A 128,877-nucleotide genomic window follows, 5' to 3' on the forward strand; every position below is an offset into this window, starting at 1 on the left:
AAATGATTGGCTATTAAGTCTGTGTAGTGTTTTATGTTGGGTGAGGATGGTTCCTCAGACCAAAATCTTAGGGAGAGACAGGATCCTTTCAGGGAACAATTGGTTGCAGTTTGGCAGGTACAGGTTGGTGTATGGAATGGAGTCTGAGATGGTGTGGATTTGTTTCAGTTGTAGCAAGTAGTACTCCAGGATTACATTCTACAATAGAAGACCCCACATGAATAGCTAACCATAACATTATGGGCATTGATGAGTTTGTGATACTTATAGGTATTTGGGAAAAGCTGTTTAATTAGGGGTCAGGGAGCTTCTGAATAGATGATCAAAATGCTAGAACACATTCACACACACACACACAAACACATAAAAGTGTATATGTGTGTATATATATATATATATATATATATATATATACACATAAGCCCCTACACATATGTTCTTTAATTCTTGCATCAATACATGAACCCTTACCCTCTCCCCCACTACATTCAACCATACATGCCTGAATCTATCTATATAGCTGTATGTAGTTCAAGTTTATACACACGACTATTTCATGTATATGTCTTATATCTTGTGCTTTTATATCTTCTTATTGATTCACTAACTGATACCCATTATGTTGAAAACTATTTGTAGCAGCTATTAATGATTATTTGAAGTAGCCTACTTATAATTATCTGTTGATAATAAATGGTAGGATAAATAGCAAATCATTTGGTGTAATAAATCTGGCTATGTAAGACAAGTCCAAGAAACCACACAAATCTTCTTCCTTTCAGACACAGAAAACTGACACAAGTTTACCAAGGCACCCTACCCCAACTCTTCCTATCAGGTAGTACAAAACTTTAAAGCCTTGACTTTGGCACTATGAAAAATAAGTTTGGTGAGATTGTAGAAATGCTAAAGTGTAAACAGAAGGATGTGTGCTGTGTGCAAGAGTCAAAATGGAGTGGAACCTCAGTTAGGCTCTTTATGAGGAAGAAACAATATATTAATCCTTCGGAGTAGGTAAGAGCAACAGGTGGAATTGGTATTCCACTTGCAGAAAAATAGATTGATAGGTAACTGGGGTAGCCAGAGTGTGTGATAGAGTTATTAAACTTTGACTGGTCATTGGTAAAACAGTAACAATCTTCATATGCACCACACTCAGAGTTGCAGTATGTGCAGAAGAACTATTTTTATGAAGTTCTTCTGCAGTCTACCTCAATAACTGATGACAGTGACTTCACTCTGAAAGCTGATAATTTTAATAGGTATGTCAGAAAACATCATAATGTCTTCTTTGATGTGCATGGTGACTTTAGTGCTAAAAGATTGGAGGAGTAAGACTCCTGGAGTTCTATAAAACAAATGATCTGCAACATGAACTTCAGGAAATCACCCAGTCGTCACTTGGTAACTTACTAGTCAGATGAGCACTTGTGTTAAACAGATGTTATTCTCATCAGGAAATGGGATAGATGGATAATTGTAACTACCAAATCTTTTGCAGATGAAGACTGTACTATCCAACATAAATTAGTGGTTAGTAACTTCAAAGTAAGAGATACTTCGACTCAGAGACAAAAGATGATAAGAAAACCTCGAAGTTGAAAGAACTCTCTATTAGTTGTAGATTCAGACAGATATTAACTGATCCTTATGATAATAGGAAAGAAGAAATAGGGAGTTATAAAGCAAAACTGGCAGTTCTTATTAGACAATTGACTGAGAACTACTGTAGCTAGTCTGTAACCAGTGTAAGGTCCCAGCCAAATGCAAGGGGATGTGGTGGTAGAACAATACTGCAGACAACACCAGCGTAGCAAGGAGATAAGCTTGAAAGGACTGGAAGAAAGGGACCAGCAGAGAAAAATACCAAATAGCTCAAAAAGAAGCAAATTGGTGTAATAGAAATCTACCTTCTATCATTGACTGTAGTGATGCAACTACACGTCTTGTGTGTTCATTGTTTACATTGGGAACACCAGATATAATTCTACCAATTCCTTTTCTGTAAACTGCACAGCCATTTTCATGATGCTATAAGAGTCCTGTCTTTCAATAAACTAATCCTTTTATTTTTGCTGTATTTACTTGAAAGCTCTTCAATTCCAGGTTTTGCTTCCATGTCCAAAAATTTCTGCTTCTATTATTTTCCGGACTCTTCCCAAAGCAGTTAGACTTAAATTCATCTGCTATGTTTGGAGGAGTGTAATAGTTGTTTCAGTTATTTGACTGAGGCCATGCTGGGGCATCGCCATGAAGGGTTTTAGCTACACAAATCAATCCCAGGACTTTTTTAAGCCTGACATTTATTCTGTAGTAACGCTGTGCGCATGCGTAGTCTCACGCATGCGTAGAATTAAACAACCAAGCGTTCCCACTCAATTCATTCTCTTTCTTGCTGGCCAGCAATAGAGCATGGACGTGTCAAGCAGTGTCTCTGAGATTCCAACCCGGAGACAGTCTCTTTATGTGTATAGCTGTCACTCTCCATCTTTTGGACTTACACTCGACAGCTCGCTCACATCTACATAACAACGTCCCAACAACTATGCTCACACACATAGAAGCTGTAACAACAAGAGCCAAAGATGTATATATTTACCACCTAAATAAAGTGTTGTTTAAGTTGATAGTCTGGAGTTCAGCGTTCCGTTATATTCTTAATATTATATAGGAAAGTCAGGTATACATCTAATGATGTATAACCAACTTTCCTATACTGGTGACCCCCGACGTGATTCGATCACGCAGCCCGCTGAGCTGCAATAACCCACTTTCTTATAAAGTGGTGATTCGACGAAGAAACAAACGCAGCATGGACTCTGGACTACCAACTTATGGCTGGTGAACCCCGACTAAAGAACAAATACGGCCATGGAGACTGAACTACGTATTACCAACACCAACAAGCACGTTTTTTTTTTTTTTTCTCGCCTCTGTTAGAGTGGATGTTTCCACTCACGATAAATAGACAAGAATTACAGCCTGCGACTTTCCAATTGTGTACTCAAAAAAAAAACTTGGTATAAAATTCTCGTGTACTGACTTTCTTTCTGCTGTGATATCTCACATGCATATAGACGGCCTGTTTTTTATTATGTTCTTATATGTTGCATTTCACACTCTCACATACACATACATCTTTTATGCCACACAATAACTCTTGTTATTCATTTCATACGGTTGTCTTTTCTATCGTCTCATTACTGGTATTTACGAAATCTATGTTACCGTAGTTTAACATAATTACTTGTATATCATCTTTGATATATATTTTGGTGTTCGACCGTGTGACACGTTTAAATAAAAGGAGTCCTCTGTTTTTCCATTCATCACCATTTCTCCTTTTTGAGTTCGCACAGTCGTTTTTTTCATCTTGGGTTAAGAAAATTTTCTTCGAGGTTTTTGCTAATGGTCGTACAGAGATTTGTCTGTCGACTCTGTAAAAGCGCACCTCTTCAAACACCCATCACCAAGCAGCCTTTTCGCCACCAGCTTCGTTCAACCAAGATTACCACCGTGACGACAACAATTACTACTACCAACTACAAGCATTCCCCCCGACGTCGCCAAGTTTCAACAGACCCATTACCACCACACATACAGAACACAGCTATAGCAGTTCCTGCGCCGACGTCTTCATCAATGTACTGTCTACTACAATGTCGTGCGCCAACAACTCCACCACCAGGGATGTTTCCACTCACGCACAACAATAAGAGCTAGCCGAATTGAATATTCCGTACCGGGTAACCAGTCACAACTAGCATTCTGAAGCTCAACTATAGCTCTGCTCCTTGACCACAACTTCCTGAGTACGGACATTCAAAATCAACTTGTGTAACTCTTGTACGAACTGGATTTTTTGTCTCTACAGACACTTTTACTATGTTCTGTGTTTTTTTTCTCACACACACACTTGTGCACTCATACATTTACTTTCCTTTCAGGGAAAACAATCAGACTTTTACATCGCGTGATTCCAGTTTCCTGGACAGTTGTCATCACGGTTGTTTTGTCATTGTCATTTCATTCGTAAATTGCATGCATGTATCTCACAAGTGTACATTCATTTCTTTGATTTTTCTTTGTGTGTGTTTTGTGCTACATCTTGTGGGTGGTTTTCAGTGGCCATCCTGCCTCAGGCGTTCTAACAGATTTAATATTATCGTGCGTTTCTCGCACTGGCAAGGGAGCCCTGTAGTAACGCCGTGCGCATGCGTAGTCTCACGCATGCGTAGAATTAAACAACCAAGCGTTCCCGCTCAATTCATTCTCTTTCTTGCTGGCCAGCAATAGAGCATGGACGTGTCAAGCAGTGTCTCTGAGATTCCAACCCGGAGACAGTCTCTTTACGTGTATAGCTGTCACTCTCCATCTTTTGGACTTACACTCGACAGCTTGCTCACATCTACATAACGTCCCAACAACTATGCTCACACACATAGAAGCTGTAACAAGAGCCAAAGATGTATATATTTACCACCTAAATAAAGTGTTGTTTAAGTTGATAGTCTGGAGTTCAGCGTTCCGTTATATTCTTAATATTATATAGGAAAGTCAGGTATACATCTAATGATGTATAACCAACTTTCCTATAATTCTATCAGTATCTTTTACTGAACTGTTATGGGGAACATAAACACACTATTGCTGGTTGTCAAGTGATGGTGGGGGAACAAACACAAACACACACACATAGATATACGTATATATATACATATATACGACAGGCTTCTTTCAGTTTCCATCAACCAAATCCACTCACAGGGTTTTGGTCGGCCTGAGACTATGGAAGACACTTGCTCACGGTTCCACACAGTGGGACTGAATGGGGAACCATGTGGTTGGGAAGCAAGCTCCTCACCACACAGCCATGCCTGCACCCATGTATATATATTAATCTAATTTAATACATGTACGTATGTATTATTGATTATACATTCCCTCAAAACCTGTTGCTTTTAGCATATGTTAGAATCAGCATCACTATCGTTATTAAATAGGCTTTAGTCAGTTGACACCTTTCATTTACAAAAGATATCTTTCATTCTACAGATATTAACTACAGTTAAAAAATAAGAAATGGGGGGAAAATAGCATCCAGCAAGATGTTAACAAGAAAGAGTCGTAAGTAAAAGCTTAGCAGCAAAAGTTTCATTTTCAAAGATACTATTTGGAGGAATTCTGCTTTAAGCACCATTTTCTGGTATTAAAAAAAAATTTTTTGCGAATTTGTAATCTATACACGGGAATTCATACGATTATTCAAAAAAAAAAGTCGTGCGTGATTTAAAAGCTATTTAGCTGTTACTTTAAGCACATCGCACGACCACCTCATACCCTACTAGTTTGTCTGTCAGTCTGACGTATCGGTGATTTTAAAAATCTATCTCCCCATAAACACATTTAATAGTCTATTGCTGGAATTTAAGCCAAAAATTCGGACTGTGATTTTTAAAATTTCATAGTCGTGTGAATTCCCATTTGTACAATACAAATTCGCAAAAAAAATTTAGGAAAATTCAAAAAAATAATGAAGTTATGAGGGGTTATATGGCATGTTTAAACCACAATACCGTCTGCTATTTTCTATGCTTTCATGAGTCACAAAATTTGTTGAGGCAGATTTTATACTGTCATCTACCGTCCGCTTGATATCATGTGATGATTGTAAAAGAACATCACCAACATACAAACGATGTTGTTCATTTCCAATCTTCCATAAAAAAAATATGTCTATCCATGGGAAGATATTACCTTGCTTGAAAATAGATGTGGGTTGGCGACAGAAAGCGCATCCAACTCTAGAAAATCTGTCTCAACAAATTCCTTTTGACCTATGCAAAGATGGAAAAGTGGACGTTGTGTGTGTGTGTGTGTGTACATAAATTGCCAGCTACCGTAGTTTCCTCAGACATAACCGTTTTATATAACAGGTCTTTGTTTATGTTAGAAACCAATGAGTGGTGGCTGTAATTGTTGTTTAACTTATTTCAACCATGACCAATCAAACTTATGATCAAAGGCATTCCAGCCGTGACCATCCTCTCTTTTTTTCCAGTATACAGAGAATGAATTCAGGATCACTTTATAGACTATGTTCTTTTCTAAGAAACATAGGGTGTTGTTTGATGGAGATTTTGTTGCTATTTCAAGCAGACTGAGTGAGAGACGATCTAGTAGAGACATGCTCACCCTTTTCTGAGAAGCAGGCCGCACTACTAAAAAAAAATTTTAAGTAATTTTTCGTTAGGCAAGGCGTGTCACTCAGAAAGTCCCGTGGACCGCTGGTTACCCTTGTCTTATCTAGTCGCTCCCTCAATTGCTTTTATTCCGAGTGATGATTTTAAATGCAAGTAGAAAGAATGCGAAGTGAATTATATTTTTATGCCTTTTATACTTTCGACGATGGAGGTGCAATGGCCCAGTGGTTAGGGCAGCGGACTCGCGGTTTCGATTCCCAGACCGGGCGTTGTGAGTGTTTATTGAGTGAAAACACCTAAAGCTCCACGAAGCTCCGGCAGGGGATAGTGGCGAACCCTGCTGTACTCTTTCGCCACAACTTTCTCTCACTCTTTCTTCCTGTTTCTGTTGTGCCTGTATTTCAAAGGGCAAGCCTTGTCACACTGTGTCACGCTGAATATCCCCGAGAACTACGTACACGTGTCTGTGGAGTGCTCAGCCACTTGCACGTTAATTTCACGAGCAGGCTGTTCCGTTGATCGGATCAACTGGAACCCTCGACGTCGTAAGCGACGGAATGCCAACAACAACAACTTTCGGCGATAAAATGTACGAAGGGAAGTAACTAAGAAAGTAGTTCTCCGGCAACCACTTCAGTACTTTTCGAGGACATCAGTACGCGCATTTTTAAGGTGAGCGTAAAACTGTGTATTCTGCTATTTACATTAATGATTTTAATTATAACAAATTTCCTTCCATTCTTGTAACTTCTCATATGTTTAATTTTGAATGGTTTTCTGACATTCACCTTTTAAAGTGTCACTGATCGATCGATCAAGGCCATCAAATACCACATGTTTACATTAGATTTCCCATCGTCATGTTCTGCTTTTTGAACTTTCAATGTCACTCTAATATTGGTATTATATTTTGGTTTTGACTTATTGTTTCAAATGTTTTTTGCATATAAATATAATGTCGGTGAATAAATATAAAGTTTAAGAAATATACAGTGGGATGTGTGTGATATTCCATATATCCTACCTAAGTTAGATAATTTTGGTTAGATGCTTACTATGATAATATACAAGTAGAATATGTGAAGAGAGAACAAGTAAATCAATTCATATAAAACAAATTTAAATTTTATACGTATTTTGATTCTAAGATTCTTAACAAAATGTCGGTTTAGTTTACATTAAAATTATAATTTTCCAAACAAGTATTTAAAGTACTTTTTAAGAAGTTAATTTATTTTGTTCTCTAAAAAATGCTTCAATAATTAAATTCCTCGTTGTTGATTATTCCTTCATCGTCAATGGTAACCATTTAAATGATAAAAAGATAACCTTTTTGTGGTGTATCTTTCATATAACGGAACATATAAACTGACATATGCAGAATTCCTCGCACCAAGAAAGCGATATTTATTTTTGCTTATTTTGTTCTATCAGGGAATGACAGCATGAAAAGGTGTCATTTTTCTTTTTCCTGAGTGTCAACTCTGTCTCAAAACTTGTAATTTTTGAAATGACAGTTCTTGAAAGGGTGTGATATTAAACCATTTTCACCAACCTATCATTTGTCATCATTGCCAAATCACTGTTTGTGACCAATATCACTACAGCTTACTTTCGACACTTTCTTTGATTCTTATGGCATATATGGGATATGATTACGTTACGTAAGTAGTTTTGTTTACACAAGCTTTTAATAGTTTTTGTAAATTGTTTCCTCGCAATATATTCTTTCCATAATCAATATAAGCTAAATTTGGCGTCAATCTTAGTCACTTAAATTTATAAAAATTAGGATTTCTTTTGATTAAACATTTAATTAGTTAGCAAACATTTAATTAGTATCCTGTTCATTCCAATCTCCATTGTTTGCACGGTAACACCCGTGAAGACTGGATCAGCATACCTATACAATAGCGTCTTCGAAACTATTTGTTACTAAGTTTTAAGGATTTGCCTGTTAATTTCTCTCTAGACGTTATCTTTTTTTTATGAAAGCTTGATTCTTTTATTCGTCTGCAATTAAACGGTGTCAACCGACGAAAACCTGTTTAATAATGATGATAATGTTGATTTGTAACATATGTGGCAGGCAACAGGTTTTGGAGGAGGTTATAATCGATTATATACGCACATATGCACACTATCTTATCACTCCTATAAGGATGAAAGACTAAGGTTGACCTGGCTGAATTTGAACTTAGAACGTAAATGATTGTTAGTGAATTGGTCGTATGATACCACAAAACTGATTCCACTAGTAATAAACTCCCAAATTTACTCGGATTATGTGTTTTAAACAGAAAACTTTCTACTTCGTTTGTTATTAAAAAATCTAATGAAAAGTTCTCTTTGATTCAATAGAAGGCCAATCTGTAACAATGTTAGGAACGTTAATTTCTTTGACAAAATATTTTACTGGTACTTATTTTATCAATTCCAGAAGAGAAAATCAGGTTTGATGGAGTTTAAGCTAAGTAAAATCGCAGCCAACCATACATACAGGCATGTCTTTTATGGCCATCCCCCCACTCCCTTTCCCAGCTGAGAAGTCTTTGTCTTGCAGGTACTGGTGCCACATAAAATGCATCTATGTTGATTCTATATAAAATGCACTCGTGCCAGTGCCACGTAGATGCACCAATGTCGGTGGCATGTAAAAAGCACCCAGCACACTGTAAAGTGGTTGGCATTAGGAAGGGCATCCATCCATAGAAATCATGCCAAAACAGACAATTGGAACCTGGGCAGCCCATGCCAGCATGGAAAACCGATGTAAAACGATGATGAGGATTATGATGATGATGTTAAGCAGGACTGTCTTAGTAGCATTATACTTATATTACCCAGGGAAATCAGTGCACTGGTCCTGTAGTATATATTTATTGACAGCAAGCTACAACATGCATATATCATAATTGGGCCCCTGGGCAATTGCTCAATGTCTCTATGTCTTAAGATGACACTGAGGTTTAGAACATGAGGTCTTCATTTATCTTACAGCATTCCCATAGTCAATCTTCATCACTTAAATTGATATTTATAACAGGATTAGTTTATTGGAACAAACCTTGCATGTTTTAGAGGAATGAAATACATTCATCATCATCATCGTCGTTTAACGTCTGCTTTCTATGCTGGCATGGGTTGGACAGTTTGACTGAGGACTGGCAAGCCAGAAGGCTGTACTAGGCTCCAATCTGATCTGGCAAGGTTTCTACAGTTGGATACCCTTCCTAACACCAACCACTCCAAGAGTGTAGTGAGTACTTTTTACGTGCCACCAGCACAAGGGCCAGCTCTTTCTGGGTCTACCTCTTCCACAGGTTCCCTCTACTGCTAGGGTGTGACACTTTTACACACAGCTATCCTCATCCATATGCAACACATGACCATACCAGTGCAGCCATCTCTTTTGCACACCACATCGATGTTAAATATAAGAAACAAAAAAGTTCCATCAACAGAGGGGGAAAAAAAGGTTGTATTTTTTAAAGGTAAACAACATTGCAGTCAGGACAAAATACTATGCAGAATTTTTCCAGCTTTATGTTCTGAGTTCAAATTCTACCAAGATCAACTTTGTCTTTCATCCTTTGCAGGTTGATAAGATATGTACCAGATGAACACTGAGATTGTTGTAGTTGATTAGCCACCCCCACTAAAATTTCAGGCTTTGTATCAATAGAAGAAAAGATATTTGCTTTGGTTCTCTGTGCTTTGGGTTCATATCCTGGTGAGGTCAATTTTGTCTTTCATCCTTTTGGGGACAATAAAAAGTATCAATCCAAGACAGTGCTAAACTGAACTGTTAGAGTGTTGGATGAGATGCTTTGCAGTATCTGTTTCAGCCTTTTGTATTCTGCAGACAACACTAGTGCCAAATTGTATTGACCTGAATCTGGAGGCCTTTCACTTGTACTTTGATATTGTGAAGAGAGGAGATTTTGTATAAATAGATTATAGACCACTGTGTTATTTTTTTTAAATTCTTTCTGGTTTGTTTCCACTGAAATAAAATAAAAAACCCAAGCCAACACATTCAGATGCAGATAGAGGTCTCTAGCTATCAAACTGAATTACCATCCCAAATTATATTTCTACAGCTAATTCTACACCATAATCATATTTAGTATTTCTCAGAACAACAGCTAGTCAAGTTGTTAGAGTAGAGACCTACTGGCCAAGATGTGTATGTTTTGTGTCCTATGATTTTTACTGTGCTATGTACCAAAGTTAGGTATAATTGATACTTCAAGCAATAGGAGCATTGTATTCTCAACAAATGTTTTTAGCATTTAATACTAATTCAAATCTACTTATTAAAAATACACTGTAACCTTTTAGCATTTAAACCAGCCCTATCCAGCTATGATGGGCAGGTCATGTTGCAAGATTTGCAAACAATTGGTGGACCCATGCAGTTGTTGAGTGGTACCTGTGTGAGTGGAAGACCACTCAGAAGACCTTCAGTCAGGTGGGAAGATGATTTAAGAAAAATGTTTGGGCAACATGGAGGAGAATGGCAAGAGCACAAGGGGAATGGAGCAAATGCTGTGGCCAGTGGAGCTGACTGAGTACCAGACAGCCTGGCCGATCCAGGTGATATCCTTCCCAAATATTCTATCTGTTTTATGTTTAAGCCAGCCAAATCTGACCTCTCACATCTACCCAACAATATCATTCTAAAAATAAACAATTACACCATTGAAATATCGAAACTATGAGATAATGCATAATTAATTCAAAACAATGTGAATAACATAACATTATATTTGACAGAGTAATATGAATGCTAAAGGGTTAAAATATATACTGACCCCTATCCAGGAAGAGAGATGTCTTTCAACTGCTTAAGGAATGGGAAATCAATTAAGCTGCAATGTATATTAACACATCATCATCATCATCGTTTAACGTCCGCTTTCCATGCTAGCATGGGTTGGACGATTTGACTGAGGACTGGTGAAACCGGATGGCAACACCAGGCTCCAGTCTGATTTGGCAGAGTTTCTACAGCTGGATGCCCTTCCTAACGCCAACCACTCAGAGAGTGTAGTGGGTGCTTTTACGTGTCACCCGCACGAAAAAGTAACAAATAAACTGCTTCTATTTCAAATGTAGTGTTCAATGCACATCTAATTGAAATGTTATATCTAATTGAAATGCTGTAAATCTTGTTTTCTATAACTGAACTGAACCATGCTCTTAACACACATTTTATGTGACATACAGAGAGAGAGAGAGAATTTTTCATCAGTAAAAGTAGGAGTTCCTTAAAGTTCCAACCACTTAAAACACTTAACATATTTCCAGTTGCCTACATTACTAACAAACCAAGAGGAATTTTAATAAAGGACACAGTGACTCCAATACAATCCTACCAAACAGGAAGAAGAACCTTTTTTGCATGGCGGTCCTTTTGGGGTTGTGGTTTAGCTTGTTCTCCACAACTAAGCCATTACCTGCACCACTTAACATTTTCATAAAAAAATCCAATCCATTTTTCATCACCAGTCCCTAATCTGTCCAAAAATAGTGAGATATGTTCACAAGAGTGAAGAGATGAGCAGATGTTCACTAGTGATTTTCGGTTAGATTCTCTTAAATCATGGGAACCCATTTTCCAAGTTTGGGCACCTTTCCAAGCTGCTGAAGATGGCAGTGAACAGTTGAATGACTTGAACTGAGCTTACTCTCCAATTCTTCAACTAACGCAGCATAATATTTCTCAAACTCTGACAAAAGAAACTCCTCATCAAATTCGACAGGGTTTTCTATTCATGGCCTCTCTCGTAGGCCAAAATTATCATTTTTTAACTTTTCAAACCATCTTCTGCAACTTCTTTAATTCAAGCACTCTTCCTAACAAGCAGAATGAATATTTCAGGTTGGTTCTACTGCACTGTTTCCCTTTTTAAACTCATAAAAGCATTATGTGCCTTAAATGTTCCTTTGATATGTCCATCTTTGAGGAGTTAATATTAGTAATTAATTCAGTCAGATTATTCTACAAAAAGAAATTATATTAAGTTAGAGGTTTCCAAATTCATATGAGTATCAGTCAATACCATCTGACACTTTAGAATACTGTAAAATTTGATACAAATTACATATAGGATATTTCAGACATTATTTATGGGATGACCTTATATCAACAGTAATGTGTTTCAAGATTTTTTTAACTATTGTTTGTTTCTTTTTTTTTAGCCATGTCATAATATATTAGTACCTGTTGTAGTGATTGACCAATATGACACAAATATGGAGTTAATGGTCCGGACTCATCATTTGTCTAGATATATGAGACACTCTTGTCTAAAAGTTATTCGCAATGGACAAATTTTACACAGGTAAAAGAAGTATAATTAACACATTTTTTCTTTTAAACTGGAGTGTGAGCTCAGACCAATTTAAGAATTAATAGCATTGCCTGACTGACACCCGTGCCAGTGGAACGTTAAAAGCACCATCCGAGCGTGATCGTTGCCATGGCCACTGACTGGCTCCCATGCCAGTGGCACATAAAAAGCACCATTCGAGCATGATCATTACTAGCATTGCCTTACTAGCACTTCTGCTGGTGGCACGTGAAAAACAACATTCGAGCGAGGTCGTTGCCAGTGCCACAGGACTGGCTCCTGTGCAGGTGGCACATAAAAAACACCATTTTAGCGTGGCCGTCACCAGTACTGCCTGACTGGCCCTCGTGCCAGTGGCACGTAAAAGCACCCACTGCACTCTCAGAGTGGTTGGCGTTAGGAAGAGCATCCAGCTGTAGAAACTCTGCCAGATTAGATTGGAGCCTGGTGCAGCCATCTGGCTCACCAGTCCAACTCATGCCAGCATGGAAAGCGGACGTTAAACAATGATGATGATGATGATGATAATAATAATAACATGAAGCATGACACTTTGTACTGTTAATTTTTTTTTCCTGTATTTGCATTTCATTTCTTAAGAATATATAATATATTTCAACAGCAACCACTTATGATTTGAATAACGTTATTGAGGTGTCAATCTCCATTCAGTTTGTAGTTATTTTCTAAGTTTTTCTAAAATTCAGCATATTTTCTAAATAGATTATAGTCTCTCTTGTAATTTTCAATCAAATATCATTTCCTCTTTAACTATTAAACATCCTAGTGAAAACTATATAGAATTTACCAATTACAACAGACATAATCTCATCATTTGTTTTATGTGTGTTTCTACTTCTCAGTTTCAGTATAAAGACATAACAATGTAATTTATAATGTATTGATATTTTATTTAAACCTAGGCCATGGAGACAAGAAAAAAGAGAACTGTTTACATTGCCAAATTTCAACAATAGACGAAAGGAATATTCTGAACGAAGACTTCTTGGGCAAGTAATATGTTTATTTTAAATTAGAATCTAGAAAATTTTTTGTTGGATAATTTTTACAATTTTGATGTGAATATCACAAATGCTAAATATTTTAATTCAGTTTCATGAAAACATTTGATGTCCTCAGAGCATATACTGTAGATGAATGACCAATAAAAGCTTTCCCAACTTATTTTGAAATTAATGCTGTTAGCACATACACATCTACAGAGCTATACATGTTCTAACAAATTCTTTTCTTGTAACTAATAAAATCATTTTCCTTCAGATTTCCCTCTTGTAGTTCATTATTTAAAATGCTATGAAAAGATGAAATAAATTTTATCTTCTTTGAAAGGTAAAATTTAGTCCATCTTTTCCTCACGGGAGGAAAATCTGAAAGAAAAGGTTACTTCTATCATAGATAAAAGCTTTAAGTCTAATAGATATTTAAGATTCTGAGTAGAAGTTATAGTTTTCATTCCCTACCAGTGAAACTGTCATGTTCAGGGTTAATAAAGTGATTAAAGAAATGAAGGCAGTGTAGCAACAACTCCAACAGGAATAGTTGCTGAGATGCTGAAGGCTTAAGGCTAGTTAGTTATTTAGTTAAATCAAGTAGTACAGAAATGTTCTATCCCCTAAAGACTGGCATAGCTGTATCATTAATAGCTACAAGGACAAAGGAGAGGCATTGCTGAGGTGCATTTTCAAAAGCTTAAAATTGAAGTCGTGAGAAGATTTTAGTAAAATTAGTTTGGGATAGGATTAATGTGGATAAGATATTGTTTGTGTTTTTCTCTAAGGAATGGAACAACAGCTTAACACTGCATTTGTCCCTCTAGGATAGCTTTTGATAGCCTCTTACTTTGTAATCTGTTGGATGATAGGGAAACTAGGTGTAAATGAAGTGAATGGACTGTGAGAGTTATGCATTCCATGTACAGGTATGCTGTAAGCAACAGATTTAGTATGGAATCTAACATACAAGCAGGGGGTCTAGTAGGTCTCTATCCTCAACTTTCTTTTCTTTATTGTCCTTATGTTCAAGGACTATAGTAAATAAGGATTGTTTGATGCTGGGAGCCTTTATATGTTCAGGACTTGACTCTGTTGATGAATTTCAGGTTTCCTTATGACATTATCTAGAATTTAAAACCTAAAGGTTAAAATTGCAAAGATCAGAATGCTCAGTAGTAAGAGAGTGCATGAACTCCTAGTGCTACTTGAGAAGTGAACCAAGAGAAAAGCTGGACATTGAAAGCATCAGCTGAAATGCACAGAAGTGACTGTGCTAGACATTTGATGATGAGCAATATTTTCCAAACAATAGTAACATGGAAAAATAGATGTGAATAATGACTTATTTTAAATGGTGAGATTAAGACTGTTGCCAGGCAATTTAAATTTAAATTACACATCTACAATAGACTTTTCCTTTTGATTTATCTTAAAAATAACATATATTTCTTCAAAATAACTTTAAGTTATATCACTAGTTTATGTAAGATAATTTTAATTCTTTTAAAAACACTTATTTAAAATTATTTTGTAATCATCATCAGTTAACATCCGTCCTCTCTGTTGGCATGGTTTGGAGGTCTGCTTTGGGCTCTAGTGTTTATTTTGGCATGGTTTCTATAGCTGGATGGCCTTTCCTAATACCAACTACTATGGAGTGTACTGGGTGCTGTTTTTTTTTTTCATGACATAAACACTAGTAAGATTGCCAAGTAATTCACAAGACAAAGAAAAGAACTTGATCAAGTGAAGGTGTAATAGAGAAGGAAATGGTTTTATTCCAGGTATTAAGAGGCGAAAGTATGGTAGATGGACAAGCACATGAGTTTTGCTATAGAAGAGGTACATAGCTATCCTGCATTATATTGGGTCATCCCATAAATAATGCGGTTTTTTCAATTGCATGAACTAAAAGTCAGAGGGAGATGGGATAAACCACCCACATCAACTTGTTATAAAAGCAGGTAGTAATCTTACCTTGTGCTTATTCTTAGTGCAACTTTTGAAGATTCGATTTTAACAGTTATGTTTTCAAAGCTATAATAGAAGTAACAAAGGAGCATATTCGGCATATTTTGTTTTATGAAGGCAATGGAAAGTGCAAGGAATATTAATTCAGTATATGGGGATTGGACAATAAGTATAAGCCAGTGTCAACTGTGGTTCCAGAAATTCCGAGCCAGAAACTACAGCCTAGAAGATGATCCTTGTCCTGGAAGATCTGTAGAGCTCAACTAGGACGCCCTGCAAACCCTGATGGTACAAAATTCCATTGTAACTGTTGAGGAACTAGCAGAGAAGTTTGGATTTGGTCATTCAACTATGCATTGACACCTGTGTGCCATCAGAAAAGTCAACAAATTGGGTCAGTGTGTTCCTTACAAACTTTCCACATCTAATTGCATTCGGAGGGTGAATGTGTGCTCTTCTTTGCTGTCACGTCTCACGAATGAACCTTTTTTTGACCAAATAGTGACTGGTGATGAGAACTTGGTTCTCTATAAAAATGTCAAGTACTGAAGACAGTGGGTAGGGAAAGAGAAACACTGGTACCCCAGGCTAGAGAAGGTCTTCACCCACGTAAGGTGTTGTTATCTGTTTGGTGGGATATAGAAGGTTTAGTCCACTTTGAACTTTTAAACCCCAACCAAATGATAACAAAGATCTACTGCAAGTAGCTTGAGAGGCTTAAGTCAGCACTAGAAGAGAAACGACCATCTTTGGTTTCAACACAAAAGGTGTTCTTCCATCAGGATAATGTTCGGCCACATACAGCGAGGATGACATTCCAAAGGCTGGAGCAGTTTGAATGGGAAACAATGCCCCACCCACTGTATTCGCCAGACATTGCCCCATCTGATTATCATTTATTCTGCAGTCTTCAAAATCATTTGGACAGAAAAATAAATTCTGTGGACAAGGTCAGAACAGTACTGGAGGAGTATTTTTCATCACAGACAGGTGAATTTTGGAAGAGGGGCCTTGCAAGTCTACCAGATAGATAGAAGAGAATTGTAAAGTATATTTTAGATTTAAAAAGAACTTTATCTTAATTTTGAAAAATAAAAGAAGTATAAAAAAACTGCACTGTTTATGGGATGACCCAGTATAAGGGTGGGTGGGAGTAGCTTGAAAGAAGACAGTGTGTGACTATGTGTCTGAGAGTACTCTCAAAGTACAAGATAAGTATAAGAGAATATGGACAAAGAATTGAGAAAGGTGGGTGGATAAGTATGTAGAGTGTGACACATGGTTAGAGAAGGTCATATAAGTAAATACAGTTAATGGATGGCTAGACACAAACCAAATTTTGTTAGGGAGAGATGTATTTGACTTGGCTACCTAAAATTGTTGGTTATTTAATGAAATGCTTGTGTATTCAAAAACAAAGTTTACTTTGTGATGATTTCATTTCCACACAAAGTAAGTTGAATATATTTTTGAAATTGCATTCATAGCATCCTTCCAGTAACCTGGTTAGCTCTATTGCTTTACTTCTTTCAGCACTAATAGACCAATAGAATAATTACTAAAATAGTATTAGTATTATTTATATTGATTTTTAACATTGGCACATTGGAACTCACCTTGTTAAACCCCAAAGAATGAAAGGCAAAGTTAACCCTGATAGTTATTAGGCTCAGAATGCAGAAGATCAGAACTAAATACTATAAAGCATTTAGTGTAACATTTCAATACTTCTGCTGCCCAACAGGAAAACTGATGCAGAAAGTCATAGCTTCTTGGTTTCTTTTGCAGCTATTCAATGGAGCAAATATTCACAGTTGTAGCAGATGTTGAAAGGTATCCTGAGTTTGTTCCTTGGTGTACAAAGGCCGTTATATTTCATAGGCTGCCAAACCACTTTAAAGCAAAATTACAGATTGGTTTTCCTCCACTTATAGAGCAGTATACATCTGTAGTGACTTTAGCTAAGCCACATTTAGTGAAGGTATGTTTATATTCAATAATTTTAATGTAATACTTGTTTTACAGAAAAATAGTTTTGCTTATAAAAAGGTTTTGCACATTGTATAAAACGTATTTACTTAAATTAAAATTTCAATAAAAATTTTAAACTCATTAATAATTTTCTAACCTGAAAATGGGTTTACATATTTTATTCTTAAAGAGATGTGTATCTTTTACTTTTTCACTAAATTTCATTTGCTTTGATATACTTCTACCTTTGTGATATATTCTCAAAACCTTATCTAATTCACATTCTCCATTCTCAGAGTGAGAATGCAAAACCAATTGAAATTAGTTTAAGACATGAAAGCACAAAATACAGAGAAAATGGAAATATTTTTGCAAAATCATATTTGCTGTACAACTCATTCAAATATGACATAAAAGCTTATAACATAAACATTGTGAATTTTAAGCTTCTGAAATTCCTTGACTGTGTATATTGAGTTCTTGATATAATCCTTAATTCAAGTGTTAACTCTTTAAAAACTCAAGTAGAAAGTCAATTACTAAGATTGGGACATTGAAAACAACCATCTAAAATTTAAATATCTGATTGTGTTACTATTCCTGATTCAACAATTCTAATGAACCAATTATTCTTAATTATCTCCCTTACTTCAGCATGTCTACTTCTATCAAATATCTTCTTGAAGTGAAAACACAAGATATGCTGCTTACTCTTTCTGTTGATAGTTTTAAACTCCATCTATGATTATTTAAATTTGAATGTATATTTACTGTACCTCTAAACTAAATTAGAGCTTAAGTTCATTTTAAGATAAGTATGCAGCATTATAATATCTTTAATAAAATGCTTCAATTTGCAAGAATTAATAAATTTCACATTTATTATTTCAGTCTGAATGCACAAATGGCAAGCTATTTAATTTATTGGAAACAACATGGCGATTTAGACCCGGTTTACCAAATAACGAAAACACTTGTGTACTTGACTTTGCAGTTAGTATTCAAAAAGATTGATGCTTTTATGAACATTTTTGTAAAATTTCAGTCACACAGATAGTATACATCTTTAATTTCTTAATAACTAGCATTACTCTTCAATATTTTTACCAGCTTCTTTTCATATTAGTATACTTTTCATACTTATCGTTGTTCATATACAGATTTAAAATAGTATCTAGTTAGCAATTTAAATTTGTTCCAAATATTTTTTTCAATTTTTAAATGAAACTAACTTATATGTTAATTTCCTTCTGCTTTTCTGTAGGTGGCTTTTGAATTCCGATCAGCATTACACTCTCAGCTGTCAACATTGTTTTTTGATGAAGTGGTCAAGCAAATGGTGAAATCTTTTCTTAAAAGAACAAAAAGTATCTATGGACCAGAATGTATCAAAAGTCAAAACCCTAAAATAATCAAATATGTATCTTGACACAAGTAATTTTCTATGCTGAATGAATTAATATTAAATATTTATTCTATTATCACCAAAATATGAAAATGTATTCAAAAAAACTTCTTTCTGCTGCACTGCTAATAAGGCTTTTAGTATATTTATAGAATTGATCTAAAAACGAGTTTAGTATATTGGAAATTATATTGAAACAATTTTTAGGAGAGCTTTTCATATTCATGCAATATCTTGAGATTAATAAATTGCATTTCTCTCTCTCACACACACACACTAAATGTGAAATTCACTTTTGCATAAAAGAAAGTACACAATACTGTTAGGCACCATAGAATAATATTTATTCAAAGCCAAGTATATGTGGGTTGTTACTTGAAGATTTTATTCCTGATCCTCAAGCAAGTGTAATATTTAACCCTTTAGCATTTTCAACCAGTCATATCTAGCCAAAATATTCTACCTGTTTTATGTTTAAACCGGCCAGATATGGCCTCTCATACTAACCCTACAATATCATTTTAAAAATTACCAGCTACCTCGTCAAAATCTCAAAGCTACAAAATAATTCAAAATGATATGAATTAATAAGCATTACTTTTGACAGAATAATGTGAATGCTAAAGGGTTAAAGACTGCTTCTCTATACACTCAGTTGGGATTACCATGTAATTCTAAATAACAACTTGGCAGGAATTAATAGATTCTGTATATTGGAATATATCAATGTGCAGAAAAGTATAAAACATTCTATAGGAAGCTTTTACAGATGAAATGAATACAATAAAATTTCTCATGTAAAATTCTTAAAATGACCCCGGTGGCAAACCTATCAATACACAAGATTATAAAATCTAGTGAATGGTAAAAAAGATAAATGGTAGTAGTCTTTGGTTGTAAGGAGGATTTTTGAATTTTGGTTTTATTTTTTTTACACTAAGGAAGATATGTAAAGAATTTGTGCCAATGTGATAAAGTTTAAGCTTTGAGTTGTAAATAATTTTGCGTTGTTTGTTTGATTCTATTATCTATGTATTTCAGCTGAAATGGTTGTTATTTCTTCGTTCTTTCTATGTATTTTTTACTTGTTTTGGTTGTTAGACTGCGGCCATGCTTGGGCACTACCTTGGAGAATTTTTTAGTCAAATGAATCAACTCCAGTGCCTTTTATTAAGCCTGGTACTTATTCTGTTGGTGTAAACATACCATCACCAGTTGTCAGGTGGTGGTTGGGGACAAACAAAGACACACACACGTAGATATATTTATATATGAAAGGCTTCTTTCAGTTTCTGTCTACGAAATCCACTCACAGGATTTTGGTCCGCCTGAGGATATAGTAGAAGACACTTGCCCAAGGTGTCATGCAGTGGAACTGAACCCGGAACTATGTGGTTGAGAAGCAAGCTTCTTTCCTACACAGCCACATCTGTGCCCATGTATGGGTAAGGTTTCTTCATAATCATGTCTTCATAATCTTTAGAAATTTTGAAAGCAATTGTTTTTATTTTCATTTGTAAGTCGGTGGGACTCAGTGATGGCAATAAGGGTATGTAGGAGGACAATGTTCTGTACTTTACAGCTGGGTGTGATGGTACCCATTCAGTTTACAGTGCCCATTCTCCCACCTTACCAACCTCACCCTAACAGACCTTAACATATCCCCAGTTCTTAAAACCCATTTCCATCACTGGACTCAACTCAGATCAGACAGATTAACTGTTATCATATGTCATGTGTGTATATAATGTATGAGTAATGTTGCATATGCATGCACTTACACACATATATCCAGTGCAATGCACAACATCCAGATCCATACATGCTTGTATGGGTTGAATGGAGTTTATTGAGGCAGATTTTCTATGGCCAAATGCTTGTCCTGTTGCCAGTCCATACCTGTTTCCAAGCAAGGTAATATTTCCTCATGGTCAGACATGTTTCCACAGAATATTGGAAATGAGTGACACTGCTTGCATGACAGTGACACTCATTTACAACTACCACACTGTGCCAAGACAATGAGACACAAGTGTACTCATACTCACAGACACACACATATATATATGTACATATATCCAATGGGCTGCTTTTAGTTTCCATCTACCAAATCCAGTCACAGGGCCTTTGGCTGGCTATAGTAGAAGACACTTGCCTAAGGTACCATGCAGTGGGACTGAACCTTGAACCATGTGGTTGGGAAGTAAACTTCTGAACCACACAGCTGTAGGCTCTCTACAATATTGCTCTTAGATTCTGTAGACGATGCAAGCCCTCACCTCCAGGAAGGAATGATCATCATCATGATACAGACACACCACACACATGGTTATACATGTGCCAGAGCAGCTGTCTGGCTTCCGTGCCAGTGGCACGTAAATAGCACCATTTGAGTGTGATTGTTACCAGCTTCACCTTCCTGGCACGTGAAAAGACATTTGAGCGAGGTCGTTGCCAGTGCCACTGGACTGGCTCCTGTGCAGGTGGCACGTAAAATACACCCATTTTGAGCGTGGCCATTGCCAGTACCACGTGACTGGCCCTCGTGCCAGTTGCACGTAAAAGCACCCGCTACACTCTCGGAGTGGTTGGTGTTAGGAAGGGCATCCAGCTGTAGAAACTCTGCCAGATCAGATTGGAGCCTGGTGCAGCCATCCAGTTCACCAGTCCTCAGTCAAATCATCCAACCCATGCTAGCATGGAAAGCGGACGTTAAACAATGATGATGATGATGTCTCTTCTATCATTGCTGGCTAACCTTGTGTGAAATTGTACTGAAAATGTATGGATGCCCATCATATATGTTTGTGTACAAGTGTTTATATCCTCCTAGTTGTGTTTTAACATTGTTTACACACTTACTATTTCTAAGATGATGTTAATATTTACTGATGCTTTAAAAACACATCCAGCAATCATATTTTGTTGCCCAAACAACCACTAGAATAAGTACCTTATTTGGAAATAAGTAAAGGTTGGTGACAGGAAAGGAATCCAACCATACAGTATTATTTCAACAAAGTTTCATGTAACCTATGCCAGCATAGAATAAAGCATTTGTAAAAACAACAAAAAACTGTATGTGTGTGTAATTTTGAAATTGACACAAATAGAGATTGTCTGTCGTGCTTTATTGTTTTGCAAAAAGGAGAAAATATATGGCAACATTTAGCTTCAAATACTTTTAACATTCATTTCACCATGCTTGCACAGGCAGGCATATCTCCCACCAAACTGCTTGTAATCAGTCATCTCCTTTATGAGATCGGTCTTCACAATTCTTTGTGGATCTCCTCTTCAGGTTATATCCACTTTGATGCCCCATGCTTTCCTCTACAGAGCTGATATCATATGCCCATACCAGCACAGATATCTCTCTTGCACACTACACGGTTCATTTTATACATAATGGTTCTCTTGGCTCATCTGCATTCCTTTGTTCATGCACTTTCTAGCCTTTGCAAACCCTCTACACTCAAGGCTGATATCTCACTACTCTTTGCATGCCCTCTACATTCAGGACCAGTGTTTCACTCCCATGCAACATTTGCAATTCATACTCAAGTATGATACAATCTATTTTTCACTCTGAAAGAGAAACTCTTTGTAGCCTGTATAATTAAGAGTTTCTAACTTTTTTTCAACCTGTTCTTACTCTAGCTCCTATACTCTCAAAATACCCCTGCTGCTAATTAGATTGAGAGTATCTTATTTCCCATGTGCTCTTATACTTATTGTCCCTGTACATCTGTCACATATGAAGTCTATCTTTTCATTGATTCCACTATGCCTCATGTATCCAGTCTTTACACTGGGTACACTGTATAGAATTTCTACCTAATCCTTTTCTGCTTATTGAGCATGACTATTTCCCTATCAAGGCAATGTTTTCTTTTCTACTTACTAATACTTTATAGTTATTATATTAATAAAATGATTTTTTAACTTAATATTTTCAGTTTTGTTTTGGTCTATGAAAGGAAATTTTATTTGGTTTACCTTAATATGAATAACATTCAGTAAAACATGATTAAATATACTCAAATGAACTGATTATTTTGCTATTGAGAAAAACTTGACAGTCTAAACAATATGTAAGCTTTGTCTCCAACAGCAAATCATAAACTACAGCTCAAATAAAACAATGATCTTGACATCCTAGTAAACAGAAATATTAACTCAATAATATAATCATATAGATAATGAGGTTATCATATTTATTCATTTGTAATACAAATTTTTCCCCTATATTTTTAAACCTAAAAATTAATGCTGTGCATTATACAGAACTACATGTTATTTTGGGGCTACACATACATGATCATATTCAAGATGGCACAAGTTACCCTGTTGTCCAAATGAAAAGTTTAAATCATTAGAGTAATGTTACAGTTTTCAATGATAGTGATAATACATTAAATGTTCATATTTTGCAAGTTTATCCATAAGGGTGTTTACCATCCTACTAACACATTGGAATGATGATGATCATCATCATCATTTAACATTGAAAATGTAAAACCAAAGTGGAGACCTCAAAATGAGCTCTAGTTATAAAGGAATAGAGAAAAATAAGTATTTAAGAGCTGATCTGTGAAATGGAGCAGAAGCAAATGCATTGGTAAGCCTTAGGCAGAGGTAGTTTTTAGCTTGCAGTTTAGGATTGATTATTGTAGTTTGATTAGAAATAAATTAACTCTTTCGTATTCAGGTAACTCTGTCAAATGCAATGCTTATTTATTCACATTATTTTCAATAAATCATGCGTTATCTTGTAGCCTTGAGATTTCATTAGTATGACTGCTTGTGTTTAGAATGACATTGTAGGACAAGTATATGAGACTGGATTTCGCCTGTTTGAATATAAAACAGGCAGAATATTTGGGCCTGATATGGCCAATTTAAATACTAAAAGGTTCAAAAAGAATGTCTTGTCTAGTATTTTAGTGAGTGAATCTTTACCAGTTAATCAGCTGGCTTTTTCTCTTTTGTATGTAGTCTAAGAGGTTTGTGTTGTCACAATGCCATCCCAAATATGTGAAGAATAATGTAAATCACATTTATACTTTAGACCAGACTCTGTTGGAATTTTGTGGTCCTAATAAAAGAAACCTAGCAATGTTATAATATGTGATCACTATGAAAGATCATCAGAGACTTATTTGCAATGTTGGAAGGTTTTAGGTCTGTATTGCTCCCAAGTTGGGAAAATTTCATGTTGCAAGATTAATTCTTTGACATGTGTAAAGATTGTGTTGAAGTAGACTAGGTTGTCATGAATGCTTTGGAGGATATTTTCTATGTGTTGTGCAGAAGATGAAAAGTTAAACACCATCTACAAATGTTAGAAGTATCAGTAAGAAGATCGATAAATTGCTAAAGAAAGCATATAAGAGATACCTAACAAAACCAGGAGTCACACTAAACTTAGTAAAATGTGGGAGAGAGAAAGAGAGAGATAGACTTACTGTAAAATATTTGTTTCCAATTTTGGCACAATGCCAGCAATTTCAGGGGAGTGGGTAAGTAACTTACACTGACCCCAGAATTCAACTCATACTTATTTTATCAACCCCAAAAGGAAGAAAGGCAAAGTCAGTGGAATTTGAACTTTGAACTAAGAACATAAGGATGGATGACATGCCACTAAGCATTTAGCCCAGTATGCTAACAATCCTACCAGCTTGCTGCCTTCTTGTCATTAAATATTACAATGGAGTGATCTATGAGACAGACACTTCCAATCCAAGAGAAGAGGCATGGATATGACAAGGCTGACCCTTTGAATTACAGGTACAACAGAAACAGGAAGAAAGAGTGAGAGAAAGTTGTAGTGGAAGAGTACAGCAGGGTTCGCCACCATCCCCTGCCGGAGCCTCGTGGAGATTTACGTGTTTTCGCTCAATAAACACTCACAACGCCTGGTCTGGGAATCGAAACCGCGATCCTATGACCGCAAGTCCGCTGCCCTAACCACTGGGCCATTGCGCCTCCACACTGCCAAGAGTAATCACCAAAGAATTGACATAGCTTTGAGAAATATCAGACTGGAAGGTTGGTAGGATGATGGGTAGTGAGTTACTTTAATCAATTGGTTCACTGAGAGCAGAAAACATGATGGTATAAAAATGGAACAAAGAAAACTGCATATTTTTGAAGAAAACTTGAAATTGTAAAAAGGAATTGATGGAACTAACCTTAAATTATAATTACTGGGAGGAAAGCCTCACAGTTTTATGTAGTCAACTGCAGCATGTGAAAGCTGATGGTGATATAAATAAAAAATAAAAAAATTTGTTTCCTGTATGATAATTTTATTAAAAAGATATTAAAAACAATCATAATAAAAATTAAATACTGAACTGAAGTTTAGGGATTTCTTTTCAAAACAGAATTGATACAATTCAAAGATTTTGTGAATATTGACAGCTGTTCTCTGGAGAAATGTAAATAACAGAAAAATGATCATTCTTAAAAGTATTTATAATTTCTATAATTAGGAACCATTAACTGGATACAGTTATTAATATACAATTAAAACAGCATACCAATTTCCAGACTTTTTATATTTAATATCATAATGGGTTAATTTTTAGAAATACTTCATTATCTCAAAGCATCACTAAATTAAAGCTAAATATATATATGAATATGTGTACACGTTTTCAAAATGCTTTTACATTATGAATTGAAATTCAACACAACTTAGTGCAAACATATGTCTATAAGTAATTCTAGATATCAGTAGAAAATAAGCAATTATTCGCTTTAAAATCTTACATAAATATTAAGAATATTTATGTATAAGGAATGAGAAGAAAAAAAAAGGACTAATATTTCAAGTTCACCATGTTGCACACTTACATGGCTTCTGAAGGAAACTGCTATCTAATATAGAGTGATAGGATAAAAGGGTGTGGTTCCTAATAAACCTCTCCAGGCTATTTCATTTAGACACAAAGCTAGAAACTTTAAGGATAAGAAATATAAGAAATGTTCACCTCTTTTTCAAACACAAGCAATACAAGTGAAATAAAAACAATATTATTTTTAGGAAATATTTCTGTTGAACACTTTCAAAAGATGTATCAATTCTTGTTAAGTACTTAATTAAGGAATCTTAAGCAAGTACTGGTGAGTACCTTGCACAAAAACAACACAACTTCTGCAGTAGATACAAGCTAACACTCTGCGAAGCAGGAGTACAGTACCATAGCAATTAAGGTGGTGAACTCTTCAAGAAATATTGCTTTAACTAACTAGGAAGTTAACACAAATATTCTTAAAATTTATTCCCCAAAAATATTAATTTAAACATGTATATTAAAAAAAAAAACACTGGCAAGATTGCTGAGAGCAAATACACTTTATAGTTCAAAAGCTGGGAATTTTGCTTTCGAAGGGTCCATCATATCGACTAAAAAGTAAATAGTTCCTGCCATCCCTGAAAGAAATTAAAAATATTATGTGAATCACTTGAAACTTATACATTAGAAATGAATGAAATATAATAAAACATAATTGTATATGTATAATATATAAATATATAATATATATATATATATATATATAATGTAACATATGGTATAATTATAAACGGCAAATTTTAGCCATTTCTTCACAGACTGAAAAAAATGAACAACTTTAATCAATTTTTGAAGCCTATTGGGTTCTCATCAGAGGTGTCCACATCATTTTGACAATCTCCAAAGATATATATATATATAATATAGTATGGAAGGCAGACGTTAAACAATAATGATGAGGAGGGTGATATATATATATATAATATAGCATGGAAGGCAGACGTTAAGCGATGACGATATACACAAATATATATATATAGCATGGAAGGTGGAAGTTAAACAATAATGATGATGGATATATATATATATATATATACTAGCAGAGATACCCGGCGTTGCCCGTGTTGCATGCAATTGAAGGATGAGACTTTTCTCTTATATTTCCTGTAAGGAACTGGAATAGATATGATTCGAATTTCATCAAAATTGCACATGAGGGTTCTTTCCCTCTTTACACACCCTAAAAAAATTCTAATCATGAGATATGTATGCCATACTATTAATCTTTATGCACATATTCCAAAATTTCAGTCTTCTGGAACCTGTAAAAAGGATTTTGCTCCTGAAAAATGGAGCTCATGGAGCTCTAAAATGTGAGAATGAAGGCCCCTATTGGGGGTGGGTGTGTTAATGTCAACCAGAGAAGTTGAATTGTGGGGAATGTTTTTAACTTTGGTCTTATAGTATACCTGTATATATGTGAGAGTATAGTTTCACATTAATAGTTTCAGTATGAAATTGAAAGTATTAAAGTGAAGGTATATGAAATTACAGTAACGACATGTTATTGTTTCACTTTTGAAATGTAATACTGAAATAGTGGAATAGTTTCAGTGTGAAAGTGAAAGTATCTGACATTACAGTAGATAGATGTTATTGTTTCACTTTTGATACATAATACTGAAATAGTGGAGGAGATATGATATTGGTGTGGGCTCGAACTATGCAAGAAGTTAAAAATTGTTTTGGCCTAAGACACTACATGGACCCTAAGTAAGGCATGTGTTAATTTCAAATGACATTGGTTGTGTAGTTCTTGAGTTTTATGGATTCACACAGACACATATTCTCATCTTTATATATCTGATATTTATGTGCATATTCAAAAATTCTAGTGTTATGGACCCTGTAAAAAGGATTTTGCTCATGAAGAATGGAGCTCTTGGAGCTGAAAAATGTAGAAGTTAAGGCCCCTATTGGGGGTGGGGGTGTTAATGTCAAGCAGAGAAGTTGAATTGTTGGGAATGTTTTTAACTTGGGTGTAATATGTATTGTTTGAATTTCTTTGAAATAGGAAATATATATATGTTCACTGGGTTTGTAAAAGAGAGTAAAGCTACAGGAAACCAAAAGACGAATGATCACGATAATCAGTCGGCTACCCGAGCGTAGTCGTTATTACTCCCCAATGTAGGATTCCTCACCATACAGGTGACAGGCACAGCTGTAAGATGCATTACGGATCTATAGCAACTGGAAGGGCATGACCCAATTGAAATAAGAACGTGTGACGTTTGGAGTAAAGGGAAATGAAAGTGTTGCCTCTGGAGTTTCCAAAGGACCACTATACCGATAGGTAACTGCAGAAAAAATTTACAATCAATAAATGTCTTAGAACAACCAGTCACTCATCTGGGAAGGCCTTGAAATCAATGTTACCAACTGGGGACTATGTGTGACCCAGTGATAATAAAAAGTGGAGGCAAAGATGCGTCTCATTTTCTTGACAATCTATGCACCACATTGCAGAAATCACAATGTAAGTATATCTGAAAAGATAGTCTTACACTGTTGTACCGTTGAATTACAAATAATGCTCATCTGTTATGTTCAGGTGACCCTATAGGTTCCAATAGTACAACTGTATTCGTCTTTGCTTAGGAAAAATGACTAAATTGTGGGTGTGAAGTCCCCATGAAGGGGTCTTTGTGACTTCTAAGAAGAAATTTTAGAAATATTACTTTATTTGTGTAATCTGTATGGTTAAAATTTCATTAACATCAAAAATATATGAATTTTCATGGTGGTTATGGCCGTTATGCCTTGAATATAATTTCTAAATTTCATAAAGATCCATTCAGTACTTTTTACGTAGTTTTGGATAAAAAAAACAAATGACTAAAGTGTGCGTTTGTGTGTATGTGTGTGTGTGTGTGAGTGTATATATGTATAGATATCTGTATGCATGTATATATGTGTATATATGTGTACATATTACATGTACATCTATATATACATCTACACATATGTATACATATACATGTATGCATATAGATCTATATCTCTCTATATATCTATACATATACGTGTACATATACATCTATATGTATACATATACATCTCTCTCTCTGAAACCATTAAAGTGAAAGTATCTGTCATTATAGTATCGAAATGTGATTGTTTCAGTTAGTGGAATAGTTTCATTTTTAAAGTGAAAGTATTTGACATGAGTGTTTTTGTTTCACTTTTGACATGTAATACTTAAATAGTGGAGGAGATATTATGTTGCTGTGGGCTTGAACTATGCAAGAAGTTAAACATTTTTTTTTTACTAAAACACAACCGGGACCCTAAGTAAGGCACGTGTAAAATTTGAATGAAATTGGTTGTGTAGTTCTCGAGTTTTAGGGAAACACACACACACACACACACACACACACACACAGACAGACAGACAGACAGACACACATTCTCATTTTTATATATATAGATAATAGCATGGAAAGCGGTACAGGTAATGTCGATCTGATGGAGGGAGTGAGCTTATGTCTACACAAACATCTGATTATTATAAACAAATCATCTGTGTTGTTGTTCGGTAAGAAACTGTTGAACCCCCATACGTCATCTAATGATGGGAGGGTCCATCATATATATATATATATTTTTTTTTTTTTTTGCCTTTAACTCTCCAACATTATAAGTATAGGCCACTTATAATTGAATTCCATCTCACATAATTTTTCACTTCTGTACTTATACTCTGCTATGAATGTCCCCCTTTCTCTAGTTCCTTTTGTGTTGATCTACACCACGAGTTCTTAGGCCTACCTTTCTTTCTATGTCCATCCAGATTCCAATGTAAAGCACTTTTCGCTACATTTGGTGTGTCCTTTCTAATTGTGCTATCAATCCACTTCCACTTTTTCTTAAATATTTGCTCCCTAATCGAAACTTGATTTGTTCTTTGCCATAGCTCCATATTGCCTATGAGTTCGGGCCATCTAATTTTAAGTATACTACGCAAGCATCTGTTGATGAATGACTGTATTTGCTTATTTGACTTAACTGTTGTTCCCCATGTCTCAGTCCTATATAATAACACTGCTTTTACGTTAGTGTTAAAAATTCTTATTTTGTTCTTTATTGAAATTACACTTTGTGCTCCATACTTTTTTTAACAGATGAAAAACGGTCCTTGCTTTACTTATTCTCGTCTTAATATCTTTGTAGGTGCCGCCTGAGAACGTTATCTTACTACCTAAATAACAACAACAACACAACCTCACAATTGTAAGATCAACGCTCTAACCACTGAGCCATGTGCCTTCACCTTATATATATATATATATATATTTATATAAGGGGCATTACTACAGAATAATAATGCCACACACTGGACTTCTCAAAATAAACATTTTTAGTACCGAATGCGAGGAAACACAACCAACAGAAGAAAACCAGAAAGGTGGTTTTCTTCTGTTGGTTGTGTTTCTTCGCATTTGGTACTAAAAATGTGTTTATTTTGAGAAGTCCAGTGTGTGGCATTATTATTCTGTAATAATGCCCCTTATATAAATATAAACGTATAATTATATTCTTGGGAATAGAAATTTCCCTTATGAATTTTTTTACACACTGGCTTCTTGATAAAATTCTTGTAAAAGAGTTTTATCCATTTTTGAATTTATATATATATATATATATATATATATATATATATATATATATATAAACATTTACCTTTTATTTTCCGAACCAATGGTTTCAAGCTATATTTAGCAAAAAAAAGTATTTTGCAAGGCCAGCTATCATCAGCGGAAAAGCCTAAATGAATAATATATAGTCTATTGACTAATTTTTTCTTCTTGCTAGACCACTGGTGGCAAATAGAATTTCTATAATTTTTTTTGCTACCCTCAGATTTATTATTTATATATATATATATATATATATATATATATATATATATATATATATATATATACACATACAAGGTCTGATCAATAAGTACCAGACTGTTGCCATAGTAACAAAGCTAAAGCATGCAGAGTGAAGCCACTTGACAAAGGTTGACCTTGAACTCTGCTGTGCACATGCACTAAGTTATAATGTTCTAGCTTACTTCTGCTGTGTAGCATGTGATCGTCGCATTAACAACGACAGAGAAAGTTGTCATGGCGATACCTGCTCAGAGGCCAATGCAAAATTGCAGAAAGTATACGGAGAGGAGTGTATGAGTTGCACACAAGTGTACAAGTGGTTCAGACGTTACCAGGGTTAGGGTAGAGTTTCACTCATGAATATTTAAAAATGGTTATTCCATTTATTATTTTAAAATGTATACTGTATTACAAAATTACCTTCAAATAAGGAGAACGGACGGTCAGCAATACGACAGCCATGTCTGCCATAATCAAAACACCATTCTGCAAACTAACAAAAACAAACAAGAAACAAATATAATAAATGATAATATTAATGTCTCAAAGAAACAAGAAACCATTATACTCTTTATGGAGGTACTCTCCACAGACAGCCTACATTGTATTTTTCATCTAGAACTCACCAACCATTCATATCACATGTCCACAGTAGCACAATAATCTTTTGCATGCTTCAAGTGATACCCTTAATGCTCAGCTAACTTAAGCTTAGCTTTTCATATCAATTAATATCACACATCAACAAACCATGCTTGCCTCACATCTCTCAAATCTATACATTTTCTACATACTGTACTTGTTTTTCTACATTTATCTTCTCCATTTAGATAGCAGAAACTATCAAATATGTTTAGTGAGTCACTGTCAACTATTCTAATGCATTATTTATACATCTGAAATCCAGATTCTCCATCATTTATACATCTGAAATCCAGGTTCTCCATCATTTTGCAAGACATCCCACTGCACCTTTTGTGTACTAACTGCTTATTCAGGATATATAGTATTGAGTTCCAACCAACTCTCTTCCTACATACTGAACAAGACTAGTTCCCAGATAGCACAAGGATTTAGTGCTATCTTTAATTTTTCTTCCATCAGGTTATGAAAGTTACAGAGAGGGTCATAGCCCAACTAATTAGGGAGCGAATCAATTTAGATGAGATGCAGTTTGGGTTCGTGCCAGGTAAAAGCACTACTGATGCCTTATTTCTAGTGAGACAGTTGCAGGAGAAATACCTAGCTAAGGATAAACCTCTGTACCTGGCTTTCGTTGACATCTAGAAAGCCTTTGACAGGGTCCCCCGATCCCTTATCTGGTGGTCAATGAGGAAACTTGGGATAGAAGAATGGTTAGTGAGAGCTGTGCGAGCCATGTACAGAGATGCTGCCAGTAAGGTGAGGGTTGGAAATGAGTACAGCAATGAATTCCGGGTAGAGGTAGGGGTCCACCAAGGTTCCGTCCTCAGCCCCCTCTTATTTATCATAGTCCTCCAGGCAATCACAGAGGAGTTCAAGACAGGTTGCCCCTGGGAACTCCTCTATGCTGATGACCTTGCCCTAATTGCGGAGTCACTATCAGAACTAGAGGAGAAGTTTCAGATGTGGAAGCAAGGTCTAGAACTGAAGGGCCTTAGAGTCAACCTAGCTAAAACCAAAATCCTAATAAGTAGGAAGGTAGATAAAACACAAACCCCTTCAGGTAGATGGCCCTGCTCAGTATGTAGAAAAGGAGTAGGTAGTAACTCTATAAGATGTACCCGGTGCAAGCTATGGACACATAAGAGGTGCAGCAACATCAAAGGCAGGTTAACTAGCAAGTTAGTTTTTGTTTGTGGCAGATGTTCAGGTGCAATAAAGACTGTAAACAAACAGGAAACAACTTCTATCTCATTCCAGGGTGAAAAACTAGAGGTAGTCGATAGCTTCCGCTATCTGGGCGACCAAGTTAGTAGTGGGGGTGGGTGCGCTGAAAGTGTAGCTGCTAGAATAAGAATAGCCTGGGCAAAGTTTAGAGAGCTCTTACCCTTGCTGGCGACAAAGGGACTCTCACTCAGAGTAAAAGGCAGACTGTATGACGCATGCGTACGAACAGCCATGCTACATGGCAGTGAAACATGGGCTGTAACTGCTGAGGACATACGTAAGCTCGCAAGGAATGAAGCCAGTATGCTCCGTTGGATGTGTAATGTCAATGTAAATACCCGTCAGAGTGTAAGTATCTTGAGAGAAAAGCTGAACATTAGAAGCATCAGTTGTGGCGTGCAAGAGAGACGATTGCGCTGGTATGGACATGTGGTGAGAATGGATGAGGATAGCTGCGTGAAAAAGTGCCACACCCTAACAGTTGAGGGAACCCGTGGAAGAGGTAGGCCCAGGAAGACCTGGGCTGAGGTGGTGAGGCAAGACCTTCGTACATTGGGCCTCACCGAGGCGATGACTACTGACCGAGACCTTTGGAAATGTGCTGTGCGTGAGAAGACCCGGCAAGCCAAGTAAGATCGTTGCCAGTGCCCCTGGACTGGTTCTTGTGCGGGTGGCACATGAGATGCACCATTTTGAGCGTGGCCGTTGCCAGTACCGCCTGACTGGCTCCCGTCGGATTTTCGAGCGAGATCGTTGCCAGTGCCCCTGGACTGGCTTGTGCGGGTGGCACATAAAAGACACCATTTCGAGCGTGGCCGTTTTCGTGCGGGTGACACGTAAAAGCACCCACTACACTCTCTGAGTGGTTGGCGTTAGGAAGGGCATCCAGCTGTAGAAACTCTGCCAAATTAGACTGGAGCCTGGTGTTGCCATCCGGTTTCACCAGTCCTCAGTCAAATCGTCCAACCCATGCTAGCATGGAAAGCGGACGTTAAACGATGATGATGATGATGATGATATTTCAAACTAATTTCTCATCAAAGGAGTTATATAAAATATATAGAAAGAGTACAATAGCAGTGAGCATAGAAATATAGAAATTAAATTTTTCAATAATTCATAATTATAATTTTGATGGAAAAAAAAATTATAACACTTACCTTGCAGGCTTGATAAAGATAAGTCTGGTTTCCTGTGAGTTTGTACATAGTTAAAAAGGCATAAGCATTGCCTGCAGTACCATGACAAATGCCATAGCCTTTCCAGAGTAAACCTCTTTGCCAAATCACTTCAGCACATTTTGTAGCTGCATGCAGATATTTCTCTTTGCCAAATTTCTAGAACAGAACAGATGATTATTACACATATTTTTAAAAGAAAAAATATTTCGCTTAGACATGCTTACATAAACAATCAAATATATTAGTACTACTGACAAAACCCTGCCCTTTACAAAATGAATGTATTTATAGTAATTAGATATCTATATTTGATATGGTAGGATATTGCAACAGCATTCGTTATATGACAAAGGATTTAGGTACTTTCAAGCTCAATGTTTTAGTAATAAGACTGATGTAGTATGCAGTGGAACAAAATTATCTTACACACTCAATCTAGAGAAATGGACAGTAATTGAATAACCAAATTTCAGTAACATAGGTTGTCGTTGATGTTGAACCATACAGATCGGTCACAACGGAGCAGAGGCCTATGATCAAATGCATTACAGTTGTAACTAATCCCATTATTTTCTTAACAGACAAAGTGTATCTAGAAGTATAGTATCCAATGGTTCCTTTGTTTTTTAAGACAATAGGTTTGAGATTTGGTTGCTATTTTTAGTAGGTCAAGCAACTGCATAAAAACTCCTAACATTGACATCCAATGATGTTAAGATGAACTTAATGATTTAAAGGCATGAATTACCAGATAAAATATTAATGAACGAGGTTGCTGATCTTATTCGTCGTAGAATTGTTTCCAGAAGAAACCATTGAATAATTTTGAATCCAGAGCTGATGGTTTTATCAGTTGTAGAGTTATTCTCTGGAGGTTTGCGACATACCACAAACAGCTTCCATTAACAGCATTTGGTTTTAAAAGCAGAATTGCGAAACTCTCAAAGAGGCAGGGAACTAATGGATTCTGCAGTATTGCAATTTTAAACTAAGTATAAGGGACTACAAAGGAAGTAGTCTGAAAGATCCTTAATAAGAGGGGAATAAATTTAACATATGTCGTTAATACATATATGTATAAATAACCTCACTAGTTCTGGTGGCATGAAAAAAAAGCACCCTAAACACTCTGTAAAGTGATTGGCATTAGGAAGGGTATCCAGCCATAGAAACTATGTCAAAGCAGATACTGGATCATGATGCACTTATCCTATCAAACTGTCCAACCCCTGTCAGTATGGAACATCAATGTTAAATTTTGATGTTGATAGCGTATGTATGTGCCTATGTGCCTGTGTGTGTTGGGGGGGGGGGGCATATTCCCACTGTTTTGAAATTCTATGTAAGCAATGTAAACAATATCACCATATGTACAGTATTGTGGGTTACATCTGTCACAAAAATATGTCAAGCCATGGAGCTGTTTTCTTTTCTCTCCTATCTGTTAGCAGGCACAAGCACTTTCACACACATGAATACATATGATGGGAACTTCTGCCTACTAAATTCAATCACAAAGCTTCAGTTGGCCCAAGACTATAGGAGAAGACACTTGCCCAAGGTGCCATGCAGTGAGACTGAACCCAAAACCATGTGGTTGAGAAGCAAGCACACTATCTAAAAAACAAAGGGAAAAATTGCCTGAAATCTCATCTAACATATGTTAGTATAAGAAAAGTGGATGTTAAAACAATGGTAAGAAACTTGATGATAAGGAACTATTAGTGATATTATAATTTCTTTTAAAAGTTTTAGTGAATGGAAAATATAAGTTGTGGTTCTTATGCTATTTTTTAAAAAGCAATAGCAACTGAGTATGAAAGCTGAGTGGCAATGTTATTACCCTGAGAACTTTGTAAGGTACTCACCTAAAATTATCAATAGTAATTAGAAAATATTTTACCTTATAAGCCATAGCAAACATATGTATCCAACCAGGAGCACCATGACACCAATGGACAAGTTTGTCAGTATTACTGCCCATAGAAGATGGACAGTTGCCAGAAGGAAACTGTATCTGAAGCATGTAATCAATGCTAGGCAGAACAAATTGTTCCAGTTGAGAATTTAATGAAGGGTCACGAATCTTCAATTAAAAAAAATATATAGTTAGTATGTGTGCATAAATTAGAAAAACTAACTTAATACGTAAATTACAGAAACATAGGATAGTGGAAATACTCAAAACTGTGGTTCTGACAGCTTTATTGAACACTATGATACAATATTAAACATAACAATATAAACTTGAGTATTGATTCAACACTGAATTTCAAAACAATATGTTTTATTTTATATTTTACATTACCATAAAATACAAAGATTTTACAACAGAAACATACCTGCATTAACATGAAAAATATTCCAGAGAGACCATGAGCAGCTCCAAAATATTTCTTTTCATGCCATTCATACATTAATGGGCATTTACTGCGTTCTCGGTGAGCTGTTTGTTGACCAGATTTTAAAATTTTCTGGCAAACCTATAAAAAAAAATTATAAAAATCTTGTTTAGATTTTCTCTGTATAAGCTTTGTTTTCATGTATTCTATCCCCACCAAGTCAGCTGCTACTGAAGTTCTACTCCCTAATCCCCATTATTGTTATTCTCTCCCTACCCAAGATAAAGATCAAAAGGCCCATGAGAATACTTGTAATTTATTGACATTAATGTTTTGGATGGTGTCTATGTATGTTGTAGTACTAGAATGTTTTTTGAATCTTTTGCTCCAAGTAGCCATGTTGTCTACTGTAAAGTATAAATTGCAAGAAAGTAGTTAGGACAAAGATACATAGAAGACATTAATAGTCTGAATAATTTTATTTATTTCAACAATAATACTCTTTGTTTTATTTCCTTAGAATTATATTTGATATTTGTCATTAAAAAAACACTGAGAACATAGGCTTAAGGGGAAAATTTTTCTTAAATATGCTTTCTCCTTCACATTAAAAGAACAACTAATATAGTAATTACGTTTTTCCCCATTCAAAGATCATGAGGAAAATGTAAATCAATTGTCATAATAATATGTAGTTGAAGGAAGTGTAATTAATTTAATGACGACATGAGGCAGTTAAATCATCAGAAATGGTGAATCTCACAAACAATTTAAACAATCTAACACAGGAATGAGAATGAGAGAAGCAGTGATATGTTGCATCACAGACTGGTCAAATCCATACCAGCATGGAAAAAAAATGATATTAAAATAATGGCAGTGATAATGTAGAAAGTGGTGGTGACAATTAGGAGGAAATGATGAAGAAAGACCATGTCTAAATTAACTGAAAAGTATCTAATTGTCTAAGAAATTTTATGTAAAAAGTTGCATACTGTATGTTGACTATAACCACATATATCAATGTTAAGTAGACATGCTATTCAATGACTTCATTTGGAATGAATGATAGACATACAACATTATTATTCAGTTTAATGAATATTTAAACTGAGAACATTAGCTGTGATGATCTGGATAACAAACTTATGATGATATTAGTGGATTATTATGATAACATTCTGGTATCATCTTATAAAGGTAAGAAATTAAATGAAATATGATACTATTAACTAAATACTATTAAATAACTAATACTATTTATACTATGAATAATACTATTATTTAAATGTATTATATTTTAATTTTTGCCATTAATGGACCCTGGTAATAAAATTTCCTTGTTTGTGAAATGAAAAACAATACCTTGAAGTATGTCTTTCATCATCATTTTACTTCTGCTCTCTATACTGGCATGGGTTGGATGGTTTGACATGATGCTAGCTAACAGGGGGCTGTCCAGACTCTAACTGTCTGTTGTGACATGGTTTTTACGGCTGGATGCTCTTCCTAATGCCACCTACTTAGCAGAGTGTACTAGGTGCCTTTTACATGCCACCAGCACGGATGCGTTTATGCAGCACCAGCACTGGCACCTGAAAAGACAACCATGTATGTGTGGAAGAGAGCGATTTTACTTAGCTTGACGTGTCTTATCAAGTACAGCAAATCACATCTCCCAGTACATTGTCATTTCCTCAGTAAGGCCCAACATCCAAAGATTCTTTCTCACCAGTTCGTCCCACATCTTCCTGGGTCTACCCCTTCCACAGGTTCCCTCCACTATTAGAGCTTGACACTTCTGTATGCAGCTGTTGTCATCCATACGCATCACATGACTAGTGCAGTCTTCTCTCTTGTACACAACATCTGATGCCTCTTATACCCAGTTTTCCTCTTAAATCATTTACAGTCTGTCATATGTGTACACTGACATTACCTATCCAGCAGAGCATGCTAGCTTCATTTTTTTCAAGCCTTCGCAAGTCCTCTATAATCAAAGTTCATGTTTCACTGCCATGTAACATAGCTGTATGCACACAGGCATCATACAATCTACCTTTCGCCCTGAGTGAGTATTCAGTAGACTTATATCTTCCTGCCATAGAATAGTTCTGACAATTATATTTTCAAGCAATATTTAAAGTAAGTTAATTATTTGGTGACCTCACTAGTGTTAGTGTCACATAAAAAGCATCCAGTACACTCTGTTAAGTGGTTGGCAATAGAAAGGGCATCCAGCTGTAGAAGCAATGCCAAAGAATACACAGAATATGGGATAGCCCTCTGGCTCATCTATTCTTCTTGAACTGTCCAACCCATGCCAGTATGAAAAAGGGGATGTTAAATGATGGTGATGATGGTCATCATCAACATCATCATCATCCCTTCCTGTGAAATTTCTTGCATGTAAACATCACGAACTAATTTTATCTATACATCTGCACTCTAATAATTTTTTTATACTGCACCATACCAACCTTCATTCTAACATTTAAAACAACTGTCTTTACCTAAAGGAAAATAAGCATCAAAGAGATCAACATAAAGCAATTAATTCAAAGAAAATTAAATGAATTCTAATTTAAGAGGATAAGAATCTCTTACCTCCAGAATGAGCTTTCCATCAAGAGCATCTCCAAGATAATGTCGCACAAATATTAATGCATAAAGATAGCCTGCACGACCATAAAGCATTTCATCTGGGAGAGATTCATCTTGTATGACTTGTGGCATCATGTCACACAATCTATAAGAAAAAGTATTTTGCTTGCAATAAACTGTATGATTAATATATATATCACTACGTTATAATTGGATATAGAGAATGCTTAACTAGGGAATGTGAGTTGCAGTGAGTCAAATTACAAATATTCTAGTCTATGATGATTTATACACTGATATGTTCATGAAAATGGAAGAAATTAAATGAAATATACAATTAAATAATGTCTATTTTTTCATTGCAATGCCGATGGAAAGAGAATGTTAAAGGATAGAATAACACCAAAAAATACTTTTTAATAAGTCATTTAATGGTATATCTTGAAGTGAATACAGTCATATATAACAGTTCACAATATATTGGGCTAAAAACCCCTTGGATGAAAAAAAAGGCAAAAGTTATCTGCAGGACTCAAACCACATGTGTCCTTGGTAGTTCTCTTTGTATAAAAAAAATATAAAAGATAAAGATGGTAAAAAAAGTGAAATAAAATTATATGACTAACTTGCGGATACATTCTTCACTGCGACCTTCTTTACCAAGTTTACTGTAGACAACAGCTCCAATTGCTAGTGGTCCAGCATCTCCACAAAGAAATGTAAAACGATGTTCTTTCAAATGACGAAGTGGCCGTTCAAGTATCTCAGCAGCATCTCTTAGATGTTTGGAATCTCCTCTAGATGGTCCCGCATTATAAAGGTGAAAGTGTAACAAAGCTATTCCTGTAATGAAAATAACAGAAGAAATTTATAATTCCTCAGTAATAAATTACTTACCTTCCTTTAGCATTTCAGAATTCATAAGCAGAAAAACTTAAGGATATGAAACTCCAAAACACTGAAATCAGTTGCTCTTGAAAACTCCTCTAAAATATACAATAAAAATTGTCATAGAGTTTGACAGATTCTTCTGCAGGAAATTTTCAATAACTAAGTGTTTTTTGATGATGTTGAAAATGATATTTATCAAATAACCAAATATTTATGGATGAACAGATTTAACTATCAAAGAAAACTTGCATTTTCCTCCCTTTATGCATTTTACTAAGCCAGCATAGACTTGGTTTTTTTAAACATGGATATTTGCTTATTTTTTTAAGGAAGTGCATTTATAAATTGAATGCTATATCTACTCCCAATTTTGTAACTGTAAAAATGGAAATTCTTTATTTTCAGTGATGCAAACTGAAACAAGTGGTATTAATCATGTGTTTTGCCAGCATTCATAAGGCAATAATACACCTGTCTTCATGTTTGAGAAAATAAAATTGGAACCCACAGGTTTGTCCTTTCAGGTGCTGGTGTCACATAAAACATACCTGTGTCAGTGGCATGTAGAAGGCACCGAGCATAATTTGTTAAGTGGTTGGCATAAAGAAGGGTATTCAGCCATAGAAACCATGCCACAACAGACAACTGGAGTCTGGACAGCTCCCTGCTGACCAGCTCCATGTCAAACCATCCAACCCATGCCAGCATGGAAAGCGGACATATAATAATGATGATGATGATGATGAATGTAAAGATGCTGATAAATGAAGGTTTTTGCTGGAAAAAATAACCTATTGTATATCAACATCAGGACATCCCTAGAAGTTTATCACTCATAAGTTTCTACTTAGCTCTCCTGCAATGTGGCGCTTCTCTAATGCATACTGCATTACTGAAGGAGAAAATCATTGAAAGCCTCTATCTTTCAGAATTCTTGTGGTTTATGATCAAATCCAGTTACCTTTCTTTCAGGTCCTTTTCAGTGTGCTAGTGAAAGAATTAGTTCAGATCATTGTATACCATCTACCTGAATTTTACTGAATTATTGAGCCTGTCAACAATATGTCATATCAAACACAGGTTTGAAGTATTGCAAATAGAGACTGAAAGCAACTCCTTAAATACAATATATGATAATTTTGTCCATTTTCATCAACATATCTGGCAGTATATCTGGCAATATCTGGCAGTGTTGGCTATAGCCTAGTCACCCGTATTACGAACCAGGTGATACACGAAGGAGTCATACCCTATGACTGGTGTAGCAGCATCATAGTCAACTGCTACAAAGGTAAAGGGGACGCTTTAGATACAAATAATTACAGAGGCATCAAGCTGTTAGATCAGGTTATGAAAGTTACAGAGAGGGTCATAGCCCAACTAATTAGGGAGCGAATCAATTTAGATGAGATGCAGTTTGGGTTCGTGCCAGGTAAAAGCACTACTGATGCCTTATTTCTAGTGAGACAGTTGCAAGAGAAATACCTAGCTAAGGATAAACCTCTGTACCTGGCTTTCGTTGACATGGAGAAAGCCTTTGACAGGGTCCCCCGATCCCTTATCTGGTGGTCAATGAGGAAACTTGGGATAGAAGAATGGTTAGTGAGAGCTGTGCGAGCCATGTACAGAGATGCTGCCAGTAAGGTGAGGGTTGGAAATGAGTACAGCAATGAATTCCGGGTAGAGGTAGGGGTCCACCAAGGTTCCGTCCTCAGCCCCCTATTATTTACCATAGTCCTCCAGGCAATCACAGAGGAGTTCAAGACAGGTTGCCCCTGGGAGCTCCTCTATGCTGATGACCTTGCCCTAATTGCGGAGTCACTATCAGAACTAGAGGAGAAGTTTCAGGTGTGGAAGCAAGGTCTAGAATTGAAGGGCCTTAGAGTCAACCTAGCTAAAACCAAAATCCTAATAAGTAGGAAGGTAGATAAAACACAAACCCCTTCAGGTAGATGGCCCTGCTCAGTATGTAGAAAAGGAGTAGGTAGTAACTCTATAAGATGTACCCGGTGCAAGCTATGGACACATAAGAGGTGCAGCAACATCAAAGGCAGGTTAACTAGCAAGTTAGTTTTTGTTTGTGGCAGATGTTCAGGTGCAATAAAGACTGTAAACAAACAGGAAACAACTTCTATCTCATTCCAGGGTGAAAAACTAGAGGTAGTCGATAGCTTCCGCTATCTGGGCGACCAAGTTAGTAGTGGGGGTGGGTGCGCTGAAAGTGTAGCTGCTAGAATAAGAATAGCCTGGGCAAAGTTTAGAGAGCTCTTACCCCTGCTGGCGACAAAGGGACTCTCACTCAGAGTAAAAGGCAGACTGTATGACGCATGCGTACGAACAACCATGCTACATGGCAGTGAAACATGGGCTGTAACTGCTGAGGACATACGTAAGCTCGCAAGGAATGAAGCCAGTATGCTCCGTTGGATGTGTAATGTCAATGTGAATACCCGTCAGAGTGTAAGTATCTTGAGAGAAAAGCTGAACATTAGAAGCATCAGTTGTGGCGTGCAAGAGAGACGATTGCGCTGGTATGGACATGTGGTGAGAATGGAGGAGGATAGCTGCGTGAAAAAGTGCCACACCCTAACAGTTGGGGGAACCCGTGGAAGAGGTAGGCCCAGGAAGACCTGGGCTGAGGTGGTGAGGCAAGACCTTCGTACATTGGGCCTCACCGAGGCGATGACTACGGACCGAGACCTTTGGAAATGGGCTGTGCGTGAGAAGACCCGGCAAGCCAAGTAAGATCGTTGCCAGTGCCCCTGGACTGGTTCTTGTGCGGGTGGCACATGAGATGCACCATTTTGAGCGTGGCCGTTGCCAGTACCGCCTGACTGGCTCCTGTAGGATTTTCGAGCGAGATCGTTGCCAGTGCCCCTGGACTGGCTTGTGCGGGTGGCACATAAAAGACACCATTTCGAGCGTGGCCGTTTTCGTGCAGGTGACACGTAAAAGCACCCACTACACTCTCTGAGTGGTTGGCGTTAGGAAGGGCATCCAGCTGTAGAAACTCTGCCAAATCAGACTGGAGCCTGGTGTTGCCATCCGGTTTCACCAGTCCTCAGTCAAATCGTCCAACCCATGCTAGCATGGAAAGCGGACGTTAAACGATGATGATGATGATGATGATATCACAGAAGAATGCTTTCTCATCAAGACTAAAATCAGAAATGCCCCATGGGAATCTAAAGCAAATCAGAGAGAAGTACAATTAACTGAAGAGTAACATCTAATTAAAGTCAAACAAATAGCACTAAATTCAAATAAACTCAACAAGATCTTATTTATACATACAAAACTAAACAAAGATATTTTTAAAATAAAATAGATTTGATTACATGCAGCAAAAAAAAACATTATTTTTGGCACAGCAAACTGCAGCAGGAAAAGAATGAATAAATACAAACTAAAAGCCATGAGAATAAATAGAAAGTAAAAGTCACATCCAGAATATTCTCAGCAAACCCCAGCAGTTTCAGATAGAGCCACAGAAGCAGTTATTAAATAAAAAGTACCCATGTTGGTGCTGCATAAAATGCCCCAGTGCTGGTGTCACATAAAAAGCATCTAGTATACTCTGTAAAGTGTTGACATTGGGAAGAGCATCCAGCCACAGAAACTATGCCAAAATAGACATTTGGAAACTGGTGCAGCTATCCTCCGGTTGGCATTCTCCTGTCAAACCATCCAACCCATGCCAACATGAAAATCAGATGTTAAATGAGGATGATGATGATATCAAACTTGGTGACTTCATATTAAGTGAGCTCAGACTGAAATGGATCCCCAAAATAACAAAAAATATATATATAATTAGAAATTTCTTTTGAAAAGACAAAATTTTAAAAACATTTTATACTGACCAGTAACTCCAGTATAGACAGTGAAGTCATTTTTATCCTGACTTTTCAGTCCATAATTTAATTTGCTCAAAAGACTTTGAATACAATCTTCCAGCTTTACAGAAAATTCTTCAGAAATCTGAAAATAAATTGAATAAATAATATCAATTCAATTTATTGTCATTTTATTGTAAAATGAAAATATTTGCCACTTAAGCAGCAAAAATCATTTAAACATTTTAAAACAAGAATATATGAAAATATGCAGAGTAATATCCCTCCCTACAATAGATACAAGAGCTGAAATTTTTAGTTGGGGGTAGTCGATTACATTGACCCCTAGCACTTCACTGGTACTTATTTTATCAGCCCCCAAAAAAATGAAAGACAAAGTCAACCTCAGCAGAATTTGAAGACAGAACATAAAGATGAATAAAATGCTTAGCAGCATTTTGTCTGACATGCTAGCAATTCTGTCAACTCGCTACCTTTACACAGAGTATTAATGCAAGCATAACACTAATACATGATGATAAACATTCAATAATGGGTGAATGATTTAACAATCTTAATAATTGTTTCTAACTTAGCTAGAAGACCAGAAATTTGGAGAAAAAGTTTAGTTGATTAAATCAGTCCCATTGATTAACACATTATTTTATTGACTAATCTCACTCTCCTAAAAATTGCTGGCCTTGTGCCTAAATGAAAAACAATTATTAAAATTATATTATTGTTATTAAGGCAGTGAGGTGGTAAACTGGCAGAACCATCGGCATGCTGGACAAAATGCTTAGCAGCATTCATCCGTCTTTACATTCTACATTCATATTTTCCACTAAGATCGACTTTGCCTTTCATCCTTTTGAGGTTGAAGAAATAAGTACCAGTTGAGCACTGGAGTAAATATAATCAATTACTCCCCTCCCCTAAAATTTCAGACTTTGTGCCTATAGTAGAAGGATTATTATGAAGACAGTAAGCTCACAGAATCATTAGCACACCAGACAAAATCCTTAGCAGCATTTCTTTCAGTTTACATAGTGACCTCAAATGGCAATGCGATCAACGTTGTCCTTCATCTTTTTGGGTGAGGTCAAAAAAACAGAGCATAGGGGTTGATGCAATCAACTAGTCACCTCCCACAAAAATTTCAGGCCTTGTGACAGTAGTAGAAAGAATCATTGTTATTACTGATTTGATTCAGGTTCATTCTCATTCCTGGTAGAATTTATGTGAGTAGCAGATTACAACCAGTAACCTTAGGTATTCACAAGCTTTCAATAGTCTTTCAAGTGCTTAAAACCCTCCTGATAAGCTTTCCTGTCCCTAAAAGGCAAACTTTCTGTAGAAGCTCTACAGGACATACTATTCTAACCTCCTTTGACCATTTGTCGACATCTTTACTTAAAATTGCCAAGGCACCAATTATTACAGGTACAACCTTCACAGTTTTCATACTCCAAATTCTTGCAATTTCGAATTATAAGGGATTGTAATTTTTTTGTTTTTTGTCTTCTTTCTTTACAATCCTGGAATCAAATGGATATGATAGATCAATTAATAAGCAACTTCACTTTTCCCTATCTATCATTGTTATGTCTAGTTTATTATTTTCTAGCTCCATTATTATCATCATCATCATCATTAGAAGACACTTGCCGGAGGTGCCACGCAGTGGGACTGAACCCAGAACCATGTGGTTGGGAAGCAAGCTGCTTATAACACACAGCTATGCCTATGCCTATGTTTAAGTTATTATTACTTTGCTGTTACAAGGTACTGGTGTTGTAACAGGTTTATTTGTCCTTTTTCCTTGTAGATTCCATTGAGGTAAGGAGCACCCTTTGTTGTTGATGACATTATTATTGTTGTTGTTATTAAGGCAATGAGTTAGCAGAATGGCTTACTGGCTTTTTTTTTTTTTTACTTTATCCTGAGTTCAAATTTCAAATTTGAGGTTAATCAAATAAGTACCAGTTGAGCACTGAGGTCACTGTAATCAATAAGCCACCTTCCCCAACATTTCAGGCATGTACCTATAGTAGAAAGGATTGTTATTTTTATTCTGTATAGAGGACTGATGATATGCAGACATGCTCTGAAGCTGCAACATCAGAAATTCCTTGATGTTGAACATGTGTAGGCTCCATTTATTAGGCATGTTTTTCTCCAGCCCATCTCTTTGACATGGCTGCAGTCCCAAGTAAAGTGCAAACCAAGACAGGGTACTTGGCACCTGGAATGTTGCCAGGTGGTACTCACAGCCCTCTCCCAATTGGGTAATGTGGTAGGTGGAAGTCATGATAGTGTTGTAAAAAGGATTACTGGTGGGCAAAAGCAATAACATTCTCAGGGAAACTCTAAGCATCGATAAAAATCAACTGGCTGGTCGTGCCATCAGCCAAGGCAAAGATACCATTCTGTGCACACTCACCCAGTTCTGAGCATTGCTGACTTGTGGAGTCATGCAGAACAGCTACTATTCTTTAATCAGGAAGGGCAGGTAGTTTTCATCTCTGTTTTATAAGCCTTGGCAAAAGGGGTTTTGTAGAGAACAAGAAAAAAAAAGGGGGGGTGAAGACAAGTACTCTCTTCTTTGGCTAAGCCATCATCAACTTTTTCAACTTTCAATGAAAAGGAAAAATGATGGTAGAAAAGGAAGTGTTGCCCCTCAGCAATTTTATTGGAAGGTGGAGAAAGTAATGAACCAGCCTGCTCTGTGCAGATGACTGTAGATTAGAAGAGAACAACTGGGAGAGGGAAAACTCTTAGTGACCAGGGTGAATGTGGTCTATGTAAGTTTCCACAGGTAGTCCTTGGATGTCGCCTTTGCATTTTTTAGGAAATTTTTCAATTTTCAATTTCTTTTTATTTTTAATCTTACTAGTTTATGTGGTTTTTATGTAAGCACAAACTGCACCATCTTTGATTTTTTTGTCAACACTTATGGTTAGTAAAGAAAAGAATTATTATCATCATCATTATTATAGATTACATGACATATCAAACAGAAAAACTACTGAATAATCTTCTTTACAATAGCTTTTTTCATGATTTTACAGCAGTTGGGCATGATGAAGTAGAGTAAAATCTTTATTGAGAATATTTTTTATATGAAGAGAATTGCAATAGACAGATGTTGGACATAGATTACTAGTAATGATTACCAGACATTGAATAATAAATTGACTTTGTTGTCTTGTGTTGATTTGCACAATACATTGGGATTACTTTCAATCAATAATGACTGATACCAGATTCCAGCACTAGCCCCTTGTTATGTTCCACTTTTCTGACAAAATTTCAGTAACTGAGTTAGGGTTACATTTTTAAAAGTTATTATAAAAAATTATCTTTCACACTTGTTGTTTGATTTCTTCTTTATTAGGAAGAAAGGCACAACCAATAATACAGATTTCAAATTTTAGTACAAAGTCAGCAATTTTAAGGAAGGAGGTTGGGGTGGTAAGTTGATTACATCAACCCCACTCTTCAAATGGTACTTATTTTATCAAACCTGAAAGGATGAAAGGCAAAGTCAACCTTGGTGGACCTTAAACTCAGAACATAAAGACCCAAATGAAATGCTGCTAAGCATTTCGTCCAACTTAATAATGATTCAGTCAGCTCACTGCTTTAAGTTAGGCAATAATAAGTCTTATCAAATTCTTCATTCTATTTAATCTTAAAGAAAAACTAACCAATAAAGTGTCATCTGGGAGCAGTTAATCAAGACAAAGTCAGTAACTAGACATGAAAATTCAACATTTTCTAGACATGTCAAAACGAGTGATAATTCTTCAAGCTCATTTTAGCAATCTTCATTTCTATGCCTTCCTTTATCTTTGTAGATTTAGAAATATTAATAATAGGTGTATAAAAACAGTTGTAATATTTCTTATCTAGCATTTTTTTAAAAACCTTTATATGATAAGGTGTCTATAATCAAAGCATATACACACGAATGCACAAGCAAGAAAAGATGCAGCCACTTTTTTAAAGAAAAAAGAACTAAATAAATAATTGAATCGAAAAGTTATCGAATATAAAATATAATCATTAGAATTTAAGATTGATGGCAAAGATTCTCATTTTCTTAAAAATCAATACAGTAAAAACTAAATGTTAGTGTATGTATCTATGTATGTTAGTGATGCGGAACGAAAAAAATGACGTTTCAAGGAAGAGCCCTTCATCGGAAAAGAAAGGCTCTTTCTGAAACGATAATTTACCTCTCCCCGTCAGTAAAACTGATTCAGAGACGTTAACAGTCTTAATTCTCCTTTTATATTAAAATACAGGCTAAACATTAAACAATATACACTCATTTACATGTAAATCTCAAATATACACACAAAAATGTTTTTGTTGTTTGTGTGTGGGGGTGGGTGTGTGTTGTTTTGTTTTTCTAATTTAAGTTTGTTTTTTTTTGTCTGAATAACTTTTTCTTACACTCGTTTCTGTTTCTTGTTATGATAATAAATTTCATAAAAAGTGGGGGGGGACACGAAGTTGTTGAAAACAAGGCGCAAAATATATGAAAACTATTCGACGATTGCTATTATACATGCAACCGTTGTGTTGATATATTTTAGTATCAGACAAAATAAGAAAACATTCTTTAATCAAACTATTATCATTTTAGCATTGCAATTGTCTAACAATAACCATCTCATTTAAAGTTTCAAAAAATTATCCTTGGTTTATATTTTCAAAATATGTCATCTAAGATTCAAACGTAAAACTGAATTTTATTGCAATATTAACTGAATATTGACAAAATATTAATTAATATATATCATTTGTTGGGTTATTTTCATTTTACTAAATACATGCTTTATATTCGATAACTAAAAATAAATATAAAAATGAATTGACTAAAAATAGTTTCAATTTCCCAGATTTATAAAATTATTTTACCTTTCCCTGGGGACTAAGAAGGTTCTCTCCGTGGTAGGGAGGAAAGGGATTTGGGAATTCTCTTCGCTCGACCATTTTTAAAGTTCAGTGGTTTTAAGCACACTCAAAAATATTGATTAGTGGATTGTACTGTACGCAAGAGGTGTCTGAGAGAACCACACTTTTAAGGGTCCTGCATTGAATGTATTCCGTAAAACATTCTTTTTTAAAACAGATATTGTTGTGCTTTCGGTAACAATCAAATAAAACGTCATATACATCTGCGTATACATATATGTATATACGAATAACTATATACAGATATATAAATATATATATGCTTTCGGTGCAAATGGTTTTGTTATGCGGTGTCGTGTTTTATAATCCTATAAATAATAATAATTGTATTTTTATATAAGCTTGAAGATTATGGCTATCACCGTACAATGACTAAAGAGAATAGTCTAATAACGGGGCATATAAGCCCTCAATAGAAAAAAGAAGGCTTTCCTATCTCTGAAAGAGAAGCACACTCTAGGTTATAGAGCAGTAAAGTAGTTAGATAAAGATAGCTATGGCCGGTCTCTGAAGTTACCTAGGCTTTCACATCTACAAAGCGCTTAGCTTTACAGTGTCTCTTCAAACCCTAATGGCCAGTACCTTATAAGCTCTCTTCAAAGTGGAAGAAGAAAAGACCTCATGGCTAGTTGTTGAACACACAGACAAAGGAGAATGGTTAAGCACCAGTGATTGTCTCCTTTAGACTGCTATCTGTAGTCGGCTTGTGTAAGCAAGGTCCAAAGACTTCCATCCTGGAATTTAAGATCTTCCAGCGCTGGCCAAACCATCCAATCCCAATCCATGCTAGCATGGACAACAGACATTAAATGATGATGTTGAGATATATCATCATCATCATCATCGTTTAACGTCCGCTTTCCATGCTAGCATGGGTTGGACGACTTGACTGAGGACTGGTGAAACCGGATGGCAACACCAGGCTCCAATCTAAATTTGTCAGAGTTTCTACAGCTGGATGCCCTTCCTATATATATATATATATATATATATATATATATATATATATATATAGCTATGATTGACCGTTGACTGAACACTATTCAATTTTTTTTTCTCCGTGTTTTTCTCCTTGTCTCCGTATTCTTTCTGTTGAAGAGCGTAGCTCGAAACGTTAAAGACTTTCCGTATTCCCGAGCGTCATACTAATACATCCTTTTGTTGTTTACACCACCTGTCCTCGTCTGTTGTTGTTTTTTCGTACATTCTCCCATATATACATACATACATACATACATATATATATATATATATATATATATATATATATATATATATATATATATATATATATATATATATATATATATATATATATATATATATATATATATATATATATATATATATATATATATAAACAATATATGAATATATGCATATATATGTACATGTATGTACATACCTTCATCTACATGTACATATAGATACATAACTGGGTACATGACGTGGCAAAAGAACATGGACAAAATGGTAAACAAGGTACAACAATCAAGCAAGCCACATAGAAACATCTCCTTCATCAGCTGCCACCATTAAAACACCAGCGTTTCGAAGAATTAAGGCAGTACTCATCGTTGAAATGGTTCTTCCCATAACCAAAAGGGCTGTACAGCCAGACATGAAGTGTGTATGTAGCCCTTTTGCTTGTTCGCTTATTCACCGTTTCGTTTTCCTGTCTTGTTTTCCGTCTGCCACTACCCTCCACGAAAATAATTTAATTTGTGTTTGTGGGAAGAACCATTTCAACGATGCGTACTGCCTTAATTCTTCGAAACGCCGGTGTTTTAATGGTGGCAGCTAATGAAGGAGATGTTTCTATGTGGCTTGCTTGTTTGTTGTACCTTGTTTATCATTTTGTCCATGTTCTTTTGCCACGTCATGTACCCAGTTATGTATCTATATGTACATGTAGATGAAGGTATGTACATACATGTACATATATATGCATATACTCATATATTGTTTGTATCACGACAGAACGCACGCGTTAACCTTTATACAGTAAGTTTTATATATATATATATAATTGCATATATATATACACACACACACACACACACACACACACACACACACACACACACACACACACATATATATATATATATATATATATATCATCATCATCATCGTTTAACGTCCGCTTTCCATGCTAGCATGGGTTGGACGATTTGACTGAGGACTGGTGAAACCGGATGGCAACACCAGGCTCCAATCTAATTTGGCAGAGTTTCTACAGCTGGATGCCCTTCCTAATGCCAACCACTCAGAGAGTGTAGTGGGTGCTTTTACGTGTCACACGCTCGAAATGGTGTCTTTTACGTGCCACCCGTAAGTGGGGTAGGCTAGTTTATGGGGTTACCCTGGGTTTCTTACTCAGAAGGGGCTTAGCCTTACAGCGTATCTGAAGACCCCAAACACTGTTGACCTGAGACCTCTTTGAAATATGGAAGGGGAAAAGCCTTGTAATTAAGGGGAAAGCTTCATTTTTAAGGGTAAAACTCTAGGTGACTATCTCCCTTTGCCATTGTCCATAGATCTTCAGCCATGCCGCTATCTTATGGTCACCAGAGCACCACGAAGATAAATGATTGTTTCCCCTCATTCTTGGCTATTGGTTTCCGGTTGTGGTGCCGCCATGCAGATTCCAAAATGCCAGCAGGAATTTTCTAAAATGAAGGCATGGTCCGAAAATCTCCGTCCTGGAGTTCAGGATGGGCCCTGGCATTAGCGAGTCTTTAAGGATTCTCATGTGCTCAGCAATGCATAACTTGCACCATTTTGTTCCATTTATATAGGGGCCTAGGTTCTGAAGTATTTTCCATGCGATTGAATATGGAATATGGCTGGCCAGCGATGTCATGTATGTCTTTTCCAGGGACTGTGAAGGAGGACAGATGATTGGAAAATAGCTGTTTGAGAGAGTTCCCAATGCACCCCATGTACTTCTGTGAGCGTGTGATGCCATTGCGCCTGTTGCTGCTGTCATTGCGCCCATTGCTGTAGGTGCTGCTGCTGTTGGTGCTGTTGTTGCTGCTGTTGTTGCTGCTACTGTTGCCACTGCACCTGTTGCTGCTGCTGTTGCACCTGTTGCTGTTGTAGGTGCTGCTATTGCTGCCACTGTTACCATTGCCGCTGGTAGTAGTAACAGAAACACCATCGTCACCACCGCCACCATGGATGGCAGCATCGCTAACAACAATGACAGCAGCATCGCCAACAGCAGTGACATCACCACCTCTACCACCAGCCTTACTAATAGCTTCCCCAATGTCCAACGATGTCAGGCCTGTTGGCCACTATAGTAGTAGCAGAGGCAATAGCACAACCGCCGCCACATCTTCCACCATCACCATCACCAGCAGCCCCGACTCCATCAATGACAATACCAACACTGACGACAGCACCAGCAACAGTGATGACAACAACAACAACAACAACGACTGTGTCACAGGCAGCATGTGCAGGGACAAGAATATAACCGGTACCAACACCACCCTCAGCAACGCCAACACCAGCACCAACAGCAGCAGCCCCTACTCAAGCAGCGACAACATCACCAACAGTACCAGTGGCAATGGTAGAAGTGGCAGCAACAGCAGTAACAACAGTACCAACAACAGCAGCACCTACAACAGCAACAAGTGCAACGACATCATGCACCCACAAAAGTACATTCGGTGCACTGGGAACTCTCTCAAATAGCATATTTCCAATCATCTGTCCACCTTCAGAGTCCCAGAAAGGAGATATGTAACATTGCTGGCCAGCCATATCTGACAATTATAAAACGAGGAGATTCCATACTCGATCGTATGGAAAGTACTTGAGATCCCAGGTCCCTACATAAATGGGACAAAATGGTGCAAGTTATGCATTGCCAAGCGCATGAGGATCCCTAAAGACTCGCTCATACTAGGGGCCATCCTGAACTCCAGGACAGAGATTTTCAAACCATGCCTGCATTTTAGAAAATTCCTGCTGGCATTTTGGAATCAGAAACCAATAGCCAAAGCCAAAAGGAGACAACCATTTACTTTTGTGCTGCTCTTCAGCACGGCCAAAGATCAATGGACAATGGCAAAGAGAGATAATCACCTAGGGTTTTACTCTTAAAAACAAGGCTTTTCCCCCTTTGTATTTTAAAGAGGTCTCAGGCCAGCAGTGTTTGGGGTCTGAAGATATGCAGTAAGGCTAAACCCCTTATGAGCAAGAAACCCAGGGTAACCCCATAAACCGGCCTACCCCACTATAATATTAACTGCTCTACATCTTAGAGTGGGCTTCTCCTCCGGATCTATGTATATATCTATATATATATATATATACATACATACATATATATATATATATATATATATATACATACATATATGCATATATATACACACACACACCCATATATATATACATATATACTTATATATACATATTTATATATAATAATAAATATAATAATATATCATAATAATAATAATATATTTTCTCTGATTTAAAGCAACATTTATATATAAACAAATTGACTGAAAAATGATGAGCTAACCCCAGCCAGAATCGAACCTACATATCAATGCTTACATGGCTACATGTGCATCCAATTGGGCCAAATGCTCATCCATCAATTTCAGCCAAATTTTTCATATATATACTTAAACTGTCTAATACTGTATATAATATTTATAAACAAACCAGAAGGCTGCTTCTCAGGCCCACTGAGTAGCTAGGAGATTATCTCCTGATTGGGTAATTACTACTTCCGTTGTTCTGCTAGCTATGAAACATATGTAGCCTGGATATTATCTTCTCCATTCCCTAATTTGGGATTTTTAATCACATACATAGCAACACCAGCTGCTAATTGTAAGCTATAAAATAACTTTTTCCAGCTTATGAAACTTCAAAATCAATATAACTAACACCACCACCACTACCAATCAGCATTATAGCAATGTCTGTAGCTATATATGTTGCATGGCAACATAACAGTGTGTATATGAGTAGAGTATGGAGGTTTTATGCCTTGAATCAGAGGCATCAGGGTAAAGTACCCATGAATTTGGTAACCATTCAGTTAACTAATATACTGCTTTCTTCTACCTCTTTCACTTTTTTTATCTTCTCATTTTCATTCATACATTTATAGGAACACAACAACTGTTCTGTCTTCATAAAACAGTTCTTTCCTGGTACTACTTTTCTTAAAATGGGATGGCTCTTGGACATAAGGATCAAGGATCAGACTAGATGTAATGTGCCAATAAGCACAATGGTAATTAAAAAAACAGTTTTAAATTTGTATGAAAATTTGTTGAAAAATGAAGGTGAAACTTCAAATGAAAATCGTTTCCTGGCTTGCAAAAGCTGGTTTTAAAAATTTAAGAAGCACTTGACTTTGCACAAAGTAATACCTGGTGAATCTACTTGTGCTGATAGAGAGATTGCTACTAAATATCCCAAGCAGCTGAAAAATGATTGTTGGAGGGAACTACACATCAGGGCAAGTATGTAATATGAACGAAACTGCATTTTTTAGGTCATGCCTGCTAGAAATGTTAATTCTTGAGAAGAAAAATTCACACCAGAGTTTAAAACTTCCAAAATTCAGCTGATGCTTCTTCTGGGATATGAGATTAAAGCCACTATTTGTGTATCTCTCTGAAAATTTGCCTTAGATTTAGCATTCAAACAAGAAGACACAGCTGACTAAGAGCCTCTTTAAAACATTGTTTACAAAATTTGTTTTGTTCAGTTGTTGAAAGGTATAATGCCAGGCATATTTCCAACAAAGCATTCCTCCTTTTGGATAATATAACAAGCCATCTAGTGAACTTAAATGAGCTTTCCAATAATGTGAAAGTAGAATATATTCCCAAGAATACAATTTCTTTGTTCCAGTCAATGAATAAAGGTATGGTAGCTAACTTCAAGATATATCATTTGCAAAGAACTTTCAAAAAACATATGAAAGTAATTGACAATGAAAACAAACCTCCAGAAAGAGACTTCTAGAAGAAGTTCAACATAATGGAAGATATGGATAACAATAGCTGAGTCATGGGATGAAGTGAAACCATTAGCTTTGAAGGGTGCCTAGAAAAATATATAGACAGACTGTATCCATGATTTTGAGTTTTTCCACAAGCAGGAAGTCTATATCAAATTTAGAAAGATACCATGACACTTGCAGATGATGTGGGATTTGAAGACATCATGTAGGATGATGGAGTTCTTTGTTGCTGATTAATGTTTGATACTTGAATATCCCTTTCCTATTTTTTTGTGCCCTCAGTCTTGATTACTAAAAAATAAATTAAAATTTTCCTATTCTAATCTTAATTCGTTTTACTTAAATTATTTCATGCTGATGTCAACGCTCCATTTCACACTTATTTTTAAGACAATCTTGAACATCGTCCAGATAAGGTGGATCCAATAATGGGTAACCCAGCTGGTGACAGTTTGTATTGTGCCGTATCAGAAAGGGACTCTCCTTTGGTGTCTCTGGTTGGGCTAGTCTTCCCTTCCACAATTGTTTGTAGGTAGATTGTTTGAAAAAAATCAACAGGAACGGCGAATAATGACTACTGAAACTATCCACACCTTTAATCTTCCTCGTGTTTATATTAGAGGGAATTGGTCGAATCGTTAGACAGCTGCCCCAAAACGCCTATTTTCCTTACAGCCTTTTATATTGAGTTCTCATCTTTTCGAAGCAAACTTTTATCCTTCACATATAGATAAAATAAAGTTCCTATCAAGTACTGAAATTGATATAATAGGCACACGTTCGTTCTCACCCGCTATCCGGCAAGTTCGAGAGTGCTTTATATATTCTGCTATGACGGCATCTAGCAAGCAATTCATGCACAGCAGCTCTTGGCCATCACTACCCTCCTATGGGTGCTTGCCTAGATCCTTAAAGACCAATATCTTGAATGGATGTTAGCCTAGCTCCCTATACACCGTTCTCGAAAGGTAGCTTTAATTCCCTAAACCTAATTTAAAACTTAGAACTTTGTTTCCCCACTCCTAATGCTGTTAGGAGAGGCAAAGATGAATAAGTGCTAATTTGGCGTCATAGAATGCATTCTAGATGTCAATGAAATTATAGTGGAAGTATTTATCGATCTCACATAACGAACCACCCAATATTTTTGTTTAAATGAAAAGGAATATCGATGCCGACAGATAGGTTATGTTTCTTAACCATATGAACTCTCCTAAAGAGAAGGTAGTTAACTATTTGTTAGAGATTCAGGACTTGCAAAAAGCAGTTTTAAATTATCCTTATTTTAGTTTTTAATTATTTTATTTTTTTATTTATTTTTCACGTTGTCAATATTGTCCCTGTTGCAAATAATTTTCTTTGTATACCATGACTCTACAAAGATTATTATTTCTTAGAATTCACTTAAAGAATCACAACATAAACATAATCGAAGTTGCCTGAAATGCAATTACTGACTTTAAAAAATACGTGATTGTTTACGATTCCGAGAAAGATCTGTTGATTGACTCTAGGTAATACCATATGTCTTCTTTCATTAGCTTTATTGTGCTGGAAACAGTTTAATTACGCTTATTATATAAATAATAATGACAATTGTCACATGCTTGTAAATTAATTCGAGAGAGTGAGAGAGACCGAAAGTTAAACTTAGTTACATTAGCGAATATAATTGACAGGAGTAACATTCCTGATTATTATTTTGATAGTTTTCTACAAAGTTTCTTTTTTTTTTGTAATTAATTATCCAATTAAATTACGAATAACAATAATTACTATTTCGAGTAATTCTGGAAGTTCTTCAGAATAAGGATTAAAATAAAGACAAAAAAAAAAATCGATCAAGCTGAAAGTTTCCTCCAAAATGTTTTAAAATATAAATTGAAGACTATATATAAAAACAAAAGAGCAAAAAAAAAAGAAAAAAGAAACATTCGAACGTTGGTACCATCTATTAAAAGAGACGTTTACTGCCATATATTTAAGTAATATAGAAAATTTGCATTTTATTGGAGAAAAGAAATGAGATTAGATGGTGTTCATGCCTTTCACAAGGTCATTAGCAACTAAGCGAAGAAAAACTTTAAAAATAACTTTTTCATATCGCAGATTTCTCGGCCAGAACTTAGGTAACTATGACAATAGGTATTTCTTTTAAAAAATCTAATAAGCTAAAAACAAAAGTATTCCTTAAAAAAATATAAAAAGGAGTGTGCTGATATCATTGATTTCTATGCTGTAGAAGAAAACGAAAACTTTATTGATACTATGGAAAATTTATAAGCCGAAATAACCAATAAATATTTAGAAAAGTTCCATATTGTCTTGGAAAAAATAAAATGAAAATAGAAATAAATTCTTGAGTTTCGTCTTCTAGGTTTTGGGATCAAATCCTGTGAAAATTAACTTTCTCACTTCTTCAGAGTCAATAAAATAAGTACCAGTAATATGTTGCAGTTGAATTGGTCGATTGTAATCCAATTTATAAAAATTAACATACCTAAAAAAAAATGAACAAATTTGTGATATGAATAAAGATTATATCAAGGATACAATAAACCTTTAGTGAAGAATAAAATCTATTATCTTTAGTCAAGAATAAGAAATTTAAGAGAACTCTGAAAAAATAAAAGGTGTATAGATTAGATATGAATTAATGATCTCAGATTTAAAATGAGTAAACAGATACATTTCCGTATATGTGATTTTATTTTATTATTTCCTGTTATAAAGGATGGGCAATTCCTATGAAAATTTACAGGGTCTCCTAGACTGATAGGAGGAAGGTCTTTAAACCAGAGACTTGATCTGAATGCTTGCAACAGGTGGCAGTGTTAATCCATGTAACAGATTGGGTCTACAACACAAACAAGCCATCATGAGATTTGAATTCAGAATGCAAAGAACTGGAAAAAATACCTCAAGGCATTCATTACAAACAGCATTCTTACACTTCTACCAATCCAGAGTTGGTGGATTGGTAGTTTTTAATTGACCTTGAAATGAATGGAAAAACAAAGTTGACTTCGATAAGATTTGAAATGAGACCACAGTGGGTCAGAATAAATATTGTGTGGTATTTTGTCTGTCACTTTAACAACTTAGTCAGTTCAATGTCTGTTTATATGTATGGATGATTACTGATTGTAGTTTTAATTCATAAGGGAATACATGATCTCTCTTATTAAAGATTTTATAGAATTTACAGAGAACTCATAGTATAAAATATTTAGAATAGATAGTCATCAATCAGCAAGTAAATTTCGGCCCATTTCAGTAAAATGCTTTTTGAAAAGGTAGTGAAAGTGATACTGTATTTTCTGGCAAACAAGTAAAATTTTTCAGAGCAAAATTTACAACTGAAAAAATTAAATTGACTTATACATCAAGATAACTTTGGAGGATGAAAAATTCCAAGTGAAATGCAGCAGGATTTGTAAAGACAGTGACAATGTTTGGATACTTACACTACATGTTAACACTGTATACTATGTTTAACTTGTATGCTGGAAAATACGGTAATACTAGATAAATTTCAATTCATTTTCTTATTGTCTAGTATTCACATTCATGCTTCCACCAATCTTAAGACTTCCAATATCATTATTTCCAAAGATTATAAGCTTAGAATAAACTTTTCAATTAAGCATCTTTAAAAGCACAAAAAGCAGTTATTCGTTTTCATTAAGAATAAGGAATTAGATGGTTTTCCACCAAGTGAGTTATTTGGTAATTTAATGCCAAACTTAACGTTATATTCATTGTCTCAATGTGTCGTTTTTTTTTCTCTGTTTTAATATAAAAATCATTAGGAATTGTTTATTTTCTTGCATATGACAATCCTGATTTAAAGATGATTTTTCTTCAGAATGGACGAAACACCTTCTGCAGTTTGTGTGGCATTGGAACGAGATGGAACTACTTTTGCTCAATCGGCTGTCCAATTTGATGAAACTGCACAACATGATATTGCAATATTTTACTACAATGTAAGTCTCTAGTTATTTTGAGAGTTGATTATTTTTTATTTTTCTAAATTCTGTTCAGAAATGTTTCATTGTATGGTTCTCTTATTTGAATACCAGGAAGCTATACAAGCATTATTTATGGCCAAAGAAGAAGGTTCGAGAATTCCAAACATTGACAGCCGTATCAAAGATTATGCTGAAAGAGTACATTTCTTGAAAGAAAAATGTGAGTTTAATCACTCTTATGTAAACTCCACTCATCTGCTGCAAATGCTCTTAGTTTTTACAATTTGAATCACTTTCTTTGAACAGGAATTCTTTCCTTTCTATTTGTAGCATCAGTTGAATATTTTCAAATAATCATTTGAAAATATTACTGTTATTACTGCTTTTATAATTGATTTTGGGAATATTTATTTGTCGTATTTCTCTTTAAATCATTTAAAAATATACACCCTTTGGAATATTTGATAACAAATGTGTATGCACAAAGTTATCAGGATTACAAAATTTATAAAGTAAACTTCTAAAGAATAATGTCATGAATTGTACAAGTTTTATGAGATTTTATTCAATATATGCTGTTTGCTGCAGAATGTGGAAATTTAACAAACACAAAACAATACTAAAAACCAAATATCAAATTAAATTAACCCTTTAGCATTCAGATTACTCTGTCAAATGTAATGCTTATTAATTCACATTGTTTTGAATTAATCATGCATTATCTTGTAGCTCTAAGATTCCAATGATGGGCTTGTATATTTTTTAAAATGACACCTTAGGGTAGGTGAGAGGGGCCAGATTTGGACAGTTTGAACATAAAACAGGTAGAATATTCTGACTGGATATGACCAGTTTAAATACTAAAGGGTTAAACATTTATATTTATTGATTAGTTTTATTGAGACAAAGTTGTCAAATTTATCATTAGATATATTTTCATTAGAAAGTATCATCCATTCTTATTACTTACTCATTCTAATGTAATTATCTCTCTGGTATACGTTGGAAGTGGAAAATAAGGAGTAAGTATCTTTGGGGCCTCTTAGCCTGCCAGGAATGGCTGCCAAATGACTTTCAAATCAAACCATACCATCTTAAAAATGGTAAGGGCACATTAGACTAATGTACTCTCAGATATTCAAGAAGTTGGGATGGTCTGGAATGCCTTTAATCATAGATCTTGATCAAGAGTGACTTGGTACTAACCAACAACAGCAACACTGCTACTGTATGTCTTGCTAAGACATTGAAACATTATAATGACTTTATGCTACTGGTCATTTGATAATTTACAGTTCAATGATTTATTACCTCTGTTGGTAAGAAAAGGTCTCTCTCTGAGAGTGAAAGGTAGATTGTACAATGTTTGCATATGAACAGCAATATTATATGGTAGTGAGACATGAGTGCTGAATACAGAGGACAAGTAGAGATTAGAAATGAATGGAATTAGTATGCTATGATAGATGTGCAACATCAGTGTGCATGTATGACAAAGTGTAAATGTGTTGAGAGAAAAGTAGAGTATAAGGGGCATCAGATGTAGTATGCAAAAGAGAAGAGGGAAACAGGAAAACACAGGATGAAATAGTGACAGCTGGTATCAAAATATTGCATCTCATGGTAGAGATGACAAAGAACCAAAATGATTGGCATTTTGCTGTTTGATGAAATCTGTTCATTACAGCAAAAGTGAGGTCCTAAAAGCGTCATGTTTGCGTTCTTACACTCATGGGGCCCTGCTTCAGCACACAACTTGTCCCCATCAAGCTAGTGGACTCTGATTCCGGGTTATATTAGTGTTGTAAACTATCCAATAACTATTCAGACTGAACATTTCTACCTAGCCTCAAATGCATGCATTTCTCATCTAGTTGTACAGGTTGTATTTTCAGATCAGTCATTCCTAGATCTTTGTAGTATATATCATTTTGCCTTTATTTTACTCCTTTGTATCTGTGTTGTAAAGTACAATGCAGATATGAGGGAGGCCAAGAGAGTTCTGTAATTTTGTCAAGGTCTGGAATGATTTGACATATAATGGAGAGGATGTCCACTCTGAAAGTCACATTGAACCACACTCATAGACGATCTGTAACACTGAATAAAATCTGTACAGAGTAGAGGGGGAATTCTTTAGTCCTACCACAGACAACTTCTTTAGTACTAGAGACATGATAAAATATACTGAATCCATGCTATAAATGACTGGCATCCTGTTGTAAAAACCATGCTGAAATTCATAGTATGCACAACAAAAAGTGGTCAGATTTTTCTGTTTTGTGTGTATAAGATGACAAAGGACTGCAACAAGTAGCAAGATGCTCTACCAAACTTGTCCAATCTATACCACCATGATAGAAAAAAAAAAGCAGATATATTATAATGGTATAAATGTAAATGTCAATCTCCTGGACATTAACTGTCTGAAGTCCTAGAACTCATAGGGTTGGTTGCCCAGTTTCCATTGCATACACCCACCTTGAACAGGACACCAGTCTGTTAAAGGTTTACTCCTTTACAGCTGAGTGGACTGGAGCAAGGTGAAATGAAGTGCTTTGCTCAGGGTCACAATGCCCTGTCTAGGAATCAAAACCATGATATTGCCATCATGAATGTTTGAATATCAGGCATCACTATTTAAAGAGATTTAAGAGGCTAGTTATGTATATATAAATAAATGCATATGTGTGTGCATGTGTGTGTCCATGCATATGTGTGTGTGTATGTAGGTGTGTGTTTGCGGGTGTGCGTGTGTATGTGAGTTTGTGTATCCAGGAATCAAAACCATGATGCTGCAATCGTGAATGCAACACCGTAACCACTAGACCATATACTTTCACAAAATAATGGTGACATAACGCAAATTAGAGTTCAATAAAAAGCTATTTGCATTAACAGTAGAAAGTTACTATGGAAGCAGTTGTGACCAAGAATGACTTGGGAGAAAGAAGTTAACTTAGGTTCAGGCCATTGAGTTTCACCAACAAGATGATCCTACATTGAGAGATATGTAGAAATCCTACTTTGTAAACCTTTTCTCTCTATGCGAACATGACTGGCATATGAAAATAGTGGTGGTGGTGGTGGTGGCAGATAAGGTTGATAATGTTCCTTTTGTTATTTTTTGTATTGTTTTTGTTTTTAACAATGCAATTGCTTTTATTATTTTTTGTTTTTAGAAAATTGTTATTGACTTTCTTTTTGTAGGTACGAATGTAAAATCCACAAAGGCAGACAGAAAAACACCACAACAAGTCAGTATATGAAATTTGATTTCTCGCTTGTTTCTCAAATCATAAATAAATCTCTGGGTTATTCATTCATATGATGTTTTTTTGAAATTTGTGTTCTTATTTTAATGAAATTTAAAAAATCTTTTGCCTTCATTGATTAAAAGAAAATAATTTAACCCTTATTCAAATGAAATTTAATGAAATAATTAATACATTATAAATTTTATTTAATTTGAATGTTTATGATTAATGAATATATGTAAAATTTTTTTAAATATTATAAAATTATGATCTTGAAATTATAATTACAATAAATAAATTATAGTTAATAAAGAGGGTAATTTGATTTTCGATTAATTTCATTTTAAAAGTAATTTTTTTTCTTTCAAATATAAAATTATACTGCTGAATTATTTTTTGCTATTCATATGACACATGCGCGTGCACGCAGACGGATCATAATAACCACAGCTATTAAGCTGTTGGACTACTAACAAAATATTAATGAGTTCAAATCTTCATGCTTCTGCCATTGTTGAGGCTTAGAACAATAAGGAACAACAGCACATGGAATATCAAGTGGATTCTCCATATCTCAGTTTGGCTAGTTGACAACTGACTCTCACTTGTTCATCATGGTTGAATGATTAGTAACAGAAAGGGCAAACAACTGTAAAAGCAAGTGCTCCATTGTTATATAAATATTATCTTACATAAGCCACTATGGGAAAAACATAAAACAATAAAATAGATAACATATAAAGACAAAAATATAGAGATTTCATTAACTTTCTTTCTTATGCAAGTAATACTGACTCTGTCACTGATATATACCTTTACATTAGTTTTTTACACCATTATTTTTAAGATCATAAAGGTAAAATAAACAAGTCTTTTAGTAATCTCTTTTACCTCATCTTTATACTCATCAGTGGATGCTTCATAATGTTATTTAAGAGTATCAACATTTTTGAAAATTTTTTATAGGAATTGCATAACTGCAACATAGTTATATTTCCTTGTCATCAAAATAGTCATTGTTGAAGGTAGCTACTAGCTATATCAAAAAACACTCTTTATTTTAGGGATTAATTTCCAGACATATGTCACTACAGCCCTCTTAGAAAATAACTTATTCAATATGGGAAAATAAGAATATCAAGGTGTAACAAAAATGACATTTTCCATGAACCAAGATTTATATTTTTACTACAGTTGTCTTTCTATAAATCAGAGGTTTCTTTTTCTTTTTCACACTTCTTAAATTTCTTCTATTCTTATAGTTAGATCTAGAGAGAGCGGCATTTCTTGTACAACAAGCCTTTGAAGAAGATGAAAAGGAAAATAAAGAAGAAGCAGTAGAATTGTACACACAAGCTGTGGAACTGTGTATTAAAGTTGTAAGACCATTTGTATCTATTTTTTTGATTTGGCAAAGTATATTCACAGTTGTCATAACAGATTTAATTCTTTCACTCTGTCTAATTTCTCTAACTATTTGTTTTATTATGACGTTAATTACTTGATTTGCATTATTTAAATTATTCCTTACATTATTTTTTTATGCTACATGTCTTTTACACTTCCTGTTAAATTTATTTGAAAACCTTGTCTTTTAATGCTGCCAAAACATCTTAATAGCTTTGAGTTTTATAAGAGATGGATTTAGGCCATTCTATCCATTTGTCTATTTGTTTGCTTTTAACTCTTTAGCATTCGGATTTCTCTGTCAAATGTACTGCTTATTTATTCATTGTTTTGAATTAATCATGTATTTTCTTGTAGCTTCTAGATTTCAACAGTGTGTTTTGTATATTTTTAGAATGACATTGTAGGGTAGGAGATTTGTATCTGGTCAGTTTTAACATAAAACAGGTTGAATATTTGGGCTGTATATGGCCAGATTAAGTGCTAAGGGGTTAAAGTCCTTTTTTTCCACAATAGATGAATACATTATTGAGGCATAGTTTTACAGCTGAATGTCTTTCCTAGCACTTATCTGTTTTTTTTTAACTAAGAGAAATCAGCAGATGATTTCTTGACAGGGAAAAATGATGATCCCACTGCTTATATCTTAGCAATTTTCAGATAAGTGCAAATAGCACAAATGTAATTAAACACACAAAATCACATGCACACATTTTCCCCCAAACACATACCTACATACACACACATATACATACACATGCATGCACACATATGCACATGCACACAGATATGTATGTATTTATATGTATATAACTAGCCTCTTAAATTGCTTTAAATAGTGATTTCTGATATTTTTGGATGTGTTGTTGACTTGTTTCTGTCGGTATTCTCTTCAAACTTCTGAAAGTAGTAATCTTGAGTTTGTTCAAGAATAATATCTGGAAATGGTTAAAAAAGATAAAAGGATTTATGAACTAGCTATCTGAAAATAAAAGAAGAATATTGTAATTTAATAAGAGATTTAAAGGGATGGCTGTTGAGAGAGCTAAAAGAGAAAACTTGGAATCAAAAAAAACTAGAAATGGTCTATGTCAGCAACAAATTGTCTGTCAAAGAGTTTGGTAAATTCAGTTGTCATAAGATCTGAATAATCTACCATCAAACTATACCTTCAGTTTGGTTATCTGATGCCTAGGGTTATAATACTTACTATCTACATCTATTTAATGTTTAACGTATACTAAAGCATAAAAAAAACTAAGAATGAAATAGATATTTGTGTTATCTTAATTGAAGAATTCATCATCATCATCATCATCATCATGGTCATCATCATTGCAACCACCACCATTATCATCATCATCATCATTATTGTTTTTATGCTCACTTTTTCATTTTGACAAGAGGAACATCTTTCTGCTAATCTAAGTAATCCATGGTATTATGTATAGAAAGTGGTTTAAGACATTTGTGATAATCAAGTATTCTTTTATATTTACATTTTTCTCTGGTTGCAGCGTCAAGAAACTAATGATTCTTCTTTACAAGAGCGAGTTATAAATCTTGCCAAGCAGGCTTTGGACAGGTATAGCAAGATATTGTTGTAATTTCTTAGAAATTAACAATATTTTTTCTCCTATCCCTTTATGCATTATCAAAGTATCCTACTGATTACTCATACTTACCTTATTTAACTTACTGAGTTGCTTTGAGTTTTTAAAAAAAATATTTTTACAACTCTCTTGAATTTGGAATCTGGCATCGTCATCATCATCATCATTTAAAATCCTGTTTTCCATGCTGGCATAGGTTGGGTGGTTTGATGTGAAGTGACAACCCAGAGGGTTGTGCCTTGCTCCAGTGTCAGCTTTGGTATGGTTTCTGCAGCTGGATGCTCTTCTTAACACCAACCTTTTCACAAAGTGTACTGGATGATGTTTTTGTGGCATTGGTACTACTTTCCAGAATGAAATAACAGCATCTTATTTCATAACCATTGGAATAACACATACTTTATAACCATTTGATACTAGATGAAAACTCTCAAGAATATTTATTAACTAAAATGGCAACCACCATATTAAAAAAAAAAAACACAGCTATTTCACACCATATACAAGAACCAACAACTATCTCAACATCACTGAAAATATCACTACTTAACAACATTTAATCAACTAGATATATGAATTAATTTTAAGAATATACTATTATTTTCTTGTTCATGACAGTTTTTTTTTTTGTAACACTATGCATTGTTGACCCTACTGGTGCTGGTGCCATGTAAAAAGCATCCCGTTCACACTGTAAAGTGGTTGGCATTTGGAAGGGCATCCAAATCCATACCAAAACTGACCTTACTTCTACTGGTGCCATGTAAAAAGCACTCAGTCCACTCTGGGATGGGTGGTGTTAAGAAGGGCATGCCAAAACAGACACTGAGGCCTGGTGCAGTCTTCTGCCTAGCCAGCTCCTGTTAAACCATCTAACCCATGCCAGCATAGAAAGCAGACATCAAACAATGATAATGATGAAGCTGATGATATATAACTATAGAAGATGGAAGATAATTTCTGAAAAAAACAATTAATGCTGTATTAGAGGGAGCATTTAAATTTTTTTTTAATGATTTTCTGTGTTATTATTTGTTTAATTGATAAATTAATAGGTGTCTTTGTCTTTTAACAGTTAAATGCAAGTATTTTGTCATTATTTTCTTTGTTGGTATTTTGTACAGGGCTGAGATCTTGAAAGGCTGTAAGAAAGAAACGCCACAGAATATTCCAACAACGTCTAGTACTAGTGTTGGTACTATTTCTGGTAAGACTGTTTTGAAAGATAGACATACAAGAAAAGTTGTTCCACCTTTGGGTTTTGGGGCTTTCAAAGATGACAATGAGAAACGCAAAGCAAAAAGCCCTACTGCTGGAACTTCAAGTTGCAATGTATCTGGACCTGGTGTTTACAGTAAAGAGGAAATCAATGTATTGAGGTAATGTTATATTTATATAATTTTATTCATATACTACCCGTGACCTGTTGGGTCACTGACAGTTCAGGTTATAAAACAGTGAAGCTGATTTCAACATTGCATTGAAATGAAAGTTTACTTTTGTGATGATTCAGTTAAATATTTCAGTTTGTCCGTGCCATCATAGGTCTGGTTTACAAGTTCATGTTAAAGGTTTTATTGATTATCCACAGCATCCAATAGAAATAGAACTTCCGAGATAAACTTGAACTCCAGTAACAGCATTTATTTATGGCATATGTGCACACTTCTACAAAAATGCAAAAGGAACTGTGATATAATGTAAACATAAATATTAATGGAAACAATTTTCACAGTATTATATATTCCCATTTCAGGGTTATATTATTTTCGGAGTATTTTCCCATTATGCACCATTTTGGCTATTTATGAAGGTATCCAAAGAAACCCACATATCTCAGGAATCCGTGGTCTGATTTATGTGAAACTTGTTTTGTTCCGTTTGTATTCACATTTCAGGAGTACCTTACTTTCGGAGTATTTTCCCATTATGTGTCAGTTTGGCTGTATTGAATTACAGACAAGCACGCAAGCACACACAGAGTTTTAGTAGCATATAGATGTCTTTGAACTTTAAGCAAGTTTCTTTAGAATATCTTTTTATCTTTTACTTGTTTCAGTCATTGGAGTGTGGCCATACTGGGTACTGGCACATTACTTTGGATGGGTTTAGTCAAACAAATTGACCCCAATACTTATTTTTAAGTTTGGTACTTATTCTATTGGTCTCTGTTGATCAAAGTTCCAAGTTCAATCCCACTGCATGGCATCTTGGGCTAGAGTCTTCTACTATAGCCTCAGGCTGACTGAAACCTTGTGAGTGGATTTGGTAGAGGGAAACTGAAAGAAGCCTGTTGTATATATATATCTATTTGTGTGTGTCCTTGTGTTTGTGTTGTTCTCCACCACCACTTGACAACTGGTGTTGGTGTGTTTATGTTCTCGTAACTTAGCAGTTCAGCAAAAGAGTCCAATAGATTAAGTGCCAGGCTTAAAAAATTAATTACTGGGGTTGATGTTTAACTAAAAAATTTTTGAAGCATTGCTCCAGCATGGCCATAGTCAAATGACTGAAAAAAGTAAAAGATAAACCTGTTAAGTTACAGAGATGTAAACAAACTAACACCGATTGTTAAGCGGTGGTGGTGGGGTAAACACAAAGACACGCACATACATATACAACAGGCTTCCAGGCAGTTTCCATCTTCCACATTCACTCACAAGGCATTAATTGGCCTGGGGCTATTGTAAAAAGACATAGATCCATTGTATGCAAAGTGAGAAAGGATGAAAGTTAAAGTTGACTGTGGCAGAATTTTAACTCAGAACATATAGACAAAATGCTTGTATAAATCTATTGCAACTTAAAAATAAAAATGAATATGATTTTTAAAATTTTAGAAGCTAAAAAATGTAATGAGAATGATCGGGACCAAAACAATGAATGCTGCAACAACAGTAATCCATTAAGAGTATCAACAGATTATCTTCAAAATATTTACAGTATTTAGATTTTGTAACAGTTGCACCATAGTATGCTACTTAGGCTAACAACTTTCAGCGTAGTTGAAAATCACTGGTCTGGCATTAGGCATTAATATATGTTTGTCCTTATAGACAATTTATACAATTTAAATAATGATTTGTTATTACATACTCTTTACTCTCTTTTACTTGTTTCAGTCATTTGACTGCGGCCATGCTGGAGCACCGCCTTTAGTCGAATCAAATCGACCCCAGGACTTATTCTTTGTAAGCCTAGTACTTATTCTATCGGTCTCTTTTTGCCGAACCGCTAAGTTACAGGGACCTAAACACGCCAGCATCGGTTGTCAAGCGATGTTGGGGGACAAACACAGATACACAACATACACACACGCATACACATATATTTCAGTTTCCGTCTACCAAATCCACTCACAAGGCTTTGGTCGGCCCGAGGCTATAGTAGAAGACACTTGCCCAAGATGCCATGCAGTGGGACTGAACCCGGAACCATGTGGTTGGTAAGCAAGCTACTTACCACATAGCCACTCCTGCACCTACATGTTTTTTTCTCCATGTTATATTTTTAATATTTAGGAGTTATTAAAGCAGTGAGCTGGTAGAATCATTAGCATGCTGGGCAAAATGCTTTAGTGGCATTTCATCTGTATTTACGTTCTGAGTTCAAATTCCATTAAGGTTGACTTTGCCTTTTATCTTTTCAGGGTTGATAAGATAAGTACCAGTTGAACACTGGGGTCGATGTAATCAAATTACCCCCTCCACAGAACTTGTTGGCCTTGTCCCAAAATTTGAAATGAATATTCACAAGTTATAAGGTGGTGAGCTGGCAGAATTGTTAGCACATTGGACAAAATGCTTAGTGGCATTTCTTTTGGCTCTTTACATTATGAGTTCAAATTCTACTGAGGTCGACTTTTCCTTTCATCCTTGATAAAATAAAGTACCAGTTGAGCACTGGTGGATGATGTAACTGACTGCCTCCTCTCTTCAAAATTGCTAGCCTTTTACCAAAATTAGAAAGAGTATTCTGGAGTTATTCTTGTTTGATGAGTGACAAAATCTGAGATTATGTATTGAAACTAAAACAAATACATCATGAAAGACCCACATTAGCCATATAAAAACACACTTTTATGTATTTTTCTAATAGTATTGTATACTATGAAGTATACTGAACTTTCGTGGTCAGGTCACAGAAGTTTATTCACATTTGTGACCTGGTCATTGATACAGTTCCACTTATCCTGGATTGTATCAGCTATCTGTTAATTTTCAGGATATTGTAAATTTTTATTTATTTACTTACTGTTTTCAGGCATTCTTCTTTCATTAATAAAAAGGAATATGTTCCATTTATGTCAGTCGATAAATTAGAAAGATTTGCTTTTCCTCTACCAATGACGTAAGTATAACTTTTGTTTTTCTTAATTTCACTTGCCATGCCAAAAATATATTTAGCATAAAATAATAAAAATCTGACATCATGAAATTAACTGTAATGTAGTACATAGAGTAATCTAAATTGCTGCTAAACAACCTTTATTAGTTAGAAGTCATAATCCCATTATTTGATATACTGGTTGAAATTTAAAAATCGTCCACTGTAAAATTATTGCTCTAAAAATTATTTGAAATCAAGAAAATGAAAAAGATTTTACACATGTAATTTAACATTCTAATACAGTAGCCATATTTTCCTTGAAGTTCCTACCATCTCAAAGTTCTAATAAAAGCAAGTTTGGGCTGAATATTCAGTGTTACACTTTACCAGTGGTATCTGAAGGTGAGCAGAGAATAAACTATTTGAAACATAGTATAAAACAAATAAGCTCAAAAGACGTGTCTAATAGTTTGGAAAATAAGGTTGAGAATGGAAAGTGCTGCAACCTAGTTGGATAGTTTTTTAGTTAATAGAAAATTGAAATATATTTACATTTGTATTTAAGGACAGAAAATATTGAGAAAAGGTATTGTGGTGTACCTTGCATAATATTAATTAACTTTATACATCTCATTGTGGCATAAGCAATTTTAATTACAAGTATTATGTTCTGAGAAATTATATTATCTAGAAATAAGATATGCATTATTTTTACTATCCCTATGCATTCTGTCTAACTTTATGTCGTGGGTTCAAATGCCACCAGGGTTGATTTTGCTTTTTCTCCTTTCAGGGTCAATTAAAACAGGTATCAGTTGAGCATTGGTGGTTGATATAATCAACTTAATCCCTTCCCCATAATTGCTGGCCTTGTGCCAAAATTTGAAACCAATATTTTTATGATCTTTTCATTAGTTAATTTCAAATATTAAAAAAAAATTATGACTGGGCATTCACCATCATCATCATCATTTAACGTCTGTTTTCCATGCTGACATGGGTTGGATGGTTTTACTGAAAACTGATAAGTTGGGAAGTTGCACCAGGTTCCAATCTGATTTGGCATGGTTTCTATGGCTGGATGCCCTTCCTAATGGCAACCACTCCAAGAGTGTAGTGGTTGCTTCCTACATGCCACAGGCTTGGGTGACAGCTACGTAACACTAGCATTGGCCATGACTACGATCTCACTTCACTTGATGGGTCTTCTCAAGCATGGCATATTGCCCAATGTTCAAAAGATGCTTTTTACATGCCAGTTATATTCATTTATTAAAAACAAATCTACTCTAATAATTCAGGTAAGTATCCTTATGAAAACTTGTGCTAATATTGCAAGTTTAGTATATACTTTTCTCTAACTTACATTTTCAATTCTGCTGATTATAAAGATAGCATAATATAGCATAATAATAAATATATAGGTTATCTATTTTAACCCTGTTTTCTGTCACACATTTAACTTTACAAGCATGTGTGATGAAAGCCTTAACATTTCTTGTAATCTAACATTCTGTATTTGGAAAATCTTTCTCTAATTAACCTGTCATTTGTGTTTTTTTTTATAATCCACAGTGATAAGTATGGCAAACTGACACTATCTCCAAAACAAAAAGAAAATTTCGTAAGATGGGCTCGACCAGAAGAATTCTGTGATAATCCAAAAATGATATATACCATTTCTAGTTTTAGTATCCGTCAGGTTAGCTCCTTAAAATCTATTTTTGATGATTTTTGCAGCAATTGCTTCTCATTTCTATTACCATGTTGAAGAATTGTTAAAAAGAAAAATATTTGTATAAGCAAATATTTTAATATTTAGGGAAGAAAGAATTTCTTGAACTACTTTGATTTTTCTCTTCTACAAATTGTAAAATGTGACACTAAGGATTAATTTGATACTATTAGCTAAAGATCATTTGATGTTATTTCTGACTTTATTTTTAGTACCTTTCATGTTACTTGATATTATGTTTTACCACTAAATATTTTTTTCTTTGAATTTATACAGACTATTGTATCTGACTGCAGTTTCGTTGCATCTCTTGCTATTTCTGCACAATATGAAAGACGTTTTAAAAAGAAATTGATAACAAGGTATGAAACAAAACAGGAGTATTTCCATTAGATAGTTTTTTTTTATATATTTGTATGAGGACATTTATTTTCAGTTATTTATAATTGAGGTAAACTTTGGATCTACATAGAATTTTATTGCTGTATCAGTTGCTCTTCAGTATAAACATTACACATGGTTGTGAAGAAAAACTGTTAACCACACAACCATGCCCATATGTGGAGGCCTGTGGCTTAGTGGTTAGGGTGTTGGACTCATGATTGTAAGATTGTAGTCTCAATTCCTGGAATGGGAGATGCATTGTGTTCTTGAGCAAAACACTTCATTTCATGTTGCTTTAGTTCACTTAGTTGACAAAAATGAGTTTTCAGTCAAACCATCCAACCCATGCCAGCATGGAAAGTAGATATTAAACGATGATGATGATGCACTCTTGAACCAACAGCTCCACAGTTTAAAAATTTATTGATTTTTAAATACTGGTATTGTGATTGGAAATTAGGATATTTGCTTATTTCTTAATCAAGTGATTTTATTATAATTGGTTGTCCTTATCATGAGCTACTCAACCAGTACGTGTTGTGTGTAGCCTGTCAACAAACATTCAGACTTAGACAAGCAGAGTTATATACCTTCTTCAGTACTGTAGTAAACGTACAGTGTGCAGACAGCAGTGGTTTAGTATTGTACTTTTCAAATCTCCTATGAGTGCAGTGGTTACACGTTTTGTGGTTTGGCTTCCATCAGTTAGTTCTTTGATTGGAGACACTCTTCAGGCCTTATGTCTGAAATCCTATCAGCTCAACATTAATGATAACTGAAGTAATGTCAGCAGGCTGAGTGTTGTTTTTAGGGTGGAGTACTTAGTCTGGCTTATATACTAAGGCTTGGTTTCTTTTTAGCAACTTTGACAAATTGGCTTTGAAATATTAAAAAAATATTTGTATTGCAAATATTGGTTTCAAATTTTGGCACAAGGCTAGCAGTTTCATGGGAGGAGGCAAGTTGATTGCATTAACCCCAGTGTTCAACTGGTACTTATTTTATCGACCCCAATAAAACGAAAGGCTAAGGCAACCTTGGTGGAATTTGAACTCAGAACATAAAGACAGACATAATGCCACTAAGCATTTTCCCTGGCATGCTAACAATTCTATTAGCTCACTATAACATTGAAAATATCAGTATATAAAACAGAAATGGTATTTAAGATTTTTAAGATAATACAATTAGTAATAATCAAAGGTAAAGATGATCCCAGTAGGATTTGAACTCAGAATGTAGAGAGTTAGAATATATAATTCTTTCAAGGAAAAATGTTTTGATATACTTTTTTTTATATATCCATTGAAATTTAGAATTTGTTTTAATTTTTTTCAGCATTATTTACCCTCAGAACAAACTTGGTGAGCCTATATATAATCCATGTGGGAAATACATGATCAAATTGCATCTCAATGGGGTGCCAAGGAAGGTAGTATATTTTGATATTTGTGATAGTGTATTCTTGATAAATGTACTGTTTCTTGAATGTCATAAATGTTTATTGCCAGTATCATCAATATAGTTTGTTATCAGTTTTTCTACACATCAAAGGCACAGGCATGGATGTGTGGTAAGGCATTAGCTTTGCAACCACATGGTTCCAGGTCCAGTCACAGTGTGGCCCCTTGGGCAAGTGTCTTCTGCTATTGCTTTGGGCCGACCAATGCCTTGTGAATGGAATTTGGTAGAAACTGAAAGAAGCTTGTTGTATATATATATATATATATCTATATGAGTGTGTGTGTCTTAGTGTCTGTGTTTGTCTCCCACTGCCACTTGACAGCTGGTGATGGTTTATTTATATCTCTGTAACTTAGTGGTTCAGCAAAGAGACCGATAGAATAAATACCAGGCTTAAAAAGAAAGTACTGGGGTCGATTCGTTCAATTAAAAATTCTTCAAGGCAGTGCCCCAGCATTGCCACAGTCTAATGACTGAAACAAGTAAAAGATCATATTGTGATGCCCCTGGACACATCATCAGAGATGTTTCCTGGGGTCATTAGGTGTTTTGAGTCTTTCAACATCAGACACCCTCACCCAAAGCAACCTAACCAGGGTTATTCAAGCACCACTAGTTTGTGTCCAGTTAGTACTACTCCCAGTAGCACTGCCCCTTCCAGAGCTCACACCTCCTGATCCACAGCCACATTGAGGCAATTTCCATTGCCTCTACAATCAGCATGATGTTGAGGTGGGATTTGCACTCCAACCTTGTAAGACCCTCACCAGCAACAACCCCTTGTACAAACCCCCCAAATTCTCTCGTCTAGAGAAGTAACTCAACATGTCATATGAAGTGTCTGGGGCAAAATGTTTAAGAACCCCATCTGCCAAGCAGAGGAAACTTTGGAGGACAGCATGGGTTGGAGGGTTGTCACTTTAGTGCTGCAATGGTGTCATTTGTCAGGAGTTATTTATTATTTATCATTCCAAAATATCTCAGCTAAACTTATAACGAAAGTTGTACACTTCAGTAGAGCCTTCAGCATGATGAATTCATTCAAAACTGAATCTTATTCTCTTTTAGTTCAGGAAATCACAGGCAGATGTTCTTCAAAGAACAGTTTTTAGAAAATACAAAGGTTAATCTCTAGGTGACTATTAACAACCATTTATTTCCAGTTACAGTTTTTCCAAAGAAAATTTTAAAGATTTTTGTTCAATACAGAGCCATCAAGATTTTGTTCATACAAGTTAATCCGTTAATTCTAAATATTCCTATCTAGTTTTAATGGAACATATCCATCTAGTTGACTCTCTCAGCAGCTCACCTACTGCGAAAGTCAACATATTTGTCTCTAGATAAGACTGTGAGAGCATACTTAATGCCAAAATAGAATAAAATACATGGTGAGGGGAAAAAAAAAAAAGAAGCAATATCGGTCATCAGGAAGTGGCATGGCTTGTGAACCACAGCAATATTATATGAATGACAGGTAAAAAAAGAAACCCTTTATTCTTAATCAAGAGCTAAATGTATGTTAGGGATTTATCTTTTACTTGTTTCAGTCATTTAACTGCAGCCATGCTGGGACCACCTTGAAAGGGTTTAGTTGAACAAAACAACCCCAAGACTTATTTTGTTAAGCCTAGTACTTATTTTATTGGTCCCTTTTGCCAAACTGTTAAGTTATGGGGAAATAAACATGTCAGCGCCAGTTGTCAAGCAGTGGTGGGGGACAAACATGGACTGATTGCAAGATACCGAGGTTTATGAAGGATATGACAAAGGACCAAGATATCTGGTGCCTTGCTGTACTCAAGAAGGTTTGTCTACTACAGCAGAATTGATACCGATGCTGCTACCATATAAAAAGCCCTCATGTTGGTTCTACATTAAAAGCACTGGTGCTGGTGTTTATATATAAAGCACCCAGTACAGTCTGTGAAAGACACTTGCCCAAGGTGCCATGCTGTGGGACTGAACCTGAAACCATGTGGTTGGGAAGCAAGCTTCTTACCACACAACCACTTATAAATATAAATATAAGCCTAATGGGAAGTTGTTAATTTAGACATTACCAGAGACTTCAACTTTGTCTAAAATCATAGAATAATCAAACATTTAAGTTAGATTCCACATTCTTTCTTTAGTTTAGATATTTATCACAATCTCAGGAACGGGTTTTAGAATCTTCTTAAATAACAAATTACTAAAAATTACTGATTTTTACAGTCATGTTTTTCAGGTGATCATAGATGATTATTTACCTCTTGGTCGTAATTCGGAACTACTCTGTTCATTTTCTAATAATCGAAGTGAACTATGGGTCTCACTTCTGGAGAAGGCATACATGAAAGTGATGGGTGGCTATGATTTTCCAGGATCAAATTCGGTAAGATTTATTGAACTTTGTTTCAATGTCTTCAATTATTTTGTATATTGGTTTCAAATTTTGGCACAAGGCCAGCAAATTCAGGGGATGGATGCAAATTGATCACATCGATCCCAGTGTTCAACTGGTACTTATTTTATCAAACCCAAAACGATGAAAGGCAAAGTCGACCTTAGTGGAATTTGAAATCAGAACACAAAGACAGATGAAATGCGACTAAGCATCTTGCCTAGCATACTAACATTTCTGCTAGCTTGCCACCTTAATCATCTTGTATATTAATTAAATTTTTACTGTAATGAAACATATCTGTGCACGAGTGCATATATGAATATACACACAAACATGTATATTCTTTTTCAAAGGAAATTGAAAATTCCTACTAGATGGTCATGTTGGGAGTGTGTAAAGTCATTTGGTATATGTACATGAGATTCTCATTGAAAAGATTATAGTATCTGTAGTGGCGCGAAATTATAGCCACCATTGAGGAAGTACTATTCTGCGCATGCGCAAGAGACTTCACCACCGGAAGCCCCTCGAGTTGCGCATGCGTAGTAAAACTAGTACTTAAAGAGTTGTTTCACTTTCTAAGCCAGTTGAGCGACAGACCTTCTACGTGACAACTCCTCGCTCCTCAACGAAGCACTCTTCACCACGATGCCTTCGATGGTGATAGCTACTTGCTTCTCTGGCAGGCATCAACGAAGCTCTTAACTTTCCAATACCAACTACAGCCTAATCAGCGGCTGCTAAGCTGAGTGACACAGGATTTATATAACCAAGCATCCTCAAAAATAAAACTTATTTTTATTATGTTAAATTGTTCTAATGTCTCTTCATATATAATGCTGTTGAAAGGTGATAGAGAGAGACTAATGTCTCTATTACAACTATCAGACTTTTACATATCTACAACATATATAACTGCATGCAACTTGTGAAGGTTTCATATCCTTTTTTTTGTCCTTCACCCCCACCCAGCATTGTTGTTGCTGTCACTGCCACCATCATCATCATTGTCATTATCATTTTTTTTTTTTATAATTTTGTCATTAAGTACAGCTATCTGTCTGGAGTTTGTAAATTTCCAAGCTGTAAGATATTTCATAGTAAGTTTGCATACTTATATTGATAATACCATTTCCTGCAAGCTAGCTGTAGTTTAAAAAAAGAAATTTTTTTAACCCTACTTCATTTGCAAATGATTTATGTGTATTTATTTTTTCTTCTATAAAACATCACTAGAGTCTGTTCTTAAATAGCTTTTAAGTAGCAATATTTTCACCATGTTTATTTGGTAAGCAGATACATGAACATACATACACAAAGAGACATTAGTAGCCTGTTTGGAGGTTGAATATGTTCTAATAGTTTTAAGTGTGGAGGCATAATGGCCCAGTGGTTAGGGCAGCGGACTTGCGGTCATAGGATCGCGGTTTCGATTCCCAGACCGGGCGTTATGAGTGTTTATTGAGTGAAAACACCTAAAGCTCCACGAGGCTCCGACAGGGGATGGTGGCGAACCCTGCTGTACTCTTTCACCACAACTTTCTCTCACTCTTTCTTCCTGTTTCTGTTGTACCTGTATTTCAGAGGGTCAACCTTGTCACACTGTGTCATGCTGAATCTCCCTGAGAACTACGTTAAGGTTACACGTGTCTGTGGAGTGCTCAGCCACTTGCACGTTAATTTCACGAGCAGGCTGTTCCGTTGATCAGATCAACTGGAACCCTCGACGTCATAAGCGACGGAGTGCCAACAACAACAACAATAGTTTTAAGTAATATCTAGAGGACAGAGGTGCAGATTTCTGAACCCAAATCACACACAAAGAAATTCTGGCTGGTACATGACACTGACTCTTACACTTTCTTTTCAATGCTTAACTATGCTTAGAATGCACCAGTCACTATCCCTGTGTTTTTCACTGTATTTGTCCTGGGACTCATAATATTGCAAATTGAAGAGTATAACATTATCATGATGTAAATGTCCTGATGATATTGTAAAAATGATTTTTTTTTTTTGCCATTGCTGCTGCTTTTGATTTATTTTTCTAAAAATTATTTTTCTTCATTTTCATTTTTCAATGCAATACAGAATATCGATCTCAATGCACTAACTGGCTGGATTCCAGAGCGTATATCTATTGTATCTACTACCTCGCCATTTGATAAAGATAAAGTATTTAAGCGCATTTATGAGCGGTTTCACAAAGGTGACTGTCTAGTTACAATGTCTACTGGTGACATAAGTGAAAGTGAAGCTGAACGTGCTGGTCTTGTTCCTACTCATGCATATGCTATGTTAGACATCAAAGAAGTTAAAGTAAGTTTTTACATTTGTCATATTTTTTTTTTAACAATTCTAAGAAAGAATATAATTAATGTCTGAAAATGTTTCTCTAGATATTTGATATGTTTTTATAAGTTGTGCAAGTATGAAGACTAAGAACTTGATGAACAAAAATGTTGATATGCATTTTTATATTAAAAGTAAAGTTATTGTAAATATGCATAGCTTTAATTAGATATGAAGATACATGGCTAAGTGGTTAGAGCATTGGGCTCACAATCATGAGGTAGTGAGTTCAATTCTCAGACTGAGCTGTGTGTTGTGTTCTTAAGTAAGACACTGTATTTCATGTTACTCCAGTTCACTCAGCTGTAGAAATGAGCTGCATCATCACTGGTGCCAAGTTGTATTGATTTTTGCCTTTTCCTTGGATAACATTGTGGGCATGAAAAGAGGAAGCTGGTATGCATTAGTGACTGCTGGTCTTCCATAAACAACCTCGCCCAGCCTTGTGCTTCAGAGGGAACTTTCTAGGAGCAATTCCATGGTCATTAATGACTAAAGGAGGTCTTTACTCTTTTTTTTTTTTACCCTTAATTAGGTGGAGGTGCAATGGCCCAGTGGTTAGGGCAGCGGTCATAGGATTGCGGTTTCGATTCCCAGACCGGGCGTTGTGAGTGTTTATTGAGCGAAAACACCTAAAAGCTCCACGAGGCTCCAGCAGGGGATTGTGGCGAACCCTACTGTACTCTTTCACCACAACTTTGTCTCACTCTTACTTCCTGTTTCTGTTGTGCCTGTAATTCAAAGGGTCAACCTTGTCACACTGTGTCACGCTGAATATCCCCGAGAACTACGTTAAGGGTACACGTGTCTGTGGAGTGCTCAGCCACTTGCATGTTAATTTCACGAGCAGGCTGTTCCGTTGATTGAATCAACTGGAACCCTCGACATCATAAGTGACGGAGTGCCAACAACAACCCTTAATTAGATATATTGTTAATGTGATATTTACGTTGTTGAGTTTAAGCTTTAACTATATGCTAAAAAACAACACTTATGCAAAATCCATGAACATTATTACAGAAAAATATTATTCTTTGTTCAAAGGGTCGAAGATTATTCATGTTAAAAAACCCTTGGAATCATCTCAGATGGAAAGGAAGATTTTCTGAGCATGATACTAAACATTGGACTCCAGAAATGCAAAGTATTTTAAACTATGACCCTAAAAGTGCCCAGAGCTTTGATAATGGTAAGGCGTCTGTTCATTATTAATCTGTGATAGCAAGAAATCATTATTATTCAAAATTAGTATGAAAATACAGAAATGTGAATATTGCCAAAATGAAGATGTTAGTTAATAGTTAGGATTAGTGTAACTCAGTATTGTCATGGAAACAGCAGGAGGTAGAATGTCCTATATAGTTTGTGAAACCAATGTACAAACCACTTTGTTGAGTCTTAAGTTGACTGGCTTGGAATTCAAGTATACGGTATGAGCAAATTCATTTAATCATGTAAATAGTCACAGCATTGATTTTAATCCTAGGATTAAAATCAATAGAACCAGCAGAATACAATTTCCTGATCTCATCTGAGTTTTTAGCTAGGACTAGTTGAAATATGTCTCTCCCTCTCTTAGGTATCAGTCTTATATAGACTTTGCTGAGTGTCACCTCCCAGTTGCAAAATGCTTCCACTACTTACAGTGGTGAGCTGTACCTTTCTCCATATGTTTTTTTTTTTAAGACCTGCTAAATTGAACCTTTGAGAATTAAATACCTTTATCCAAAACTATATAGCTCTGATAATAGGATGTGAACCATGGATTTTTTTATATCCATTAACCTGGCAGCCCAAAACTCCATCGCCTATGATTCCATGATGTTTCTCTTATTGTCACTATGCTTGTATAACCCCCTTTGTTATATCACATTCTTGGAAACTCTTATCTTATTCATAGGCCATTCTAATGTTCTATTACATTAACCCTTTAGTATTCACATTATTCTGTCAAAAGTAATGCTTATTTATTCACATTGCTTTGAATTAATCATGCATTATCTTGTAGCTTTGAGATTTTTAGAATGATATTGAAGGGTTGGTGTGAGAGGCCAGATCTGGCTGGTTTGAACATAAAACAGGGAGAATATTTTGGTTGGATATGGCTGGTTTAAATGCTAAAGGGTTAAATTACATTAAAATCTTTCAGTTAATTCCATATCTATTTCATTCTGTATTTCTATATTGAAATACTTCTCAGAGAATATGTATTATCAACACAGCTGGACGTGGGCCCAGGAACAATGGGTGCAGGAGGTGCAAAATCAAAATTTTTGCCCTTAATTTTCTCAGGTTTAAAGTTTAGAAAACAGTGCATAAAAAGTGATCTATAAGAAGATCGAAGTTAGGTTTTTTTCTCAAAGAACAAAATAAATAAATAAATAAATAAATAAACAATAAGTCTTCGTTAAAAATTTTGTACCTCGGTTTGCACCTCCTAAGCAAATTTCGTTCCTGAGCCAGTGCAGCTTGAACAAATCCTCTGTCATTGAAACCAAATCATGGTCTAAAAATGAAAGATAAAACTAATATTAATTTATGAAATATTTTTACAGGAGTGTTTTGGATAGACTATGAATCTATTTGCCATTTTTATGAAGTAATCCACATTAACTGGAACCCAGAATTATTCAAGCATACCACTTGTATACACAGGTTAAGCCAATATTTTTTTTAAAGCTTTCTCTTTATAATTTTGGCCTTCTTTTTCATTTTAACATGAAATAATTTTTATAACTTGAGTAAGCATGTTGCTTTGTGTTTCCATTATTAGTTTTGTATTATGATAGTTGCACAGTAAACTTCCACCAACCTAGCACCACTGGGACCAAAGGGTTGCCAGATGACTGAATTTTCCAGCTATCTGATCATTATTTTTAAAATTACCATAGCACTGTACAAAACTCATTAAAACTACAGTAATCCTTCAACTATCATGAGTGTTATATTCCAAACCCCTCCGCGATAGGTGAAAATTCGCGAAGTAGAAACAGTACTGTATTTTTCTTTTTATTGTTATGATTTGTATATATTTATTTTATTATAAATGCAAAACAACACTACGGAGGAATCGATGTAAGCTTAAATAATAAATTGCGATATGGCAATGGATTACTGTATATATATATGCATCAGTGTTATTATTTATATTTTGAATCTAGTGAAAATGAGGGAAATAGGAAGAAATAAAAGTATAATTTAAGTAAAGAACAGGTTTTATTAACCTAATAAAATAGAGGTACTGTGAATGCAGTAAAATAAAATACTGCACTGTACTTTGAGAAGCAGTGATCCATTTTAGATACAATGGAAACTACCTTTCTTTTAATGACATTTAATTAACACAATTAGCACAAATTACCTTGACTCTAATTAATAACACATTTTTATTTTATTTGTTTTCTGAGCACTGGTTACTTGAGAGACCTGGTTATTTGAGTATCACATAAAAGAGAGTTTACTGTACTAAGTTGCAGTTTTCCTATTTTATGAAATTATTTCTTGTCATTCAATATTTGTATATTATTACTCACATCATATTTATCAGCTGTGGAGTAAATATTTTCAATCCATTAATGTGGTATTGCATTCAGGAAAGCTATCAGCAAGGCATACAAAGTTAATTCCCTTTTAAAGCTTTTGTATTATAATAAAATTTCTTACAAATTCATCTACGTGTCTAATACAACAGTTATACTTAACATGGTTGTTTCATTGTTTTATAAATTCTGTATCGATTCAATAACTATAAATTAAAAGTATTTATTGCTTTTTATTCTCTATTATCTCATCTTTTTATTTCATATTCTTCAAAATACTTGGGTAGCATTTGTTATTGTTACTGTTGCTTTTGTTGATATTTGATATTATTACTGCTGTCATTTTTATTTATTGGGTCATTTCAGTGCCTGGCAAGCCAGAGAGGGACCAAAGAAAGACAGCTACAATATTAGTTTCAACCCACAGTATCATCTTGAAGTTAAAAGTACTCAGCCATCTACATTATGGATCCTATTAACTCGGCATATTACAGATAAGGTCTTCCTCTCTATAAAATATTTTTTCTTTTAAATATTATCATATTTTCAATTGAAACTCAATATATGTTTTATATATAAACACTCTGTATTAAAAAATCTAAAATAAATTTAAGGTAGACAGTTTATAAATGCTTTATTGCATGCAGTCTAACTACATTAGATTTATCTTTGATTTTTGCAAACAACGAAAGAAACAAATGGAAAACAAGACAAGTAACATAAAGAACGACCCTTCATCAGTTGTCAGCTATTTATCTACTCCACATTTCGAGTAATTACGACAAGATGTGTCTTCAAGAAAACAGTTGCTCCAGCAAAACAAAATGAAATTTAGGATTTGCAGAGTGTCAAAGTTGGTGACAAAAACAGGACAGTGAAAACAAACAGTAAGGGCTGCTAAGCCATATTGAGGTGAGGTGGCGAACGCTGGAGGAACAAGCTTTGACAAGAGAAAAGATAAGAGAGGAGACAAACAAGAATGCATGTGATCTGTGTGGCAGATCAAAACGAAAGAAAGAAGCTCAAGTTAGGAAAAGAAAGATGGCTGATGGTTACGTGTGAGCAATGAGAGAATAAAGGAGGAAGAGTAAGAAAGAGAGAGGGACAGAGAACGGTGAAGGGGAGAGGAAAAGAATTAGAGAGAGGAAACGAAAGGGGAGAGAGAGAACAGTACAGTCACATCAAAATATATACACAGCAAGCAGAATGGTACATATTTACACAGCAAGTATATATATATATACAATTAAACCTTGGGAGAGGCATTATGCTGGTAATAAACACACGCACTGGTTCAGTCCTTTTGCAATCTCTTCAGTAACTTGTCTCTCCACTTCCATTTATTTTGAAGAGATTGCAAGAGTGCAATGAAATAATTTAACAAAAAACTATATAAATTAATAAAGGACTGAACCAGTGCGTGTGTTTATTACCGGCATAATACATCTCCCAAGGTTTAATTGTATTTCTCTCAACACACGTATCCACATCAAGAATCTTGCACACGAAATACACATACGAAATATATATATATATATATATATATATATACCATTATATATATATATATATACAAAGTGTGGGGTTTAGCTCACAGGTGATCTAAACAATTAGGTACACTAGGTAAGTGCTGTAATGGATTATGAGGGCTCCAAGGTTATAGCTGAGATGGTAGTTATGGAACCATTGCAGATTTCCGTTGCAGTGGAGCCATTGCAGTGGATATTTTATATGAGTGTGTGTGTGTGTGTGCACATGTAAATAAACAAATATGACAATGCATGTATGTGTTTATGTGAAGTATATAATAAGGTTGGCTTGTTCGCAATTTTACAACTGAAAGGCAGAAATATATACGTCGCTAAAGTGACTGAGGGCACTAGTCAGCACCAGTATTGCTCGAAATAAGAGTTCTCATGGCTGAGTTGTTTTAACTCTTATTTCTAGCAATACTAGTGCCCTCAGTCACTTTAGTGACACACACACACACACACACAACAATGTGTTACCTAGGGTATAGTTTAATGGCAATAGCAGTATTTGAACTTACACTCTTGTCAGTAGGCCAACATTTTTAACTCCACAACAGTTTCCTTTAGTAAATGCTATAGCTTTACAGTCATTGTGCATCTCGTTTTATCCAAAGTTATTTTTTCTCTTCTTGTTAGGATGACTTTGCAAACAACCGTGAATTTATTACACTATTAGTATACAAGAGTGATGGGAAGAGAGTTTTCTATCCATGTAAGTATTATCTATCTATCAAGCTGTATTCTTTTATCTTTCTATTACTTGTATTTTCTAATTGTTTCAGTCATTGGGCTGTGGCCATGCTGGAACACTACCTTGTAAGGTTTCTAGTCAAATAAATCAATCCCAGTACTTACTTTTTAAAAAAAAACTTGGTACTTATTTTATTGGTCACTAAGTTACTGGGGGATGTAAACAAAACAAACACCCGTTATTAAGGGGTGGTGAGATGTACAAACACGCAGAAATGCACAAACATAACTTACATATACATACATACATACATACATACACACACACATACACACACACATAGATATAGATAGGAGGTACGTATGATCCAGAGATCCAAGTACAGGAAGTTAGTAAGCTTCAAGCATTTATGCAGTAGTACAGATGACAAAAATTGGACAATATACAATAAAACATGTTTATTAAAACGTTTCTTCCCATATTGAAATTAAAAGGTATTTCAATAAGCTGACAGTTACCCTATGGCTCATGGTTTTGCAACTAAAGCTGCTAAGAATGCAAATAAAAATCAAAAAAAGTAAGGAATAGACAAGGTAAAGCATGGGCTAGGACCATTTCATAAACTTATGTAACAAGTATCATTTTGCTATGAAATGGTCATAGTCCATGCTTTACCTGTGCTATTCTTTTTTTTTTCATTTTTATATTCTTTTATTTTTTAATTTTTTTACTTGTTTCAGTCATTTGACTGCAGTCATGCTGGAACACTGCCTTTTAACGGTTTTTTAATTGAAGAAATCAACCCCATACTTATTCTATCGGTCTCTTTTGCTGAACTGCTAAGTTACAGGGATGTAAACACACCAACATCGGTTGTCAAGTAATGGTCGGGAGGACACAGATACAAAGACACATAAATATATACACACACACACGTCATCATCGTTTAACATCCGCTTTCCATGCTAGCATGGGTTGGACGATTTGACTGAAGACTAGTGAACCAGATGGCTACACCAGGCTCCAATCTGATCTGGCAGAGTTTCTACAGCTGGATGCCCTTCCTAACACCAACCACTCCGAGAGTGTAGTGGCTGCTTAGATAAGATGCAGTTTTGTTTTGTGCCAGGTAGAAGCACCACTGCTACTATATTCCTGGTAAGGCAACTGCAGGAGAAATACCTAGCCAAAGATAAACCCCTAGTTGTTATTATTATTATTATTATTCAGGTCACTGCCTGGAATCGAACTTGGAATCTTGGGGTTAGTAGCCTGCGCTCTTAACCCCAAGATTCCGAGATCAATTCCAGGCAGTGACCTGAATAATAATAATAATAATAATAATAATAATAATAATAATAATAATAATAACATCAAAAAATACCTTAGGAATGAGCACCCAGGTTCGAAATTTCCCGAAGACACCTGATGAAGGCTGGAGGGTATATCAGCCGAAAGGTTGTGTTAACAACAAACAAGATGAGGACAAATATCCGTCAAATGTAAATAAAATGAAATGTTAAAATTTTCATCAAATACATTTTTCTTGTACAGTTTCATAAGCCCTTCTTATTTTAGTGATTAATCATGAGCGGATTAAATATATTTTGTTTTTGCCATTCGTCTTTAAAATTTATATAATTACAAAACTCACAAAGCAAAAATACAGAAATTTTAATGGAAACTGTGCTTATTCCAGTCCAAATTCCTCTCCTTCTTTAATCTTTTCATTCTCCACATTTTACTGCTTTTTTCTTTTATTTTCAGATGACCCACCACCTTATATTGATGGGGTAAGAATCAACAGCCCTCACTATTTATGTAAGCTGAATGAGGAACCTGGAGTTAATTCATACACTTTGATTGTTTCCCAGTATGAAAAGAATAATTCTATCTATTATACTCTACGTGTGTATTCTAATTCTGAGTTCACTCTCACAAGCATTGTGGACCTCTACAAAAAGGAATATGGCAAAAGAGTAAGTTCTTGGTATCAACTTTTAAAAAAATTTATATCTTCATCATTCAACATCCATTTTCCATTATGTTGATATTTTAATAATAATATATTATTAGCATGCCGGGCGAAATGCTTAGCTGTATTTGATCTGTCTTTATGTTCTGAGTTAAAATTCCACTGAGGTCAACTTTGCCTTTCATCCTTTCGAGGTTGATAAATTAAGTACCAGTTGCATATTGGCGTTGATCTAATTGATTGGCCTCCTCCCACCAAAATTTTGAGCCTTGTGCTTAGAGTAGAAAGGAATATTTTAATAATAATCAAGATGGCAAGATGGCAAAATCGTTAGCACACCAGACAAAATGCTTAGCAGCATTTCATCCCTCCTTATGTTCTGAGTTCAAATTCTGCCAAGGTTAACTTTGCTTTTCATTCTTTTGGGGTCGATATAATTGACTTGCCCCCTCCCCAAAGTTGCTGGCCTTGTGCCACAATTTAAAGCTAATATTTTAATAATAACCTTGAACCAATTTCAGTGGCAATTATACATCTAAAAGAAACCAAACATAATAATCCAATAAAAATGTTATCTTGAATGGAGTGCCAGTTTTAGATGTGTGTGTGTGTGTGCATACACATAAACACATGACAGGCTTCTTTCAGTTTCCGTCTATCATATCCAATCATAAGGCTATAGTAGAAGACTCTTGCCCAAGGTGCCATTGAACTTGGAACCATGTGGTTGGAAACAAGCTTCTTACCACACAGCCATGCCTGTTGAAAATTATTGGTAATACTGTATTTTCTGGCATGCAAGTTGACATGTATAGTGTAAACATGTAGTGTAAACATTCAAATATTGTCACTATCTTTCCAAATCCTGTGCATTTCACATGCAATTCTTGGTTCTCCACAGCTGTCTTGGTGCATAGGTTGACCTGCTGTTTTGGGGTATAAATTTTGGTCTGAAAAATTTTACTTTGCTGGAAAATACAGTGTCATGCCACTTCACATCAGTTCAGTAAATGTGGAATTATCTGAATTTACTAGTTTTTGTGCAGTCATGGAAAACAATTGTTAAAAATTTGACTTCTTTTTTTAAATTTCTTGGTTTTGAAGTTTTACCTTTTTCTTCCTTGACCAGATCACTGGACACTGGAAAGGAATAACTGCTGGAGGTTGTGCTAATTATCCAGAAACGCATAAATATAACCCTATTTACCAGATAAATATTGACAATCACTTCAGTGATAATAATATTTTGATTGAGTTGATGGGACCAAAGTAAGTGTTGACACTTATCAAATAAAATAAAATGGATAAAATTGAGGGCTTTTTAACCCATCTATTATTTATATCTTTATCTTCTTTGAGTTTCACTGTTAAAAATGAATTATTTCACTCTCTTGAAGTTTCCATATTCTTATGATCTAAACAAGATATTTACATGTTGATTCATACTGAAATTAAATGAGCAACAATTTGGATATGATCTAGTTCTTGCTGGTGGTTATGTAATGAGCAATGTCAATTGAATGCAGTCCACAGAATATTAAAAATATAGTTCATAGATGAGAATCAGATATTCTCCATATAAAATACACTTAATAGTGCTCAAGAGATTTAAACTTGTGAGGGTATAGAAGTAAATGTAGGAATAAGCAAGTTAGATCAATATATAAGGTAAATTAAATACATGAAATTCAAAAAATGTATATATGTTTACAAACAATAAGATCTGACTTACACAGAATACAAATTATATACAGAATTAAAAGGGTTGAAGAAAAGTATCACAAATCCAACAGCCATTTCTGGGGGCTTGGTGGTCCAAAATAGTGTTTGTAGATTGATTCCATCATAGGATGAGATGAGCCTCCGTCTTCAGGGAAGAGATCTTACATTTGAGGTTTTAAAGGAAAGAAGTTCAAAGATTTTGAATGATTTTGTGGAGTGTATTAGAGGTGGGATTTGGAAAGGTTTTCAGATGAAGAATAGTGAAAGGGAAAAATAAATATCAAGAGTGAAGGGTTAATAGTAGAAAGTTATATTAGAAATAAAGAAATGCTGAAGAAAACTAGTAAAATATGCTTTATAGATTAGTCTTTAGACACATGGAAAATAGATTGTGTAGACCAAGCTGACATGTTAAAAGCACCCAGCACACACTGTAAAGTGGTTAGCATTAGGAAATAATTTTTCTATCGTCTTGTCTCAACGGCCCTCACCATTTGTTTTTACTGTCTTCTTCTCACTGTCCTGTTTTTGTTAACACTTTCATCCTCCACAAACAATCCCAAATTTTATTTAATTTGCTCTGCGGGAAGGACTGTTTCAACAAAGTCGCATATTGTCCTTGCCTCCGAAACACAGAGTAGATGAAACAGGGACAACTGGCAAAGGGGTATACTCTTTATGTTGCATGTCTCGTTTCTTTGTTGTTCGAAAATGTTCGTTTTCTATGTTTTTGTTTTTATGTTTTCGTTTCTCATTATGTTTACGTTTTTTGATGTACTGTACCCATATATGCATGTATGTATACATATAGATGTAGGTATGTACATATATGTATGGATATATGCATATATTTATATATTATTTATATTATTATATATGTATGTGTATATATATATATAAATGGTTACAATGATGAGTAGCTGCAGTGTATTTCATACATTTGCTTTTCACATTAGATTTAACCCAGCATTGTTTAACCCTTTAGCATTCAGATTATTCTGTTTATTGTAATGCATATTTATTCACATTGTTTTAAATTAATCATTTGTGGTTTCATAGCTTTAAGATTTTGATGATGTGATTGTGTTCTTTAGAATGACATTGTAGGGTACATGTAATAGGCCAGATCTGTCTAGTCTGAATGTAAAACATCTACAATATTTGGGCTGCATATGGCTGCTTAAATTGCTAATGGGTTAAGGAATGTCACTAATTGGTAAACATTAGTATCTAGCATATGTTGGCCATCAGGATCACGTGTGTGCACCTCCCCCCCACACATATATAAGCTAGTGTATCTACATGCATATATAGGTTATATAAGTTGATTCAGTTGAATATATTATTTCCTATATAAAGCACCTAGTTCATTGACTTTGTGCATTGTTGCTATTTGGAAACATTCACTGCAATAAAGCAACAGTAAACTCATTACAAATGTTATTGGTTCATCCTTGATTCAAATTGCAACAGGAACTATTTTTATTACAGTTAAGACAGGGATGAGTTTTTAGGCTTTTCTTTTATCTCTTATTTCCTGATGTTATATATTAGTAATTTATTATTCTTTATAGCAGGTTGTTTTTTTTTAGGAATTCCTAATTACTTTCCTTCTTAGTAAATAAGTGAAAAATTTATCATATATTTATATAGATTACTCCCAGAAATTCAATTTTGTTTCAACCAATGTTAAATTGGGATAGCCTCAGAGGCTAAATTATTCAACTTTTCATATTGGTAATACCATCAAATGTTTGTAACCATACTAAGTTCAATGATATTTAAATAAACATTCATTCTGTTACATTTATGAATTTGTTTTGCAAGATTCCTGATATGAAATTGTGTGTCGAAACAGATAATGTTATATTTCGGGATGGTCATATTTTTCTTTTCTTGCCAAATAAACACACGCACTATATATTCATTCTTTACTTGTTTATCATTGTTCTTATTTTACATCCATTGTCTTGAAATCTTTTTTCACACACCTGTAACCTCATTAGTCGCTTTCCATCCCTCATGTCTTCTTGAGGAGACATATGGGATGGAGAGTCTCTAAAGAGGTCTCTTGAGGAGACATGGGATGGAGAGTCGCTGAAGAGGTCACAGGTGTGTGATGAAAGATTTCCAGACAATGGACATAAAATAAGAACAATAATAAACAAGTGAAGAATGAATGTATAGTGTGTGTGTGTTTATTTGGCAAGAAAAAAATGGTCATCCTAAAATATATATTTATGCAGTTTTTTTCCTTCTGTACTTTTTTTCAAACAAGGATTAGACTAGCCTGTTTAATTACTATTTAACATATTGTTTTCACTCTGACTCCAAGGCAAAGTTATGATGAAAGGCATACTAGCCGTGGCCGTCCTGTCTTTTTGTATATCTAGAACTGCATTTCGAAATGTGTCCTTTTTTTTTAAGATGGTTAGGTGTGATGTGAAGGAGATTCATTTATTATTTCTAGCAAGCCAAACAACAGTGTAGAGGTTCCTTCTTACTATAGGAAAGGATAGTTTATTCAGAGTATATTTAATTAAATTGAAGGTTTACTTTTCCTAATTATATGACCTAATGGTTATGGTGTTGGACCCATATTGATTAGATCATCAGTTCCATTCTCAGACGTGGTGGCACATTGTGTCCTTGAGCAAGACACTTCATTTCATGTTGCTCCTGTAAACTCAGTTGAAAATAAAGTACTAGCAGCATTTGGGCTTAACCCTGCAATGGACCAACATCCCATTCAGTAGGGTGTTTTATATTCTCAGCTTAAATACCTTGAAAATCAGCAGTAGTTCCAGCCCCATGAGCTAGTAAGCTGATGGTAGATAAAATTTTTTATCACATTTTCTACTACTAATTACTCTAATGGGGAATCACACCAAACAGTTTATTTTGTTGTCTACATAATTTATAGCATTTGATAAAGCTTTATTTCTTGCACAAATTTCACTGGTATTTTCTTTTAAAATGTCTATTCATTATTTTTCTAATATGTGTATACTTGCATGACATCAACACTTATCATAACAATACAAAATACATATACATTTGAATTATTCAGGCAATATGCTGTTGGTTTTGAGATAATAGCAATCAGTGAAAATATTCCTAATGCCCCAGGAGCCTTCAAGCGGAAAACGTCTGGCGATTTTCGGTAAGTTTGTATTTTTCTATGTGTGTGTGTGAGACAGAGAGAGAGAGAGAGCACTTCATCAACATCATCATTTTAACATCTACATATCTGGCATCCATGCTGGTGACATGTAAAATGCACCAATTACACTGTTGGAGTGGTTTGCATTAGGAAGGGCATCCAACTGTAGAAACCATGCCAAATTAAATTGGAATCTGGTGCAGCTCTCCAGCTTACCAGTTTCAGTTAAACTGTCTAACCCATGCCAGCATGGAAAGCAGACACTGAATGATGATGACGACAACGGCGGCGGTGGCAACAACGACGACGACTTTTCATGGGTTAATTGAAACCTGTTTGAGGCAGATTTCCTACAAATGGACGCACTTCCTGTTCCCAACCTTTTCTTGTTTCTCAAGTAAGGTATTATTTTATTCCACCATTCATCACATAACAGCTGAATTACTGGGCCTTTGTTCACTGGTGAAAATCAACAGTGTCCCCATCATTTGCTTAGGTGGTGCTAATGATTATACATTCAATTGATATGGTCTTTGATTATTAAATTCATTGTCATAAATTTGATCTTTAAATGAAATTGTTATAAATTTGGTATTTAATTATTAAAGACATGAAATTGTCATAAATTTCATCTTGAACTCTATAGCATTCAGATTTACTCTGTAAAATGCAGTGCTTACTTATTCTCATTGTTTTGAATTAACCATGCAATCTTTTGTAGCTTTAAGATTTCAGTGATGTGACATTATAGGGCAGGCATCAAAGGCCAGATGTGATTGTTTATTTTATTTTCAGAATGACATTGTAGGGTAAATGTAAGATCTGGCCAGTTTGAATATAAAACAGGTAGAATATTTGGGCCAGATAGGGTCTCTTTAAACACTAAAGAGTTAAAGTCTTCAAAATGCAAAATGGCAGATGTCACCAGCATCTAGGCTATGCTGTTAATGATGCAGCTGTGTTGGGCAGAGCACATTTTCAAAATGGAGTATCATTGCTTACCCAAGATTGTACAATATTGTGAGCATTATCATCATCATATATATATCAGCTTCAGAATCTAAGCTGTGTATATATATATATATATATATATATATATATATATATATATATATATGTATGTATGTATATGTATTGCAATCATAAACTAGGTTAACACATTCATAGATAGCATAATTTGTGTATATGTACTCTTGACCGCTCAGATTTAAATAGACAATATATATATTATGCACAACACAGTATAAATCAGATGAACAATTTCTAATAATGTAAACAAAAATTTCTTACACTGGTCTAAGACCACATTTCTGAAGAGGAGGGTTGTGGTCAACTTAATTGGTACATATTTTATGAACTCTTGAAGGATGAAAGATAAAGTCACCTGGCACAATTTGAACTTAAGACATAGAAATACAAAACTAAATATTGTAAGGTATTTATTCTACCACCCAACTTCCTCTGCCATTCCACCTCTTCTACCACACTACCAGCCTTACTACATCAACGTTATTTAGCTTAGATTAATCTTGACTGATCAAAAGTATTCCAGCCCAAAATATCCCATCATTTTAGGATATCTAGGACATTATGCAGTATGGCATTCACTTTTTAAACATGCTATTTGAGAGCTGTGTGGCTGCTATTTCTAGCAGATCAAGTGATTACAAGGTGGCTCCCTCACTGGTTCATAAAAAAATTGATAAATATATTCATGGAAACTTGTGAAATTTTTCTTAGATATTTTTGTTTTCCTTAACTCATCACCAGCTGTGTGTTTCAAATATTTTCATTTATCAACTACCATATCTTTCATTCATTTTAAACCTCTTTCTCCATGCTAGCATGTATTAAATGAGTACATATCATTAAGGTGTTGTTTTACAGCCAGATGCCCTTCCTGTCACTAACCCCCTCCCTTTTTTTTTTTTCCAAGTAAAGTACTTTTGTATTTCACACATCTTTGAAAGCATACAGCTTGCAGACAATCAGTTGACAGAGAATTGTGAAGAATGCTTTCAGTGTCCAGCTCAATCACTAGCATAGCTGGGGGAGCAGTTCACCCATGCTACTGTAGGCAATATGTGTTTTTTAGTGGGGTCCAGGGGCGGCACACACTCAAGCTATGCTAGTGGGCTTAGTGCTATTTTGATGTGCACACAGAATGTAAACATTCATACAAATACATGCACACACATAACAAACACTCACACACATGCATGCATGCGCATGTGCAAGCATGGCTGTGTGGTTAAAGTTTTCTTCTCAACTATGTTGTTTTGGGTTCACCTCCACTGTGCAGCACCTTGGGCAAGTATTTTCTACTACAGCCTTGAGTCAACTAAAGCTTTGTGAGTTGAGTGGGTAGATGAGAGCTGAAAGAAGCCCATTGTGTGTGTGTGTGTGTGTGCACGTGAATATGTGTCTAAGTGTTTATTTACATATTCTATGAATACTGCAAGCTACAAGTGGTGATACTGTTTGAATTTCTTCTCTGTGTGTATATATATATCATCATCATCATCGTTTAGCATCTGTCTTCCATGCTAGCGTGGGTGGGACGGTTTCATAAGAGCCAGCCAGGCAGAGGCCTGCACCAGGCTACAATCTGATTTGGTAAGGTTTCTTCAGCTGGATGCCCTTCCTAACGCCAACCACTCCAAGAGTGTAGTTGGTGCTTTGGGAAAGTGTAGTGGGTGCTTTGGGAGAGTGTAGTGGGTGCTTTGGGAGAGTGTAGTGGGTGCTTTGGGAGAGTGTAGTGGGTGCTTTGGGAGAGTGTAGTGGGCGCTTTTTTATGTGCCACCAGCACAGCAGCCAGTCAGGTGGTACTGACATCAACCACACTCAAATGGTGCTTTTTACATGCCACCAGTACGGATGTTAGTTAGGCAGCACTGGCGTCTACCACACTTGAATGGTACTTTTTATGTGCCACCAGCATGGGTGCCAGTCAAGCGGCACTGGCATTGGTCATGCTCAAATTGTGCTTTTTACATGCCATTCAGCAGCACTGGCATCAGCCACAACTACGATTTCACTTGGTTCAACAGGTTTTCACAAGCTTGGCTTATTGCCCGATGATTGAAGGGTACTTTTAAATGGGCCAGTTATATGACACTGGCATCGGCCACAGCTACGATCTCACTTGGTTTGCTGGGTCTTCTCTGACACTTTGACATGGGTTTTGTTCAACAATTGCTTTCAATTGTTCATTGTCAAGACTGCATGACCGTCCTCTACCTTCTTCATTGTCAAGGCTCTCATCACCACTATGGAATTTCTGAAACCAACTTCGTACTGTGCAATCACTTGTGGACCCCTCTCCCCATACTCTTTTGATTGTGCTCAAGCTTGAACTCATGCAGAAAAGTAAGCGAAGGTCCTTTTTTGTCATGTTTGTAATTAAGAGCACCTATGCTTCATGAATGTTTTCAGTCTGAAATACGTAGAAAATTATTAAAAAGCATACATCAGTTATTAAGTATGTCAAAATTCACCTAAAATATAATTAAAATACTATGATAAAATTGCGTTTCAAAACAATACTTAGAGCAGCTATTATTTTCGGAACAACCTAATAATTTGATAATCAAACTACAAAACTTTTGTTTTACATTATTGTAGTGTACAATTGGGGGTGTGGATTGGCAGGGAGGATAGCTGATGGCTACAAGGTATGAAAGTACACTTAAATTCATTGGAAGTGATAACCCATTCCCACTTTGCTCTGAATATCACCTTATATATTTTTTTTTTGTATCTATTTTTTTCCATTTTGTTGAATTAAACCTCTTACCTGTTAGGTGATACAGCAAGGGGAAAAAAAGTGTTTTGTTTCCCATGCAGTAGTGGGAAAAGATTTTTGGTTTAATCACATTTATTCTCAGTGCTAAATTTAAACCTTTGTTTTTAGTTTTAATTAAATCTTTTTCCTTTTTTTTATGTTTTGCTTATTTGTCCAAAGCACTGAATTATCTAGATATACAAGCTCTAGATATGCATTTTTCTAGGGTTTCACATTTTTTTGGCAAAGTGAAAGAAAGAGTTAAAAACAAAATATCAAAATATTATTAATATACATCAGAACTCAGAACTTCACTAAATATATATGGGATTGTCCAAAGGTGATGGGAAGAAGCCCAATGAACTTAATTTATGCCTTTCGATGAAAGATAGCTTTCATTTTATATGGAATGCCATTGTTAGCAATGTCATCATGCTCTATCATATGTTCTAAATGCCACAAGATAGTTTTAAGCTACTGCAACCACAGCTAAGCAGACTAAGACATAGAAATAACAAAATCCGTTGGTAAATTACATTTTCAGTCTATATATATCAAAATATATCTGGATATAGTTGGACCTGCTGACAAGGAAGGAAGTTTTTGACTGTGTTAGCATCTTGTCTCATTGAAGTATTAGATAATGCTCATATGGGTACTTGGTTATTCTGATACTTAAGCCTTGCACTTATCTGGTGTGTGGTTAAGAAGCTTACTTCCCAATTGCGTGGTCTTGGGTTCAGTCGCACTGCAAAGCACCTTGGGCAAGTGTCTTCTACTATAGTTTCAGGCCCACTGAAGCCTTGTGAGTGGATTTAGAAGAGGGAAACTGAAAACAGCTCATCATATACAACACACACATATATATAAAAATATGTGAGAAAGAAAATGAAATTCATGAGACTCTTTATTCACTACAATCATTTTGAACCATCATGCAACAGTACTTACCACATTGTTGATGCCATTAGATAACCAAATACTGTGAACCAGCTTTAAACAGCATTCTGCAAGGTGTATACCCGAATGTAAAATTATTTCACACATACATGAAGATGAGGAGAAGGATGAAGAATGCCGTGTGAGTTTTAGGTGATGTGTACCAGAGGGAGGGATGCATGAGTCTTTATTTTGTGTATTTACTGATTTTTTTTCTTTATTACTTTTATAAATTGCATTCTTTTTTCATGATAAAAAAATATACTTATAAATTGAAAGATAGATATAAGAAATATACTTGTAGTGAAACTACCGTCCCTTACATACTATTAAAACTGAAGACTGGGAAAAAGCTAAACAGTACTTTCAGTTAAACAGAAACAAGGTCTTTGGAACTACAGCTGATAAAACAGATTGGGTGTCAAGCCTAATGAGTTTGTATCTCATTAACCATGTTGTTTCCATTATGTCACTTAGTTTGTTCCACTTAACTGTATTGTGAATACAAGAACCTATCATAAAAGAAAGAACTTTTTGTTTCTCTTTCACTTTATGACTTCTCGTTTTATATCCCTCCTTCTTGATCACTCTGTATACATTATGCTGTGTCCAATTTTCTCTGTGGAAATAAGATATTGTTGTCTAACACATCTTAATCTGTCATCCTTATAAATTCTAATCATGTGATTTAAAGCCTTCATCATCATCATCATCATTGTTTAACATTCGTTTTACATGCTGGCACAGATTGGACAGTTTGACAGGAGTTGGCCAGCTGGAGAGTTGCCCAAGCTCCATTTGTCTGTTTGGCTTGGCCCTACTTTGTGAGTGGATTTGGTAGACAGAAACTGAAAGAAGCCTGCTGTATGTGTGGGGGGGGGGGCATATATGTGTATGTTTTTGTCTCTTCATCTTGACATTATGTGATTTGCTGTAAATGAGTTTCAGTGTCAAACAAGCAGTGTCATTCATTTTCAGTATTCTGTGATAGCATGTCTGGTCTAAGGGGAAATATTACCTTGCTTAGAATCAGGTGAGGGTTGGCAACAGGAAGGGCATCCAGCTGTAGAAAATCTACTTCAAATAAACTCCATCCAACCCATGTAAACATGGGGAAGTGGTCATTAAATGAAAAATTATTACCAGTGTAATGTTTCTAAAACAAGCTACCACAAAAAAATATTACATTCACTTTTTTCTTTCTTTTTTTTTTCCTTCAGGCCTGGATATTGTGTACTGCAGCTGGACAACATCTCTGGTGGAATATATAACCTTATGCCGTGTACATTTCATCCAGAGAAAGAGGGACCATTCTTTTTAGAAGTTAGCAGTTCCTCTTCTATTTCAGTTGCAAAACTTCAGTGAAAAACGATGCAATATCCAGGTATTTCTTAATTTACCAAATAAATATCAAATTAGGCTTCAGATTAGACCATACACTTGTGTTTCATAATTGTTTATTTATTATTTTTCATTCTGGAATGTACATAATAGAATCAGTAATATTAAATATACAACACATTTTTTCTTAGAAATTGAAATAATTTCTTTCAATAGAAAGTTATGTTCATATTAGATTTTTTTAAATTCATATTTGAAAGGTGAAAAGAAAAATTTATTTTCTTTTATTCTACCTTTATGCAAATTACAGAACATCAATTCTATTTAGCAGCAAGTGTCTTCACTTATATGCTTCAGGCTGACCAATTCCTTATGTGTAGAGTTGTTTCATGGGAACTGTATAGAAGCCTATTGTGTGTGTGTTTATATTTTGCTCAAACTATATCATTTTTTGCATGACATAATTTGAACAAAAATAATTGATGTTATAAGGATAGAAGTATTGATTAATGAAAATAATAGGAAGTCACTGATTAAGGTTAAGATAATGGATGACCAACTCTAATATTAGCCGCAATTCGGATTGCTAAAGTTAATGGTTGAACACTAATACTTATGATTTCAATTAAAGGGAGGAAAGGAATTAAGAATGTGGGTGTTCTTTAAATCTCCCTTTTGCCCTGTGCTTTGTAAAGACAAGCAGAATAAAAGTCTCTTACTTGAAGAACAGAGCATCACCAAAACTTCTTGCTCTCATTTATAAGATTCCTTGTATGACTGTCTCTATGACTTGTTTGATAATCTTTAACTAGTCAGTATTGAGCTACTTATTAGCAAGTAGTGAATGACTAGAAATACATGAAATTGTAACCACTGTTGGTTAAATTGTGATATTTTCATTCAAAGGCCTCAGAATTCAATGGATCCTAAAAATATAGACATTATAATACTTGTGTTTAAAGTTAGATTTAAGTTAGGATATTGCTTTCAGGTTTTGGGCACAAGGCCAGCAAGTTCAGGGAATGGGTAGTCCATTATGGTGACATTAGTATTCAGCTGGTACTTCTTTTATTGACTCTGAAAGGATGAAAGGCAAACTCAGCCTTGGTGGAATTTGAACTCAGAACCTAAAGACAGATGAAATAACGCAAAGCATTTTGCCTGGCATGCTAACAATTCTGCCAGCTTGGCACCTTAATTTAACTAAGGATATTGATGACCAATTAGGAACATCAGAAGATAATAGCTGTTTGTATATGTGTGTGTGTGTATTTATGTGTGCAGTCTCTACATTAGTAGAATAATTGTATTTGAAAGGGTCAGATGCTTTCCAAGGATAATGACTTCTATGAATGAAATCAAGAAAGAAGGCTCTTTGTGGCTATGCAGCAAATGACCTCTTCATGCTTCATAATTACAGAGTTAGGCGGTTCTGGCAACAACCACGCTCAAAATGGTGTATTTTACATGCCACCCGCACAAGAGCCAGTCCAACGGCACTGGCAACGATCAATTGTAGAATTAACTCTAATGATAATTTTCATGAACTAAATTTTGATACTTTAATTAAAAGTAATTCCAATTTTGATAAGACAGTTAATCTAGTAGTAATATTAATTATACTACTGATAATAATCCTGCCTTAAAACCTACTACTGAGAGACAGATTAGTACTAATTCTTTTAACCATGAGTACCACATATAAGTGAATAAATACCTTTGAATTTCAAAAACAAAATTATCTGTCCTTTAGAAAATCATTGTTTAAGGAAGAATATAGTGTATCAATGTAAGGTAAAAACAGGGGATCATACATATTATTACATAGGTTCATCTGCTACTATTTGGAAATCTACATTTCATAATCTCATTCATTTAAGTTTAGAATAATTCTATGAATATTAGTAAATGCATTTGGAATTTAAAAGATAGGGACATTAAGTATGATTTAAAGTGGTCCATTATTAGTTATGCGCCATCATACAATACTGATAATTTTAAATGTGATCTTTGCTTTGAGGAAATGTATGATATAATTACTTCTAAATTAACATTATTGAATTATAAAGGTAATTTTACATTGAAATGCTCTTATAAATATAGGAAAGCATTTAAATATTTCAATTCTGAATAATCCATCAATTAATTATAATTGCTTCTCATATAATACAACATGCATATAATATAATATGTATAATTGTTTAGCATATTTAATAAATAGATAACTAATTGTTATGACATAGAATTTCTGTTTCTAATTTCATGTTTTTTCTTATTCTTTCATTATCTATTGACATCATCAAAAGTTAAATACTAAACTGGCTTTTGTTTAAAATATATTTCTTCTTAGCGTTCTTTTTGTATAGTTCATCTACTACAGATATTTCCTTAGTTCATTTTGAATTTAACCAATTTTGGATTGCTTTGATAATTTTATGTTAACACATATTTTTGGATATATTAATTTGGTTGATATTTTCTATATCTAAATATACTGACACAACAGAAATGGTCGTCAATATTATATGGTGTAATCATTGGTGATATGATTTTCTACACGCAGGCACGCACGCACACACACACACACACACATACACTGGAACTCTCTAGCAATCTGAAGTCGCCTTAGTCTAAATCTTTATTCCATTCAAAAACAGCTATGGTTGAGAAAATAGTTCCCTTACTCATCAGTATTTTAAGCAGCTTTAATTATTTTAAAAACTTAAATAACTAAACAATAATATTTTATTTTCTTCAATTTAAAGTGGTTTTCCCCAACAGACTAAACATATGCTTTTGACTTTTTTTGTTTTGTTTTGTATAATTTATTTTCTATATATTTTTTCAGATTCATATCACACATTGTTTTGACACTGCCAGATGAATGTGAAAACCTGAAAATTGATATTTTGACAGCTTAATTTAAGTCTCATGCTCCACAATTTTTACTGTAGGACTAAGATATTTAAGTTAACATTTCAAAGTTTGTTTATTTCTTTCAAAATTTTAAGTGAAGTACATATATCCTAGCATAATCTAGTCATTCAGCTATCAGAAAATTTAAGAGAGGCATAAATTTTGTTGCACTGGGTAAACAAAGATTTCATATTACAGTTAGATATAAGTGTATTTTCAGGTTTCTTTTTAATATTTTGGCTGTGAACAATGCTAACAAACAATTAGCTTTGGCAGAAAAATGGGAACTTGTTTTGAAAACTGAAGCTGGATATTTTATGATTTGTTATTATGTAAAGCTTAAAATTTTAATTGTGAAACATTTCTATATTTAAAATTTGTTTCTTTTTTTTTTCATTTTACATTTAAGAGATTCTCAGTTTGTGGGTTTTTTTTTTATTATTTTTCTTTATACAACACCAAACTAAAAATGTTTGGTTTTGTTTAAAATAATTTATCCTGAATCTCTTCACCATTTGACATTCAAATTATGTCATTATTTTTGTTATCATTTTTAACATTTAAAGAACAAAACGACCTCTTCATGCTTTAAAATTACAGAACTAAATAAAATACTAAAATAAAAAATTTAAAAAACCATTAAAATATTGTTTTTTTTAAACTTATCATTTGCATTGAAAAATAGTGTGATTTGTACTTCAATTAAATTTCTGTTGCTATTTTATTAATGAAAGCTACTAACTCTCCTTATAAATTTTATAATTAATCTTTTAATTAAGTTTTGGCCTTTTTCTTTCCATCTACATGTTTTTTTCTTTTTCTTATCAGAATAAAAACTGTAGGAAGTTTTTAACCCTTTAGCATTCAGATTACACAGTAAAATGTAATGTTTATTTTTTCATGTTCATTTAGAATTAATTGTGCATTATCTTGTAGCTTTGAGATTTTGATGATGCAATTGTTTAATTCTAGAATGGCATTGTAGGGTAGGTGTGAGTGGCTGGATCTGACCAGTTTGAACATAAAACAGGTAGTATACTTGGGCCTAATATGGTTAGTTTAACTGCTAATGGGTTATCTATGCCTTTGATATGTGGGAGAAGGGGAAGACAATAAGACTATCTGCTGTCTAATATTTTGTTAGCATGTTGAACTAGACATGTTTACAAGGTAGAATTACTGTCCTCCTTTACTTTATGTCATATTTTTAAAATAATTGTTCTCTTTATCAGGCTTTATTAGTAGCAACCACTAAATCTATATCTAGTAATATATGAATTACTGTACAACTGAGGAGAAAAGTGATGAAAGAAATAATCATTATCTTCATCATTTATATATTCACTTTTGTAGTACCTGCCTGTAATCCTACTGCACTAAGACGTGCTTATGTATTCATAGTTTATATAGGATACACTCTATTGAATTACTATCTATCTACTTCTTTTTCTGCTATCAAGCATGGTCATATCTAAAATGTCATTAGTGCCCTGTTTTCTTTCCTGCTAACAAAAACTTTTGTCTTTGATAGATTTACTTTGAAGTTTCTCAATTCTAGGCTTTGCTTCCATGTTTGGAATTTCTTCTCTAAATTTTCAACAGATTCAGCTATGAGAACTAGGTCATTGGCGTACAAGAGTTCCTATGGGTGACTGGTCTTAAATACGTCTGTTATGACCTGGAGAACTTCAATAAAAATGGCTGAAAGTTTAACCCTGACAGATATCTACCTGCTTATTAAATTCCTTGTAAACTCATTGCTAACACTAACCTTGCTGATTGCATTTCTGTACACAGCTTGCATGGCTGTTAGAAACCATTTATCAAAAGCTAGTTTTCTTAGTGACCATTAGACTACAAAACATAGTACCCTGTCTAAGATATTCTCCAAGTCAACAAATGCTGGATATAGTTTCTTGATGTTATCTAAGAATTTTTCCTGTGATCTCTCCAGGAAGAGAACACCATTGGTACCCTGTCCTGGTACAAACCCAAACCGTATCTCACTGATGCTAACTCTCTTTCTAATCAGTTATGCTACAATACTTTTTGTTACTTTACAACTTGGCCCATCGCTCTGATGTTCTAGAAAGAAACAACCAACTATAGAGGCATAAACTCTATGCCTCTATGTATCAGATAATAAGGATACTGTTATGCCACATCTTTGTGCTACTTGATTGACTATGTGAGTGACTAGCAGGAGGCATGCTTCTCTGGATAGATTCAGTTTCTCAGTGATTACTCTTGATAGTCCAGCTGCTTTTGTTGCCTTCATATTCTTGTGCTTTTGACCCATATTGCTGCCAATTTCAGTAATTGGTCCCTTTCTTGGGTCTATCTGCAGTAGTACTTCATACAAAAATGAAAGAAATATTCAGGAACCAAAGAAAAATTCAACTGCACAAATTATTATTCTCCTATATGTGTGGTTAAGAAGCCTGCTTCCTAACCACATGATCTCAGGTGCAGCCCCACTGCATTGCACCTTAAACAAGTTTTTTACTGTAGCCCTAGGCTGACTCAAGCCTTGTAAGTTGATATGGTAGATGGAAACTGAAAGGAGCCTGTTATGTGTGGGTTACCCTTATATTGACACCACGTGATGACTGGAAATGAGTATCACCATTATAGAAGTGATGTTATTCATTTCAAATCCTCCATGGAAAGGTGTCTGGCTATGGAAAATATCTTGATTATAAACAGGTGAGGGTTGGGGACAGGAAAAGTATCCATTGTAGAAAACCTGCCGCAAAATATTCTGTCTGTTTGACCCATGCAAGCATAGAAAAGTGGACATTAAATGATGAGGTTCATATATATATATATATATATATCTTGCATGTTTGTATTCGTGTCATGTGATGATTATAAATGAGTATCATCATCATACAAGCGATGTTATTTGTTTCCTGTCTTCCATGGTAAAATATTAATTTGCTTAGAAACAGATGTGGGTTGGTGGCAAGAGTATCCAGTCATAGAAAATCTGCCTCAACAAATTCTGTCTGACCTATACAAGCATAAGAAAGTGGATATTAAATGTTTATTATTGTTATCTAAAGGTAGCGAGTTGGCAGAATCGTTAACACGGTGAACAAAATGCTTTGTGACATTTCATTCGTCTTCATTTCGCCAAGGTCATCCTTTCAGAGTCAATAAAATAAGTACTAGTTGAACACAGGGGTCATTGTAATCAACTTAGCCCCCTCCTCTAAAATTTCAAACCCTGAAAGGATTATTATTATCTACATATTTTGTAGTCAAAATTATTATCACTTTTATTGGAGAAATTAATGTTTATATGTAAATGACTGAACAAGTTTAATGAATTATTCTTTAACCCTTTTGATACCAATCCACCTGAAGCTGCCCTTGGTTTTATGATACAAATCTTTAGTTTCAAAGTAATCTACATTAAAAATCTCCCACCTAAATTTCATGTTTTATGTTCCAAAACACCAGTTTAATAATGACAGTTATTTCAGTAAATTTTACTTTTTAAAATTAATTCAAATGAAGTTAATCTGCAAGAATCACACTTAGAACATAAAGAGACAACTAAATACTGCCAAGCCTTCATGTCTGGGGCACTATTGATTCTGCCATTATCTTCTTTAATAATCAATAAAAATTTGAAGTAAAGTGTGTGGTTTGAGGTTCAGTCTCACCATGCAGTACCTTTGGAAAGTGTCTCCTGCTAAAGCCCAAAGCTGACAAATGCCTTGTGAGAGAATTTGGTAAACAGAAACTGTAGGAAACCTGTGGTGTATAGAAATGTATGTATTACCTGTGGGAACTCCTCTGTGCTTGTGACCTTGTTCTTATCACTGAATCTTCAAAAGAATTAGAACAGAAACCCCAGGAGTGGAAGCAGAACCTAGAATCAAAGGGCCTTAAAATCAACTTACCAAAGACCAAAGTTCCAGTAAGCAGGAAAGCAGTAAGCTAATACCATCAGAAAAATTACCATGTTCAGTATGAAGAAAAACTACAGACAGAAATTCCATCCAGTGTACCTAATGCAAACTTATGGACCCATAAGAAGTGCAGTGGAATCACTGGAAGATTAACAGAGAAAGTAGATTCTATTTACAGCACATGCACTGGAACAATTTCAGAGAGCTCTAACAAAAGATCTCCCTGTTGGAGTGAAAGATAGATTGTATGATACTTGTTTATGCACAACAATGCTACATGTAGTGAAACATGGGTTGTGAACGCAGAGAACATGCAAAGACTAGAAAGAAATGAAGCTAGCATGGTCTGCTGGATGTGTGACATTAGTGTGCAAGTATGACAAAGTAAAGATTTGTTGAGAAAAATTGGGCATAAGATACATCAGATGTAGTGTGCAAGAAAGAAGACTATTGGTATGGTCATGTGATGTATATGGATGAAGATAGCTGCATAAAGAAGTGCTGATCACTAAATGTGGATGAAACTCGTAGTAGAAAGAGACCCAGGAAGACTTGAGACAGTGGCAAATACTGACCTCAGGTTCTTGAATCTCACAGCAGATGACAAAGGATTGAGAGGATTAGCAAATTACTATGCTCAAGAAGACTGTCCATCTCAACAAAATATGAGTTCCCAAGAGCATATCATTAATATCTTTGCCTTGCACCTAATCCTTCATAACTCATCTTCCTAACACCCATTCCTCCATCACCCTTCTAACTATAGCACTATTATTTATATGAAAACAGAACTGCTCATATTCCATCCCCCTTTTGTGATACCAGTTATCCTTCTGCTTGGAACCACTTTCTTATCACCCATTCCACATTCTCCCATATCATCCCTTAACACTTTATTTCACCTTTGAACACCTGCTCATATCCGTCATCGACACCTTAGGACAGAAAATCATTTTACACCTGCAAAGATATGATCTCAGAGTCACATATAAACCTAGGAAAGATTTACTTATCACTGATACTCTCTCTCTGTAGCATATATAAAGGAACATGATGATTCTCTGTGTGATGAATTGCTGAATGATAATGTTATCAGCTCATTTCCAATGTCTCCAAAACTGGAACAGGTTCAGACAGCAACCAGTCAAAGTGTTAGTTTAACAACACTAAGTGACATTGTGCTAAATGGTTGACCAAAATCAAGAAATCAATATTCACCAACAGTGAAACCATATTGGGACATCTATGATGAAATAGCATATCACAACTGATTGTTTTTCAATAGTAAAAGGATAATCATCTCTGATTTGCTCAGAAGTGAAACAATGAACAAGATTCACCAGTCACATCAAAGCATTATAAGAAGTAAGCAGTGCCAAAGATGTACTGTTTTAGCCTGGCATGAGTTCACAAATTCAGGTAGCAGTTGGAAAGTGTACCATGTGTGCCAAATTCAGAACAGACAACACTTAAGAAACATTACTGCCCCATGAGATACTAGAATGTCCTTGGTCAAAGGTTGATATTGATTTATTCTCAATCAGTGATGATGATATCTTGTTATTGTTGACTTTTACTCTATATTTTCTGAGTAATGCAATTTTACAGTTATAAACAAGCTGGAATCAATCTTTGCTAGACATGGAACACCACATATTCTGATTTCAGATAATGCTTCACAATTATCTTCTGAAGAATTTTGAAAAGTTGCCAAAACCTGGCTTTTCACCATATCACATCCAGTTTACAATTCCCACAATTGAATGGATAAACTGAGATTGTTGTGAAAGCTTTGAAATCACTGATATAAAAATGTAGAGAGGAAAACAAAGGTCCCTACCTGGCAGTATTAGACTTAAGAAATACTCCAATAGACAAGGTTAATAAAGCATCTACATAACTCATTATGAGTTGGTTGAGAACATTTTGTGCATCATGTAGAAAATCTTTACCTTTGTGTAGAAAATCTATTGGATGTTCAGGATAAACATGCTGAGTGCCAAAGGCTGATGAAGAAATATTATGACCAGCACACAGGAACGTTGCTTACATTGTTAGAACCTGGTGATCATGTGTAAGTACAAGTAAATGACAAACTATGGATACCAACAACTATCAAAGACAAAAGGGATAAGCTCATACTGGTCAAAATAATGCCATAAGAACATGAAGGTAGTCTACCCCTGTGATTGTTCATATATGAAATAATCTGTCCTACATATTAAGATAGGAGATGTAATGTATTGAGTTATTTCTCTTCAATTCTAAGATTATTTGTTACTTAGTGTTTTATTTAACCAATCATATTTTAAAATATTCAGTGCAAATCAGTTTCTGATAATGGCTTCCTGATTAATAAACCACTAGTAAAGTTTCCTTTTATTTTATCCAGTTATCTATGTCATTATAACACAACATAACTTTCTCTCTGTTACTTTGTCTGTCTCTATGTGATTTAGACTGGTGACGGCAATTTGCATACTTGTAATAACAAAGTGAATTGACTATCTGTTGCTCTATACTAATAAAACACAAACATGCAGAAAAGCCTGTCTGTAGATATACAAGAAATATGAAAAACTAAGTATAAATTGTATAAAAATAATTTTTGTTGTCACTTTGAAGAGGAATTATTTTCAATGCTTGCTTTTCTTTGTACAAGCACAAAAAACAAAATTAGATAACCAATCAGCAAACAGCTTTTATGAAAAATATAAAACTGTTATAACCACCATGAAGAGCTACCCAAATGCATGATGTGTGAGACACAAACAAGTTGTTAAGAATCTACACAAGAATATAATGTGTATCAGGTTCACCTTTTAGAAGACACATACTGAAGAATGACTGAGATCAAGGGAAAAAAAGCTTAATTTTAATTTTTCTTCATCTCCAGGATGCAGACCTCTTCCATTTTAAGTGGTACTATAATTTAAAGTAGCCAAACAGTACATGTTCTTCCAAAATAGGATATTAATAAAATAAAGTTTGAATGAAATGTGTTACCGGAAATGCCTGTTTGCAAAGTTAATAAAGTTAATGTGCCACAGAAAATAGTGTTCTATGTTATTCTGTCAAAGGTTGGTTTTTTAACTCCAGCACTTTCACGCATGGTGAGAGCACTGGGGTTAAAAGAGAAAAATTAACATGCTTGAGATAGAAAACTGCCAGGAAATAAGATACATTAAATTAATTTTTTGTCTTGCAATTTAAGATAGGTGAAGTGTGATTGGATAAACAGTCAATTCTGCTTCTACTTCTTTTGTTAAGTTTACTGGTAAGAGTAGCAAAGTTGCAACCATTTTATCAAAGTGAGGTAAAAAGCATGAAGAGAGAGATTCTTTGAGTTCTACTTTGTATATCCAAAATGGCTGCCAGAATACTGTTCTACCATTCGCTGCTCTCGTATGAGGAGCATAAAGGATTGCTACAGAACTTTTTTCCTTTTTCTGTTTCTTCTGTGTAAATGATCCATCTTCCTGATTGTAAAATTCATATGATGTAAATAAAACATCATTTGTGTCCTTTCTATATATAAAGACATTAACACTTTAGCAACTGATTGTCACAAACCAACATATCTTATTTAAAGAATGTCACTTCTTTTCCATATATAAAGTAAATTTGCTTTGCAACTTCTGTTTATACTAGACTTCCGAGTCTTCCTTTGCAAATATAATTGGCTTGTTCAATCGTTGTTTAATAAATACATATTTTTATCTAATATTCTTCTTGAGTTATACATTTTTCTGTTTTCCATTTTATCTATCAAAAGGCAGGAATTTGCTAAACCAGTCTTTCAAATCTCAGCATCAGCATTTCTTAAAAGAATTTTAACAATCAAAATAATTAATATACTGTATATGAATATTGCTATCAACATGCATGCATCCATCCATGCATACATGCATGCATACATACATGCATGCATACATACATACATACATCATCATCATCATCATCATTTAGCATCCACTGTCCATGCTGGCATGGGTTGGACGGTTTGACCAGGGCTGGCAAAGTTGGAAGGCTGCACTAGACTCCAGTCTGATATGGTATGGTTTTCTATGGCTGGATGCCCTTCCTAATACGAACCACTCCAAGAGTGTAATGGGTGCTTTTATGTGCCACCGGCACGGGTGCCATTTGCATGACACTGTTATCTGCCCATGACTGCGATTTTGCTCAGCTTGATGGGTCTTCTTCTCAAGCACGGCATAATACCAAAGGTCTCGGTTGTTGCTTCTGTGAGACCCAACGCTTGACAGGAACCCGGCCACTTTGCTTCCTTTACCTATAAATGAATAATCCCTTCCTTGTGAATTTGTGCAGGATTTAAAAATAAATGTCATGATTGTGTCTGTAGATTGGAGAATGACAGCTAGGTGGGGGCTTGTGCCCCTGGGGTCAGGGCAATCCTGGATCTGTGATGTTCCTTGATTGATCTTATTTGAAGGTTCTCCTGTATCAGGAGGACTGTGTCATGTGTTTACGTATTCTGCACACTGTATATACTTTTATCTTGTTTCTTTCTTTTCTCACCACTTCATCTTTTATGCAAACCCCCACACAAACTGTAAACTATCCTTGTAATGTTTCTTTTATTCTTTCTTTATGTTTCAGCCCTAAGGTTGTGGTCATGCTGGAGCACCACCACTATATATATATATATATATATATATATATATATATATAGTGGTTAGTATTGTCTGGCTACTATTTGCTTAATAATAACAAATAGCCAATAATAACAAGTGTTGCAAAAAAAAAATTTTAATTTGTAGAAAAAACACCCATCAGTGGTCAGCTATGAAGGGCTGTTGCTCTTACGTGACAATACAAGACCACATATTGTCTAAGTCATTCAGGATAAGATTATTGCTGTAAATATGAAAGTTTTGCCTCATCCTTCTTACTCTCCTGATCCTTCTCCAGCTATCATCCTTTCTGATCATTGTAGCATTATTTAGAGGGAAGACAATATATTAATTGTGAAGAGGTTAAAAATTATATTGAGTGTTTCTTTGCTTCAAAACCTCAAGAATTTTATACCTGAGAGATGAACAATTTGTCAAATAGATGGGATTACGTTATCAATAATGAGAGGAAATATATCTAATGAGAGAATATACATCTACGAGAGGAAATATATCAATTAAGACCAAAGAAGCATTTGTTTCTTTCTCATCTTTAAATGTATCAGTACTTTGTTTCTAACTTAATAGATTATGAATGTAAATGTATTAGTATGTTTGTAAATATGCCTGAGATTTAAACAAGTGACTTACAGTTTTCTTAGCATGCATTTCAGATTACAAGTAAGTTCATCACCATCAATTCACTCCAAGTTCACTCCAAGGAAAGTGTACCCAGAAAATATATCTATAGTATCTCACCATTAATAGTTAAAAAGTATTTTATTGCAAAAAAAAAAAAAAAAAAAAGAAAACGGTGAATTAATGACAGTGAACTTTTCCCACGGTAAATTGATGATAGTGAACTTACTGGACATGTGCATTTCATGAAATAAAACATACTTCAAAATTGATCAAAACATAAACAAGATTCAAGCTGTTTTATAAATATGAATGTTTTTAAAAATTACCTGGAACTATAGAAGGAAATTTGGTTGAGTCTACTAAAATATTGTTAACATGATAGTTGTTTCTAGGGTGGTGAACTGCCAGAATCATTAGCAAACCAGGCAAAATGCTTAGCTGCATTTTATCTATCTTTATGTTTTGAGTTCAAATGCCACTGAGGTCAACTTTGCCTTCCATTCTTTGGTGTTGATAAAATAAATACCAATTGAGCACTAGAGTTGATGTAATTGTGCCAAACTTTGAAACCAATGTGATAGGTGTCTCTAAAGCAGCAAGTTGGTAGAATCATCGCCAGAAAAATGCTTTGCTGTATTTCTTCTGGCTCTTTATGTTCTGAGTTCAGATCTTGATAAAGGTGGCTTTGCCTTTCATCCTTGTTGGGTCTATAAAATAAGTATCAGTTGAGCACCAGAATTGATATAATCAACTAACCCCTAATCATCATCATCATCATCACTTAACATTCGCCTTCCATGCTGGCATGGACAGGACAGTTTGACAAGAGCCTACCAGGCAGAAGCCTGCACTGAACTTCTGCAACTGTTTTGCAGGATTTTTGCAGCTGGATGCCCTTCCTAACATCAACCACTCAGCAGAGTGGACGTAGTGCTTTTTACGTGGCACAAGCACAGGCGAGGTGAGTAGTGCTTTTTACGTGGCACAAGCACAAGCAAGGTCAGTTTTGGCAAGGTTTTTACAGCTGGATGCCCTTCCAAATGCCAACCACTTTACAGTGTGGACTGGGTACTTTTAAGTGGCACCTGCACTGACAGGGTCACCAAGTACTTGCAAGACAAAAAAAAATCTCTTTTGAGAGGAGAGGGGCTATTGGAGGAGGTGATCTTGTGTCACATGATGAAAGGTTATAGTGAGATAGAAAGACACCAGCCAGGGTGGAGGGAGAGGGAGAGAGAGAGAGAGAGAGATCAGGAGTGAAGACAGAAACAGGTGCACTGCCACAAAGGAAACACATTGTAACCCAACCTGAGGGAAGTGCAGGAGAAGAAGACAGCAGGATAGAGATGGTGGCAAAGTGCCAGGCATACTCAAAAGAGGCAGGGATCAGAATATAAATGGAATGGCTACGTAAAGGGAGAGAGATATATAGATGGTGACAAGTCCCAGTGCATACCCTTGATGTTCAAACATCATAATATAAGTGGCAGGATATTGTGAGGAAGCATGATTAGAGAGTGTGGAGGTGGGGTAGCAAAAACCTGGGTATATATAGGGTCAGGGGGCTACTGGATAGCAATGATACAGAGGAAAAGGGCTCGTGAGAACAGGATTGGGGAGTGAGAGGTAGACATAGTGTATGAAGGAGGAAATGTGAGGGAGAGAAGAGATGTAGATTGGTTTGTTTGGGTAGAGTGTGTGAAAAGGTTTCTTGTTACATGTAGGTGGAACACACAGGTCAGTGTGGCTAGCAGAGAGCAATGATACAGTGGGACAGGGCCATGAGAACAGGATTGGGGAGTGGGAGGTAAGTATAGTGCATGAAGTGGAAATGCAAGGAAGTGAAGAGATGTAAAGATGTAGTTTGGTTTGTTGTGGTAGAGTGTGTGAGAAGTTTTCTTGTTAAGTGTGAGTGGGGCACATAGTGCATCTAGAACTCAGTTTCACTGACATGTACGGGTCTTCCCAAGAACCACATATTGCCAGACATCTCAGTCCATTGCCATTTCCTCCGTAAGGCCCAACACCCTGAGATCGGTCCTTATCACTTCGTCGCATGTCTTTCTGGGTCTCCTTTTCCCGCGGTACCATCCACTTTCAGTGATTGGCACTTCTTTATGCAGCTGTCCTCATTCATACCCATCACATGTCCAAACCAATGTAGTTTGCTCTCTTGCATGCTACATTTGATTCTTCTTATACCCAACATTTCTCTCAATACATTTGCACTTTGTTGTGCATGCACACTAATGTTGCACATCCAACGGAGCACACCACCTTCATTTCTCATCAATCTACACGTGTCTTCTGCATTCAGAACAGGTATATAATAATATAGAAAAATAGTGTTGCTTAGAAGAAAAGAAAAAAGAAAGAAAAAGAATTAATTATATAAAAGATTATTTATTGTTCTTGAAGAGAAATCATGATAATCAAATATGATAGCAACAAAATAAGCAAAACTTTTCTCACAAACTTTTTCATAAAACTTTGGTTTCCTCCTCACAAGTAGAATATCTTTCGTTACTGTATGGCTGCCAATATTTGACTAAGTTCAAACACGTCTTCTGCTAGAGAACTTCTCTCACACTTAGAGTGTACCTACCATCCACATGCAACAATACACAGCCTAGATTGCATTTTAAAAATTGGTCTCGCTGATAAATAAGTCCATGCCAATATTTTCCAACAACTGGCTCAATGTCAAGATATATCTCCTTTGCCTCTGTTACTAAAACAGGTTTGTTCCTCTGAATTTCCTGACTCTACTACTTCCTCCTAACTCCACTCATTACTATACTGTACCCCTTCGCTACTTAAACTCTATTGTACCTCATTTTCCTGATTTTGAATTTTGTCCCAATCTTTTTTCTGGAATTCTCTCCTCACTGATGTTTTCCTATCAATTATTTATTTACAATTCAAAATGAATGTAGTAAATGCACTAACTCTACTCAACCATACCTATACCAAAAGTCTTTTAAAATTATGAGTATTTCACATCCTAACTGATATATAAATAAAAAATTTTAACCTTTTAAAATTTAAGCATTCCAACACTAACTACCACATATAAATCTTATTGAATTTACATGAAATGACTACTGTCCATTTTTTGTTGCAGCTTATTAAATGTTTTGAGGCTTTAGGGTTTAAAGGCTGTTCTGAAACCTAAGGAGGCATCAATTATGTAGTTCTTCTACTACACTACTTCCCTATTCTTGCAATCTAGTTGTTATTTGCTATGTGATACTGACCAATACTATGCTACTGTCATGTAATATATCTTCGAATGCATTTCACATTTTGTAGCATGAAAAATTATCACTGAGCCCCACTGTTGTTTTTAAGCATACAAACAATTGCAATATATTATTAATTCTAAATACAGGCATACTCTATAATTAAGATGAGATATTAATCAATAAGACTTGTTTGCAGGATGGTTTACATTTTTTTTCTTTTGCAATATCACAGCTATTTTATGTATGAAATAATTAGTTTATATTGAATATTATATTTATTAAGATGAAAATATATTCACTATGATGTTTCATTTGCTCTGTAATATACAAAATAGATTAATTGTATCTTTTAACTGTTTATGCATGTAAAGGAGCATTGTAATTCATTATTAATTATGTATATTCCTATTCCTGAGTCATAGTAATTTAACTTCTCATCACTACATCAGTATGAACATAAGAAATGAAATGTCTAATTAAATGCATGTAAATCTCTAATGTACAGTATTTAAATAACTGTGGATTGACTAATTTTCATCTATTAAAATAGATAATGCTATTTGAAACTGGGTGGTATATTTAATCTGTCACCTACTTTAACATTGCCATGTCACCCAGTTTAATAGCACCCAATGCTCTGGGTTGTGTGGGAGGCTCTGAGTGATTTCAACAGTTATGTCTTTAAATGTTTCATATAACAGCTGTAATGTTAGTATGATTGTTATACTGACAGTGTGATAACCTACAGGTTACATCTCAAACCAAAAATCAGTACGTCTCTTCTTTTTGTTAATCTTTATCACTGTCAGCAGCAATAACAAAAAGTTGCATTTTCAGCATGATAAGGTTTCATTCTATAGAAAATGGTGAAAATGCAATAGAAACATGTAAAATCATTTGTGAAGTCTGTAGTGAAGGTACTATAGGTGAATCAACCATTTGGAGATGGTTTGTAAAATTCAAACATGGGTATTTGAACTTAGAAGATGTAGGTTACTTTTCAGAATTGCACAAAGATCTTTATCATCATCATCATCGTTTAACGTCCGCTTTCCATGCTAGCATGGGTTGGACGATTTGACTGAGGACTGGTGAAACCGGATGGCAACACCAGGCTCCAATCTAATTTGGCAGAGTTTCTACAGCTGGATGCTCTTCCTAACGCCAACCACTCAGAGAGTGTAGTGGGTGCATTTAGTGAATTTGGGTACATTCCCCACTATGATGTGCAAGCCTCTCACAACTTGTCAGAGAAAAACTGTATGAATCTGTATTTTATCTGCTGCATACTCTTAAAACAATAAAAGTGACCTGTTTTTTTTGTTTTGTTTTTTTGGAGCAATTGGTGACTGGAAATGAAAATTAGATTGTTTATGATAACAGTGTGGAAATGATCTTGGTGCTTGCATGAGAATCCACCAAAACAGTTACCAAAGCAGAATGCTCATGCAAAGTTATGCTTTGTGTCTGGTGGGATTTCAAAGGCATTATGCTTTTATGAGCTACTCCTACACAACCAGGCTATCAGTTTTGATGTGTACTACTGCCAGCTAGAGAAACTGAACAAAAGAAATTCACCAGAACTAGCCAATAGGAAAGGTGTGTTGCTAAAAGATAATGCCAAACCTCATATGTCCTTAGCTACCTGCACAAAGTTGCATAAGTTTTGGATGGTATCTCTTACTGCATTCACTATAGTTTTCCAACATTGCACCATCTGACATTGTTTAGGTCCTTTCAAAATTCCTTGAATGGAAAATCATTTAACAAGGTAGATAAAATCACATGGTTACCTTCTTTTACTCCATGTCATTCTTTAAATCAAATGTATAATTATCATGATTATCATTTCTAACATCAACTAAAACACATGTAGAAATTAATAATAATTCATACTTTTAACTTTTCACCTTCTATTAAGTAACTGCTGGAAAAAGTGATAATTTTTTTTCCCCTTATTTTAATGCTAATAGAATATGCATTTGATAGGTAAGTAATGGTATCTTCTTGGATTATATTAGTCTTAACTTTAATTAATTATAAAACAAATTTGTGATATACTAGGGTAAAGACCCCTTCAGTGATGAATGAGCACGAGACAAGTCTGGGTAAGGTTGTTTATGGAAGACCAGCAGTTGTCCATGCATACCTGCCTCCCTTTTCCATGCCATTATATGTACATAGGGTAAGGGGTAGAGACCCCCTTCAGTCATGAATGACTATGGGATTGCACCTAGAAAATTTGTTTATGGAAGACCAGCAGTCACCAATGCATACCAGCCTCCTCTTTCTATGTCACCGATGTTATCCAAGGGAATGGTAAAGGTCAATACAGCTTCGATGCCAGTGATGTCGCAACTCATTTCTACAGCTGAGTGAACTGGAGCAATGTGAAATAAAGTGTCTTGCTCAAGAACAAAACTCACAGTCCGGTCTGGGAATCAAGCTCATGATTGTGAGCCCAACATTCCAACCACTGAGCCATGTGCCTTTACGTGATATACTACCCTAAGTTAAGATGATATGAAATTTACAGAAGGCTAACAGTTACAAATATTTAAATAGCATCATATTTTTAGTCAGACATGTATTTTTGTGGGATGTTCTTAGCTATGGAAGGAGATACACATGCAAAGTGATAAATATTCTATTTTACTGTCATAATACACAAGTGTATTCATGTAGTTAAAAGTTGATGAAAGTTTTTATTAATCATAAAGATTGGTGCATGGGGAATGTGTTCAAAACAATGAGTTAAATCACTGACAGATAAATTTGTAATTATAGGCAAGAGTTTTTATATGATAATCAGTTTTTGATGTAAAATATGTAATATAGGATTGTATTCAATGAATTAGGAATGAAGAGGAAAACCTGAAAGCAAAAAGCATGCAAACATGGAAAATAGTATTACTCTCTCTTTACTCTTTTACTTGTTTCAGTCATTTGACTGCGGCCATGCTGGAGCACTGCCTTTAGTCGAGCAAATTGACCCCAGGACTTATTCTTTGGAAACCTAGTACTTATTCTATCGGTCTCTTTTGCCGAACCGCTAGGTTACGGGGACGTAAATACACCAGCATCGGTTGTCAAGCGATGTTGGGGGGACAAACACAGACACACAAACATATACACGCACATACATATATATATATACATATATACGACAGGCTTCTTTCAGTTTCCGTCTACCAAATCCACTCGCAAGGCTTTGGTTGGCCCGAGGCTATAGTAGAAGACACTTGCCCAAGGTGCCACGCAGTGGGACTGAACCCAGAACCATGTGGTTGGTAAGCAAGCTACTTACCACATGGCTACTCCCGTGCCTATATATTATTTTAAATTTCTTATGAAAAATGTTGCATTGGAGACACAAGTACTACACTTTCTCACTGGCTAAGCATACATATATAAGGAACCATTGCTACACATATCACAGAAATAAAATACATAAAAAATCATTGGTTGTTAATGCAGCCATCTCATGTGGAACTTTCCTGTAGCTAGAACCTATAATTAATACCAAAACATAATAAAAACTCAATAGATAGCTTTACCCTAATAACAAAGTAACACTAAAGCTAAAGCTAAAGTATTTGCTGATTGCTGAAAAAATCTTGACATCAATGATCAAAACATTTCAAACAGAGTAATAACAAATGAGAAACAGACACAATATTAATCCCATGATTTTGCCTGCTATAAAATATCAATTGTGGAGGCATATGGCCTAGTGGTTAGAGCAGCGGACTCACAGTTGAAGGATTGTGGATTCAAATCTCAGACTGAGTGATGTGTGTGTTTATGAGTGAAACACCAAAGCTCCACATGGCTCTGGCAGAAGGTAATGGCAAACTTCTGCTGGTTCTTTCGCCTCAACTTTCTCTCACTCTTTCCTCCTGCATCTAGTAGCTCACCTTCGACAGACTGGTGTCTCATCCAGGTGGGGAACCTATACACTAATGAAACTGGGAAACCAGCCTTTATGAGCCAGGCATGGCTTGAGAAAGACAAACAACAAAATATCAATATTAATTGTAACAAAAATTTGTTCACCCAATATATATATATATATATATATATATATATATATATATATATATAAAATTACATTTTCAGCAAGTTAACTTGGGATTCCTTAACAACAATGTCACCTTCATATAATTAAGGTATCATCGGCCTGATGAGTAGATAGCAGAGTACCCCTCAATGAGTAATTATTACATTAGAGGATCTGCAAGCTAAGAAACCTATGTAGCCTGCATTTTCCTGCTCCACTCCTTCAATTGGGATATGTATATATATATATATATATATATTATATATAGATGTATGTATGTATGTATGTATGTGCATGTATGTGTATGTGTGTGTGTATACATACATGCATACATACATACATACATACATACATACATACATACATATACAAAGCTGGCCAAAAGTCACCTGACAGTAAATGAAAGCCATTTAATTCCAAGATTTATTTATGCTTAACAAATGAATGAATTTAGTAAAAGCATCTAAATATGAAACATCATGAAAATTGTTCAAACTGAAGTCCCTCTTCAGCGGCACCATTTTCCCAAAGGAACAAATAAAATTGAATATTAAATATTTATAGAATTTTGATTTACCTAGCATCTAGCATCTAACCTAGCATCTATTCTATCAGTCTCTGTTGCAGAACTGCTAAGTTACAGGATGTAAATACACTAACACCAGTTGTCAAGCAGTGGTGGGGAACAAATACAGACAAAGAATATATATACACACAGACACATGTATATACAATGGACTTCTTTCAGTTTTTGTCTACGAAGCCTGCTCACAAAGGCTTTGGTCACTCTCAAGAGTATAGTAGAAGATACTTGCCTAAGGTACTACGCAGTGTGACTGAACCCAGAACCATGTGCTTGGGAAACAAACTTCTTACCTCATAGCCAATGATGCTCAGTATAGAAAACACTTAGTGGTGCTCAAATGATTTGAACTTACACCCTGAAATCTTTATTGAAGACTGAGTCTTCTGGGTAAAGAGTAGCTACAAGAGGAATCCAGGTGAACTGATTTAAGAATAATAATGCAAAAAAACAAATAAACACACTTGGGCTTGATATATATATATAACATACATACATATATATACATGTAAATATATATATAGGGATATATATATAGAGAGAGAAATAAAAGCTGAAAATATTCAGATGAACATTTGTGTAAAAGTATATAGATATTTATACATTTACAGAACAGATTTACGTGTAGTATAAAGATACAGATAATTAAGGGGAGAGGACATGATTTCAGTTCTGACAACTGTTTCTGGGGGCTTGGAATTATGTTACAATTGTAATGTTGATAAGATGGAGTGTGTAAAAAGTCAAGAATATGCAAGCCATATATGAAGAGGCTGTCAGCAAGATAATTAGGTGGTATTTTGTTTTTGACTTTTGTAAATTCAGTTTTGAATATTCTGAAATCTGCCTTCATACCTGGACATTTTATCTAACTGTTTTCTATAGAATCAAACTGTTGAAAAAGTGGTACTCTAAACTTCTATATTAAGGATTGCTTCAATGTTGACGATCTAAAATAGGCACGGATAACCTTTTTTGAGAAGGCAGCCTGAGACATGGCTCATCATCAGACAGGTTATATTACACAAAGAAATTGAAGGTAATTTTTCGTTAGGTGTGCCATGCAAAGAGTCCTGCAGGCAGCAGGTTGACCATGACTAATCTAAACTTTAAATTTCCTTACTCTTAGTCAAAGAAATGTCAATAAATTCACTGGTGACAATTTAAAAAGAAAAACAAATTATTACTTCTAGGTAATTTTCATCATCCATTACCTGACACACAAAATAATGTTTCATATTTGTTGCCAATCTAATACAATGCATAAAAGTAAATGTTAGTGAACTTGTACATACAGGTGAATTTTAACATGGATCTGTTTTGAGTTGATAGTAGAGATAAGAAAAAAATTCCTGACATCTTCAAACACTATTAAGCTTGGTAAACATAAACACAGAAAAGGATTATGATGAATGGAAATTTAGTTTTTGTGTCAAAATAAAAGAATCTAGAGATTGCATGTTGTTTTTATTTCCTTGTCTTTTAGTCAGGATAAAGGATGTCTCCATGACTCATTACAGAATCACTGAGACAAGTGGAAGTGTGGAAGGAAGGTATTCTTAGACTAGAAACCTGGCTTGCTAAAGGTGTCCAAGGTGCTATGCAGTGGTGCTAAACCAGTGACCGGGTGAATCTACCACAAAAGTAGGCCGTAGTGAGACTTGAACTCAGAATGTAAAGAGCCAAAACAAATATTACAAGACATCTGGTTTGCTGTTCTTAAAGATCTGCAAATCCAGTGTGCTGAGTGACATCATTGTGTTTACTTCATAAGTTGTGAAATTTGTGTTTTTGTGATCACGTGTATGCTGTAGTCTGTGATTTTGTCATGGACAGAAACAAAGCGCCAATGTGAAACTTGGAAAGTCTGCTACAGAGACATTGAACATTCTTTGGTAAGCTTATGGTGATGAGGTAATTGGTTGTACGCAATGTTTTGAGTGGCTCAAGTGCTTCAAAAGCAGAAGAACATCCCTGGAAGATGATGAGTGATCTGGAAGACCAGCCATGAATATCACTTCCAGAAATGTGGTATTGTGCATAGACACCTTTTCACCAACTTTAAAAAACCTTGCCATGTCTTCCCTAGCACTTTTTCTTTTTTTGCCAAGTAGCAATTTATTAAAGACTGATTTTACTTTCCTTGCAAACATCAGCTCTGCTGGTGAGCTACCTGCTGGTGTATTTGGATTTGGTGTCACATGGTACACTCTTAAGAATTGTTGTAGAGCTACCTTATCTATGACTTCCTTATTTGAAGGTATTGACAAAGTGTTCTGCCTGTCCATTAGATCTGGGATGGTATGGCGCCTTAGTTATATGTTCTACTGTGGACGTTTCACAAAATTTTTAAAATTCACTAGACCGAAATTGCGTTCCATTGTCAGTCTGGGATGCCAAATCTTACAAACAATTTGTGTAAAAATGTTGTCACAGTTGAGGAGGTTGGTTTTTTTTTTACACTTACAAATTTCAGGCCATTTTGCAAAACTATCAACTACCACTAAGTAGTAAAAATCATTTAAAGGACCAGTGAAATCAATGTGTAGTATCAACCACAGAACATATACTTTTGAACAATGTTTACTTTTTAGCGTGTTTAGTTTTTTACTTTGTTGCTGTTTTTGCGACTCAAGAAAGCCAGCCAACAAATTTTCCATAATTTTTTGACTTTTTTCATAAAATTCACACAGCAAAACTTTGTGAGTTTATTAACTCCTCTTCAAGTTTCTATTAAGTCCACGTGAATGGGTTTATCCTCATCAAGTTTATTAATTCCTCGTGAGTTGTTTAAATCCTCATTGCCACCATTATAATCCCGATAATGATGAATTGTTATAATGCGCACTTCAGTATATAGTATACTTAGTAAAACCAGTAAAGACATGACTATCACTGACCGCCTACTGTGTACTCTCCTGTACTGTCTCATACTCTCCTATTTATAGTGACATCTCATACCATTTGTCACGTGGAAGGGGTGTACATTATTATTAATTCCCTACAACATTTATGTACCCATCTATTCACCAGATTTAGCACCTGCAGACTTCTATCTCTTCCCCAAGATGAAAATGCAACTCAACTGTTACCATTTTAGCACTGTTGTCGAGATCCAGAGCAAATTGCAGAAGGTCCTTGACTCACAGAAAACGACTTCCAGGCTGGATTCCAAAAGTGGTTGGAACACTGGGACCAGTGTATTGCTGCATAAGGTGACTATTTCAAAGGAGATGATGTTAAAACTTAGGTAAATAAGTTTTTTTATTAAACATAACTAGTCCAGTATCATTTTGATACCACCTCGTATGTATATATATATATACATACACAGATCCACTTACAAGGCTTTCGTCAACCTGACACTATAATAGAAGACATTTGTGCAAGTACCATGCAATGGGACTGAACCTGAAACCATGTGGCTGGAGGCAAATATCTTACCACACGGGCATGCCTGCATATATCAATGAAGCTCTAAATAAGAAAATGAAACTAAATTTATGCCTTGTTTATTTGCTTTATTAGTGATGATAAAAACTTCAAAGTTTCAAACAAAACTGAAAATTTTAATAAAAATATTTCTATAGTATAGGATATACTTTTGCAAACACTCAAATCTTTTTCTAAAAGCTATTGGTAACTTTTAGACAAAGTACATTACACATCCATCGGAGAATACTTCCACTACAACATTAATTTTTAAGCCTATTTCTGTAGAGAAAACTAAAAAAGCAAAAACATAATGAATGATTTAGCATTGATGTAGTGCTCTAGTTATAACAGCAGATTGTCTTCTCCAGTTCTTAAAAGTATAATAGCACAATTTCTTTGTTTACTTAGTTATTAATCCTTCCAAATCGGAGTTTTTCCTCACCCATTAGAAACCAAGAAAATTATTTATATGTTATAAAAAGACAACAAAACAAACTATTCTTGATCAGCCAATTTCTCTACTTCCCAATATACCTAAAGTATTTGCAAAAACTATCTTTTTGCAACTTCACTCCTTTCTGAATAAAGACTATATTTGTTTCAAAAACCAGTATACTTTGCACAGAAATCATTCTGCACAGTATGCACCTATAGAATTGATTACAAAAATATTTATCAGAAACGAATGAAAATGATTAAAACACCACTTGGAATATTCAGGGACATTTGGAAAGCTTTTGAAACTCTGGATCCCAACTCTCTAAATTATATTGTTATAGAATTAGAAATCAAAGACATCAACTGTTCCACAGTTACCTTACAATATTATCTCATGTACCTTGCCCCACTTGGTGTCCTTCAAGGCTTTATTCTAGAACCCTTTTTCATTGATAACTATATGATTGACATCCCTGTGAACTCAAGATTATTTGATCTTATTCTATATGCAGATATCATATCACTGATTTACTCTTCTGTGCTGTTAGATCTGATTAGAGCAAACACAAATGGTTTAAATAATGAACATTTAAAACATATCAATTGGCTAACTAAACATAATCTCTATTGCTACATCTAAAAAAAACAAACTAAATGCATACTCTTTCATCATCATTAAAAGCACATTTCCGATGACTCAATCCTTCAGCTTGAATTTTATGGAAATGGAATAGAATATGTCGACCATTTTAAATTTACAGGAATTACTGTTGCTAAGAATTGTGAATAGAAACCACATATTGATCTAACTTGCAAGTAAATAATTACTATTCATATTGAATATCGTACAAAAAATGGTTTTCCTATACATATGCTACTAAATTTACTAGAATCTTATTAGTTGTCATCTAAATATTATTTTATGGAGACAGGAGCATCATCCTAATAGCCTGAGCCTATACAAAGTAGAACCCAAAGACTAGTTTTAAATGAAAGATGTACCTCAGGATGTACTGATTCGCTTTATCATAATACTTAACTTTTAAAGTTTTTATAGACATGTTCACACTTGCACAAATCAAATTTTATAATAATGTACTCTATCTAAATTTTTCTTGGCTCTAGTTACCAAGTAACTCTGACAAAGCCATATATCCATGTATACATTATACAATCAACATTCACAAGACTCATATACACTTATAATCCCTTTCAAAAATTATTCCTGATAAGCTAAATCACTAAAAATTTTAAAAAGACATGAATAATGACAACCAACTATGTAGCACAATAAACTTCAAAACAGAAACTATCAGTTTTTATTTGTCCAATGAATTATGTAATATCAATGATTTCTATTCGTGTTGATCATTTATATGGCATTTGCAAATAGATTGTAGTTCGTGTCTTATGTAAATCATCATAAATCAGTACTTTTCAAACATTTCTTTTTAATATCAAAGCTTTTGTGTTTGATAGACTCGTTGAACCTTCTCAATTCTAGGATTTGCTTCCATGTTTGGAATTTAGTATGAAATGTCTGAGAATAGAGTATTAGTGGACATCATCAATACTCTATTCTTAGCCACTTCTTGTTTATTATAAGTTCTCCAAGTCATAACCATGTGGTCCAGTACTACCTGTATATGACTGTATGGTTGGTGACTAAATCAGCCCACAATTGGGCATGCCCAGTGCATGTGGTGGTGGTGGTGGGTGTAGGTAGATATCCTGTAAGATAAAAAAAATCTAAATGTGTCACAGATGGCTGAAGTCATATTTGTATTGCTTCCTAAATGTTAAGTTGTGTAGATTAGTAGAAAGGATTTTTATCTCAATGTTGTCTACCAAGCTACCATGCTTATCATTGATATGTTGCAGAGTACTGATGTTGGTTTCTTTTCATTGTATCATGCAAATATACACTTCCATTCTTTCACATATGCTATGCACTGTTTCTCCTATTCAAATTGTAGCAGTGTAATTACAAACCAATGAATCAATTAATTAACTAATCAATTGATAATAAAACTTAAATGAAACACAATCAGCACATGTATTTTAATTGGCAGCATTAACCTCTAAAGTAAAATATGTTTCAACACACTATGTCACATGAAGAATCTTGCAAAAGAAATACAAAAATATATATACGTATGCAAAAAGAGATGCATTCATGCATGTACGCATGCACACACACATACACACACACACAGTATTTAATATATTTTTCTTTGTTCTTTTTATCCAAATTCATGTCGCTGACCACTCTGCATTGTTTCTCTTAACACATTTCTATATTAATTATACAAATTATCCTTGACCATAAATGTCCTTTAGGTTTTTTATGGATATATTTATCTTAGGTTTAGCTGGAGTTAAGCTAGGGCAATGCTGTGATGATACCCATTGAAACAGAAATGTGTTCACAATTATCCTTTTGTCTCTAGGATAAACAAACTATCTTTTCCTTAATGGCATGTTAATTCCAAAGAATTGTGGATTGTTTGAAATTATGTTCACTTCACATCTGAGTCAGTTACAATTCAGTTAAGTGCTTGTTTATTATAGCAAAGATAATTTTAGTAAATTAAGATTTTATCCAGTATAGTATTTAATACTTTTCCATCTGTATTATATATGTAAGTGTGTGTGTGTGTGTGTGTGTGTGCGTGTGTGTGTTTGTGTGTGTGTGTGGTTGGGCGGGTGGGTGCATGAGTATATTGTAATCAATTACATGAATCTCATATGGTACGTTCATTTGTTTAATCAAAGCATTTATTTAAAGTACTCAACAAATAATTATAGTCAGCTGGGGTTATGACCAATGTTCATGTTAAATAAATTGGAAGAAATATTCTTAGATATACCCATATAAAGAAAATATGAGTATATTTACCTTATGCTAATTTTCTGAACATTTAGATGTTTCTGCAACTGCTAGATTCTTTAGCTAGTGAAGAGAGAATTACTTGTGAAGCCTTGCTACAAATAGAAAATGACTACAAGAGGTTGAATATAAGGTAATTGGGACACACAAAGATTGTGAAGTGAGGGCGCGTGTGTGTGTGTTTGTGTGCACGTGTGTGCACACATACACATACACAACTGATGTACCTGATAACTAGACAGATGTGAAACTTACAAGGAGCACCTTAATTCATATAATCAAATCACTGAGTCTGTTGGTGATATGCTGTGCTTGAAAACACTCGTTAAGTCAAGTGAAATCATAGTTGTGGCTAATGCCAATATGTGCCGGTGGCACATAAAAAGCACCCATTGCACTCTTGGAGTGGTTGGCATTAGGAAGGGCATCCAGCTATAGAAAACATGCCAAATCAGACTGGAACTTGGTGCAGCTCTCCAGCTTACCAGTTTCAGTCAAACTGTTTAACCCATGCCAGCATGGAAAGCAGACAATGAATGACGATGATGATGATTTATTTACTAGGAGTACTTAGCAACTAACTAGAAATTATTAGGGACTCTGACTCTTGTCCATGTGAAATGGATAGATGGGGAAAATGTACTCATATAATAGAACAGAATAGGCCCATATAAAGAATATGTATTAATATATCTAATGGTGTGTGTGTGTCACGCATATATATATATATATATACACACACACACACACACATACATATATATACACACACACATATATATATATATATATATATATATATATATATATATATATATATATATTTTAAAATTTAAGGAATGGAGAAAACGCATGTTATAATTGCATACTTTATTCCTACATATGTTTCAAAGGATTACAACCTATGTGATCCATAGGGATCTGTGATATTAAAATTGTAAATTCCCATGCTTTCCCTGTGATGAGAAGGTTACAATTTTAATATCAAAGATCCCTATGGATCACACAGGTTGTAATCCTTTGAAACATATGTAGGAATAAAGTATGCAATTATAACATGCATTTTCTCCATTCCTTAAATTTTTAAATATACTCAAATACCCAAAATTTCAAGGAGTTCCTGCCTTAAAAACAGAAACTACACCACAGTTATTTTGTGTTCTTTGCTACATTGGTTTCTATTAACCCATTTATTCTATCCGAAGAATTTTTATTCATTAAGATAGAAGAAATACATATAATTATATATATATATATATATATATATATATATATATATATATATATATATATATATATATATATATATATACATATATATATATACATACATATACACACACACACACAAAAATATTAAATACATTTAATACAAAAAAAATGTACAAATGTATACATATATATATATATATCCCTTGGTGAGATCGGGACATTTTTTGTAGACATGCACAAGAATTGCTTATCCATCAGTGTTATCTATATGTAGTGCTTGGCTGAGCAAAAGGTGTATAGTTTATAGAATAGAGACAGGTATTCTCTGTATAGAATACACTTCATAGTGCTTGATATATATGTTAGGGACGACCGTGCGAACTCATAAAGGAGTAATGGTGACGAATGGACAAACAGAGGACTCCTTTTATTTACACGAGTCACACGGTCGAACATACAAATATATATCAAATGATGATATACGTGATATGTTATGCGACGATAACATAGATGACCAGTAATGAAAGACCACAACCGTATTAGATGAATAACATATATTTATTGTAGCGTTAAAGATGTATGTCTGTGTGAGAGTGTGAATGCGACATATAAGAACATAATCAAAGACAGGCCGTCGTACAAAGAAAAGTATGTATGTGTATGTGTATTATTACAGCAGATAGAAAGAGAGTCAATAACACGTGGACAATTATACCAGTTCGTTAGTACACTATAGGAAAAGTTCTGTATGTGAAAGTGAGGGGGCTGAGTGTGGCAGAGCTTATCACTAGTTGTGTTTTGGCTTCGATGCCAGGGCCTTGATTCTTGTTATACAGATGTTCATCGCTGGCTGAGAATTTCTTGTCTGTTTAAGAACTCTTGTCTGTTTATTTACCGTGGTGAAGCTGAGTCACCTAACAGAATCGAAGAGAGAGATGTGCCGCAGAGTTTGGTTTGGTGTACATAGTAAATCGTGTTGACGCTGGTAGCGTAGAGGCTGCTTGGTAGGTGCTCGTAGAATCGTGTTGGTCATGATGATGATGCTGGATAGTAGTAGTAGACTCTTGTTGCTGATGTGGCGACGGCGGAGGTCATCGTGGCTGGACGAAGCTGCTGAAGTGGTCGCTGGAACTGCTGCTGCTGTCGTGTGGTACACGGAACAGTTCTCAAAGAGAAACTGGACCGAGACAAATTATTGGGGTATGAGTTGATCTATATATAGCGTTAAGAGGGCTCCAAATGCCTTTAGAATTTTACTCTATCACGTGACCTTATTAGGGGCCGTGATTGGTCAGTTTGCGTTCTGGCGGGAACGGTTCGAAGAAGTTGCCGATTCGAATAATGATCAGTCACGTGATGGACAAGGAATGGGTTCTCTACTACGCTCGCATTTATTTATATTTAAATGAGAAGATTGTATGTAATGGCGATAGTAGTTTGTATCTAATGGCGGGAGGTAGTTTCACTACATATATATACATATATCATTATCATCATCATCGTTTAACGTCCGCTTTCCATGCTAGCATGGGTTGGACGATTTGACTGAGGACTGGTGAAACCGGATGGCAACACCAGGCTCCAATCTAATTTGGCAGAGTTTCTACAGCTGGATGCCCTTCCTAACGCCAACCACTCAGAGAGTGTAGTGGGTGCTTTTACGTGTCACCCGCACGAAAACGGCCACGCTCGAAATGGTGTCTTTTATGCGCCACCCGCACAAGCCAGTCCAGGGGCACTGGCAACGATCTCACTCGAAAATCCTACGGGAGCCAGTCAGGTGGTACTGGCAACGGCCACGCTCAAAATGGTGCATCTCATGTGCCACCCGCACAAGAGCCAGTCCAGGGGCACTGGCAACGATCTTACTTGGCTTGCAGGGTCTTCTCTAGCACAGCACATTTCCAAAGGTCTCAGTCAGTAGTCATCGCCTCGGTGAGGCCCAATGTACGAAGGTCTTGCCTCACCACCTCAGCCCAGGTCTTCCTGGGCCTACCTCTTCCACGGGTTCCCTCAACTGTTAGGGTGTGGCACTTTTTCACGCAGCTATCCTCATCCATTCTCACCACATGTCCATACCAGCGCAATCGTCTCTCTTGCACACCACAACTGATGCTTCTAATGTTCAGCTTTTCTCTCAAGATACTTACACTCTGACGGGTATTCACATTGACATTACACATCCAACGGAGCATACTGGCTTCATTCCTTGCGAGCTTACGTATGTCCTCAGCAGTTACAGCCCATGTTTCACTGCCATGTAGCATGGCTGTTCGTACGCATGCGTCATACAGTCTGCCTTTTACTCTGAGTGAGAGTCCCTTTGTCGCCAGCAGGGGTAAGAGCTCTCTAAACTTTGCCCAGGCTATTCTTATTCTAGCAGCTACACTTTCAGCGCACCCACCCCCACTACTAACTTGGTCACCCAGATAGCGGAAGCTATCGACTACCTCTAGTTTTTCACCCTGGAATGAGATAGAAGTTGTTCCCTGTTTGTTTACAGTCTTTATTGCACCTGAACATCTGCCACAAACAAAAACTAACTTGCTAGTTAACCTGCCTTTGATGTTGCTGCACCTCTTATGTGTCCATAGCTTGCACCGGGTACATCTTATAGAGTTACTACCTACTCCTTTTCTACATACTGAGCAGGGCCATCTACCTGAAGGGGTTTGTGTTTTATCTACCTTCCTACTTATTAGGATTTTGGTTTTAGCTGGGTTGACTCTAAGGCCCTTCAATTCTAGACCTTGCTTCCACACCTGAAACTTCTCCTCTAGTTCTGATAGTGACTCCGCAATGTGGGCAAGGTCATCAGCATAGAGGAGCTCCCAGGGGCAACCTGTCTTGAACTCCTCTGTGATTGCCTGGAGGACTATGATAAATAAGAGGGGGCTGAGGACGGAACCTTGGTGGACCCCTACCTCTACCCGGAATTCATTGCTGTACTCATTTCCAACCCTCACCTTACTGGCAGCATCTCTGTACATGGCTCACACAGCTCTCACTAACCATTCTTCTATCCCAAGTTTCCTCATTGACCACCAGATAAGGGATCGGGGGACCCTGTCAAAGGCTTTCTCGATGTCAACGAAAGCCAGGTACAGAGGTTTATCCTTAGCTAGGTATTTCTCCTGCAGCTGTCTCACTAGAAATAAGGCATCAGTAGTGCTTTTACCTGGCACGAACCCAAACTGCATCTCATCTAAATTGATTCGCTCCCTAATTAGTTGGGCTATGACCCTCTCTGTAACTTTCATAATCTGATCTAACAGCTTGATGCCTCTGTAATTATTTGTATCTAAAGCGTCACCTTTACCTTTGTAGCAGTTGACTATGATGCTGCTACACCAGTCATTGGGTATGACTCCTTTGTGTATCACCTGGTTCGTAATATGGGTGACTAGGCTATAGCCAACACTGCCAGATATTTTGAGCATCTCTGCAGTGATTCCTGATGGGCCGGGGGCTTTCCCGGTCTTCATACTCTTAATTGCTTTATCTACCCCGGTACTATCAACTCGGATAGCTGGTCCCTCTATTGGGTCGACATACGGCAGGCTCTCTTCCTCCCATTCATTCTCTTTATTAAGCAATCTATCGTAGTGGCATCTCCAGACCTCTTTCTTTGCATCCTCATTTAATGCAAGCGTACCATCATCCATGCGAACACATTTCTCTCCTACAACATCACTATTCTCTCTCCTACACTGTCTTGCAACACGAAATACCTCGAGTCTTTGGTCCTCACGGCGCAGAACATTGGCAAATCTTTCCTTATCTGCTTCCCCTCTGGCTAAATAAACCTGTCGCCTAGCCTCCCTTCTGGCACATTGGTACAATTCCCTGCTACCACCGTTCTTCCAGTCCTTCCAAGCCTGTTTCTTTTGTCTAATAGCCCTGTCTACCTCCTTGTTCCACCACCACGTTACTCTGGGTCGGGAGGGGACCTTACACCACCCACAAATCTGGTCGGTGGCTTTCAACAGGTTGTCCCGCAGAAATCTCCAATTGTCTTCCACGTTGTATGATGCTATATCCCCTTCTATTTCGTTAAATGCTTCAAGTAACTTGTCTCTAAGTCTCTGTCCATTTGCAGGGTCTTTAAGCTTCCACACCCTTCTCCTCCAAGCCTGTCTAATTCTGGGCACCCATTTTGCCTTGATCCCAAAGTCGCTAACTACTAATCTATGTTGTGGGGTACATTCTTCGCCAGGGTAGGTTTTGGCATTTATAAGCCGCCCTCTTTCCCTATTTCTGGTGAGGATGTAGTCGATTTGGCTAGAGTGTCTGCCGGAGCGGTAGGTGACTAGGTGACTGGCAGGTTTCCTGAAGTTGGTATTGCAGACCATAAGATCGGTTGCATCACAGAACTCCAGCAGTCTGGTTCCCTCCTCGTTGTGGGAACCGAAGCCATAGCCTCCATGTATGCCATGGAAGCCTCCAGCACGACGTCCAACATGGCCATTGAAGTCTCCAGCCACAAAGAGAAGGTCCCTGTCACTCGTCGACGAGGTAGTTTGCAAGAGGGTGTCATAGAATTGGTCTTTCAGACCATCTGGTAGCCCGGTTGAGGTGCATAGGCTGAGATGACAGTAGCTAATCTATGATGAAGCACTAGTCTGATCTTAAGTACTCTGTCACTTACTCTAACGACCTCGATTACCTTATCCACCCATTTCTCCGCTAGAAGTATTCCTACGCCCCCGACCCCGTCAGTGTTCCCTGCCCAGAAAATCTTGTACCTGTGTTCTTTGCCTGTGAGGAACCTCGCAGAACCTCCTCTCCATCTTACTTCCTGGATGCAGCACATATCTACGCGTCTCCGTTCAAGCATCTCAACAATTTCACCAGATCTACCTTTCAGCGTGCCGATGTTGAGAGTGCCAATCCTAACAGTATGGGTGTTGGGGGTGTGG

The 128,877-nt window shown here is 35.3% G+C and overlaps 3 protein-coding genes across 8 annotated transcripts; 2 read left to right on the forward strand and 1 right to left on the reverse strand.

Moving 5' to 3' along the window:
* Positions 1-6,829: 6,829 nt before the first annotated feature.
* On the forward strand, positions 6,830-22,872 carry LOC106876320 (coenzyme Q-binding protein COQ10 homolog B, mitochondrial). Of its 5 annotated transcripts, none has more exons than XM_052968061.2 (6): positions 6,830-7,867; positions 12,411-12,553; positions 13,486-13,576; positions 17,335-17,527; positions 18,409-18,510; positions 18,782-22,872. In XM_052968061.2, the coding sequence occupies exons 2-6, from the start codon at positions 12,535-12,537 to the stop codon at positions 18,944-18,946; spliced, it is 570 nt and encodes a 189-aa protein (XP_052824021.1). In that variant the 5' UTR covers positions 6,830-7,867; positions 12,411-12,534; the 3' UTR covers positions 18,947-22,872. The 5 variants fall into 5 exon arrangements, with proteins under 5 accessions (XP_052824021.1, XP_014780307.1, XP_052824018.1 ...); XM_014924821.3 differs by having other exon boundaries at positions 13,486-13,572; XM_052968058.2 differs by having other exon boundaries at positions 6,830-6,875.
* A 2,343-nt stretch (positions 22,873-25,215) lies between these two features.
* LOC106876326 (lanC-like protein 2) lies at positions 25,216-48,437 on the reverse strand. The gene is made up of 9 exons (XM_014924827.3): positions 48,324-48,437; positions 43,422-43,539; positions 39,294-39,510; positions 38,671-38,812; positions 36,064-36,204; positions 35,625-35,807; positions 33,701-33,877; positions 31,092-31,164; positions 25,216-26,366 (listed from the first exon to the last, which is right to left on the reverse strand). The coding sequence occupies exons 1-9, from the start codon at positions 48,396-48,398 to the stop codon at positions 26,290-26,292; spliced, it is 1,203 nt and encodes a 400-aa protein (XP_014780313.1). The 5' UTR covers positions 48,399-48,437; the 3' UTR covers positions 25,216-26,289.
* Positions 48,438-55,605: 7,168 nt separating this feature from the next.
* LOC106876325 (calpain-7) lies at positions 55,606-99,541 on the forward strand. Of its 2 annotated transcripts, none has more exons than XM_089353517.1 (22): positions 55,606-57,908; positions 58,259-58,379; positions 58,476-58,584; positions 61,575-61,621; positions 62,884-63,000; positions 64,546-64,613; positions 65,766-66,020; positions 68,905-68,991; positions 70,546-70,672; positions 70,982-71,067; positions 72,428-72,521; positions 74,784-74,930; positions 77,034-77,261; positions 78,339-78,483; positions 79,850-79,949; positions 81,200-81,332; positions 83,002-83,077; positions 84,824-85,035; positions 86,161-86,300; positions 89,824-89,916; positions 95,860-96,023; positions 98,829-99,541. In XM_089353517.1, exons 2-21 carry the CDS (start codon positions 58,260-58,262, stop codon positions 96,002-96,004), a joined length of 2,529 nt encoding a protein of 842 aa, XP_089209643.1. In that variant the 5' UTR covers positions 55,606-57,908; position 58,259; the 3' UTR covers positions 96,005-96,023; positions 98,829-99,541. The 2 variants fall into 2 exon arrangements, with proteins under 2 accessions (XP_089209643.1, XP_014780312.1); XM_014924826.3 differs by having other exon boundaries at positions 55,606-55,904.
* Positions 99,542-128,877: the final 29,336 nt, after the last annotated feature.

The sequence above is a fragment of the Octopus bimaculoides genome, chromosome 1 (genome assembly GCF_046866305.1).
Source record: "Octopus bimaculoides isolate indiv1 chromosome 1, ASM4686630v1, whole genome shotgun sequence".
NCBI lineage: Eukaryota > Metazoa > Mollusca > Cephalopoda > Octopoda > Octopodidae > Octopus > Octopus bimaculoides.

Excerpts from the sequence above, each read along its gene's own strand:
- LOC106876320 (XM_014924821.3), top strand. The coding sequence starts at position 12,465 with ATGGAGTTAATGGTCCGGACTCATCATTTGTCTAGATATATGAGACAC. Across the intron at positions 12,554-13,485 it reads AATGGACAAATTTTACACAG|GCCATGGAGACAAGAAAAAA; the intron begins GTAAAAGAAGTA and ends ATTTAAACCTAG. Across the intron at positions 17,528-18,408 it reads CTAAGCCACATTTAGTGAAG|TCTGAATGCACAAATGGCAA; the intron begins GTATGTTTATAT and ends TTATTATTTCAG.
- LOC106876326 (XM_014924827.3), bottom strand. The coding sequence starts at position 48,398 with ATGGTCGAGCGAAGAGAATTCCCAAATCCCTTTCCTCCCTACCACGGA. Across the intron at positions 36,205-38,670 it reads ATGGAAAGCTCATTCTGGAG|GTTTGCCAGAAAATTTTAAA; the intron begins GTAAGAGATTCT and ends TTTTTTTTATAG. Across the intron at positions 26,367-31,091 it reads TCCGTTCTCCTTATTTGAAG|GGATGGCAGGAACTATTTAC; the intron begins GTAATTTTGTAA and ends AATTTCTTTCAG.
- LOC106876325 (XM_089353517.1), top strand. The coding sequence starts at position 58,260 with ATGGACGAAACACCTTCTGCAGTTTGTGTGGCATTGGAACGAGATGGA. Across the intron at positions 63,001-64,545 it reads TGGAACTGTGTATTAAAGTT|CGTCAAGAAACTAATGATTC; the intron begins GTAAGACCATTT and ends CTCTGGTTGCAG. Across the intron at positions 74,931-77,033 it reads ATTTTCCAGGATCAAATTCG|AATATCGATCTCAATGCACT; the intron begins GTAAGATTTATT and ends AATGCAATACAG.